Source organism: Cheilinus undulatus, linkage group 7 (assembly GCF_018320785.1).
Source record: "Cheilinus undulatus linkage group 7, ASM1832078v1, whole genome shotgun sequence".
Classification (NCBI taxonomy): domain Eukaryota; kingdom Metazoa; phylum Chordata; class Actinopteri; order Labriformes; family Labridae; genus Cheilinus; species Cheilinus undulatus.
Window position 1 is genome coordinate 16,016,785 of NC_054871.1, and position 144,179 is coordinate 16,160,963.

General features: G+C 38.9%; 4 protein-coding genes across 7 annotated transcripts in view; 1 reads left to right on the forward strand and 3 right to left on the reverse strand.

Annotated features, from left to right (window-relative positions):
• Positions 1 to 2,249: 2,249 nt before the first annotated feature.
• LOC121512714 lies at positions 2,250 to 13,551 on the reverse strand. 2 transcript variants are annotated; one of them, XM_041792120.1, is made up of 10 exons: positions 13,462 to 13,551; positions 9,289 to 11,048; positions 8,702 to 8,807; positions 7,292 to 7,439; positions 7,129 to 7,176; positions 6,897 to 6,974; positions 6,555 to 6,692; positions 5,964 to 6,047; positions 5,650 to 5,700; positions 2,250 to 4,712 (listed from the first exon to the last, which is right to left on the reverse strand). In XM_041792120.1, the coding sequence occupies exons 2-10, from the start codon at positions 10,787 to 10,789 to the stop codon at positions 4,602 to 4,604; spliced, it is 2,265 nt and encodes a 754-aa protein (XP_041648054.1). In that variant the 5' UTR covers positions 10,790 to 11,048; positions 13,462 to 13,551; the 3' UTR covers positions 2,250 to 4,601. The 2 variants fall into 2 exon arrangements, with proteins under 2 accessions (XP_041648054.1, XP_041648053.1); XM_041792119.1 differs by lacking the exon at positions 13,462 to 13,551 and adding an exon at positions 13,133 to 13,449.
• A 1,527-nt stretch (positions 13,552 to 15,078) lies between these two features.
• Positions 15,079 to 86,248, reverse strand: anos1b (anosmin 1b). The gene is made up of 15 exons (XM_041790542.1): positions 85,937 to 86,248; positions 68,740 to 68,787; positions 43,555 to 43,617; positions 42,737 to 42,944; positions 41,498 to 41,682; positions 38,409 to 38,538; positions 31,366 to 31,459; positions 30,582 to 30,825; positions 26,358 to 26,496; positions 23,479 to 23,712; positions 21,589 to 21,683; positions 19,333 to 19,501; positions 18,755 to 18,987; positions 16,317 to 16,460; positions 15,079 to 16,195 (listed from the first exon to the last, which is right to left on the reverse strand). The coding sequence occupies exons 1-14, from the start codon at positions 86,114 to 86,116 to the stop codon at positions 16,320 to 16,322; spliced, it is 2,163 nt and encodes a 720-aa protein (XP_041646476.1). The 5' UTR covers positions 86,117 to 86,248; the 3' UTR covers positions 15,079 to 16,195; positions 16,317 to 16,319.
• A 9,418-nt stretch (positions 86,249 to 95,666) lies between these two features.
• Positions 95,667 to 135,089, forward strand: swt1 (SWT1 RNA endoribonuclease homolog). Its single transcript, XM_041791040.1, has 17 exons — positions 95,667 to 95,860; positions 96,384 to 96,456; positions 98,102 to 98,175; positions 98,294 to 99,338; positions 99,467 to 99,590; positions 100,872 to 100,973; positions 101,287 to 101,478; positions 103,483 to 103,576; positions 104,048 to 104,286; positions 104,537 to 104,685; positions 104,847 to 104,985; positions 110,986 to 111,149; positions 111,428 to 111,555; positions 112,448 to 112,594; positions 119,225 to 119,291; positions 119,413 to 119,480; positions 130,949 to 135,089. The coding sequence occupies exons 2-17, from the start codon at positions 96,388 to 96,390 to the stop codon at positions 131,034 to 131,036; spliced, it is 2,889 nt and encodes a 962-aa protein (XP_041646974.1). The 5' UTR covers positions 95,667 to 95,860; positions 96,384 to 96,387; the 3' UTR covers positions 131,037 to 135,089.
• Positions 135,090 to 139,727: 4,638 nt separating this feature from the next.
• ivns1abpa (influenza virus NS1A binding protein a) overlaps positions 139,728 to 144,179 on the reverse strand; it is a 15,712-nt gene continuing 11,260 nt past the window's right edge. For all 3 annotated transcript variants that reach the window (XM_041790961.1, XM_041790963.1, XM_041790962.1), the window contains exons 10-15: positions 143,416 to 143,640; positions 143,048 to 143,169; positions 142,631 to 142,757; positions 142,060 to 142,191; positions 141,603 to 141,776; positions 139,728 to 140,124 (exon numbers count right to left, since the gene is read on the reverse strand). In XM_041790961.1, the coding sequence (XP_041646895.1) occupies positions 139,862 to 140,124; positions 141,603 to 141,776; positions 142,060 to 142,191; positions 142,631 to 142,757; positions 143,048 to 143,169; positions 143,416 to 143,640 (1,043 nt within the window). In that variant the 3' untranslated portion in view covers positions 139,728 to 139,861. The remainder of the gene's footprint in view (positions 140,125 to 141,602; positions 141,777 to 142,059; positions 142,192 to 142,630; positions 142,758 to 143,047; positions 143,170 to 143,415; positions 143,641 to 144,179) is intronic.

The following is a 144,179-nucleotide window of genomic DNA, read 5'->3' on the forward strand; positions in this document are numbered from 1 at the left end:
ATAGATAATGTAGTAACATAACTAATGTAGACAAAGCTTACAAAGCTATGCTAGATACATAAACAACATAAACTACTAAATGTAGCAACATAAGTGACGTAGCTAAAGCTATTTTAGCAATACAAACTACAAAGGTAATGTAGCAGAATAACTAATGTAGATGAAGCCAACAAAACTACATTAGCTACACTGACTACATAGATAATGCAGTAACATAACTGATGTAGCTCAATCTAAACAAAGCTACATTAGCTAAGGTGGATTATCTACATTGGGTAGCATCTTGCGTCTCACTACTAGTAACTTTTACTACATAGCTAGCAAAGATAGGCAAGTTTTAGCTAAAGCCAACCAACCGAGGTGAGCCAACATTTGTGTTACTTCTTCTAAAACTGGTCAATAATTGAATCAGTGATGGAAATCACTGATTCAATTATTGAATCAGTGATGGAAATCAGAGGTTTTTTTCTTTTTGATTAATGAAATGTTGCTAAGTCTGTAATGTTTGCAGTGTGATTATTTCATGAATGTAATTGGTACACTTTGGTTATGAATAAAGTTGAATTGAAAAAACTTCTAAAGCATGGTACCTGCAAAATATGACCTGTTCTGACTGATGAAGCGTGCCATAGTAGTGGTCTGAGAGAGTGGGGAGAAAGTGCACTGATCCGTGTTCTGTACGTGATGTAGGTAAGTAGAATTTTCATGTGAAAAAAGTCATTGTGCTTCCTTTGACAATCAAATGTTTTGTGAATATCTGCCATGGGAAATTTATCTAAAAGATCTATTTTTTTTAATCAGTGTACTTCATTTTCTTTGGAAGGGGCATCAATATTTATGTCACTGTTTCATAACTAGTTTGAAAAGTCATAACATGAGTTCTAGGCACCTTTATTTTGGCTCCGACCTGTTATATTTCTGCGTGATGGTCTGTATTCTCTGTCCTTCTAGGGATGGTTTTAGCATATTTTGTTTTATGGGATTTCAGGAGTATTTTTGGTCCGGACTAGAGACTGAATTTCCCCCAGGACAACAAAGCTGAAGATGAAGTCGGGGGCTGCAGACAGATAGGCAGCAGATACAGGAGAGAGATTGGAATGAAACAAAAGACAAAGAGAAGTCCAACTGGGAGATGAGATCAGACTTCCTCCCTGCCAACATTTAGCTGACTCTCTCTCACACACAAGGAGAGCAGCTCTGCTCTTATCAGCCTGTCCTGTTAGAGTTTCCCCGCATTAGTGAGATAAAGCAGCACTCAGCAGCACTTAACCTGTCGGTGTACGGCTGAATTAGATTTGATGGAGGAGGAAGACGGAGAAACCCTGCAGCAGATAGGGTCAGCTCTGTGTTCACTATGACTGTAAGAGAATGGCAAAGGCTATCTGAAGAGTTCTCGTCACAAAACAAGAGAACAACATTCATCTGTTGTTAAAAGAAGAGGGGATGCTACACAACTGTAGCCTGGCCCTGTCCCTACTTTTTTGAGATATGTTGCTGCAAATTAAAAATGAGCTTATATTTTTAATGAAATGACAAAATATCTTAGATTTTAACATCTGATATGTTGTCAATGTTCTATTGGGTTTATGAGATTTGACAATTATTGCATTGTTTTATTTACACCCTAAACACAGCAGCCCAGCTTTTTTGGAACTGCAATGTCAAACAGAACATCCATGAATAAAAGGAAAAAGGGAGCTTGATGTGGGGATTGTAGTTTGATGGATAAAAATATGTGTTCTTCATTTTAGCTTTGAGTTTCTGACAAAGTTCAAACATTAATCTCCACTAGAGTCTGCCTTTAAATAAAGCACATAATCAGCATAAAGCAGTTGCCCTCTTAAAGGTTAACCAATTTAAAGGCTTGTGTAATGCTAATCATGACATTAAAATCTGTAGCTTTATGGTAATGAGACTGGCATTATGATTACAAGAGCATCTCTCACCCAGCAGACTCGGGTCAAGCACCCCCGTCAGCAGGTGTCACTGGTTAGGCTCCCCTTTCAGCAACACACTGAACTTAATCCTTCTTCAGTGCCGCTGACATGTTTTTGACCCCCTGCTCTGGTAACTGCAGTAACAACAAAGAGGATAAGAAGCACTGAGAGATGATCATAGATGATAAAGAGCTCCATCTGCTGGTATTTAGAGAGTAATACAAGAGGTAACTGGGCCAAAACTCCACAATATCACTCCTTCACTTTTTTTATTCCAGTAGAATAAATTCTTAAAAGCAGGCCTGTTTGATTAAAAATCCCTTAAATGACCTTAATCATCAAGTAATCAATCATCAAGACTTTGAAATATAAGACTAATAAGAAAAATGTATAAAATAGGGTTTAAATCATATCTGCCACACAGTTTAAAAAACCAAACACCACAATCTTGATCTAATTTTTAAGCATATTGAATATCTGTAGAATATGTTTAGATAGGTCACTCTGAACAATCAGACTGTCAGTAAATGAACCTTATATCTAATAATCACCTTGCCCCTACTAAATGTTAAACATCCTGCAATGTCTTTTTACTGCTTTACTGAATCTCAAGAAAAGCTTATTGTGGTAAAATGGCTCACCTCATATGCACATTTGCACTAATTAATCTATTTAGTGTACAAATTACTAATTTAATCTATTTACGAAACTCATATGCTGTAAGTTATAAATATATTCACTGTAAACATTGTAAGAAGGCCCTCTGTGGTAAAATGCTTCACCACATATGCAAATTTACACTAACCAGCTATCTTTAATTATCTTATCACCCACATCACTGTATACTTCTGATAGTCATGTCTAGTCAGCATCCTTGCACCTTTTGCAAATCTTGCAAACATATTATCAATGCACAGACTTGTATTCTAGAAAAATACCTACAAGAGCTTGTACATATTTAAATCTTAATATCTTAGACTTTTGTTATATTTAATGTTTAATTCCTGTACACTGAAACTAAAGCAAATGAGTCAAATTCCTTGCTGTGATCATACTTGGCCGATAAAGCTGATTCTGAAAGGAGGACATATTTGTGGGCCACATTTGGGAATCTTCAAAATCAGCCTTCTACACGCTACTGCAATGTAACCAGTCTTCAAATACACCCTCCTAAGGATGCAGTTCCTGAATTGGGACACAGTTGTGTACACGGGTTATCATTCCAAGGGTATTGCCAGCATTTTTCTGATCGTGTTTGTCTCCATGGTGCATTCTCATTCAGTGGCCCTGAGGTGAAAAACAGTATCAGTATTTTCCAGCATTATTGGCCTTTAATAAGAACAATAAAAACAGTCCAGAAACCTCTGTGGTTTTCAGCCAAAGCAACTGTGTACAGTAGTAGGCCAGTAAAATTACAATACAGTCTGCAAATATATATATATATATATATATATATATATGTGTGTGTGTGATTCGTGAATAAAACAAGAAAATTCAGGTTGAACAGAGGAATTAATCGAAATAGCTGAGGTCCACTTGTTTCACTGTTAGAGGAGGTCACTCTGTAACAATGATTCTCTGCACCTGTGTGAATGCATCCATATGAAGAAGTAGGCCTGACAGCAGAAAGTTATTAAAACAAAAAAATGCTTGGCTATAATCAAGACAGTGGTCCTCACATCAGTAGCCAGTTAAAAGCTTTGCAACCAGCATGAGTCCCAGCTCAAACTGATGGATCCAAATGTGAACTTTTATCAAACGGCTGGAAAAACACTTGTGCAAAACCTGGGTGGGACACGGCAAAACCATAAAGAAAAATCAGGAAATAATGAGGTGACAAAAGTGGAATTAAAGTAAGAAATCATGAGTAAGGTGTCAAAAACCTCACGCTTTGAACAAAAAACTAACCTTTAAATAATATCCCTGTTTCAGGCCACAGTCAAAGTGTATAATTAGCCAGTATGGTGCTAAATGTCCAACTTTCTGATGCAGCCAGGAAGAATACGGGATCAGTACATTCAGTTGATATCTCTTCAATAGAACGGCCACTCACGGTGCAAGTATCTGTAGTCCAAGAGACTAAATGAAACCTTCAAGTTTTACGTGAACAGCTGGTCCGCTGATTTGAGCGTCCTACCTTTATTAACACGTTAGAAAAACAAGCAAATAACAGTTAGCATGACACCGCTGCAGAGCCCAGCATAAAACAAACATAAAAATGTCATCAAGGGGTAAAATGTCCGTCCACAAGGTAAGGCCACTCCAGTTGAGATGGAAGCTCTGTCCCAGTGGTCCAGGCAGATCAAGCCTTTGCCTTCAAAGTCTGAAATCACTTGAGTCCTTACAGGTGGCTGAAATACACCGCGGGTTTGCAAATGTAAAAACAACCTATAGCATACTGGGTCCAGCACTTTTGTAGGTCAGTAGGGGCCGACATCAGTAGTCCTTTGCAAGTTAGAATCTGCTTTGCTAAAGGCTGTTATTAACCTCCAAAAGTCACAAAAAATCGGAGTGACCTGCCCCTTAACACGTAGTCAGGGCTCCGTGGCTTTCAGATGGCCAGGGTGGGTTAGCTTATGTAAGAGGCTGACATTATAACAGGACTCCTGACAGACTTGAACGGACGTCTCAGTCAGTGAGAGAAGATGACCATCATTCAGTCCTTCAGTCATTGAGGTGACAGTTGCACAGCTCCTTGTAGATTCTCTTGCGTATTTGAGGCATGTCCTCCTGACTGAACTTCAGAGGCTGCTTCATGGAGAGACAGCGGCAGTACTGGCAGACAGAGAGAAAGACCAGTGAGGGGAAACTGTAACAACAGCTCTGTTGACATCTTTAACAGTCTTTGAGCCCTTTTAAGTGTGGATTTCATTTATGCAGGGCTAAAAAAATGACCATTTTTGTGAAAGTTTACTTGAAATTACTGAAAAACCCAAGGAAATTTTATGAAATTACTGGGAAAAGTCCCAAAATTTGAAAACACAATCCTGAAGATTTCTTTAAGAAGTTTCCAAAAAGTCCTAAGAGAAATTCAGAAATGCCCTGGAAAATCCTGAAAAGGTTTCTTAATATACCCCCAAAATTCCTGAAATATCCTGATAAGGATTCTCAAATCTCTAGGGTAAATTCCCTAAACATTCAGCTGATACTTTCTGAAAATTCAGTAGTCCAAAAATCCTTGGAAAATGCACACAAAAAGGGAAGAAACCAGACAACCAGGTATTTAGGATACGAAAATGAAGACTGAAGCACATGCATTTGTGTTGGTATCCATGATTGAAATATGATGGCTTTTTTATTCCATTACAATAAAGGCTATATTTTAGTATTTTCCCCCCAATTTTTACCTTCTTTTTTCAAGCTTAGAGTGCCTGGTTCCTTCCTTTTTGGTGTACCAAACTAAAATTTCTGAAGACTCCTGTGGAAAATCCTGAAGTGAAAATCCCCCTAAATTTTCAAGAAACTCAAGTATCATCAGCACAAAAATCTACTACAGTACCAGAAAAGTAATTGGAAAAAAAATTAGGCAAATTTGTGAAAAATCTCTTGAAACTTCCTGATATGCAAATGGAGATATTATTCTCCTTTGTGCCTTTTTGGGAGGAAAAATAAATGATGCAATCTGAGCAGACAAACTGGGTCTTGAGAGGAGGACAAGAATTAAAACTGAATAAAAAAGAGGAGGAAATCTGTGAGTTTGTCCTCAACTCACCTCAAGGACAAAAACGCCACAGTCACTGTCATTTTTCTGCTGAGGAATCCCCTGAGGAGTCAAAAAATCAAGAAGTTACACAGAGAAAAACAAAGGTCACAGTTCTAACTATCTCTACACGTAAAGCTGTGCACAAGGTAAATCCAACTGTTTTATACAATAATTATTTATTAAGAGCTTTCAATTATTAAATAATATTAATAAGGAAAACAAAACATGTGTTGTTTTCATTATTACTTAACACTGTTGAACAATAATACAGTGCACCAGTAAAAACTGTACTAATGATCCTTACAGTCTAAATTCAAGGTTACCTTGATGATGGTAATCTTCCAGCCCTTCTGGAAACCTGCTTGTTTCTTCTCTTTTGCTTCAGACAGAATATACTTCAAGATGTTCTGATAGAAAAACAAACAGAGAGAGAGAGAGCAAGAGAGAAAGAGGGGAGATCTGTGTCAAAATGTCAGCTTTGCAGTAGATTTAAAGAAGGAAAGGAAAATTCAGGTGAATTTGTGGTTTACTGTCAAACTCAGCCATATCATCAACCTTGATAGGAGAACTGAAACATAAACCCTGTGCTTTAAAAGAATAACAATAGAAATTAAAGCTGCTTTGTACAACTCAAGTTAATTTATTTGCAAATCTAGTGGGTGAAATGCAGGGATTGATGATTGGACGGTTTGAACTCGTTGTTACCAAACCTCCAAATATGTAACTTGCAACACTCTCTTCTTATTTAATAATAATTAATGGAAGCTTTGATCATTATAATGGTACTAAGATCAGAAGTTAAGACTTGGAACATTTGTGTTTAAACCTAATGTGGAGTAGTTTAAGCTTTTTCAATCCAAATTCCAAAACTTAATTTACAATCCAGAGTAATCAACGCGCTCAGAGGAACTCACATCTGTGGTGTGCCTGAAAACGATGCCTTGGCTGTCGTAGTAACTGATGGTTTTGGTTGCCATGGTTACTGTGACAAGGGACCAGTGGATTTCTAAATGGATGGGAATTAACAACAGCGTCTTGGAGAACAGGTCAACCTGGAATAATCCCATGACAGGAAACAAGTCAGATTATCAGGCAGAAATAAATATGAAAAAAGACAATCAGACTTTTAAGTATTTCAGCGTGCTGCTGGAAACTTTTTGATAGAAGTAAAATTGCACCATGGCTGTCTGAGGGTAAGTCTGCACCATGCTGTCACAAATACTATTAAACTTCAAGCTAATCATCTTCCTCCTTACTTTCTTAGTCCATCTCTTCACGCCATCATAACCCTTGGCAACGAGCTGCTTATGGAAAAAACTGTTGAAGAAATGAACCTGAGAGAAAAAGGAAACACACAAACACATTACACAACTAACAGCTGTATATTCAGGAAGTTAAAATCACTTTAAATAACATAAGTAAATTAAATTCTCCTTTGTAACGGCTTGAAATATTTACAACACAGTCCTCCTAACACACGTCTCATACCTTGTGTTGTGTGGCCTCCATGATGAGCTCTCCATACATGTTGATAATCTGAAGAGACAAAGACAGAAACTGAAGGCTGCTGAAACAAATACACTATTTCTTAGTGTATTCTGTTTCTTCAATGCCAGCCACATATGTTGGCGTTCTCTTCATCCTCTCTTACCTGGTCATTAAGCCAGTTCTGTTCCTCCAGCGTGCCGAGATCCTCCAGGCTCAACGTGTGTTTGTTATAGGTCACCATAAATCCAGCGACAGGAGCAGAGGCCAGCGCCGCCCTGTACCGACTCATCTGTGCTTTGACATCCACTCCCCTACAACAAACACATCAGAGGAGAAATGATGTGGAAATTCCATGACAACATCAGAAGTGTTTACCATGTCACCAAAGTTTAGGATAACTCCCCAAATTCCCAAAGATGTTTCTTAAGGTTAGAGTGAAAAGTTTTGAAAAAAATCCTGCATTATTCCCCTACTCTTTTGATCAAGTTTCTGCAAAAATTTCAAGGAAAATTTCTGAAATACCTGACAGTTCAGGGGAAAACTTTCAGGAAAAATTCAGAAATCCCCAAACTTCAGAAAAACATTGCTAGACTTTCCCTGAAAACTGTTATGAAATTTCCAAGGATGTTTCCCTAAATTCCAAGGAAATTCCAAAAAAAATTTCAGGAGAAAAATTCTCAAAATCTCTCCAATTGATAATTGGGAAAGTTAAAAGAAAAGTAACCTGGAACAGTTTGCTTATGTCTTCAGTAAAACTTCCAAAAGTCCTGGGAAAAATTCCTTAACCTTTTATAGAATTTCAAAGGTCCAGGGGGAAGTCCTGAAAATTCACTGGAGGGTTTCCAAAAATTCTCTGGAAAAATTCTGCAAACTGTATATGAAAATTCTTTTGAAATTCTTGGGAAAATCTTAGTCAAATACCAGAAATTCATTGAATGGGAATCCAAATATTTCTGATTAAAGTTTTAAAAGATTGCAAAGGAAATTTTATGGGCATTTTCAGGATTTTTTTCCAGTAATTTTTCATAAACTTTAGTAAAAATGCCCAAGAAATTTTCTGGATTTTCATATTAAAAAAAAGAAAATTCAGGTAAAAATGTAAACTTCCTGGTAAACTCTGGTTAATGTCCTTCTGATCTTGAAATGTTCCTGTTAAACTTTCTGAAAAATCCTTGGAAAAAATTACCCTGATTTTTTTCAATCAGTTTTTGGAAAATTTTATGTTTCCAAAAATTTTGCTTGACATATTCCCCAAAGTTTCTGGCATGTGTTTTTTGAAAATTCACGAGAAAAAATCCACAAAAACCCCTGGGAAAATTTCAAGGATTTGTGACAAAAACGTTTCAATAGTCCCACAGAAGAAAAAACATACAAATAATCCTAGCAAATTTCAAAATAATTTCTGTAAAATAAAAAATAAAAACAAAACAGAAAAAAAACCCTGGGACAGAAATTTCCTTGAATCCCCAGGAAAATTTCAGAAAATTTACCTGGAAAATTCCCAGTAATTCACGGGACCTGTAATTCAAGTGGGGGCTGAGGAAGAAAACATGGATTCTTTCTGTGTTTTTACCTGTCGCTGAGGTCAGAGTTTCCTTTCTCTTTCAGATATTCCAGCACATCCATCTCAGTGAGCGGGATGAATCCACCGTACTTAATGTAGAAGCTCTCAAGAAACTCTGAAAGACAAGAAAAATATGACAGATGTTTACAGCATGTTTTGGCTTCTAACAGAATAAAGCTTTTTGATTTGAAGTAAAGTATCTGTTGGTGTCGTGGATAACGTGGATTTAACAATGCCTAATGAAACTGATTGGACTATCTTTCATCATAACTTCACAAGGAGAGTTTCATTCAACATTTCATAACCATTAGGTTACAACAAAACACTTCCACTCATCTACAAAATTTCAAGATTTCTTTTTACCCAGGAATTTGTTTTTTATTTAGGAAAGAGTAAAATATCCCACAGAAATGAATCTCTGTAATGCAGAGACCAAAGATTATACCACTTAATGATGAAGGCACATGTTTTAAGAAAGCAGCATAACACAAAAAGGAAACTTTGATTGCGTTAAAGGTCAATTATTCACCATGCTTCATTTTAAAATACAATGATGGAAATTCAGTGAGACTGTCTCCATAAAGACTACATCTTACCATGGATAATATCAGTCAGTTTCTCCTGGTTTTCTTCATCCCTTATCTTCTCATCTGCTTCTGGTCCCAGTTCTTCCGCCAAGGCCTCTTTCTCCCAGGTTCCAGTCTGGCAGTACAGCCAGTGGTCTCTTAAAGCGCAGCAGTGCTGCTTGCTGGTTACTGTAATGGGGCCGAGGTAAACAGGAGCAACCTTCACTGGATGGGGAGAAGTCTCCACCTCCATTAGTGTGCAACCGTAGTCATCATTTGTCTGCATGAAGATGTCTCCATTGGAAAGTGTTACTGATTCAGATCCTGAGTTTGTTTTGTCAGGGGTCAGGTCCACCTGCATGTCAGAGTCCAGGTCCAGTGGTGGCTCTGGTTGCTGCGAGCCAGGCAGCAGTCCATTTCCCATCTCATTAACAGCAATGCTGCCCATCTTTGCCTCCTCTTCAGAGTCTGTGTCAGAGAGGTCCACTGTGTCTCCATTTCCAAACGGTGATTTAACTTTTATGGGGTCAAGATCTTTCTGTACATCTGTCAGCATCGCCTGCCTCTGTGTTAGCATTGATCGAGGTATGATAAATGATTTAAAACGGAAGTCAACCCCACCTAAAACTCCCCTTTTTATTCCTTCATCTACCTCCTTTTTAGATGCAGATGTAACCCCCACATATTTTCTTCCTCCTCTCCCTCTTCCTCTACTTCTACCTGCTAGTGCTCCCCTTGTTGAAATTTCCGTAAATCTCATCTCTACATCCTTACTATCGCCACTATCTTTCCCTCTAGCACCAGTAACCTGTGTCTCTTCTATTGAAAATTCCTCCTTTTCCTGCACATCCTCTTTTTCTGAAGAAGAAAAGTTCTTGATTGGTCCATCCTGCAGGGAGACCATGACAGGGAGGTCAACAGGCATCTGTGCCTGACTCTTAGACACTTGTGGAGTCGTCTGCACCTCCTCATCTTCATCCTCTGCTTCCACCACTTTCTCCTCAGACAAATCAAAACTGTTGATTTGCGTCAGCTGGCTGCCCAAGTCTCTTTTTGGGGTGTCAAAGCCATTACTACCAGCACCCCTTCCCCGTGCTCTCCCCCTCCCTCTTGCCCTCCCTCTTCCTGGTATTCTGACATTGTGTCCTGTACTGTTAGGGCCACAGCAGTCACACGCTTTAGGAGTTCTCTTCCTGCCTGATGTGCGGCCATTGACCGGGGCTTGAACAGGGGTTGGTGTCTGAGTAGAGGACCGAGCTGATGCTGGGCTGGAGTCAGGAGAGAGAGCTTTAGCTGGGGTTACAACAGCATCAGCAGAAGTCAGGGAAGAGGGCTGGGTCAAGTCTGAGTTAGAGGTAAGGTCTGTGGTGAGGAGTTTGGCTGGGGTTTGGGTGAGATCCTGGTCTGTAATGTCTCTGGGAGGGGGCGCTATGGGAGCCGCTTGCAGAGGAGGTGCTGTAGTAGGAATGGTTAGATGGGGTGATGCTGATGGCGTTGTTTTCATTGGGGATGCAGAGCCGCTGTGAACCATGACGTCCTCTTTTGGCTCTTCAACCCCATCCCCAACTCCTCCTCTCCTCACTCCTGCGCTCTCCTCACCTGTGGCCACCAAAAGTTTCGATGTTTCCTTTTCTTGTTATCCTAACACTTCCTTCCAGGTATTCTTCTGTAAAGCACTTTGCTGTGTGGAGAAGATGCTGCTCTCATGCTTTACCAACCACACAAATTATTTACATATCAGGAGACAAGAGCATGGCAGGGTTTGAGTGTTCCTCAGTGAAGGGTAGAACCTGTGTGGAATATAAAAAGAATTAGTTAGACATTGTTGTAGTAAAGGAGGCAAGAAGAGGGAGGAGGATACAGAGGGAGAACATGCAAACCATCCAATAAGGCTGCCACAATATAAGAATTTAAGCTTTGATAAAGGGATATACAATAATATCAGCATAACACCCTAAAAGATCTTAAAAAGCAACACATCATGCCACAATCTTAAGAAATTTTGAAAAAAGATAAGAGAAAGTCACTGACACCTATCAGTCTGAAGGGTTACAAGCCATTTCTAAGGTTTCGGGACTTTGGCAATCCACAGTGAGAGCCATAATCCACAAATGGAGAAAACTTGGAACAGTGTTGAACATTCACCTTCACATTAAGGTCAGAGTTCATGATTAAACAGTAAGAAAGACCGGGCATAAATGGCATCCATGGGAGAGTTCCAAGGCCAAAACCACTGCTGATAAAAAAACAAAAAACAAAAAGGCTTGTCTCCTATTTGCCAAAAAACATTTTGATGATTCCAAAGGAAACTTGGAAAATATTCTGTGGCTGATGAGAAAAATTTGGATTTTTTTTTACATCTAGCGTAAGACTAAAGCCAGGCATACACTGTGTGATTTCAAGCAGACTCTATGACAGTTGTGGCAGAATATCAGCTCATACTGTGCGGCTGAAACACTTACAGTGCATGACTATAGTGCACGATTTTTGTGCTCTCGCTGTCCCACTATGTTTCTCTGTATCCCACACACAGAAACAATATCACCATCTGTCTCAGCTGCAGGTCTGTGGTTAGGGATATTTCCTGCTCTTCAATTTCCTTTATTATAGCAGGAAGGGAGGGGGCATAGCCATTCCTTCTGTTGTCATGATGAATTAAGATGCTGTCTGACAGTATACAAAGAAAAAAATACCCTAAAGTTGAGGATTCTACTCGTACTGCTCTCACTGTGGGAGTTTTCTGAAGTCATACAACCAAAATATATAAAAAATGTCAGAAATCCATCAATCTGACCAATAGGGAGCGCTGATCAGGCCGTAGTTCGGTAATGGTTGACCATCATATCCCACTATACACAGCATGACAAACAATGCACGATCAGACTGAACGTCAGCATGACTTCCAAGTGAGTCATGTAACTCAAAATTTGTGGCAGAATTGGATGAAATTCATACAGTGTATGTCTGGCTAAACACAGCATCATACAAACATGGTGTAGCAGGACAATGAGCAAATCCATCTCTGAATGGCTTTAAAAAAACAAAAAACAAAGGTTTTGGAGTGGCTGGAATTATATCTAGATGTGAAGCCGAGGCATGTCTTTAAAAAGGCTGTTCATGCTTGAAACCCCTCCAATGTAGCAGAATTAAAACAATTCTGCAAAGAAGAGTGGGATAAAATTCCTCCACAGCAATGTGAAAGACTCACTGCCGGTTACTGCAAACACTTGCTTGTTGCTGTTGCCGCCAAGAGTGGCACAACAAGTTATAAGGTTTAGGGACAATTACTGTTTCACCTAGGGCCAGGGAGGATGGATGGCTTTTTTTCCCTCATTGAATAATATAATCTTTTCAAAACTTATTTTTGTATTTACTCAGGTTATCTTTGTCTAATATTAAAATCTGCTCATGATCTGAAACATTAAAGCGAGATAAATATGCAAAAAAGAGAAATCGGAAAGGTAGCAAATACTGTTTGACAGCACTGAATATTGATTATAATACAGCTCGTCTGACCACTCTCAGATGTTGCACACACTTGAAGTGTGACCCATTTGCTAATAATTAACCGGCTTGCTGCTAAACATAAATAGCCTGCATAAAAGGACAAAAATGTGTTTATCTCTCTTAGGTTACGTCAATGTTGCCTTCCTAAAGTGGCACAATAATGTCAGTCAGAAGTCACTTAACGGGGTTTAGCACCACAGCAGCGATATTTAGCTTCCACTGATCTGCAAATATTTATGCCCGATGAAAGACTGGTCTCTGGCAGCACTGCGAGTCGACAGCACCAATGCCAGTCTCCTCTCGAATCCAACCTTTCAATCAAATGAATTTAGTTTAACAAAAACTGAGTTAGCTTGGATAAACTTACGTTCGGCATCACGGGGATCGATGTTACCCACACAAAACGTAAGAAAATATAACACGATAGCACGCACCATAATGCAATGCTACAGAGTAAAATACAACATTTCACAAAGTTCTGCAGGAGTAATTCGACTGAAGCTAGCCGAGTTAGCTAGCTGCATCCAAACATAGGTGAAAACACAAAGCAACGGCTGCACACATTTCCTCCATTTTCTGTAGGAAGTTGGAGGCGTTTAAAGACGAGAAAGGAGCTGCGAGCCAGCATTTACAGCTACGTTGACTTCAAGCCAAAACTTATGATGAAAAGTGAAAGGAAACCTCTGTATACACTACCTTGCCAATGAAAAAAACAAACTCAGTTTCGTCTAACCACGATTTGAAGAATCAACAATCCAAGCTGTGGTCGCTCAATGATTACGTCACTGCGTCTGTCTCGGGTCATCTTCGGTTGCGTCCGGATTCTCCCCCGAAGTAACCTCCATTAAAAGAGTCATCTCTGATGATAAATACAGGAATTTACCTCTAAGTCACTGAAGGTACACGTGGGGACGTTACATTTAAGGTTTCCTACAACGTGGTAATAATTTCTGTAGGTGTAATTTTCTTGACATGCTGGGAGTTTGCTAAGAGGAATGTGGGGAATTCGCTAAGGAATCTTTAGGAATTTTTATGGAAATCTTAGGGGATATGTTTGGATATATTCAGAATTTTGTTTTGAATTATTTTCATGGAGGTCTTTGGGATTTATTTGTATATATTGGCAAGTTCCATTGGAAGTTGGGGGGGGGGGGGATTTTTTGCCATTTTGGGGAACTTGTTTGGAAATTTTATGTCATCTTTAAAGAAATTTGGGAAATGTATTAGTGCTGGTACAGCGTGGGGGTGTAAAAATTTAAAAATTTTAATTATTATTATTATCATTTGGGGGAATTCGGACATGTATTCATATTTTCTGGGAATTTAACAATACATTTTGTGAGGAAAATTGGCTCTGAAATTTTGGGGTGTTTTCATGGGAATTTGGAAAATCTACTTTTAAATATTAGGGAATTTGGGAATTTGGGAGGGAGGTGTCCTTTTTAGTTTGAAGAATTTTTGTGGAAATTAATTTACTTAGAAATTTTGGGTGTGTTATGGAAATTCTGGAATTTTTTTGTACATTTTTGGTTGTCTGATTGTGGGGGTGGGGGGGCTTTGAAAATGAAAATGAAATGGAAAGTTCAGGGACTAGTTTGAATGTACGGAACATTTTTCAGGGAGATTAAAGGAATGCATATGAAGCCAATTAGGAATTTGACAATAAATAATGGGGGAATTTGATTAAAAATCTTCTGAGATTTGCTCAAAAATTTTCAGGATTTCACATGGAATTTGGGGGGATTGTTTTACTGGAATGTTAAAGCTTTAGGATAATGTTTCTCCCAAAAATTTGGGGAATGTTTGAAGAAATGTTTGGGGTCCTTTCGATGGGATCCTTTAAAAATGTTTAAATTGTGGATAACTTCTTTGAAATCTTAAGAACTTTGTTCGGATTTTTAAAATTAATTTTCCTCAAAATTGAAACTTTTAGTGTAAATATCGTTGATACTTGGCCCCACCCTTCTCTCAATGAGTGACACCATATCTTACTGACTGAAGACCCCCCCAAAACTGACAGCCTAAAAATCTGCTGTAAATGTTTCCAGCACTGAAACGGGACCTTCAGGAGATTTGTGGACATCATTTCTCGCTTGGCATTTATTTGGAGTTTTCTGCAAACACTCCAAATACACTGTTTATAAATTCAAATAATATTTCACATATTTCACAATTTCAATCATGAAATATATTGATTAATATCCTATGACATAATTAGTGAGATAACTATTTGTAAATTACTGTGGTGTTGTATCATTACTGTGGATAATAATTAATAATTTTTACCACCAAATCACAGACATTACACACTGATATCTTGATGTTTTTTATTTATAAAAACAGAAACTAAGAAGTACAATAAATAACAGTATCATTCAAAAATGAAAGGAATTAAGTACAAAATTATCAACAGTACAAATGTCAAAAAGTTACATAATGAATATTACAATAATAATCTCTGGTTACTTCAGACCAGAGGTTTCCAACACGCCGATGTAAAGCCATGACTTCAGTAAAACATAGAAGTCTACCACAGCTATAGCTACTATTAACTGTGTAAAAATATCATACATAATTTTTAAGTGTAATCGGTGTACCTTTGTGTAAATGGATGCCACATACAACCAAAAATGTGAAAACTTGTTGAAAAAACAGCTTTTAAACACATATAAACAACATATGAAAATATATTTGAGTTTACTTTCAAACTTTAGCACACTGACTCACCCCAAGGATCACGCAACGCAGCTAGTGCACTGGAACAAAACTCGTTAGCATTTATTTCTAAATGTCAGTGCTGTATTATTCTGTACTTCATGATCAAAAACAGGTAGAATAACCTCTCTTTACAGGTGTCCTTTACCTCCAGTGATATGAGGTGATGAGAAACATCTTTATAACACCCATCATGTACTAATGCAGCAGTGCAAAAAGTGAAATTTAAGAGTTTTTGCAGTGCTCATCTGCTGTTGCACTTGTTTAAATTCCACAAAATCATATTTAACAAGTGGCAGTTTCACTTTAAAACTAGGGGAAATGGTTTATGGGTAGTCTTTTCCCTGCCAAAACAATTCAGATTTTTACTTCAAACTTACAGCTTGTATAGACCTTTTATATGTTTTCTTAATTCACACAGTATTAGCTAAAGCTATAAGCTTTGGATCAGATAACAGATTGATGGATTATAACATCAAACCACCTGCTCACAACCCATCTGATGTTTGGACAGTGAAAGCGTAGTGAATAACTTTCATTTGAGTTAGATATGGAGTTCACAGACAGGAATTATCTTTATTATGCAGCTTTTGTCACATTTTCTGTACTTGAATGTAAAATAGCGTCTCTGAGGATTGTGAACAGGTGGGTTTTATTGTTGGCCATGGTTCAGCAGACGGTGAAAACTGTGGGGTTCCACTCCTTGGAAAAGAGGCTGCACAGGAGAGGTAGAGAAAACATTCATCTTATTGTTTTACTTAAAACATATTTTAAAAACATGAAAGACAACATATGCCATCGTATCATGTAAAGGATAATTTAACAGGCGTTCATACCTGTTAGAGTGTGGTGTTGATGGATGGGGTATGTATGGTTTTTGAGACTGCAGCCCCCTTACTGCCCCCTGTAGTTAACACCTGGAGGTGCAGCTGGTAAACACTGTCAGGCCGAAGAGTAGGAACAGACACTGACCGCTGGTTCTGTGAAGAGTGAGGCACAATGAGACCATGAATGCATGACTTCCTCAAAGTAAATGCTGTTTAAGAATAGTGGTATAGTGAGGAAATAAATAGGGATAATGTTAGCCTTTCTCTGATTTTCTCTGCTTTCCATAGTAAATATACTAGTACTGTACATGGTTTCATAACTAGACAAAGTAGCTCCCAGCTGAGCTGAGTTATCCTGTGATAACACAAAAATTAAGCCATTATCACAAGAAAACCAGCGTTATCTCAAGATATTGACAACAATAAGTCGAGATCACAAGAAAACGGACAGAAATGATTTGTTACCATGGGAAAATAGAGTAAATAATATATGTGAATATATGGCCCTTTGGGGCTTCTGTACTCACCACTGAGAGAATGTCACCTACATCTGGACAGACTGTTTAAAGTTGAAATCCATACATTGATCTTTATTTATTCAGACGAAGACCCCCGCAGTGTTGAAATATCAGTGTGTTTGCTTCATGTTTAAGTTGTTAAAAATAGACTGTATTCTGGAGAATTTCCCTTCTTGTTATGGAGAAATACTTAATTTGATTGGAGACAAATGTTTGACTCTAATGTGGAACTACTTGTTTTGACTGTATTTTCAATAGTAAAGTCCTTGTGCTCTGCAAGACCACATATCTAAGGGGCTTTCTTATTTATTAATGCATCTTTTCCTGCCAGAGATGGCTGATTCTAACCTCCCAAGACCTAAGCTTTTCTTTGGAATGCATTTGAAAATTCTTAAACAAATTTTTTTTTTTAGGTATCCCATGAAAAGCCCCCCGACACTTCCTAAATATCCCCCAAATGTTGCAGGGAAACTATATCACAAAGCCTAAACATTCCAACAAACTTTTCCTCCCAAATTGTGAACATTTCAAAATATTTTCAAGCAAATTGCCCCTAAAATTACAATTACATTCAAAAAATCCATGAAAATCAAAATAAATTCCCTGAAATTTCCTTGAATATTTTTGAAAATTTAAATGCCCCCCCCCCCGCAAAAAAAATCAGAAAAATTTACAAATTTCCCAAATTTGTTCAAAAGTTCCAATTTTTAAGATTTGCATTAAAATGCCTGAAATTTTCAAATGAAATTCCCCTCAAAATCCAAACAAATGTTCCCAAATTCCCTTGAAGTTCAAGACAAATTTCTCCCAAAACTTCCAGTGAAATGCTCTAAAACACACAAACACATCCCCAAAATTTCCACAAGAGTACTTGAAATTCCAAAGCAAATTCCTCAAAATATCCAAATATCCATCCATCTATTTCCTCCAGCTTATCCTGTTTGGGGTCACATGAGGCTGAAGCCTATCCCAGCTGTCACTGGGCGAGAGACGGGGTACATGCCAATTTAGCATGATGAATCTAACAAGCATGTTTTTGGTGGTGGGAGGAATCCAGAGTACCCGGAGAACATGCAAACTCCGCACAGAAAGGCCCTGACCAGGAAAATCCAAATAAATCCCTTAAAATTTCCATGAAAACTCCAATGCAGATTCTTCCAATATTTCAAGCAAATAACTTCTAAGGACATTCAGAACAACAATGTTAAAAATTTTTAAAGCAGAAGTTAGTTCTGTGTTGTCAGAAAGTTTCAGTGTTCTGTCCTCATATGTACATGCAGGGTCTTAGGAGGCTGAATTATACAAATCAAACACTGATGCAAAGACACGATATGATGATATGATTATCTGATATGATTATTTTAGGCTAAAATCAGCAGCCCCTACAGTGTATGTAAAGTGCATCCCTTATAGACATTCCCTAAAACTGAACACAGTTTCCATCTTTTAAACTGTAAAATCACAGGCAGCACATATTGGTTTATTAGTTTGTTTCAATAGTTTTTAAAGAATAACACATGAACGGCTTTGGCTACTCTTGAGTAACTTATCAGGACTAACTATCATCGGTTTTGTTTACAAATGGATTTGGTGTCATCATCAAAAAAGTGTCAGATAAGACTAGACTAATGGTTTTCTGCACAGAGTGACTGCGTCATCTTGACCTTGCTTTTTAACTACATTTCCCAGCTTTTGATATTCAACCTTCATTATTTTTGAAATTTTTGGTGCTTTGATAGCTGACGTTTAATAATTAAAACTAAAAGGAACATGACAGAAACTTGTCCTTAAAAGACTTACTGACTCATCGACACCTCACACACACCCATATCCACACAACACGTAATTATCCTTCTCTTATTGTTAGGATTCACTCCCTGCTGCCAGCACAGTTCACTGCAGTAATTCCAACCCCCCCGCCCCCCTCACCGGTGCGATTGTCTGCGTCTGGGAGATAAGTGTATCTTCCTGTCCTCCTGTTGCTGTGGTAACCCCTGATTGCAGCGTCCAGGTGAACTGGAACCCCTCCACAGCTGCCTGGTCCAGTGGATTCTGGGACATCCTCCAACGAAGGGTCATGAGCAGAGAGCTGTTGACTTGATGGAAGTCTGCCGTCAGTCGCTCAGGGCGCAGTAACACCTTTCTACCTGTCAGGGGGCGCTCTGACACAAACAAAACAGAAACCTAGTTTTAAAGAGGAAATTTTCTTAAATAATTTCTCAGGAGTTTTTGAATGAAAACTTTTTATACTGAACCTAATTGTTACTGATTACAGAGGAAGGCATTTGGAGTATGATATTCTGGCAAGACTGGTGGATTTTTATGATAATAAACAGTATTTTCATGAACTTTGCAGTATTTGAACTATGGCTGTGGTCTTACGGTTTCCAAATGAAGACGAGAAAAAAGAGCCAGATAACTTTTTTTTCAGAACAGACATTTACAGGTCACATTATCAATAAAGACACAGCTAATGAGAATGAAGCTGTGTTTGTGTGTTTACTCACTCTTATTCTCAGTGCTGCATGGCAAAGCTTTGCCTCCTCGAACCCTTATGGAGGAGCAGGCTGGCGTCGTAACCCAGGCCACTGCTTCTGAGCCCAGGTCAGACTTGAGCGCTACACTGATCCGGTACTTACAGGAAAACAGCAGGCCTGTGATGGTGTGATGAGTGCCCTGCAGGGTGAGGGTTTTGAAAAAGGGGATGAAAACAGGCATATGAGTCTGTAAACATATCTTTTTGTTTGTTTGTTTGCTTAAGAATCATTTAGCACCTTGTTAGCTCTATGTTAAATGTTTTCAAAATTAGTTTTCCAATGTAAAAAAAATCTGGCTCATGGACCTTTCTGCAATAATGTATAAAGACTGAACAGTGGCAGGGTAAGTAATGGAGACTGGAACAAAAACAAGGCCTTCCTAATAACGGGCTGTTAACTCTGGAACACATTATCAACTGAAATCAAATTAATCCAGACTAATAAGACTGTACATAACAAAGGTCTAGACCTTACTAAAAGCAAACCAGAACTGTACTAATTTTGAGATTATTATTTCTATCCTGTATTCAGGGTATTTTTATATTGTGTTCTGATTATTGTTGTATCTTTTTATATCACAATAATGTATATTATTGAATTCTCACAACTTTTGTTTAGTGATACAAGATGTTTGATTTTTTTGTTGCTATCCTCTATGCCATCATTGATACTGATAACAGCATTTTGATTGATACAGATATGAATATAAATACTGATACTGACATTTATATACAGTAGTGTGCAAAAGTTTAAGTTATCCTTGGGACAAAAATTGTGGCTGCAGTACAGCATGCATTGGTGAGTAGGTGGGAAGGAGAGTTAAAACAACCCTGGTTGTGCTCTGGATGTCCTTGCATACAAAAGAAATGCCATTGAGCTTGATCCTGGCTGCCCTCCCCCCATCTCCAGCCCTGGGATGTGACACTTGGGGCCCTGTGATGAATCCTTAATGCCCTAAAACTTCTGCACATGACTGTTTGTAGTTCAGACCTAAAACTTAATTTCTTTTAACACTCTTTTAAGTTTAAGAAAGAACAAAGAAACAAACTTGATTCTTACAACACATATAAGTTTTAGGAATGGGATGAATAACAAAAGAGACTTCAGCTAATGTAGGTCTGTTGGTCCTGCATTAAACTCTACAAACTTTTTCTTATATATGACCAATATCTTCACATGATACACTGGTTGTAAATAATGATAGAAATCTTCATATCTGCCGATCCTGTTAATCAAGACACTGAGAGGAGACACAGTGATTGCACAGAAAAAGTGGCCATGTAAACCCACAACTAGGGCTGAACTATGACAAAAAATGTAAGATAATCGCTATCAAAGTATCTGTATAAGATGCAATCCAAGATTTAGTGAATGTTCTGCACCTGCTCTCTACCGTGCATGCACATGCTCTGTCTGAGTAGGTAGTATCCCTTGAATCTCTAACTAAATGCATGAAACATGGGGCAACAGAACATGAAGTGCAAGTTTCTTACATACAAAGGAATGGGTTGGACACATTGCTTTTATATGTAAGTGAAGACATCCTCGGTAGATTAACATTAGTCTCTTTAATTTGTATGTTGTACATAGAAACACACTGGATTTGGACATTTGGAGAAATAGATTTATGTGCAGGCGGCTATTGTTGTACAAAGCACTCTGAGTAAAGATGTCAAGCAGTTGCATTGTTCTGCATTGAAAAAGAGCATCATGCAGCTCTTTGAATTAGCAACCTGTGATTAATTTAAATGATCAGTAAGCACTGGGATAAAAAACAGGTAAGGGTTTAGTAATGATGAGTCAACTTTTTGCTATGCAAAGTGCTCTGTGAAGATCAAGGCTACAGGATACACTCAATGCTTGTTTATCTTTCCACTGTTTAATTCAGCCTATTTAAGTTGACATTTAAAGGCTTGCTGAGATGGTTCTGCAGCTGACTTTCCCATGTCAGTCAATCTATCTTGTATATCTTTACTTGTAAAAGACAGACAGGACCTGAATTTTAAAATTTCAGCCAAAAACTTGACAGAGTTATGGTTAAAGTGATGTTATGCAGAGACAGAAGCAGACGATGGCAGAGAGTCAGGCTTAAACACAGACAGAGGATGAAAGCAGCCCAGACAGATCTGACTTACTGTGTGGAAATCTTTTCTTTAATACACAAAAAGACCCATCTGTACATCATAAAAAAAGGACACATAAAACCCAGAGAGGGCAGTGCAATACCTGCACAGTTGTTGTTCTCTCTGTGCCTGTCGTGTTTGAGCTGCAGGTATGAGGATGCCACCGCAGAGTGTATGGACCCGGGTGTCTCTGTCTGCCTGTACAGCACAAAACAGCAGAATAAGACCCACAATCAACCACAGAAAATACTTAACTTGTCCTACATGTTCAAATTTTCTTTTTTCTTTTCTTCTATTTAAATTGTGTTGTGTTTGTAAGTATGACTGCTGGATGTTTGAACCTTTGCTAGCTGAGCTGCTGCTTGTCTTGGCCAGGATATTCTTCAAAGACATTTTTATTCTAGACAGGTTTCCCCTAGTCAAGTAAAGGTCAAATTAAAAAATAAATTAAAAACATGCATTCCACTTAAAATATGCCACTGGCTTTTTGGAAAAGGAACCAGAGTGATGCCAACTTACTGGTGCTGGAGCCCCTTGCATCACCATCTGCAGTCAAAAGCTGGATTTCTTAAGAGTGCTACTGGTGTATCCATCAAAAGTTGAACTCTCACAAAAACAGTCTCTATCAAAGGCCAATAATTATACATGTGCAAATTGAGCTTTGAAATTTACTCTTTCTGCAGTTATATTTTTGAAAAAAATTGTAATGTGAATATTAGTAAACATCTGACTCCATTTCATGCTGAGGCCTATGAAATCCATTGGTTCATCTGTATACCTCTGACTGTAGAAAATATCTGACAAAGCTGAAGTGATGTCAGCCACTTGGTGACGAAAGTCGCTTTAAAGTCATATTAACACCTACACTGCCTATCAAAAAAAGTGTCTCAGACTTACTTTAGATCAACCTTGTAGTAAGAAAAGAAGTAGAGCTGAGGCATTATGCTTCCGGAAAAATAGCTACATGTCCACATGCAGTCAAAACCCGTCTAAATCATAACGGATGAGTTATAAAATATTCACTTCAGTGTGTTGTGTCAGTATATTGAATCATACACTATATGAACAAAACTACTTGGACAGCTGACCATAACACCAAAAAAAGACTGTAGTGACACTGTTTTCAAATACTTGTACTTAAATATGGAGTTGGTCTGCCTTTTGCAGCTATAACAGCCTCCACTCTTCTTGGAAGGCTTTCCACAAGCTTTGGAGTGTTTCTGTGGGAATCTGTGCCCATTCATTCTGTAGAGCATTTATGAGGTCAGGCACGGACATTGGACGAGAAGGCCTGGCTTGCAATCTCTGTTCCAGTTTATTCCAAGGTTGCTTCATGGTTTGAGGTCAGGGCTCTGTGCGGACCAGTCAAGTTCTTCCACACCAAACTCATCAAACCATGTCCTTATAGTCCTTGCTTTTTGCACTGGGGCACAGTTATATTGAAGTACAAAAGGGCCTTACCCAAACTGTTCCTACAAAGTTGGAAGCATAGCATTGTCCAAAATGTCTTGATCTGCTGGAGCACTAAGATTGCCCCATACTGGAGATGAGGGGCCTAGCTCAAACCCTAAAAAACAGCCCCATGCCATCTTACTGCAAAGGTGGCATCCATCACAGTACACGCTTGATGCTACTGAGCTCTTCAGAACAACCCATTTTTTATCCCAAATGTTTGCAAATGGAGACTGCATGACTAGGTGCTAATTTTATACACCTGGGGCAGCAAGTCTGATTAAAACTCCTGAATTCAGTATTAACAGATGTGGCTGAATACTTCTATCCATAGTGTCCCTTAAACAATCTTTGATCCTTTCCTGAAAGCATCAACCTCCACCCGTGGAACAGCTGAAGCGCTAGAGACTCCTGTATTATAAAAACAGAGTCCTTAAAGTGTCTGTAGAGGACCTAAGAGGAACTGCAATCAAATTAGGTCAACATACAGTATGCCAATGCATATAAACACATATCAAGGTAGAGAAAAAAATCAATTTACCATTGAAAGGCCACTTCCAGAACACCTTGACCTGCAGCTGGTTGTCATGGTAGTGAGGGGCAGCAACCTCCAGGCGCAGATTTCCAGGGGTGACGGGGTTAAAGGGGGATTCAGGGTTAGGCAGAGAGGAGGTTTCGGGGAGGTCAGGGGTAGAAGAGGAGGAGAGAGAAGGAGAGGAGGGAAGAGATGATGAAGATGATGAGGAGGAGGGGAGCTCATTGGAGAAGTCTTCACCTTTGGATAAGAGGAGAGCTCGTAAATCTGGTGTTTAATTGCATATTTCCACAATATAGTTTGAAGGCTTTCGGAGAAAACGAGTCAGTTATTCATGGTCACCTCAGATTGATAGAAAAGTTCTGCAATACATCCATTTTAATGAGAAGGTTTTGCTAAAGCATTTATTTTAATGTGCAGTTATTTGGAGGCAGCAGTTATGGCACTTTTCTTTTCTACCTTTTTCTCCATCCAATTTGTGTCAAAGAGGATAGGCTAATTCACGGAAACACCTGTTAGCAAAATGTACCCCCTAATAAGATCATACAGTTTAATAAACGCCTCACTATTCTCTAAAACCTGGACATTATTATAATCCTGCAGTGAGGATTTACTGCAGGTTTGTTGTGCTAAAGCGCATTATTTCCGTTAGGTGTAACAATAAACCTGGCAGCTGAGAGAACATGTAAACATGACTGGATGTATGAAACTTGTTATACAGCACATGTCATTTATAATAAATTACATGGTGCCTGGAATATTACAAAGTGCTGACTAGGTTGCAGCCGTCAGCTAGCTTTACTGTAAATGTATTCACTCTGAAGGATTAATTGGTTTTATCTGGCCTTACTGACCCTCATTAGCTCTGAAAGAAACCAGGCCACAACACGGTCTGTGTCAAATATTAATACAGCTAAATTATAAATGACAATATGTTCCGTATAAAATTGTTGGTATGTGGTGTGATAATTGAGCTGCAGCTGGCTATAATCCTCGACTGGGCTGACCAACAGGTCGCCTATAAATACTTCTGTTGCCTGGACGACCACTAACATCGCCTCTTTCTTTTGTATGTGTGTGTGTGTGTGGGGGTGTGTGTGTGTGTGTGTGTGTGTGTGTGTTTTAACAGTGCAGCTGTCAGGAGACTAAAAATGCTGACAGTCACAAAACACAGCAGTTTGCAGTTTCTTTTAAATATCATTAACTCAGAAATATATGGTTGTGTTCATATTAGGGTCCTGTAGACTGCAGATTGAGAATTTAGAGTAAAAGTTTGTGAAATCTTTAGAAATGTGAGCGTGAGTGATTCTGTCTTTGGGATCAGCTACCAAATGAGTCTTTAGGAGACATTATGACCGAATCACAGCAACACAAACAGCACAGAAACCGTTTACCTCATTTCCTAAGGACTCTAGGTCCACTTTCTTTTAACCAGGTAAGTTCTCTCTGTCATACATTGTATGCATTGTGATGGTGTTGATCCTCTGTAGAATCTAAGCTCTGCCCAAAGCCATTTCTAATCTCCTTATTATGGCAGAGTTTTCCCAGGATGCCCTTGGGCAGAGTGTTTTATATGTTTTATAAGTGCTTAAATGTGTTTAGATGAGTTAAGATGTCGCCTGTTGTACAATGAGCTCTGCTGAGTTTCCCTTGCTAATGTTTCTGACGGATTGACATTGTTTTTGAAGTTAAAAACTTTTACACCAGTGATCATCAACTGGTGGCCCAAGGGCCACATCAGGCCCCCATATCTTTCCATCCGGCCCCCGGAACAGTATTAAATTCAGACATATGCAGAGGAAAAAAATAGGTTGATGCATATAAGGCATCTCTTTTAAATTCCCTACAGTTATTAAAACAAAACAAAGCAACTGAGATTAATAAAAATTGTCCAGATTGGGTTAATGTTTTATCCATTTTATAGAAGTCCACCCGTCACACATTGTTAGCAAAAAAAAAAAAAGATGCATGATAAATGCATGTTTTGAGTTCGTTCTTGATTAAAGCAATGCTTTCTTTTGACCTCCAGCATTTTCCTGCCTGAAAATCAAAACTGAAGGCCTTTTTCTTGCATAGATTTTTCTCTAATCAGGGCACACTATATTAGCACTGAACTCAGTAACAGAGGAGCAACACAGCTCTGGGAAATACAGGTAGAGAGTAGCACACAAAGTGACACAGAATGGGCTATTTTCTGATCATTTTACAGCAGTTATGCCCCCTTCAACATCCATATCAATATATTTTATTACTGTAGAAAGAGCGTGCTTACTTGCATGTTAATTAACATACTACAATTAGCCGTTAAAAGCTGTCCGAGGGCACAGATGGCTTAGTTGTTAGGTTGCGCCCCATGGAGGTGGACAGCCCAGGTTAAAGTCTGACTTGTGGGTATTTCCCTGCAAGTCATTCCCCACTCTCTTATTCCTGTATCCAGCTCTGTCCACAGTCCTATCTCTCCAATAAAGTAAAAAAAATCCACCAATAAATCTTTAAGAAAGACAAAAAAGAACTGTTCAAATGTTTTTAATGTTAAGGAGACATATCTTTGAAAGAATGCAATAGAAAATGAGAAAAGAAAAGGAAATTTAAAAACTCACTCTCAAAACACGCAAGCCAAGCCAAGCACTGATTAGGGGCAGCTGCACATAAAACAGATGCTCATCCTTTTTTAAATAAAATGAGCAGCTTAAGTTAAGCACATTAAATGAATAAAGTATTTCATGCCTTTCATTTGGAGTGGCACTGGAGTAAAGGGTAGCCACCCCAACTAACACTGGATGTCACTGAAAATGATGAAAAAATACTATGGTGTTCAATAGATTTTAAGCTAAACCACCAGGCCCTATTACAAAGACAGTTTTTTTTGTTTTGTTTTTTTTTACCTGTATGGCTTATTGTGGTGAAGGCAATTTGAACTCTGGGACTTTTCAGCCTCTTCTGACCCCAGTAGGCCACTGTCTGCACGGACAGGATGTAGGAAGTAGCAGGCGACAGACCCTGCAGCCACATCTCACCCTGAGCCTGTAATGCATGAAGAAATACGAACATGAGACACGTCTTCTTGGTCAGTTTTAATGCCTAGAGTTACCTAGAATTTAGCAAGTATCTGCTAGAAATGAAGTGAAAAATTAGGGCTAGAAATCTGTTGTCAGCATTCAGGAGGACTACCAGAGCCAGAACAGTCACTGCCACCATTTTAATGGTCCTCATTCATCCTTACTGTCATCAGAACCTCCATCATTAAAAGCCTGCTTGTTGAGTTTGTCCTGCTCTGTGACTGACAGGCCAGGCCTGTTCTGCATTAGTCTGCTGTTTGACTGACAGCTCATTAACATCCTCTTAGTCAATCAGCTCTGTCTGTCTGCATGGGTTTGCTCTAGTCACAACAAAGAGATGCATGGAGGATAACAAGTCTAATTGTATCTGTGAGTGTGCGTTTGGTTCTGTGTGTTCACTTAAGACAGAACTAGACAAACGCAGGTTAAAAGCAGTTTTTAGGGGACCTGCAGACAAAATGAGGCAAGAGTATTTCCATTACACTCAAGATAGAAAAAACATATGTCCTGTACAGCTGTACATGCTTGCACGTGTGTATTTGTGAAACAGAGACAGTTAGGGAAGCCTGGATTTCTATTTTGGAGCTTAATGTGAGTGGACATTATATAAAAGAGGCTGATGTATATTTAAAAGCACTGATTCAGCAGAAGTTTTTCCATGTTTGAATACTTCCTTCAATTTCCTCTTTGACTTCAGGTTTAAAGCTAAATCCCTCCAGGCTTCCATAGATTCCTAATAGACAGGATATAAGTTTAATACGTACCCAGGGAAAGTATTATCATGTGCTAATAAAGAGCAATAAAATATAAGTGCTTTACATGATATGAAAACTATTTTACAGAGCACAGACGTGCTAGTCTTGCCCCTGCCTACCTGTTGCGATGCTGCAGTGTCTGTGTGTGTCTAGATGCAGCTGCAAGTAGGTAACACTAGTTAGGGGGCCTCATTTAAATTCCAGGCCTCCCAACCGAGCAGAACAGAGGAGCAGACTGGAGATAAATGGCTCCACCAGGCTCAGACTGGGATCGCCATCATTACTTAGGATACCCAGGCCCATATGAGTGTGCCTTTAAACTCTTAATGTACTTGCTTTTAACTCTTGTGTCTCTTCTTTTGAAGTGAATGCCCAATTTAGAGATGAACATTTAAGTGGTTTAAAGGTAAAGGATCCCCTTCAAAGAACTCAGTGTGCTATTCTGAGGAGAGAAAAAATCACTGGCAATCATGGCTGATGCGTCTAAGCTGTAATATCTGTGTTGTTTTCAGTGATTATGGGGATTTTCATGCTGCTGACTGGACTTATTTTCATCATGAGAATATAACATCACCATCACACCTTCAATTAAATGAGAGAAATCAACTCTGTTGACTGTTTTTGCTGAATTAAATATAATTTAGCAGGTGCATTAAGAAACTTTTTGTGTTGCTTAACAGTGAATCATTTAAATTGAGAAACAAGGCCACAAATAACTTCCACCACTTTGGCCAGTTCCCTGGTGTCATGTTAACAAACCCAAATACAAAAAGTTAGGACCCTGAACAAAATGTATTAAAACCAGAAAAGATAATTTTTAAAACTGAAACCCAATGTTTATAAAATAGCACAAATGCAACATGGCAAATGTTAAAATGAGTTTGTTTTTGGACAACTGAGAAGATCAGTTACTGTCATTCTGAAAGTGGAATATTTAACAATGTTGCTAAATGCTGGATTTCAGCTGTTCATCATTTTGATCTTGCTTTTCGTTTTGTCTAATACTTCATTATGCACCGGGCATCTTAAATGGGTGACAAGTTGTGACTGTAATGAGGCCATTTGTCACCCAGACTCTTTGATTATGGATTCAGGCTGCTGTAATACCTGCAGAATGTAATTTGGCAGTGTCTTGATGAAAGAAACAAAGCCATCCCTGATGAAGTGCTGCATGGTGTGGAAGTGGGTAGTGCTTTTTCCTCATAGCAAGATGATTTCTGTTTTGAACCGTGGTTGGACAGGATCTTTCTTTGTGCATGTTCTCCCTGTGCATGTGGGGTTCTCTCTGGGTTCTCCAGCTTTGTCCCACATATCAACAACACACTTGTGAAGGTAATTCATGACTCTAAATCCATTGTTCTCAACTTGTGGGTCGGAACCAAAACGTAACTTGCAAAGCTGTCTTCTGTGGGTCTTGGATGTGTGGCTGTAAATAAAAAAGACCATGATAAATGTCTACAATGTGCTGGGCGCAGCTGTGGCTCAGTTGGAAGAGCAGGTGCCCATGTACAGAGGCTTCAGTCCTTGGCACACTGGCCGAGAGATCGATTCCCAGTCTCAGCACTGTTCGGTGAGTGTCTTACCTCCATTCCCTCTTCACATGTTTCCTGTCTCTTTTTGGCCATTCTATCTAAATTAAGGCAAGACAGCCCAAAAACAATCTTTAAAAAGTCTACAATAAGCTTTATTTTGAAGGATATGTCTCTATACGTTTGTCAGGTCACTTCTTTTGTTCCATGTTAGGTCCAAACCTTTTTCATTCAAAACAAAAAAAAACCCCATTTGAATGGCTCAGAGTCTGGGTCCTGATTTATCATTAAGAGTGACGCTGGGTCCTGAGGCTAGACCAGTTCACTGCTCTAAATTGCCCATAGCTGTGAGTGTGCCTGGTTATATGTCTATTTGTTAGCCCTGTAATTGACTGGTGACCCATCCATAGTGTACCCTGCCTCTTGCCAAACAACAGCTGAGATTGGCTTCAGCCCCCATGACCCAGAATGGAATCAGTGGTAGACGGGTCTCTGATAAAGTTATCAGCAATAAATTCAAATTAGGCATTTCATATTCAAAACACAATGACATTTCTCAGTGTCAACATTTGACTTACTGCCTATATGCTATTTTCAATCAATTATGGGGCAGAAATGTTTTAAAATTCATCATAATTAGTGTTTATTCCCATTTTATACAACATACTAATTTCTTGAGTTTGCAGCTGTTCATATAATGATTGTCACAATAAATGTGGCCATTTAATGTCTAATGTCAAAAAGAAAAACTGAGGGTCAAATGTGAGTTTTATCTGTTCCTTTGTGTATCTCTTCCTATTTTGGCCTCATCTTTGCATTGTGTTCTTTTTATTTCTTGATTTTGTTTAATTGTAAAGCACTTCTGTCAGCTTTAGTGGTTTTAAATGTGCTTTATAAATCATTATTAAAGGGAAATTTAATCAAACATTTCAGTTTGCACTTCAGTAGTTGTTTACAGAACTTTGAGCTCTGCTGTGGTCTGTGAAAGCAATGCAGTAATCCAAACCAGGACACCACAAAGACTGAATGAGCACATGTGTGGTGCAGGGTTTACATGTGTAGTAAAATGTCTCAGGTGCAGCTGATGATGTTGTGTATGTTGTGGGTATGTATAGTTTTACATCAGACTTTGCACTTCAACAGTAGACTGATGTTTATTTTATACTTTTTGTTCCGTTGCTACTGTACCAATAATGTATACTGACTTGTATATATACAGTACTTAACAAATTTATTAGACCACCTGTCATATTTGTCTCAAAGACCATCCAGCATCATGAAGTGCTTTAATGCAATCGTGAGCTCTCCACGATTTACCATTTTGAACAGGAATGAGGAATTTCAAACTGAATTCACCCAAATTTGAGCCGGTTCACTGGGCTTCTCTGAGAAGTCAGAAATGTCAGAATGCGAGAAAAAAAGCTATAACTAGGAATTGGCAGAAACATCACCCACCCACCACTGATGAATGGACAGATATTATATATGAAGTATATGTAATGGAGCATCTGTCTTTTCCCCTCAATGTCCAAAAGGAAAGACTTTAACAAATCGTCATACTATTTGCACAAATGCATATGATGCTGAGTTTGCAGTCTTGCAGTAATTCAATTTGAAATAGCTTTTCCTTGATAAAAGATAAACATTTCCATACATTTAATTTTGAGAAGAGCATTGGATTGATTACACAAACAAATATTGTAGTACAATTAAATCATTAAATTATTTCATTAAATGTAATGAAGTTTATAAAACTGTGCTCTTACCCCCTGGGTTACTCTGGTGTTGCTCTCTTTTTTATCCTGCTCTGCTGTGTGCGAGTGTGGAGGACGTGAGTGCATACTACTGTGTGTTGTATGTGTGTCTGAATTCAGTTTTTGTGTGTGTTTGTGTGTTGTCTGTGTGTGTCGAGGCATCCAGGTGACTCTGTAGTTGTGTACTGGCAGGTCTCCCTCTTTGGGGGGGTCCCAGCTTATTAAGACGGCCACCGTGACCCCGCTTCCCCTCGACCTGAGCGGAGAGAGCAACAAGTCAAACAACATCAAAACAAGGATGCAAACAAATTAAAGTAACAAGGTAAAAAGAAAAGCACTTCCTGGATAGTTAAGTTTAAAAGTAAATGTTTTCAAAGAGGCTGAGCTGAGTGGCAGTTAAATGGATGAAACACTTCCACTCTTATTTCCTATCCCTCATTTATTCCATGTATAGCCTCTACTATTTATCTTCATGCTGAACCAAAGCTACAATTTAAATCCTCATCTCTGTTATTAGGTGATTTATAGGAACACGGCAGTTGATCCAAGACATGTTCTGAACTTTATGTGCCCTTGTTAAGCATCAAAGTACACAAATAGAAAAGACACAGCAAGATATGATTGAATAAACATGAACTGTAATTTTCATCAGACAGGCGACGATGCTCCACATGACCACATTTCATGACTGATTGTGTGCAATGACATCCTGCTGGAGCTGAAGGAATGAAGGTAAGATACAGAGCAAAGGAAAAAGTAAAGAAATACACATATTTATTAAGTTTTTAGGCATTACCTTTCTGTGAACTGGGTCCCTGGATGTGAAACTATCCAGTCCAAAGTCTGATTGCTCACTCTGATATTCAAAGGAGATTCTGGAGGAGAGGGGTCTGCAGAGAGAAAGGGGCAAAAAGTTACTGTCATGAGAAAAGGTAGAAATGAGAAACAACAGGCACATTTTCATGGCCTGAGTATTTCTCTTAGCTTTAACCATGAATATATGAAAGAAAGAGGGCTGATTTTAACCCTTTTGGTGAAATGAGAGGAGTAATGATGGTGCTTCAAATGTTAATCAGAAACTTTTGGCGTTTTTGAATTTCAGAGAGCCATAGAAAAGACAAAAGTTAAGAGGCATCTCAGTCAGTTTGTTTTCACTCCTTCTAAAGACTAATATTACCACAGTTATTGGAAGGAAGTCTTTTTGGTGGTTTTACATTGGGGACCTGGGTAGGAGTCTGAGTACTTTTCCACCAAAGTCTGTTTCATTTGATTGGTGTGAACACAAGCATGCACAGGCATAGTGCGAAACAATCATCTCTGATGTGAAAATGCCAGTAAAATATGTTAAAATTTGCCAGATGTTTTTGTCCCAAGTGACATATACTATATGGATAAAATCATTTTACCACACTCATTGAATTATTGAATTTGTGTTTTTTAATCAGACCTCTTGCCACAGGTGTATAAAATCAAGCACGTAGCCATGCAGTCTCCATTTGTAAACATTTTGGTTAAAAAATGGGTCGTTCTGAAGAGCCAAATGACATCAAGCATGTTACTGTGATGGATGCCACCTTTGCAATAAGATGGTTCCCAAAATTTCATCAAAGTCATCTATAAGTGATACAGTTAGAAAGTGGAAGCATTTAGGAACAACAGCAACTCAGCAATGAAACAGAAGACCATGTGAAATCACAGAGCGGGGTCAAAGACTGCTAGGCTTATGGTACGTAAGAGTAAGCACACTGACACTAGACTGGACAGAATCTTGGTTTGACGGATGCTGAGAGGATGCTAACAAGAACGTTGCTGGGGATGATGGTATGGCGCTGTTTTTAGAGTTTGGGCTAGACCCCTCATCTCCAGTGAAGGCCAATCTTAATGATTCAGCATACCAAGGCATTTTGGGCAATGCTATACTTCCAACTTTGTGGCAACAGTTTGGGAAAGGCCCTTTTCTATTCCAACATGACTGTGCCCCAGTGCACAAAGCAAGGACTATAAAGACATGGTTTAAGGAGTCTGGTGTGGAAGCACTTGACTGGTACACACAGAGCCCTGACCTCAACCCCATCAAGCACCTTTAGGATGAACTGGAACAGACATTGCGAATGAATGGACACAAATTCCCACAGAAACACTCCAAAATCTTGTGTAAAGCCTTTTTAAGAAGAGTAAAAGCTGTTATAGCTGCAAAATGGGGGCCAACTTCATATTAAAGGACATGTATTTGAAAACAATATCATTACAGTCCCTGTTACACTTCCATTGCTAACTGAGATGCCCTGGTTTGTTCACGAATGAAGAGCTAAATGACAGCTATGCAGTGGAAGCAAAAGCTGTAATATTTAGGAGATCACCAGCAGACCAAACTGAACTCTGACAGCCAAACTGAGTGGTCTACACTTAACCCCCTTGGATGCTCACCAATGATGCTGAAGACTGGATTTAAATTATGGGATAGCTGCTGTGTGGCTTTTTCCTGCTCTGCTTCAAGGAACAATTGTACACTTTCTCCCTTTGGATAATCCAGCATAAAAATGCCTGAATCAAAGCCAAAGTTTACAGAAATTTAAGACTCCTTTTAGCTAAGGATTAAATGGTTTATCGCCGTGGTTGATCTGGCATCCTGCATACAGAGGCTGTTGCTACAGGTTCCACTCCAACCCTCAGAAATCTACCACACATCAACCTCCAATCTTTCCTCTCTGTTTCTGACTCAACTCCCTGTCCTGTCCTTACAATAAAATCATGCAAAGCCTAAAATTAATTTTAAAGAAAACCTTATTTCAACTTCTTGATAACAGAAAGCTAGTAAGATTTGGATATCAAGAAGCTTTCCAACAGAGCAGGGGCTGGTCGTCAGCTTGACTGAATTGTTAAATAACTCAGGACCAAAAGAAGCCACTCTAGAGGGTAAGCTTCCTTCCTCTTTGTCTTATGTAAGTTTACAAAACCAATTAGATTTAAAGCATTAAAGGTAAGCACTACAGGAGACGCTTTGAGCCTCCATTTTCAGTAGCTCCCACAATGCAGACCTAAAGCGACCACCACTGAGCCACTGTTTGCTTCTGAGATTAAATCTCCAGGTCGCAGCTCTTTCAACACGGAGTCTGTATCTCATTAGAACCTCAAACCCCAATCCTGTTTTCATTAAACTACAAAATGCATCTGATTAGAACTACATTCCCCATTGCAGCCCTCCCACCGGCCCAGGGCTGTGCTCGGCTGACCCTGATGCAGAGATCAAAGTGAGGGCAGCATATTAGGACTTCAGGACCTCGGCTGTTTGTCCATATGCATGAAGTTTTTTCCTCTTTAGAATAAGCAGGAGGTCGCTCTGTGCCAGCAGTCACTTTTAGATCAGAAGCATAACACATGTTTTTCTCTGAGGTGTTTTTTCGCTCTCCCTCCCTCAATCAGCTGACTTTAGCTCACTGCTGTACAAGATGAAGACATCAAGAGGAGTTTCTTGATTCCCTCATAATAACAGCTGGCAGGTTCTGTGAAAACACTGACATCTGAATGAACAGAAAGAGCAGTTTTTCAAATTCAGATTCTCTCTGGTTAGCAGCAGGTCACAGTGAAGGAACTTTAACCATCCTGACGTCTGCAGGCTTCCTGATTTGTGACCCCGACCTCCAGCCCCTAACTAATCAGGCTAATGAACTGGAAACACAAGCCTCTGACTCCCATCAGATGGTATTTATAATGTTAGAGTGTGTGTCTTTAACCTCTGACCCTGGGCCTTGAAATACATAAGCGTACACAAGGGTGCACATACAACCACAATAACAGAATAATTTAACCATTTTCAATTTTACCTCTTGCTCTCTTGCAGAAAGTTACATGCAGACATTGGTAACTCTTTTATTTTGTCTGTTTTAGACAAGTGTATATGATTATGCATTTGCCTTTTCTCTGACTTTGGGCTACTCATCAAGAGTCAAACATTTTCATTGAATTCCTCATTGATTTTATCTGACTGCAAAAGATCTGCAACAGGATCCCCTAAAGCCCAATTCTTAGCAGAGATTTTAGACTCTACAAACACAAGAAGATGTTACTTTTCTAAGCCTACTCAATTAAACTGACCTGGGAAAACTAGCTGTGATGTTTTCAGGGGCACGAGTTCAGGAATTATCAGCTTGCAGAAGAAAATGTTCTTTTTGAAGCATTTACTGATTTCTATGTTGGAGCAAGCATCTGCTTTAATTAACTTATCATAAAATCTATTAATGGAAAGATGCATTGCCTCATAAGTCTGTAATTGAACAATAAAAACAAACCCAAACGACAGAAAGCAGAACGGTACTGATTCCTGGAGGAAACGAGTAAAACTAAAGGAGCCACTTAAAGCACAACTTTAGCTTCTAATATTACTGTCAGTACATTAAAAATAAATAAATGACAGGCTTTGGGATTCATTAATCTTAATCATATCAGCAATGTGAAGATGCACTACATTGGTTATGTCCAGTTTTTACATTTTACTCCATTCATCACTGTATTAAGAGATCATTCCCAAACAACTCACTTACTAATCAATCCCAGATGGTGTTGATCTCTCAGGTGGAAAAAGGAATAAAGATCAATTGCACACAGAATTTCTGGCATGTGTTTTGTCAAGTTTTTGAGAAGCTGCAGTGGAAAGCTGTTGATCACTGATGTATGAAGTTGAAGGCGCCATTAATCTGCAATTACTTTTTAAACATTTTTAAATATCAAATCCAACACAAGCTACACAACAAAACGCATTTTTAAAATAGAAAGACACCTTTGTAAATCTGCAAAGGCTTATTAGTGCAAAAGATCCAAAAGTTTACCACAGAGCAAAGTGGATTTGTGCATCATATACGCAGATGATGGATTAAAATCCTGTTGGACTCCTTTTTCACATTGTACACATTAGCACAGTACAGTATTTACCACACATGATTGATCTTGGGGTGGGCCACCCAGGTACATTTGCAGTCACCCAGGAATATTGGCAGCCTCCAAAGTGTATTTGCAAACCATTTTTATACTTCTTCCTTTTTAAATCCACATACTGTATACATACAACATCAATGCACATGCAAATAAAAACACTAGGTGTAGGTTACTCAAATCTTTGTAAAGAGGGCAACTAGACTTGACTGAGGTTCTTACAAGACATTTAACCTCGCCAACAAATGGCTTCTTCAGTTCTAAATGACTGGGGCCGGATCTAGAATTTATAGTCTCTGTTGACCATCCACATGCTAATGATCTGGGTGGTCACCTGAGAGTTGTTAGCAGAGTTGCTGACCTAGTTTCACCTGAGGGAGTGTTCCCCCGGGCCTTTTCAGGTTTGCCAGGGATGCATGATGTTAGGTCATGTGATCCAGCTATAAGCGTACTGTGGAAAGCAATCCAAGGCTGCATCGTATGTAGGGGATAAGAGGTGTCTTAGCCCACCACCTCTGTACAAAGATGGTTTCTCCAGCTTGACATAAATGTCTTCCTTGACACCTCTCTCTTGCTGTTCTCAAAGGAATGTCCTGCATCCTTCAGATGTAAGGAAACAGCTGACTCCTGACCAGATGAGTTGTCTCTCCCGTGTTGGGCCATGGGTTTGTATAGGATATGTTTTGTTTCTCTAATAAGGAGTACTGTTCAATGTAAAAAATTCAGATTCTTACGCTGTCGTTTTAACATTTTTTTCTGTACCTGCTTGCCGCAGATATCATCCTGTACTCCTGCAATCTAGAACGATCTTCATACAAGTAGCTCACCTTTAAAGATTTCTAAATATCAAGTCAAACGGGGAGTTTTGATATTTGCTAGGAATGCACAATTAACAAGGTTTTGGCTGATATCCAACACGCAGATATTTTCAAAATGATTTACGCTGATACCAATATTGAGCCAGACATATTAATGTAGTTCGGACCTAAAAATTCAGTCTCTTAAACACACTTTTGAGGGGTTTAAGCATGAACAAAGAGACAAATTTCAGTGCTTAAAACACACTTTAAAAATTCAAGGAGAGTGAACAAACACTTCAGCTTAAGTAGGCAGGTTGGCCTTGCCTTAAACTTCAAAACATTTTTGTACATACAGCAAATATTTACAGTTTATATATTGGTATTAAATATAAAAAAATACTATCTGCTAATACTAATATTTTTTCAGCTTTTATCTGCAGATCATGATTTCATGTGGATTAAATCATGCATCCTTAATATTTGAGCGTCCTTATACGATGCATATATTTTCCTGCCGGATGCTGTCAAAAGAGTAGAAAAAAACAAAAATAAACCTACAAAATTTAGTAGATAGAACGATCCCCTCTGATACCCTAACCACTGAAGAAAAGTGTCATCCTATAGGGTACAGTGCAATATAAGTACTGCCAGGGACAATCTTCTAATTTGAGCAAAGAGGAGCAAACTCCTCTAAGATATGTATCCAAACAATGCAGGCTGATAAATCAATCATATCAGATGCAGAGATGTTGTGATTTAAGTTAACTGTCAATAATATCCTCATTTGCTCTCAGACACACCCAAAAACCTTTCCTCTTTGACCCAAAAATCAACAAAGACATTGGCAGACGTGTCTTTAAATTCCAAGCTCCTGCAGACTGGAACAACTTGCCAAGAATCTGTGAACAGTCAGCTCATAAGGTCTCTATAATTTCTTAAAGCATACTGCTTCTTATCATAAAGTATTCTTGTTCCTTTAATTGTCAGACTTCTGTTTGTTAACTTTGTAATTCCCATCAGTATTATCATTACTGTCAATACTATCAATGTCTGCACTTTCTATGTGAAACACGCTTCATGTTCTCTACTTCTTTTAACATTGTCTGGACTTATCAGGCTTATGAGAATAGTGTGTGGGTGGGATGGTTCATGGGAGCCTCTGTATGTACTCGTTTGGTGTTGGATCCTCTAAAACAAGATGAATCATCTCTAAGGGATATCCATTAATAAATTCCAACATCAAAGGGTTGAAACTGATCTGCTTCATGTGTCTTCATTTATTTTCTCATTGTGGTTTTACCAAATATAACTTATTCCAGTGGTTCATACACTTGCAGGTAAAAACTGTGTCATAAAACACCTGTCCGTCTCCCTCCATGCAGATTTTAAAGTGGTTTCCAGTCTCCTGTAACACAGGTTGAATATTTCCAACCACATTGGATTTTTGAGGAATTGCTAGACTTTGTGTTTAGTTAAAGGTGGTAGAAAATGATATCTCAGACACCTCCTCATAATCTCCAGTAAGTCCTCGATTGATAAAGAGCTTTTTTTTTCCAAAGCTCGATCCAACCTGAAGTCATTTCTCACATGCAAACACGCTTAAGCCAATCCCTGCAGGGGATTCATATCACCAGCCAATCCTGGAACAGCACCAACATGACCTCAGTCTGTGAAGCATTAGAGTTACGACCTCCTACTGTGTGCGTCTATGTGTGAGTGAGAGAGAGAGGGGCAGGTCTTTCTCCCCCTTTACCCTCTTTCACTGTCCTCCACCAGATTTCAGTCTGGCTTTCACCCAACTGAATCGTGTGCGTTGTGATTTAATGTGTGTTTCTGTGCTGCACTTGTGTGCATTTTCTGTTTCCTGTCTGTGTTTTATGGACTGTCTGATAGTTTCCCTGCTGCGTATACCTTATCCATCAACTCTGAGTGAGCAGAGAGAAAGAACAGGGAAGGACAGGAAACTAAATGTTACTCAGTTTCTTCGTTTTCCTCAGAGAAGTGTAATATCTCTCGTAAAATGGCACAAATGGGATGCAGGAATCCGTGTTTTGTTCAGTGCCTCACCACTCTCTACAGAAAATAACAGCGTGTGTTCAGACTGTGTTACCTTTACTGGAGATGTAGTGTCTGCTGGGTGTGGTGAAGCCTCTGCTGCCGTGGCTGTTGATGGCCGCTACTCTGAACTGGTACCAGCGCTGAGGCCTCAAATCTGACAGAACCACATTTTCAGAGAGGGTCTGAAAGGACAAACACACCACATTACATTTACACCATGCATGACATCAGATTAGTATCTAAGAGCCTTTTAATCTCACATTTTGCTGTATCTAACAAATAAACTGGTTGTGTTTCGTGACCACATACCCTTTGAAAATCTTGTTTTTGCTCAACTAAAGAGGTTTGACTTCTCTGATTCCAACACTGATGTACAGAAGAATTATGAACTTGCTCCAAAGTTTCCTATTGATCTAAATGTTTCAATCAGAGCTTCAAAACAGGCATTAAACCCATTTTATAGGGTTAAAAAATATATTCAAAGGATCTCTGCAAATTAAAACATGTTTACTTTATCAGATTAGTATTAGAATCTTTATGTGTACAAGGTCCAAAGACAAAGAGGGAATAAAATAACAAATTCACAAGTTAGCTGTCATTGTCATGCAGTGCATTATGGATAGGGATGTCACATGGTCAGATTGCTCTTCTTTGTATAAGTGATGTCTTTAAGCAGTTTTAATCTTACCCCAAGGGAAGTTTACGTAGAAATGAACAATAAGGGAAACGTTACTTTAATGTAGATCCACTTGAGTATAATCAGAAAGATGAAGGAAGAAGAGCGATGCAACCGACTGACATGACTACAACCAGACTGCATTGCACAACAGTTACAGCCTAGACATGAATCTGTGTTTGAATTTTTCTAAAATGTTGAAATCTAGTGCGTTTCTTTGTACAACATGCAAATAAAAGATACCAACATTAATCTAAAGAAGACAATGGCAAGACTAAACATGCAGGGTTCACTTTCATGAATCAAGCAATCTGTCCCACCAGCTCTCGTTCACGTTTGTGCCAACATAACTCCCTTTTAAAAATAAGCACTCCCATTCAGTAGTACCATGTTCAAATCATTCAACGAGACTTAAATCCAGGAGAAATTTAAAAATGTAGGAATTCATTGTGTTGTTTTGAACAACAGTGCTGTGAAAAAATATTTGTCCCCTTCCTTATTTATGGCTTGTTTTTGCATATTTGTCACACTTAAATAGTTCAGGTAATCAGACAAATTTTAAAATTAGACAAAGATAACTCGAATTTGTAAATGATGCTCACATTTATTAAGGGGAAAAAACTACAAAAACCAAGCAGGCCCTATGAGAAAAAGTATTTGCCCCCTAAATCCAATAACTGGATGTGCCGAGCTTGTTGGCAACAGTTGCAAGCAAGTGTTTGTGTTACCCGGCAATGCGTCTTTCACATCGCTGTAGAGGAATTTAAGCCCACTTTTCTTTACAAAATATTTTCAATTTAGCCACATTGGAGGGTTTTTGGTCACAAACAGCCTGTTTAAGGTCATGCCTCAGCATCTCAATCTGATTTAAGTCAAGACAATGAATAGGCCAATGTTAATTTTGGCAGATGTTTCTCAGATTTAGTCTTAGTTTTAGTCTTTAGACAAAAATAGTTGAAGTTTTAGTCACATTTTCGTCCTGTTCATCCATCATAGTTTTAGTCAATAAAAAGTCCAAATTGTAAAAAATTAATTCTGTTTTTATACAATCAATAGCCTCCATGTAGTAACCTGAAATAAACTGATGAAAATACTAACTTACGTTGGAAAACAGAATTTTGACATGAGGATTAATGATTTTTATTCATAATGGTTCTCTTATAAATGCCACTAAATTATCAAACTCTTCATATTTAGATATAAATATGATATATTTAGATGTTGGTCTGGGTTCTTTTTAGACCTGCTGGATGAGTCGCTGATACCATCTTTGAGTAATTTTGGTAGGCTGACCTCTTCTGGGATGGTTCAGCGCTGTTCCAAGTTTTCTCCATTTGTGGATAATGGCTCTCACTGTGGTTCTCTGGAGTCCCAAAGCCTTCGACATAGCTTTGTAACTCTTTTCAGACTGAAAAATGTCAATGACTGTTTCTGATCTGCATTTTGTATTCACTCAGGTCATTTTTGTCTAAATCAAAATTTGTTTGATGATCTGAAACATTAAAATGCAACAAATATGCAAAAAAAGAAAGAGATCAGGATGGAGGAAAATACTTTTTTGAGGTACTGTATTATCTTTCAAAACACAAAAGAGCACTGTTATTTCAGACCGATACATGACACAACGTAATGAGAATGAGAAAGTAAGATGTACAAAGCAGGATTGGAATTTCATCTGATAATAGTCAAATTAAATGATTTGCTAAAATTATAGTTCAAATTCCTGAGGATTCACATGTTTTGTCTCTCTGACAGTGTGAATGTAATCGCTGCTTAAAATCTACTCATCTACACAGAGCCACACACTGACAGACACAAGCTGCCATCTATTTAAGTCTATAATGAGCGTTCAGTCATTCAGACTCAGCCGGTGGAACGACTGTGGCTGCCTGTGGTTCCTTTTTAAGCTCTGCTTATTTACCTAACCTCACACAGGCTCACACACACAGACGTACAGTGCTCTCACACACACTCACAGACGGTTTACCCTGGCAGAATGGGAGACTTGCTGGGGTGGAGAGGTTTAGACAGCGAGGCAGCAGACGGATGAGGTGGAAACAGAGACTAACATCCATCTCCATAGCTGAGAAGTTTCATCATTTGAGGCAAATTGAGAGTTATGAGGTAAAGATATGTTGCAAACGTTGTGGCATTTTTCCACTTTTAAAGGCACGGGGAACCATTTTTAGAGCTTCAATCACAGAAAAATGCTAGCTAGACAGAAAAATCTATGTGCTATGTTGTAATACATTTTTCACCAACAATCAGCTTCACTACATCAACATCCACACAGCACTGCTGTAAGCAGACTGGCATGAACAAGATATTTTATCTCTTCATGTGTGAACAGAATACAGAAATATGTCAACATATCTATAAAAATGTTTTGTATCAATGGTTGTTTGACTCATATCAGCTCTCATACTGTAAACAGTCCAAGAAAGGCTGCAGGTTACTGTACTTACCATGGCAATGGTGGTCCAAGGAGAGGCGTGGTCTTCACTGGGATGAATGCCGATGTTCCAGCGGGACTGCAGCATGTAAACGACCGGCTCCACGCTGACGTTAAACTTTGACACCCAGACGACCTTCACGCGACCCTCAGAGTCCTCCACAAAGCTCATCTCTCGGCGAGGCTTCAGAGGAACACCTGGATGGACATTATTGACAGATTTTACGAGAAAGCATTTAATAAGTTGCATCAAACATGAAGTGAAATGGGTCATAAGTTTTAAAAAAGTAATTCATATGTATATGAAGTGAGAAAGTGTGTTCAGGTGATCCCTGAGATGTTGGGATATGTTACAATGTCATTTTGCAGAAGCTTTTATCCAAAGCGACGTAAATCGAAAGCAATATATATATAATTTATAAAGATATGATGGTGGTTAGTCCAGGTGTGAACAGCTGTCCTTAGAGCTATACAGGATGCACCGCTAACACCAGGTTGGCCCTCTCTCTCTCTCTCTCTCTCTCTCTCTCCCTTGGTCGGCACTAATGACCTATACACACACTTTAACTAGCTCTACTCTCTTCTCTTTTCCTTTGTGACTATACTCACTTTGGATTACTCTGAGAGTTACTTCATGATTGTTCTCTTCCCTAACAGTGCAATCAGAGTCATAACATTCAGACTTGATGGGCATAGAGAGAGTATGGGCTAGATGACGTCACATTAACCATAGGGAAGTGCAGAGTAGAAAACATGGCAGCCCACAGGTGAGTATATCATTTCACATTTTCTTAAAATGCAGATATGAAGTCTTTTTTTTGTTCAGTATACAAGAGATATAAACATCAATCCAATGAGGTGATTTTTTTCTTATCATGCAGGATTTCTTTTAACCTCTTCCTTGTTCATGAAGTTGTGATTCAGTGAGTCAAACTGTCAGGAAAATCAGTGTAGTGCTGTTTTGTTTTTTGGCACCAGTGATGTGAGAGCTATATCACATGAGTCAGGATGATGATATGATGTCATGCTGATATTTTGTCCCACGCCCAGTGTTCAGTGTAAAACGGCACTGTTTGCTTATGATAGAAAATCAGCAAACCTTTTTGGTCAAGCTTAATAAAGGCATTCTTAAGCATGCAAAAAATATAAGCTTTCAAAGTGAAATTCCTTTTTTGGTGAAGCACCGTCTTATACCGAAGCCCACAAGATGTTGCAAGCAGCCTCTAACGCGCTGCCAGGGACTTGCCTTTACCTTTATATAGATTGGCGGGGGCTTGGCATGTATGTCCACAGCCATTAGCGCAGCATTTCCTGGAGGAGGGACAGTGCTGGTCCGACGAGCAGCTCTCCACGCAGGCTGCAGCGAAGCCGGTGGCTCGCTGAGGCGGCGGGCAGTCACCCTGACGAGACAACCTCAGGGAGGACAGAAACTCCCTGCTCGTCACACACTCCGTCTGCTTCTGAGAGACAGAGCAGAGGGGGATTGTTGTTATTGCAGCTGACACATAACGGAAATAATATGTAATGTTTAAACACACATATGAGGGCAGAAAAGCACACAGGAGAGGGGAGAGGGTTTCCTTTGGTAAACTCCTGAGGACTCTTTGCAGAGATCTGGTCTCAAAGGGGGGCTGCATGTGTTTCTTTGCACACGGCTACAGAACAGCAGAATGTAAACACAAGCTTAGCTAATAGCTGTGAATTACCCCGTGTTCCTAACCAGCCAGCCAGTCAGCCATCCAGCCAGTAACATGCTTCAGCTATTGTGATGAAAAACTAATCTGTCTGAAAACCACAGCGACCAAACGGTTTTTACAAACAATCATTCAGGGCCACACAGACAAAATACACACATGCACTCCACACATGTATACATCCAAAGGCTCCATCATGTTATTCATAATACACACATAAGCTAGCATAAACACACACAGGAATGCTCATTCATGGTGTACACAGTCATAAAAAAAAAATGCACCTTGGTGCCAACAAAAGCGCCTCTATGGAGCCGGAGTGACAGCGCCACCATGGCTGTTGTGACATAAGCAAACACTCTGCACCCCGCCTTACCTCACAAGACTTTGGAGAAATCATCTTCCTGGTTTCCCACAGTTCTTTGCATGGCTGAAGGCACTAAAAGAGGAAATAAAAAAAAATTTAAAAAAAAATATATATAAGTCAGTGGCCACAAAATGGAACAAGTATTCACCTTTTTGATTACACACGAGAGATTCTGAACAGGAAAAGTAGATAAAACCTACATCAACTAAAACACACTATTATTTTATTTGTGGTTAAAAAATGAGAGGACTTAAACCAGTCTCATTTCTCTTAAAAATTAATGCAATCTTTAATAAATCTTGACAAATCACTCAAAACATGCTATCATTTTGAGTGACATTGGTCCTCTTTTATCAAATGTACTGTACGTAAGTCAGAAACTGGATGTAAGGTTATTTCCTCACACAAATTGACCTTTACTAGTCCGAACATATGCGAAGGATACACTCAAACCCATGCCAGGTCACAGCTTGTGCACACATTTTAGGTCAGTGTGGACAGCGTGGTAAATCTGACTGATCTACGGGAGAATTATAAACTCATATCAATCGAAAGGAATTTATAGTTAACTGGTTTGATTAAATATGGCATCTAAAATGTATTTTAAATTGAACTCCATCTCGACCAATCCACGTGGCTTTTAAGGAATGTAAGCTTTCAGCTGATTTCTTCATTGCCGGTTATATTTCATTGAACGATTAAATTAGTATTTTCTTTATCAATTTCAATTTGCCTGAAAGATTAGATAGGCTGTTGTCTTTTTTTAAAGGTCCCCGTTCTACACAGCGACATCACTACAGGAGATACTGTGGAACATTTATGCAGGAAAAACTACAAACTGTTGTCATTTTCAGCCGAACACAAATAACAACACCTGATCTTTTGTATGCTGAGGCCAGGTACGCAGGTGTGATTCATCACACTTGGACTTTGCTGTGAGATGATTTCTGCACCAAAATCTGAGTTGGTTTCTGCACCAGGCTGACAAATGAGGGCCACTGAATAGTAAAAAGACTTGGGCTTATATAGCACTTTTCAAGTCATTTGACTTCTCAAAGCACTGCAGGTCACAGAAACACATTCACACATCCATGGTGAAAGTTGCTATAGAGATTGGCCATCAGTATAAGCTAAGTGGTTCCCTACCTGGGGTACGTGCACCAAAGATCTCAGTAGGGGTGCGGGCCGCGTCTACACCAATGTTTTCAAAATTATATTTACATATAGTCTTTAAAATCATGAGTAGAAACATAACCACTAGAACAGGAGGCATCAGCACTCAATAAGGTCCTTTTAGGTAGTTTTATTTAGGCAAATAATAATTTTTTTATGCCTAAATAAAACTACCTAAAAGGACCTTATTGAGTGCTGACGCCTCCTTTTCTAGTAAGTCTCTGTCTCTGTCGTTGTGCCTCTCGAGGAGTTTATTGCTTGGAGGGTGCTCGTTTTTTCACTTTCTCTGGAAACATAACCACAACAACTCATTAGGGCCAGCTTAAAAGGTATAAATAAATAAATAAATAAAGAGGTCTGTTGATTAAAAAAAAAAAAAAAAAAGTTCAATTCGTTTGGGAAAAAAAAACAAAAATTTTGAGATGATAAAGTTTTATATTTACAAGAAACCAAGCTCAAAATTTCTGAATTAAAAAAGTTGTAAATTTGGGCATTATAAACTCAAAAATATCAAGTTGTTTTTAAATTACATCACTGTGAAGTCAAAAATTTATGAGAAACCAAACTGAAACAGTGGTTGGATAACCCCAGTTTCCAGAAATGTCTCTTCTAAGTCCAGGTGATTATCATAATCATTATTGGCTAAAAATCACAAGTTCTTCTTTGTAGATCAATCCCAGTAAGAAATGTTATTTGATAAGCTTCTCAACTGCAGAACGTGTGCAATAAAAGCCCAGCTTTTTCTGCTATTATTTCCCTCCAAGCAATAATCCATTTGGAAGTTTTTGTTCATGTAAATTTACAAATTTATAGTAAAAAATGATTTATTTCTCAGAAATTGGTGACTTTCTAAACTTGAGAATTTTATTTTTTTTCTCAAAAACTAACTGATCCTTTAGACTATTTCTATTTTTCAGAGAGGCCCTAATGCACTGTAGTAATAATGGATAGTTTTTATATCGATCTTTTGGCCAGAACAAGTTCATGCAGGCCTATTATGTTGGAATTTGTCAATGAAAACAATTATTGATGTTTGATTTTTTCCAAGTTGGTCCTGGAGGGCTTAGCTTTTCTTAGATATGAGTCACCACTGGCACAGCAGTCGGAGTAAATTGGGGTCATGTGTCCTGCCCAAGGACATATCAACATGTGACTGTTGCATGCTTGCTTTTTCCTGTTTCTTTGTTACCTCCACCAAGGAGGTTATGTGATCGGCAGGGTTTGTTAGTTGGTTTGTTAGTTAGTTTGTTTGTTAGCAAACAAACAAACTCAAAAAGTCATGGACGGATTTTGATGAAATTTACAGGAAATGTCAGAAATGGCATAAGGAAGAACTGATTAGATTTTGGGAGTGATCCAGATCACCGTCTGGATCCAGGAATTTTTTAAAGGATTCTGTTCTATTGGGAGATAGGGCTAATGGTGGAGGTCTGCGCTCTGCAAGTGCTTTTCTAGTTTTAATGTTTGCTCCATCTGAGGTCCAAACTGCCTAATTTTTCATAAAATAAATTTGAGTGGTTAAAGCCTTTTTTTTTAAATTTGGGTCGTGATTCTCTTTTAGCTGCTGGTGTTGGACAGAGTCAGAAATAAGGATGATAAGAGTGAGAATGACGAGGCAAAGTGCTGATGTATGGAGAGCAGGACGCCTGCTTCAAGGACTTCTGGCTTCTGTACATGGGGCACACAACAGCCGCTAGGCTCTCTAGTGGGCCTGATCAAGAAATAGTAGAGACCTCCTGCCTGCAAAGCCATGCTGGCAGAGTCTACATGATCCAGACTGCATTAAAACTACAACCACTGCTTTGATCTTCCACTGCCTGCTCTCTGAATAGAATAATAGCAGTCTACTATATGTCTCAATGGTTCAGAGTGGTATTAACTGAATCCTCTGCTGTACATTTTGCTGTTTGCTTGTTTTATTAGTAAACTTGCAGTCAAATTAAAGGTGGTGGCTACAGATCCTAGATGAAAAAGACAAGGACTCAGACCACCAACTATGCTGAAGAACAGAGCTGATGCCCGAGAGCAGCAGAGCTTGTTTTGCATCTGCACTCCAGAGACAACCAGAGCATCTGCAACAACTGAAGGCATTCGGTGCTCTTAATTACTCTGGTAGACCCACATACCTCTGAAATAAGGAAAAAGTTTCTTTAAATGAGGAGATTTTAATAATTGGTGTGTGTAAAGATTGAACAAACCTGATTTTTAAAGCTTAACTTGCATGCTAGCTCTTTATCCTTGAGTCCATACGTTTGCTTCACTGTCACTGACAGAGTCTTATTCTTAACACACTCTTAGGATAGAGCTGTACTGGTCTTTTAATTGTACTCTCCAACAATAGTGATAACAATGTTAAATGCATCTCCCAAAAATGTCATCGATAGCAGAGATTTAGAGAAAAAGAAGATCCTGAAAAGAAGGATAAATGTGAAACTGTCAGAGAGTTTTCACATTTGCAGAGACAGAGCTCTAAGTGTTTCAGCAGGTAGGAAACACAAAGAAACACACAACGCTAAAGCACACACTCATCTGGTTTGCCACCTCAGTGAACTGGTGAATGATGGCTCTTACAAAATTAAAACCAGACAACATATAAAAACTGTGGTTTCACCCCTCACCTCCCTCTCTCTCTCTCTCTCTCTCTGACTACCTCTGTCCGTCTGTCTCCCTCCCTCTCTGCTCCCATGTGTGCCTGGCTTCAATCAATGGTACAATTTATTCCATTTCAATGATTCCAAGAGAAAAAAATATATCAACAAAGAGCCATAAAAAACTTCATCTTTGCTGAAATAAATGACAACTGTTGGACGGAACAATCAGCACCAGAAGCTGTTTTAAACAGGCTCATTAGCAGGCTGATGAAATAAAGATTTGAAATGACAGCTGTGTGGGCTTTAAGGGTTATCAACACACTTGAGCTCTGCTTTAATGACAGTATTAGCTTTCTTTTCATGTAAACAATAGAAGCCAAACAATACTGAGCAACACAGGATTTCACACAGCATTAACAAACCAAAACCAGTGAAGCTGAGTCTCAGCATGAAGCATGATATGTGTTTTATATTGTGTATGATTCATTTCATTTAGAAGAAAATGTAATGTTACCATGGGAGAAATGTAATGTTAACATATAAATATTTTATGTCTGTTTTGATCATTGAACACTCTTGCTCTTGAAGCTTGAAATCTTTTTTTGCGTTCTATTTTGTGCTTTGTGTTCAGACCTAGGGGTTCACAGAGACCACGGTTCGGTACAGGTTAGGTTCATCGATTAAAAAAATTAAAAGTTCCAGATTTATAATACTAAATGTCCCTTTCCTATTATTATTATTATTTACCTTTTACAAACATTAGTGCAGCTAATGCCTTTGCTACATGTTTAAAAAATACATCTGAATCAATAAATCGTTTTCATCTAGTGTTATTTAGAACTATCAGTAATAGTTGGTACAGCCTGTGATCTATTAATCATGAGACAAAGAGTGAAAAAAAAAAAACATGCAAAATGTTGATGTAATGCTCATTAAGTATACTTTATAAAGTGCTGTTTTTAGTGAGCAGAGTCAATACAAAACTTGAAGTAAGCCACAGAGGTGGTTAGAGATGAGGAGGGGGACTGATCTCTACTGAACTGGAGCCTAGAGGGGCGGCAATGTCACAGGGGTTGGGGGTTGGAGATCTGTGTCTATCTGTGTCTATCACAAGTAAAACATTTTAATGGCAATGATATATACAAGTCATGTTGGTCATGGTTGCTCAATCAAGACATAACAAGACATATTCTTTAACAATAATAAAGGTTAGGAATTCATCTGGCTTTGAAAACTGTTGGTAATATCTGAGGTAATGAAACCTAAGACTCCAACTAAAAAAGAACACAGGAGTAGTCATTTTTAATAAAGATATTTCAATGCAAAAATCCACATATTGTAATTCTAAAACACCAGCAGAGAACAACAACAGGCAGTCATATGGTAGATCATCTGTTAGCCCTGTTTGCACTGGTTGTTGTGATTAAAATGGTGACTTAAGATATATAAGATATGCTCCTGTGAAGTTTTGTAAAAGGAAAAAGCTCAGGTGATTGTGAGTTGATGACATTTGTTGAGCTGAAGTAAAACTAGCTTCACGGTGAGTGTAAAAGAAGTGTGAGGAAAGAGCAAAATTTATTTGCGATGTGTTGAAAACGGGACTGTAGCTATGTTAAAAGAGGACATTTAGTTAATTATTAGGAGGAGTCTGAACTTCCAAGAACTCTATTTCATTTTCATAAGGTAAAGAGAGTACATGAATATCAAAATGAATGTAAAAGTCAAACCCTTGGATTCAGAAGATATGGACTCATAATCTGTCTATAATTTTTTCCTTTTATTTAACATCTTAAACATCAGTCACTTTACTGTACCTTCCTTTGTTTACAGTCTGATAATCACAAAACCAGACGAAAAAGTTTGATTGCTGTAGCATGGTCTACATCTACAAGAATGCATGACATATTCTTACTGGGTAACAGTGGGCAGTCTATTTCATGAATATGCAGTTTTAATGCTTATTTACTGCTGTAAGTATTAATTTCATAATGCAATATTTTTCCTGTTTGTGAGTCACTTTCAGTGAATTAACGATGGGGAGCATCAAAACTATAAATACATATTTAGGAGGTTGATCTACAGTTGAACACTAATTAGAGCTGCAACTATTGAGAGAAAACAGAAAATTCTTTTGCTGCTGATCAGACATATTCCTGTTTTGTGTCATATTTTTTCAGAAATACATGGAAAAAGGTGATCCGGTTCCAGCTTGTTGATGGTGACTACTTTCCAAATTCCTTAGTCTTTTTATGAAAACTTTGGCAGCTAGTAGGACATAACTTTTAAAGATGTTTCATTACTCGTTGGAAAATTGAAAACATTTGTTTATAGAAATAGTTAATGATTGATCAAGACAGTAACTGATAATGAAACGAGCTATCAGTTACAGCTCACACACGTTATTTGGCATGAGTGACTGATCATTTTACATAAACAGAGGAAGCAGCTGTGAATCTGTTGTGTGCCAAAACAGATTCACTGTAAACAGCCTGTCTGTCAGTACATCCCTGAGAAGAACGCAAGGTGTTGTAAAACTTCTGGTATGCATTTCAAAGTAAAAGCCCAATTCGATAAGACTACCCCATTTTCACATAATTCTCTAATTCTGAATTTGTTACTTACGTACTGAATTCACTAACTTTGTCTTTGTGTCCCTGCTAAACTTCACAAAACCAGTCATAAATCACAGGCATCTCTTCAATCTTTCCTGTATAGAATACAACTTTATGAAATTTATGAAAACCGATATATTTCAAAATTTATAACCAAAACTTGAGTCAAACTTGTGATAAGTGATGCAAGAAGATTCTCTTTTTAAATAGAGAAGCTCAATGGAAGAAAAAAGTTTAGTTCTGCCTGTGAATTGACTTCAAAAGTTAAAATTGTTAATTATTAATATCAAGTGACCCGGAACAATGCAAATACACTATTTAGACCAAACTATTTGGCAGCCTGACCATTGCATCAACAGGGACTGTAAACTCATTAAACCATGTCTTTTTAGTCCATGCTTTGTGCTCCAGGCACAGTCATATTGGAATAGAAAAGGGCCTTCCCCAAACTGTTGCCACAACGTTAGATGCTAAAGCATTAAGATTGGTCTCCACTGGAGATAAGAAGCCTAGCCCGAACCCTTAAAAAAACCCCATATAATTGTCCCTACTCCATCAAACTTTAGGGTTGGGTATCTCTTTGGGTTTTATTTCTGATACTGGTGCTAAATCAATACTTTTTATATGATGCCAGTGCCTAAATGGTGCCTGAGTCGATACCTTTGAGAAAAAAAAGTGTGTTGGAAAAATAAAAGCTGGTATAAGAAATTGAAACCAGTGTACCTCAACACATAAATCACAAAACAGGAAGGTTATGTTCTCCCAGCATACACCTAACTCAGACTTGTCTATGACTACCACACATAATGGGGTTCATCACTCAACTGAACATAATTCCACTGTTCCACAGTCCAGTGTCAGTGTGCTTTACACCACTCCAACACAACTTTGTATTTAATAATAAGAAAATTCATGCAGGTGTTTCATTATCATGATCTCAATATCAACTAAAAATAGTCATATCAAATAGTCATACTCTGTGGACTTTGGGGTTAAATGCACTAAGATCCAGGCCCAGGTCCCTAATGTGAAACCTGACGTAACGTCAGCCCCACCCATTAACCAAATGACTCACACTTTACCAAGCAGTTTCTACAGTCTATGAATGAGACATCCTTAAGAGAAGGAGTCCATCTTTTGAAGGAAATTATGCACAACTGTTAATAAAACCTGATGAAAATGGTAAACAGCCTCTTTGTACATGGAAGTCCGCCCATCTTCTGCTTATCACCTGGAATTAATTCCAATATCAGTGGACAGCAGTGATACAAATTGCATAACCATTACAGTCACACTGAAACTCTAATTAAGAAACACAACAATCCCTATAGTTAACTTTAAATAGACACATTCAGAGGAGTCTCCCTATAAGTGATTTTTTTCTTTTCCTCATGCATTCCTCCAGGAGTCTGGATATGAGGAGACATGGAGATAACACAGTACTGTAACCAGATCCTGAGGTGTGATGTGTTTCTTCAAGCAGCTCTCAAGGGTCTCTTCACTCAACCATGTACTGCTCAGGTTGTCAAAACTTCCCTGAAAACACCTCACACACCCTGAAACACACACGAACCACGCAGCACTCACACCACTTCATCTTCTGTCTAAACCAGCTCTCTCTGTACTCCCTCCTCTCCTCCTTTGATCACTCTCAGACATGTTTTATTTTTCATTCCTCTTCTTTAATTCTCCTCTATCCTCCATCATCCTCTGCTGTCCTCACATTATCACTTCTCTTCTCCTCCTTGACCTCTAATCTCTGTGTTTCCTTTCTTTACCTCCTTTTCTTCACTTCAGTCTCTCTTCAGTCCTTCTTCACATCATCTGCCATACTTGTTCTCCTCTCCTCAAAGGCTTTAACTTTCACATCCACTAAAGTTAACTGGAGCATGTGAACCCTCCCAGTCAAAGGCAATAAGAAAAATATTGCCAGCTTGTAAATTTAACATCCAGGTATGTCCATCTAATAAACATGAGCGCCTTTCAACTTCAGCGGTCAAAATATCTAGTCTAATTATCATTATATAGTGGCTCAGGCTGCTTCCTAAAGCAGCATTAATGTAACACAACATTTCCCCTACATCTAGCCAAACAGTGACAGTTTTACAAAGGTAACAGGTTGTTTATCAATGTCATCAAGATGACAAAGGTCACCTGCATAATGTCGCCATGGACAATACAAGGTCTAAATGTCATTTTGAGCTCCAGCTTTAAATGGCAAAGCCTAAAAGGCACACATGTGAGCCACTGAAAATGACCTTAAAAGCAGAGTGCCATTTATAAACTCCCTGGAGTTCATGTTATACAGAGGTTTAGGATGCAGACCATGTTATCTCAGCGTCACAGCTCGAAGTCCTTTTCCTGTCATTGTCTCTGGATGGTAAAAAACAGTAATGCACCCAAAACTAAGCAACAAACACATCAATATTTTACCTCAGTAAAGTTCACCCATAAAATTTGCATGTGCTTGAACTAAATACAAATTACAGGGAATAGAAAATCCAGAAAGTACTGGCCAAAACTACAATCACGTTTGTTTTGATCAATACTGAGATCATGATTATTAATTAATTTTCCATTTAAAGGATCTTTCATATTCCATTACTTTTACTCAGTTTTCAAACCCTTATATCCTACCACTAACCTCTTTCCAGGGCTACACAGAGACAAAAGTCTGCTCTAGCATTTTGGCCCCTAACATCTAGTCAAATCGGTTCTTTGCAGGTCCGTAACTCTGATCTCGCGCATCTGTAAGGGACAGGAAGAGGGGGACAGCCATAAGGAATGGATGGAAACAGAGGAAAGTTCTATATAAATTGAGCACGATCCCTACACTTAACAAAACAGTGACTGTAATACTCCTGGCATCTAGTATTGTCTATCCAAATGAAGGGAGATGAGCCAAGAGGAGTCTTGTGCTGAGCTAAGAGGCTAGCTGAGCCCTCGTCATATAAAAAAGGCCTCATTTTGTTACAAACATGCTTTAATTGAAACAGCTCTTTTATGTATCCTCTGTAGTTATTTAATCCACATTCAGAAAGCCAAACTATTACTAAACTAGAAAAGCACTCAGACAGCAGACCTCCACCATTAGCCCTATCTCCCAATAGTACAGAATCCTTTAAAAAATTCCTGGATCCAGACGGTGATCCGGATCACTCCCAAAATCTAATTAGTTCTTCCTTATGCCATTTCTGACATTTCCTGAAAATTTCATTACAATCCGTCCATAACTTTTTGAGTTATGTTGCTAACAAACTAACTAACAAACCCTGCCGATCACATAACCTCCTTGGCGGAGGTAGTCAGGAGCTGTTGGGAGCCAAACAACCAGCTCTACTGAGCTGAGCCAAATGATCTGGATCTCTTACAAGAGACGGATTTCCTGTCACAACAAGCAAGACTGGAAGGACATCAGCTGACGAAACAGATCAGGTCTTAATGTGCTAAACCAGGAAAAAATGGTACTGAACCAAAGGGCCATAAACAAGCATTGTGTGACAGACTGAGGCTGTTCACTGCTGTTTCACCGTGAGTTTTTAAAACTTCATTTTTGCCTGAATATTTCACCATATTTCAGATCTCTGCTGCAGCGTGACATCATCTGCAAAGAACCTATCTGAAACAGCAGCAGCTCCTAAATGCACCAACTGCTCCAGTGTTGGGCTAAAAAATGTTTGTAATCAAATAGATTAAGTATGTAGTTAACGTAACAGAATAAGACAGTATAAATCCTCATCCAAGTATTTTTTTTAAAAACATTACTTTATATTTAGCTTAATATGACTGCTTTTGGAAGTAATAAACATAATAATAAAGTTATTTGCTTTAATTTATCTCATACATAGTTTATGTCTTTTTTATATGGTCTTAAACCTTGTGTGCTTCACATCGGTTTGAAAGTGCTCTTATTTTGAAGACAAACAAACTTCCTGTATATCCTCAGTTACTTTACAACGAAAGAAAAAAGTGAAAAATTCAATATTTTTGGATTTTTCTACCACGTCTACATGGAGCTTGGAATACTTGGAGCTGACTTGATTCTGATTGTGATGAATGTATGTGAAGAACATGGAAATGTCAATTTAAATTTAAAAGAATGCAAAGGATATTAAAACCACCCTCTTAAAAGGAACTAATTTTTTATGCAAACCCTTACTCTTAAAATAATTTAAATATCCTGTTGTAAGTGTTTATTATTTCACACAGTAGGGAGAGGTATGTGAGAGGAAGGTAAAGGGGGGTTGAAGCAAATGGATTTAAGCTGAAACACTCATGGTATGTACATGGTATGCACCTTACACTCTCAAATATCACTTGGATGTTGTAAATCATTGAGAAGTACTGTATTTGTGTAAGAGGAGCTGAGAGACAGACAGACACTTTAGCCTTGAAGGTGACATGATGAGTTATGTTTGCAGGCAGAGAGAGCGTCAGACCCAGCAGAGGTCAGAGATGTTACTGTTTAACACACTGTAACAACAGAGCCCAGATTAATGACCAGGTATGGGCACCGCAGCTCCTCACATATCTGTATAATTATTAATCACACACACCTCTGGCCTCTCCTGCTGTTTTACGGCCTCACCTGCCACGACAGAGGGATGACAGCCACACTCAGCGAGACGGAGGAGAGGAAATGGGAGAGGGAGGGGAGGAGAGATGTGGTTTCAGAGAGGATGGAGGGGGGGATGGAGTGAGTGTCAGTTGAAAAGGAGAGAAGAGATGAAAGACGAATAGTGAAGCAGGTCCAGCGAAAAAGAGACAGTAGAAAGACCAGATGTGCTCACTCTCTTCATACATGTTCGGCAGTTCAGTGGGTACAATGGGAAAAACTACTTATGATAATTTACATTTTAGCTTGTCAGCAGCTCTTTTAAGTTTTTTCAAATATATTTTCAAACCCACAGTAAAATCAAACAGCATGTGTAGTGTTTTGGATAGGATATTTGGGGAAAAAACAACATCAGCCTCTGTGCAAACACCAGGAAACAAATCACTTTTGTCAATATAGCAACACCATGTTAATTCCTTAATAAAAATGAATCTCGGCTTTTTTGTGCTGGCAGTGCTCAGGACTTCAGTTTCAGAGTGTTTCTCAACAGCTGCTTGGCTATGATGTTGGTTCATGATACACTAGCTGCCTAGGTAGGACATTGAAGACTGTTTTAAAGTGTTTCATGTGGAAAATGCTTGAAATAGTTGACAACTGGTCGAAGACGCCTAAGCACCACCAGCAAAGTACAACCAACAGGATCAATGCTTGTTGCACAGGGATTTCCTCCTCATCTGGCAGCGAGGGCCCCAAGGACTTTGCCAGTGCCAGGAGTACTACCCCTGCACAGATCTTTCATTCGTAGGTGTTTATGTGCGATGTAGTTTAAGGATGTAGGGTGCAAACTAGGCACTGAGGCGCCAGGGATGCCAACTCCCATTCAGCGGTTAGTAACTGCCATAACCTGAAACCCAGGCATGTGGCAATGGGTTACCACCCGTTATCTGAACATGCATCTGGGCAGGATTGATGGCCTAAGGCATCTACTGGACTCCTTTGTGACGACTTCTCTCCAGAACATTTTTGGGTATCATTGGCAAGACCGTGCGTCTAGTGCTGACGTGCTCAGGAGAGCAGGGATCGGAGGGTCAGCTGCTTGATACAGGAACGGAAGTTGCGCTTTTACAGGCACCTGGCACGCTTCCCTGGGCCTGATGCAGCTCACGGTATATTGGGTGCCAACGACCAGGTAGGCTCGTCTGCAGGGGGAGACCTCATGCATTGTGGAGGGGGCAGCAGGGAAGATTCCTGGAAAGATGGGGCGTGGTCTTTTAAATAAACACTTTCAGTGAGCATTTTCATTCATGAAAAGACATTTTCACCAACTAGAATGCTTTCCTACCTTATTGAAAATGATTTTTACGATACCAATGGCAGCTGAGTGAAGTTGCAGGGCTCTGGCCTGTTCAAACAGGTGTCTTCTGCTCAGGACATTTTGAAATCTGGACAGGAGGACAATTTAGCCCACAACCCCTAGTTGGCAAGTATTTGAACCACTATTTTGAGCTATTTTAACCTAACATGAGCAGGTTAAAAGGGATGAATAAGGAAAGGAGGATGACAAGAGGAAAAGCAACAGTAGAAAAACAATAAGTCTTCTTTGTTCTGCATCCAACCTGTTTGTTGGTGGACGTCCTGCTGCTTCTCGCACACCTGGGACACATTACTACGTCTACTCTGCATGTGTGAGAGAGAGACGGAAAGAGATAAAAGAAGGCAGAGATCAACAGATGTAGGAATTGAGTGAGGGCTGTAGTTCAGTTTTAGTGAACTCACATGTGTGTTTTTCCATGAGAGAAAGAGTCCACTGATGATGTGACACAAACCATATGTGTCAAGGCAACATCTGCTTGAGCCTGTGTGTTTTTGTGTGTTTTTGTGTTTGTGTTGTCTTTAGTAGAGACCTGGAGCCCTTATGTAACAAAAGAGGAGATAAGGAACTGCTTCCAAAAGGACAAAGTGTTCCTTTCTTTGTCTTTTGTCTTATTTTTTCAGTCTTTTTTACTCTAAGACTACCTTCATTAACTTTTGACTGACATATTTTTAGTCTCCCAATTTTTGTTCCATGTCATGATGAAAAAATAGGTTTTGCAGGCTGATTTGTATCTGAACAACCAATCTTTGCAAACTTTCAGCCTCTGACGTTAAATAGATAACTTTAAGATTGTGTGAAAGACAACCTGACAATGTGTTACACATATTAAAAGCTCAGTGAGAACAACCTGGTCCTGTACAGCTCAGAGTCTTGGTAGGGAACCAGAGAGGAGCTTTGGAGAGCAGGGGAAAGTAACAACAGTCCTTGAATACACCTCTTAAAATCTCTGTCAAAAGTTATGGAGTACGTTCCACTGCCAAAGGGCTTTATGAGATCCTGCAGCTGAGTGTAGGTTGAGAATTACTCATATTTTGTTAGATTTGTCTTACTAAAAGCCCCAACATTGAGTTTATAAATAATATAAAAATGTAGCTCCCAAGTGAAAATGTCTGAAAATGAAACCGAGCAGAGGAGTGTTTATATCTTTATAAATCCAGAGCCAAGAAACACTGCCTTCTGACCTTCTTTTCTCGCTGCTGTCCAAACAAGGTCTTTCTAATGCACCATGATAACCCACTAATTGATTCTGAGACTGTATTCCATGCAGACAAGTATGTTTTCTGTTTTTACGGAGCTCAGTGAAAGTTCAAGCAGGAAGACAGTCTCTACTCATTCATTAGCCACCACTCGCTCATATCTCTCCCCTTTTCCTCTCTTTCTCTCCTCCTGCTCTGGTGATCAGCTGAACATGCATTCCCCTCTCTTCACTACTCAGCTAATCAGATTCTGCTACAATGTCGTTTGACCAATCATCATGCACCTGTCGTATTTTAAGTTTGTCATGGACGCTGCAGCTCCACCCCAGCCACCTCCATTGAATTAATCAGCATCTAGCCCAGATCCTCATAGGTCTCCTGCTCATCTCATACTGCATACCTCGGTCTCCTCTAAGCCACCTCATTGATGTCCCAGTCCAGTTTCTAAGTAGTCTACTCCTCATCTGATCCTGCATCCCTCATCAACACCACCACCACCATTGTCTAGACTCCAGCGGGGGGTTCTTATTCCTGCCATTTGCCTCTCTAACCCTTCAAGTATGTGAAGTCATCATGATGGAGTCTAACTGAAAAAGACTTTGCACATTTATTTTTTAAATTAAAATTTACAGCACTGTGTAAAATGCACAAGAGACTAATTTTCCTTCAGAATAATTCAGTGAAGCAGGTAACATCAACACTGCATCCATCACTTCACTTAAGTGCAGCGAGCTCACATTTGCAGCAGTGACACAAAAAAAAGTTGGTCCTGATGTAAGTAGGCCTTTGCCCCATGTACAGCATTCCTGAAATTGCTCTTTTCTGGATTGATGGACAGTGGACAGTAACATTCAAATGCAGAAGAGTTCATAGTTTTAAACTGGCCAATAGGAACACATGTTTGCAGCTTTAAGTGTTCACTGTGAATCCAGGAGAGAAGCTATGAGCAGCGGGAGTGTTTTATGTAACTTCAAGCATTAGCCAGTTACTAGATCAAGTTGAGTATGGATTATGAGACTGGTTTAACAAAGATGTTATAAATAATGGCATTTTGCCAATTAAGGCTTTACAAACTAGAAAAGCACTCAGAGAGCGCAGACCTCTGCCATCAGCCCTATCTCCAAATAGTGAAGAATCCTTTAAAAACACTCCTGGATCCAGACGGTGATCCAGATGACTCCCAAAATCTAATTCAGCGATTACTCCCTCCCCAGTGGGGTGGAGACACAGTGAGGCAAAGCCTTGGCTTCGCTATGTGTGGACTGTCATGGCGGCAGCACCCATGGTCTCACCGGACGACTGGAAGTCATGGCAGAGGGTGAATATTCCTCTATTCCTCCCAGCATTGTGAGTATTCTCACTACAATTCGCTGTCTTTCTGTCTGTTACAGTCCGACTCGTCTCCTCGACTGGGCGTGTGTCCTTCAAAGTCTGTAAAGTCCAAAACTTTGAATAAGTTACTCCGGTCTGCCATCTTCTGGTGTAATGTGGTAACAGTGCAGACCTCTGCCATTAGCCCTATCTCCCAACAGTACAAAATCCTTAAAAAAATTCCTGGATCCAGACGGTGATCAGGATCACTCCCAAAATCTAATTTGTTCTTCCTTATGCCATTTCTGACATTTCCTGAAAATTTCATGAAAATCCATCCATGACTTTTTGAGTAATGTTGCTAACAAACAAACAAAACAAACAAACAAACAAACAAACCCACCTGATCACATAACCTCCTTGGCGGAGGTAATTAATAAAAAACAATGCCTAGCACATCTTACAGTTAGAGGTGGCCAGCCCACTTCTTCATATAAAATACAATGATGAGTGGAGTAACCGTCACCAGTAATGAATCTAAGGGCTGAGAGGTAGATGGAATCCAGGAGTTTAAGAGTGGAGGCAGATTAAAAGATGGCCTCAGTGGTACTTTTCCTCCTGAGCTATCAGGCAACTGACCCTCCTCATCCTCACTCTCCCAAGCACGTCAGCACACAGTCTTCTCAATGAGCACTAAAGAAAAACAGTTTTAATCCGCTCATCTTATTTCCCTTCTGTTACCTTCATTCTCTTATCAACACAGTGTTGGACCTGAAAACAACAAATTAAAACAGTGAACGGAAAAGTGCAATTTTCAACCAATTACAGAGAGCATAAGAGTAGCTGATCTGGAGACACAGGACACAGAAAGTCATCTGAGAGTCACCGGGCACTGTGTGTGTAAGTCGGATTAATGGCACCCTGCATGGCTACATATTTAGAGTACAAGTCTGACATGTGAAGTACAGCAACACAACACTGAAAGCCCAATCCTTTTTTCTATGGTGAGACTACAGAGTGCTTTTTTTCTGACAGTGTTTCCAGTGCAGTGATTTAGTTGTTGAAGTCACTTGCAAAGTTGCGTTCCCTTGACATCCCTGGTAAACTTTCTTTAAAAACCATACATCATATCATGTCGGCTGTTTTTATGCAGGTTATTAATTCAAAAACACTAGGTTACAATTGATATAATATTCTTGTCCAACCCCCCTCTTGTTGTTTCTTTAACACCTGTTTCAATCGTTTTCTCAATTTTCATCAGGGACATTAAAGATGCTTAAGTAGTATTACCTGCATTTGGAAAATTTCTCTTAAAAATGTCATTGCATGCATCACAATGATAATCCTAAAGTAAGACTGCAGGAGGGCATCAGCAACAAGCAGCTGGAGAAAATATTTAAAGGTACAGAACGCTTCATTTTTAACATGAGACATTGCATCTAAATCAGTGCATTAATTAGAGGGAAGTACCAGCAGACCTCTCTTTTCTCCCTCTATTTCTTGCATGGGGCTCACATGATGGCAAATATGTGCAGATCAAAGAAACGTAGGTAACTAGGGTGTAAAGGTACGTGTATTTGTACCGTATCCATTCCGGACGGTACAGATGTGTACCGAGCAGATACATGTGGAACAAAGCTCATACACAGAAGGAAAACCAGAGAACAACTCAATGTCACACTGTCCTGGCAACCACACAACCACAGCAAACAACAGCAACAGCCTGAATATTCCCAGATAAAAGTGTCCTGTTTAGGAACACTTTGTTTCCCAGTAAAAAAACAACAGTGGACAAAGACAACAGCAGTAGCACTGACATTATTCAGCAGCTGCGTCGCTCCAGTGGATCAAACAAAGCATTTGAAAAGGCTCCACTCAAACAAGAACGTCCCTGTAATAAGGAGGAACAACAAAAAGTGTCACCAGCCGCTTATGAATTTCCCATGATATAGATCTTTTTATCATAACAATGGTGCTCTGGTTTTGTGAATCAAATTAATTCTAAACGTGTACCTTCAACTGTCTGCCTCAGAGGAGGAGAGGTGACCCCATCATGTCTGCGACTGCATCATAGGTAAAGTTATCCTCAGATTTCATACCGCTCTAACCGCTTTATCTGCCAAGAGGGGCTGTAAAAAGTTCTCCAGAACTTTGTAGTACACTAATTAGCATACTTAACAAGCTAAGTTACGGTTGTACAATAATGTGTTCAAGTTGGCTGGGAAATTTTAGTTTTTAAAGAATGGGTATAAATATGTCAATATATCAATTAAAATGACCTATAATTCAAATCTGTATTCATTCATTAATATTTTTATTAACTGAAATACTTTTTAAATGAGGTTGCAGCATTGTTAATAATTTAAATGTAATTTATTCAGCCTATTTATTTTAAGATAATACGATTTTTTTTTTAAAATCTGTTATTTATTCACTTTAATTTCCGTACTGAAAACGTACCAAACTGTAACTACAACACCGAGGTACCTACCAAATCGAAATTTCTACTGTTACACCCCTAGTAATTACACTTTATCTGCCCTGAATATACCAGGGCAGCTTATGGATGGTAGTTATTTGTGGTAAACAGTGAAGTGAAGCAGGTAATAGTTCAGCACATTCAACATGAGCAAGCAGGTGATATTCCATACTACAACCCCAATTTCAAAAAAGTTGGGGCACTGTAATGAAATGTCAATAAAAACAGAACAAATTGAATTTCAAATTTCACAAAACCATTATTCTATTCATAATAGAACTTAAAAACCATATCAGATATTAAAACTGAGACATTTTAACATTTAATGACAAATAACAGCGCACTTTGAATTTGATGGCAGCAACACATCTTAAAAAACAGGGACAGGGCCATTTTCACCATTATGTAGCATCCTCTCTTCCTTTAACAACACTCTGTAAACATCTCCTCATCGGTCAGTGTTCCTGGTTTCCAAAAGAGTTTCAAATTTTGATTAATCTGACTACAGAAGACTTCAATTTTTTTGAGACAAAAACTGTGTTTTCTGAACCCTAAATAGTGGATGGATAGCTCACTGGTTTACATTGCTGGCTTTGGTACAGGAGATTGGGGGTTCAAATCCTGGCCTGAGGATGTCCATATCAAGTGTGGTCCCTTGGACAAGACCCATAACATTATGAAGACCCCTCTGTGTCTCAGATGTGCGTAGCTTTGGACAAAAGTGTCTGCTAATTGACATTGTAACATTGGATCCTGTTCACATCTGGCTTCATCTTTGTATGATACAGCTTTAAACTTGCATTTGTGGATGGTACAGTGAACTGTGTTGACAAAGATTTCTGGCAGTGCTCTTGAGCCCATGTGGTGATTACAGTACAGAATCATGCCTGTTTTTATTGCAGCGCTGCCTCAGGCCCAGAAGATTACAAGCACCCAGTATTGACCAGTATTGACATCAACATTTCAACATATTCAACATTTTTTCTGAAAATTTTCCACAATTTTAGATGCAGATTGGTGAGCCCATCTTTACTTCTGAGAGACTCTGCCTCTCTAAAATGTTCCTTTTATACCCAGTCATGTTACTGACCTAACAAGTAGCAAAATGCTCTTCAAGCTGTTTTTCATTAGTATCATTTACTTACCTGTCCCTGCTTTCTTGAGATGTGTTGCTGCCATCAGATTCAACATGAGCTAGTAATTTTAATGAAATGGTAAATTTTCCATATCTGGTATGTTAAGAGATTTTGAAAATCATTGCACTCTGTTCTTATTTACATTTTACACAGCGTCCCAACCTTTTTGGATTTGGGGTTGTATTTGCCTTAGTTATCCATATTATTTTTTTCATCTGTGGAAATGTACATGTTGAGGTCGTCTTCCTCTCCTACTCCTGCTCCAACAAGAAGCCACCTCCTTCAGCTCTACCAGTCACAGTCTTATGCTCTCCTGCTGTGAGGTCTTCATGTGAAATACAATTCTGAAAAATGTCAAATCCTAAATGTTCTTAACTTATCTACAAAAAATGTCAGGAGTCCATGTGTGAAAAAGGGTCTTGTGATTACTTCTGCAGCTATTTTCCCATAACCCAGAGAATCATAAAAATTAATATTTAGCCCTGATGATGACGCTTGATGAGAATTCAGTGAGCAGCGAAAGTTATTGCAATCCGATTGTGAGGGAAACACGAACGTGTGTGCAAAATCTCTCGTCAATCCATCCAACAGGTGTTGAGTTTTTAAAACAAAACCACAGATGTTGACTTAATGGTTTTGTTACAAGGATTATTGAATACTAAAAGTCATTTTAGATGCATCATTGAGAAACCAGACTGTCAATCAGATGTTTTAAGTCCGGGCCCAAAGAGCCGACATCACCGTCACCCTACTAATGTTCAAAAAATTAACACAATATCCCATTATACCACTCTGTATTCCCTTATAACCTGCAGGATTCTGGTTTACCTCTTCATATCAAATGAAGAAATGCATAAGAGACTTGAGAATGGGATGTTAGCCTGATGAAAGAATGACAAAGTGTACCTGAGCGCTTTGTTTTATGCTCCTGAGTTAAGTAATCAATAAAAAAGGAACCAGCACTAAACATCTCCCTTATTCACTGTTAACAAAATATTCATACCTTGGGAGCATTAAACAGCACAGAGCTTTCTCTGCAGTATAATTCATTATTTTGATTAATTTTGGCAATTATGGCTCAGGACTGGGATACGTACTTTTCTGTACTAATTTATTTTTGTTGGCCTGCTGCGGTGACTTTTACAAATTGGGCTGTGGCCACTTTCAACAGACTGTAAAATAGTAAAATTAATAACAACACAGAAGAGACCGAGCATGTCTGTGCAGCATCAGGCTGTCTGAGAGGGGAAAGTTGCGGTTTGCACAACGTCGGCTCCTTTTGGCAGGTTTCAGAGAGTGCTGTTGGAGGTCGCAGCGCTATTATAGCATTCACACATGCACGTCAGCGAGGCACAAGGCCAGGGTGCTGAAGTTTAGACGTGGTTTTAAGGTAAACATCAGGAATAGAAACAAAGGAAGCGAGAGGAAGGAAAAAAGGATGCAGATAAGTCTGGAGGTCAGAAGCTGTGCACGTTTGTGTTTTTGTGAGGCGATGTTGGGTTAATTTGAGAGCTGACGTCTGATATTTTGGAGTTTTTTGAGCAGGATGGGGGTCGACGCTAACCCCAGATGACCTCAACATACAGGCACTACACATCTACGCCCCATGTAAAGAAAAGGCTCGCACTCTCACGCCTGTTTTTGCTTTCCTCTTTACATGACTGCCGTGTCAATTCTCAGCAAAAGCTTGGAGATGTTGCAAGAAGTAAAATACGACTCAGGTGTGCTTTCAGCTGAAACGAGGCTTTTAAAGGAGGTCTGAACCTGAACGAGAGTTCAGGAAACACATCAATAAGGAAGCAGACAGAATCTTTCAAGAAGTCATTAATACAGAGTGAGTTAAGGTCAGTGAGAGAGAGGTAATGGCAGACACATATTCTAGTTCTACAAGGCATCATTATAAGCTCGTAAATAATTTCTGATTATCCAAATATCAGAGTTTACCTTACCTCCACTCTATTCCACCATTTTAAAATAATGGCCAGCTGACAAGTACCCCTGACTGAGGATTTACAGAGTCACATTTGATTAATCAGAATTTGCAGACTAATCCGCAACAACAGGCAAAAATCACTGCAAAATTAACACAAAACTTCATATGTTCTTTGGATTCTCGTCGAGTTATTACGAATCCTTGAGTGTTATAAATGAAATGAAGTGTGGAATAAACACTGAGTTATGGGAGTCCTACATAAATGTGAAACAAACCTTTTTTGCTGTCAAGTGCAGAGCAACAGCAACACACAAAGGATAAAATGCACAGCAAAATTTGGATTATATAAATACACCAAACCAGTAATCATAACAAAATAACTGCAGAGAGATATAATGATTGTGTGGTATGAAATCTAGGGGTGCATAATATTATCAACATGGTATTAGTACTAACAGATATTAGCTCACCAAGTTAGTTATTGGTATCGGCTGATATGGACATTTCTCCCAATATTTACAGACTGCCTAATATCAGCTGCAGAGTTTCCCTCACAAGGTTATACTTTAGTGGGCTGCCCAGGTAAACTAACCCTCTCCCAGGTAAACTGACAACATTTTTAGATTTCAGTGCTCTTGAGCACACTGTTTTCTGCTATATATACACCAGCATTTGAGCCAACTTCACTCTGACCAATTTACAAAAATAATCTAACTGCAATTTAATATGCGATTATAACTAGGTTCCTCCTCAACGTATGCATTTTTTTTTTCAACAAATTCAAGCAATAAATCATTCTATATCATAACCTACACATTCAGTCAGGAACACTCATCATACATTTAACTATTTTTTGCAAAAAGGGTATGCAGTGTAACTTGGTGGAGAAGGAGCTGCTCTCTCTGGATTAGTCAAGCAGCTGGCTTTGACTTTCCAGGGAGCATTTGAAACCCCCCTAAGGATGGATGCATAAATGACAAGGTGTACTGAAAATTATGAAATTATTTCAGAAGCAATTAATCCATAGAAGCATGAATCTGAATATAGTATGATATAATATATATAAGCTATAAAGGAGGCAGCTGGGGTGGTAGGGTAAAGTATTGCGTAGGGGTGTTCCAATACCATATTTTTCCTTCCCAATATGACACCGATACCTAGGTGTTGGGTATCGGCCGATACCAAGTACTGATCCGATACCAGCACGAACTTTCTGGACTGACTGTGCAGACTGGCAAATTATTTTAGACCTATATGTGACTCAGAACATAGCTCAATAGAATCATAACATACAGCATCTCTGTGAGCCTAAAGTTGTTTTTCTGCTGATTATTGAGTTTTACTCCTAAATGTTAAAATAATAATACAGGAGGCTGCTTCACAGGCTCTCTCTCTCTCTTATGCTCTACTCAGGCAGCATGGCGTGATTATGAAATAGTGTGCAACTGGCTGACAGACCCAAACAAATATGGCGGTTAGCAATCGAGTTAGCATTCGGGCTAGCGGTAATAAATGATTGTAATTCGATTAAAGTGGATAAAAGACAGTTCAATATCGGGTTTACTGGTGTGGATTTAATCATTAAATTCCCTAAAAGTCACACAAGTTTCAGGCTCACTGAAAATGCTGCCGCAAGGGATTCAAAGGCATCAATAGCGTCAATGGGACGACACAACGGACAGCTTCAGAAGGAAAAACAAGCAAGAGGCAGCGATGTATGGTTCAAAAGAGACAGCACCAGTCTGGAAGGCGTTTAAACGATCACATTCAGATAAAAACTGTCACACAGCCACTAATCTTTTCTGCTGCAGTGTGTCCTCTGGTTCTTCCATGCTGCTCTGAAAATGGTAGCCCGTGCATGACGTGCTTTCCGGCAGCGAAGAAGAATTGACTTCCGGTCTATAGCACTAACATTTAGCATGGCTAAATGAAGCAAAATACAAAGCTAAACCAAATGGTATCGGATCGGTGCATAAACTTGTGTACTCACCAATACCAATACCTTTAAACAGTATCGGACGTGTTTCTGATACTGGTATCGGAGCAACCCTAGTATCACAGCCATCCACTTTTCAGGACACTGGCAGCAGGAAGCTTCAGAAAAATGTTTCAACAATGGTATATGAAGCTTAATTTTTAACACGAGGCGTCACGCCTAAATCTGTGCACTTACAGGAGCTATGCACTAGTGAATGTCTCCATCACACATGCAGATAATTGTATGCATATTTTTGTAGTCAGCAAACATACTTGGGTGGCCCACCCAAGTACTGTCAATGTGTGGAAACACTGCAGCAGGTTGTTACGGTGCTGTTTGTAGCTTGTCAAAAGGTAGATAAAGCTTGGTTTAACTGTCACTGTTAAAGACACACTTTGGACATCATGCACATGTAATTTCAAGGTACTTTTCATTTTAATTTGTAAATGTCTTTATTGTGAAAATAAAAACATCTATGATTTATTTAATTTTTAATGTCATTCTTGGCCAGGTCCCCCTTGAAAAAGAGATCTTTGATCTCAATGGGGCTAGCCTGGTAAAATAAAGGTTAAATAAAAAAAAATAATAATAATGTCGGTATCAATATCGGTATTGGATCTAATGAGTTTGGAAATATTGGCACATCTGCAAGAATCCACTATCATCAATCCGGAGGGAAAGTTATGATTTATTTGGATAAAACAGGCAAATCTGTGTAAAATAAGATATGTAACAATCATGTATAGCTGGAATCTAATGACCCTTGTTTCATTAGACACCTTGTGAGATAGTCGAAAAAGGCTCATTCATCCCTGCTGACATTTTACTGAAATAGGTTTTAATTCTTCAGCTTTTCTGATGAGATATGATAACCTTCACTCTAACCTTCTCACCAGCCTTCTATGTGTCTGACATGAAACCAGCTTTCTAAAAGAAAAGAAATAATACCCAGAAACTGTAACAAGCTGCTTGAGAGTGGACAGACTGGCAGCTAAAAATACACACAGCATGGAAACTGCTCTTAAATCAAACAATGAATTAACACACACACGCACACACAGTAAAGCCTCCTGGCAGCCAGTGCTAAGTGAATAAACAGGGCATAATTTTTTGCTCCGATGTGGAGGGATAATGGGGATATAGTGGAGGAGGTTATTTTAACTGAAAACACAACCTTTGCTATTACAGGAGCTGTGTGGTGTGTGTGAGGATTTGGTAGACAAGAAAAAGCAAGAGAGGAACTTTCTCTCCTTTTACATTGCCAGTCCAAGACGGGACTTTTACTGCAGAGTTTATTACACTTCAGAATCAGAGGTAGTAACTGGCAAAACATTGTCATTGCAAAAAGTAAGGCAATGTAAAATCACAATCAAAAACCCCAAAATGCACTGTAGCACTGTAGGTGAAGTGACAGCAGGGCTTCATTTCAGTGCTGCTGTAGAATATCAGAGTAGAACAGCCGTCTGCCTATTCCCATTCCCCATAGTTTAAAACGATCTATACCAGTGGTCTTTAATTACTCAAGCCTCAGGACCCACTGTCAACCCCTCAATTAGAAATAGAGACATAAATGTCTGATATATTAAATGAAAAATAGCAGAGTTTGGACTTAAGACAGTATAAAACATGACAAAACAAAGAAACTAGCATGTTGCAAGCCATTTCACTAGTTGATCTATACTAGGTCCTAGGGATGTAAAAACTGGATTTTTCACTGATGTCCAATTTGCTCAGATTTCTAAACTAGTTTTTGCAGACTGGGGTTGCACGGCTGCACAGGTGTTAGCATTGTTGCCTCGCAGCAAGAAGGTTCCTGGGTCGCTTCCCAGTCAGTTTGCATGTTCCCCCTGTGCCAACATGCGTGGGTTCTCTCCTGGTACTTCGGTTTCCAAAGACATACTGAACTTTTAGTAGAACTTTTAGGCATATTACAGTCAAATATTGAGGTTGAAGTAAAGCATAAAGCCACCTGAGGGCCCCATGGGTCAGGAAGGAGGATTTACACAACCTTGGTCATGCTCTGGATAACCTTGCATATTCCCAGGGGCATGAGAAAATAATCTGCTGAAAATACACCAAATCTACACCTTATAAGCAGAGAAAGGGGTGGCTGTGGCAAGTAAGCACCGCCTAAGGTACCTTCTGGGCAGGTAAAAGTGCTGCTATGTGCCCTTAGTCCTGCTTTGGATGTCCCAAAGGCCTGAAAAACTCCCAGCAGTCTTTGGGTGTATCATCTGGGGTAAAGATCCAAACAAAAGAGATGCCATTGAGCTTGACCTTGGCTGTCAAGCGACACTCATGTGGCGACATATGTCAAACCCCATCCCTCTCTCCAGCCCCGGGTTGTGTCACACTGGGCCCCATGATTGACGAATCCTTAGCACCCTACATGCCTTAAACTTATGCACAGTCCTGTAAAAGGTTCTGCCTCAAACTCTTAATGTGGTCATCACAATGTCTTCCAAACCGGCGCTGTCATACACAACTAAAAGGGACTCAGTTTATCAAAAGTTTAATAACTTTTGAACCATTAAAGACTGCTTCTAAGGTTAAATCACTGCAGCTAACAAGGCTAAATCTGAAAGATCACATCCATGTTCTGATGTACAGCAAGTCTCTGCACCCTCTCCATTTTCAAAGCAAAAAAGGACATTAACTTTCACATGCTTACCACCCACAGACAGCAAGTTACTGTTACCAGAAGTTTAACCCCTGCTCTTCACCGCGCCCAAGACTTGGTTTTGGGGTTTATGTTAAGAGTACCTTAAGGATGTGGTCAGTTTTGGGTTAATCACACTGATTCATGGCTGACTAAGCTGTCAGGAAACTGTACGATGCAGAACAAGCTTGTTTACCTGTGAGCAGCGTCTGTGGTTCTCACACCAAACCAGAACTTGGTCACTCTAGAAGAGAAAGAGAGGATGAGGATTAAAGCAAGCACATGATTAAACTAAAGTTTCATAGACTTATCCCATGTTTGACGTGTTGTCTGTTTTTGAGCCACTGATGTGGGAGTACTGTGGAAAGCAAAATATTGTTAATAAAAGGTCACCTAAAAAAGTGCACAACCAGAGCAAACACAAGTACAGACAACTTAACCTTTGTCTTATTTATTTAATTATCCTCAAAGTGCAAAATGACAAAAAAACCTGTGTTTGTGGCCGCTGAACCAGACACAGACCACGTCACCTGGTGGGATTTATGTTGAAGAGTGGGTTTTTGTGTGAGCAGTAACTGCAGTAAGTGAGTCATGACCCCCACTCCATAACCACAGGGACTGAAATGCAGATTAACCAAACCAACTGAACTAAAGCTTATGTAAGTCTGAAGGTGATTTTAACATAAAATCCATAAAAAACAAAGTTTTACCAAATGTTTTTGTCTCATCGCACGTTTTTGTGCTGTTTTGACATAATTACTAAAAACAAGTAAACCTATTATAATTAAGATAGCTGGTGCCAAGAGGGCTGCATTGGAAGCAGAATCTCTTCAGAGCAGGCACTTTACCAAGGCTTTCCAAAGACAGCGTAGTCAGCGGGGAACGACGTCACAACAACAAGCTTATAAGAGTGACAGAGCCAGAAAACAACTGGACTTTATTGAATGCCTACAAGGAAACCTATTTGGATGAGATGATACACTTGCTCCACAATCCCTGTTTAAAGTAGCTCCCTTTAGAGGACTTGTCAGTGCTCATATTAAACAAGATAATACAGGAGATGTATCACACATTGTTAAAATCATTCACTGAAAAATCATGGCTTAATTGCCGATTTGTCAGCTGTAGTCACCGGTGCAGCAAACATGTTTGAAAATGGGTCCATCTCTGTGTAGCCAGCATCACACGGCGATGCTTTGTTAAAGCTCCACAAAAAAAAGTGTGTGCATTAAAGCTTTGTAAATAAGTCAAAAGGCACAGCTGTAACGTTGCCCTCATTGCTGACTATCACCTCACATACAGTCAAGGACGAAAGTATTGGCACCCCTGGAATTTTTCCAGAAAATACACTATTTCTCCCAGAAATTGTTACAGTTACCAATGTTTTTGGTATACACATGTTTATTTCTTTTATGTGCACTGGAACAACGCAAAAAAACCAGGAGAAAAAATCCAAAATTGACATAATTTTGGCTTAACTAAGCAATAACCAGGACTAAAGTCAGCCTGAGACTCCAAGCTGCTTTTATCCATATGTCGCACCATTACGCATGAAAACTTGATCAGGGTGTTGCTTAAGTGATCATATCAATATTGCCTTTACATAAATGCACTGTTATTCTGAATATTTAACATGGATTATCAGTTGTGTGGGTGCAGGCGGGAGTGGACGGCACATGCTGCAGGAGCAAGTGGTAATGGTCAGAAATAAAGAGGGAACACGATTAAGAAAAGAGTTTCATGCAAGGCTCAAGTTGGTTCAGTGCTTATGTTCAAAGATACATCTTAAATCCACAATTACTTTATGTAAATATGATACATTGTTAAAATGTATCTATGTATCTAAAATGCAAAGGAAAATGAGTTGCAACTTGCTAGCAAAAATATTTTATTAAGTCAACAATAGGAAAAAATGCTGTAGGAGAGAAGCTGTAATTAAGTGACTAGGAGGATGTTTGGCTGATGACTGGCACTTGTGAAAAAACTCTACTCTTGGTTGCAGATCAAAAAACTTGCTTTGGATCTTGGATGGTCCCATAACTAAGATGAAATCAACTAACAAGACAAATCAAAGAAAGTCTGGCATTTTGACAAATTTCTGACGACTGGCCTTTTTTAAAAAACATGAAAGTTCTGATCAACGGCACAACAGAAACATATCTAGCACATCTGGGTGAGACGATACACCTGCTCAATTCTCCCTGACCAAAGTAAACTCTCCCTCAGTAAGAGCATTTCGCTCAAAATGACAAAAAAATTCTCTAAATAAAAGCATTTCTCCCTGCACATAAACAAATACAGGGCAAATGTGTCCCATTTTGCTTTCAGTCAGCTGATACAGGAACTACTGCTCTTTCTTTGCATGCTTTATCATCATCTGCCATCATGATGCCATCATCCAACATCAAAACAGCCATTATAAAAGTGCAGGGTGTGCATTTGTGTATCTGTCTGCAGTCAGGTGGAGCCTCTAGTGTGAGAGTGTGTGGGATAAGCCCTCTTAACGACTCCTAAGCCCTTTCCTGACTGTGCTGTATTTAGCCTGAACCAAGCTCACCTTTCTCTGCACATTCACACACTCTCACACACTCTTCAGGGCTTTAAGTAGCCTTTGTGCTGCCGGTGTGATGAGGGTTAAAGGGTTAGAGCTGGGGTAACAGTGCAGAAGTTAAAGGTTAGAGATTAGGGGTTAAGGGCTTTCACGGTACAGACGATGCTGAATTGACTCATTCACTCTTCACATTTAAAACAGATGCATACTGACTACTTGGGAGAAAAAGCAGCAAAAGCAGCTAAATTAGACTTTGATGAATTAAGATGAGGATTTATTCTCCTTTAAAGATGCTGAATGTAGCAGCTAGAGCAGCCAAGGATTAAGACTATGAGACTAAGATTGAGGCTGTGACACATCCTTAAAATAGAGCAGGATAGTAGCGTTAAGAGCTTCTTTTAGACTTAAAGACGGTGACACTTGCCACTTCTAACTTTTGGAGATTTCTAAAACTAGCAACCTTTAGTCACGGCTGTTTCCCACAGGGACAAGCCATTGAAAATATGTGTGAAAATGGTTGGAGCTCCAAGTTCTTCACAAAATGTGTTCTCCTCATTCCTCTCATACTCTCCCCCTGCATGTCCTCTGCTGCAGCTGCTGACTCTGCCCCAGTTGTCCAGCTGCTTTTTAAAGTGGGGACATGAAGAGCATGAAGTTGAAACAAGATGAAATTTATAAATAAAAGCTACAACTAAAGCTTTAACAGAAATGTTATCTATTCAGTTACTATGTATTATAGCATGTCGGATATAGGATCCGTGCTGGTTAGCACTCATCTCTTAAAAGGCCCCCTCAAGAGATAAATGAGAGAGGAAAGCAGAAGAAGTCAGCCGAGCATTAAAGTAATGGTTGGATCCCTGATGAATATGTTCATAAGTCTGTGGGGAAGTATGGATGGAAAACAAAAGGAAGAGACAGAGAAACAGGTGCCATGGCATCACTGCAGAGACCCAAACACCTTCCTATTCACATTAGCTCTTTCTCTTCTTGTCTTCAAGCATGTACCACATTTACAATAGCTTACATCCTCTACAAAACAGATGAAAGAGCTGCTACAAATACAGGTCTTGGACCAGAAAGAAAGCTGAAGTCCACTCTACTTCCACTATTATGGCTTCAATGATACGTTAACAATCCATTTAATACCTAAACCTCTATGGCAGCAGCTGAAACATTACCAAACTTTATCATGGTTGCAATAATAAGCAAGAGGAGAACAAGGGGAACCAGTTATGGTTTGGTTATTGACTATTTACAGACACATGACCACCATGACAACCCTCACAGAGACTGACTGAGGTGCAGGTGTTGGCATTAGGCTACTGAGCATTTTAGTCAATTATTTTGATTGAGGTGTATTTTAAAGCCATATAAGTACGAGACTGTAGTAACATAATAAAATCAGCCTACTTAACACTAATCTCTGTCAAATGAGGAGAGTGACCTAAAGAGCGCTTATCAACTGAGAAACTGAGTAAACTGAGACAATATGGTTGACCTTGCAAAGCAGATGGACTGGCCAGATTCCAAGTCTGTCTGCAGGCAAATCCATCTTGCAAAGCTCCAATCTGAAAGATTGAGCCAGGTCTGAGAACTGACCTAACTAACCGGTGTCATTTGAGGAGAACAAGGCAGTAGCTATGGACGGACTTTAGTTGTACTGGAAGCTGCTGCCGGTGCAGCCATAGCGACAGTTTTGAACCACATTTCTATATTGAAACAAGAGCAAAGAGCCACATTGAAAGCTTCTCGCATTGTGGGGCATTGACGTCAGATGCTGCTTGGTTAGTTTAAGAAAAAGTGTATGGTTTCTATTCATATAAGCTAATATGAACTACAAAAGGAGGACATGAACTTTTGCAGACTTTAAAAAAAACATAAAATATGTATCTGGTGATGATGGGTTTCTTGTCAGGGCCACAATTTGATTTTCAAGGAAAGAAAACACTAAAAAAAAATAAAAAACTACAACTGTATGATTGTTGAAGCCTACTTGTGAACAAACTACTGTGCATGTATAATCAATATTATTCACAGAGTCACTCTGTGTGCATCTTTACGGCCTTTCTGCAGCAGTTAATGCATCCCAACCCTCTTGAAATGTGCAAATCTGATGATTTTTAATATGTTTATCACAACAATGATCATTGCTAGGATTTTTCTTTACTCAGTCTTGGTGTTTTTGCTTTTTTGGCTTCATTACTGTCACCTGATCGACAAGGCTGTGAAAAACAATGAGAAATGCATGTGGGTGGGATCCGCTCATAAATCATAGGAGACAACACTACAGCATATGTTTTAGTCGCCATCCAGAGGTGCCTGGACTCCTGCAGATCCATTATAAAAATGATCTTTAAGGGTAAGGTATATTCATACAATAGTCTCATAATGGGCTGCAGTCTTGTCAGTCTTTGTTGCTAACAATTACAGCAGGTTACATGAAGATACTTCCCTAAAATAGCTGAAAAGCAGAAAGGGAAAATACTAAAAACTTTTAAAGGAGAAGTTTTAAATGTATTTACTGATGAGGGAATAAAGATTAGATATTAATAAAAAAAAAAGGGTTCAGTAAGATGACCAGAAATTCAACATGACGTTAAGTTTGCTTAACACAACTATGATTATTTAAATAATCAAATATAGCTTGACCTATTACAGTAAATGAGGTCATTTCCCAAACTCCTTACTCCACTGCAGCTGACAAATATGACACAAAATGGTTTTGAATGCTAATCATATCCAAATTAATCCTAATCAAATCTACAACGAAGCCCTAATGTTTTCTCAAACTCCACAAACTTATCACAAATCCCCAGACTCCAAGATATCCAGTAAAACATATTTCTTATTTTGGCAATATTGTTCCTTTTGGTCAGTCTCATCAATATTTCCTTAAGGTTTCTCAATTACCACTCTTCTTTTATAGACATTTACATTTAGGGCAGTAGCAGTTAAATCTTCAGTGAGGAGTTTTTGGCAGGTGAAGTGGGCTTAAAATTCAAAAGGCAAATGCGATCATTGGGATTTAGAATTTTTTCTTATACTAGGGATGAACGATATTTAAGTATGCATGATATTGGTATCTGCAGATATTAGCTCTGAAAGTTAAAGACACATTTTCTTTCAGCTGTACACTGAGGTATCTGGCTGAATTAAGATAAAACACATCAATGCTGGTGTTATTTCTGACATTCACACCAAACTGATAAAAATCTGCATTTTATGACTTTTAATCAGCTCAAATGGACATCTGCTTTGAAAAATCTTTTCTGAGTAGGCGGTGCTTATGTGACATAGAATCCTACCATCGGTAGGTTTCTACGTAGAAAACCCCATCCTTTAAAAAAAAAAAAAAAAAAAAAAAGAAATAAAAAAGTCATTTTCCCCCTCCCTCCTCTCGGTATCAAACTTCTCACTTTCTGTGCATTTTTTGAAATCCTGAAGTGGGCGGAGTCAGCTCTGAGCTGAGCTATCATTACCAATAGATGCCAATATTTACAGCCGATATATCAGCCGGCATATACTGAAGCTACAGTCCTCAATGCACTGGTCACACGATCAAGGTCTCTGTGCGTGTTTGGTGCTTGTCTTAACCTGCTCTCTTTCCCCATATTTCCCATCTTTATTCAGCTGTCCTACAGGGAAAAAGCCAATAAAAGGCCCACAAAATAATCTATGAAACTAAGTACAAATGAACCATCAAGTTTAGAAGGTTGCCTAGGGTGCTGATCACTCAAGGAGGCCCCACTGTGAGACCTGAACATTTTGAATGCAGTCTAAAATGTAAAACTAAAAAAGGTGATTGCATGAATATTCATCCCCTTTAAGTCAGTATTTAGTAAGTGCACCTTTGGCTGCAATCACAGCACCGAGTCTGTGTGGAAAGGTCTCGATCAGGCTTGCACATCTGGAAACTGAAATTTTACTCTATTCTTCTTTACAAAACTGCTCAAGCTCTGTCAGGTTGCATCGGGATTGGGTGTGAACAGCCCTTTTCAAGTCCAGCCACAAATTCTCAACTGGATTGAGGCCTGGGCTTTGACCTGGCTACTCAAGAATTCACCTTGTTATCTTTAAACCGTTTCTATGTAGCTTTTGCTGAATGCTTCGGGTCATTGTCTTGCTGGAAAAGAAATCTTTCCCCAAGCCTTAGTTCTCTTGCAGATTGAATAAGAACATTTACCAGGATTTTTATATATTTTGCCCCATTCATTTTACTCTCTACTTTTACAAGCCTTCCAGAGCTGGCTGCTGAGAAGCATCCCCACAGCATGATGCTGCCACCACCGTGCTTCACAGTGGGGATGGTGTGTTAGTGGTGATGTGCAGTGTTTGGTGTCCGTCTTGTCTGATGGCCAAAAGGCCCCATTTCAGTCTCATCAGACCAAAGAAGTTTCCTCCACTTGACCATGGAATCTCCCACGTGCCTTTTGGAAAACTCTAGTTGAGATTTAATCCAAGTTTTCTTCAACAGTGGCTTTCTCTTTGCCACTCTCCCCTAAAGCTTTGACTGGTGAAGAACCCAGGCAACAGCTGCCATATGCAGAGTCTCTCCCATCCCTGATCTATGCAACTTTATACATGCGCCATATGCCCTCTATTTCTTGGTGATGGATTTAACTGAACTTGGGATGTTCAGAGCCTTGGAATGTTTTTTGTCTCCATCTCCTGACTTATATTTTCAATAACTTTTTCTCTGAGTTGCTTGGAGTGTTTTTTTGTCTGCATGATGAAATGGTAGCCAGGAATACTGATGACAGTGACTGGACCTTCCAGACACAGGTGTCTTGTACTACAATCACTTGAAACACATTCACTGCTCTCAGGTGAGACTAGTACCAATTGGCTGGACCTCTGCTGAATAAGGTCAGACTCTTTAAGAGGGTTTATATTTTTACAATTAATTATTTTGCATTAGTTATTTTTATTTTAATTGACATTACTTTGTAGAAATATGTTTCTACTTTGATGTTAGAGAGTTTTTTTTTTTTGTAATTTTTTGGGTCAAAAAGCCAAATGATACTGAGCATGGTTGATGTATAAAATCAATAAAAGTGTCCAAGTGGGTGTAACTTTTTATAGGCGCTGTATCTGTTCTGGTGTCTGCAGAGTAAAAAAGTGCAGTTCTAAGTATGTGCATACCTGGCCAATAAACCTGATTCTGATTTTGTCTGTCTTCTGAGGAGAAGTATTTTCACAGAAAAAAGCCGAAAAACTTAACTTTCCTTCTTCCTCAACCTGCTGCTTTTAATTGACTAAAGCCCTTTAGTCCTTCTGTCATTCTGTCTTCTGAAAAAGAGCTAAGAAAGACTTAAAAACCACAGTGATAATAAACTGAAGAGCTGAAGACAGTGTAAAGGCCTGTTAAGCATCTCCAGATTTTCTTTGAGGAGATACAAAGCTGCTCCCCCCTGCTGGCCTCACATCTTCGCCTCCTCTCTTAATCTTTTTCACACTTTCTTTTGTTCTGTCCTCCTCACCAAAACTGTTCTCGGTCACTCTTCTTTGGCTCCCTCTTCAACATGCACATCCATGAATTCATTCAGTGTGTGAACACAATCAGGCTTGTCAACATTTTTGCTGTCAGGGACGATCAAGGCAGTGTAGACAGGCCTGTGTGTCATGTGGCTATCAAATGGTGGTCAAAGTGGGGTTCTGAAGGATTTCGATGTGTCCATCTGCAGCAAAAACAGCTGTATGCTGAAAAGGACAGGAGGATTGGAAGAAGGAGGAAAGAAGTTGGATGAGGGTGACTGAGAGGAAATGGGAGTGAAGGAGGAAGTTGAAAAGAGCACAGGGAGGCGGACAAAAGGAGGTGAAAGATGGAAATAAATATCGGTTAATAGGAGCAGGGAGGACACTGGCAGGGAGAAGTGGATACTAGTAATGAAACAGGACGCAATAAATTTTTGTGACTGCTGTTCATCTGGCCAGAGGGTTATTTTAATAATAGGAAGCCAACTTTTAATAGTGTGTTTTCATACTTAGTGGAGAAACATTACTAATGTAAAAACCTTTTATTGTTGCACTTAACTTCTGGAAATGGATGAAGCTGTATGTTAGGTTTATGTATTCAAAAAAAGATATAAAATTAGAACAAAACTCTTTGGTCTTTTGAGCATTTTATGATTCATGGATGAATAAAATCCTCATGCAATTACTCACAAGGTACCTTGCATGACAGCTATCCAGAGGATTTCACTTCAACCGTGCTTATGAAATATGACTTAGAGCATAAAAGTGCAAAGAATTCATTTTGATGATGGATTTCCATATGGCAGGATTACATAGCAACACTAAAAGCACATGGTATTAAATTTTTTTCAACCCCGGGATCGAAAGGTGAAATTTCTCTAAGACTGAGGCACAAGAGACACGTCAGGAGCAGGGCTGACCCTCGCTGTGAGAGAAACACTTGCACTAAAGGACTTCCACATGGTGAAAGCTCGGTCTGTAGTCATCATTGTTAAAGAGAAAGAATTTGATATTACTTTATGCAACAACAGAAGAGGCAGGAAACAAACACATACAGGAGCGTGCATGATAAACACACACGCGCACAGCTGCAGACACCCTTCAGTGTTTGAGAGAGATATAAATCACACTTTGGCCAGATGCAGCGATAAAAACTGAGAGAGAGAGCATGTGTACATATCATGTGTGTTGTGGTCAGTGTTTGCGGTGAGTTGCAGTATAAAGTCTATTTAACACGATGCATTAACTCTGCTAATCACACCCAGATGACCAGAAGCAAACACAGCATCAGTGTGCAGTGAGTGTATCATGACTAACATCCACTCAACGGTATATAAAGTTCTTCCCAAAAAGCCCGTGGTGAGGTCTGAAGTTTCCAGACAGAAGCCCTTAATTAGTTTATGTGTGCAGGATTTTGTGCATGTGGGTCAACATCCGTGTTTTTGGTCCGAGCGTCGCGTAAACAAGCATCACAGCAGAGGTCGTCACCCAGTTGAACCGTGCCTCATCCGATTGTGATGCTGGCACTGGACTGTGGTTTCAGTTCACTTTCGAAACAACATGGCTGAGAGCCAACTGGTGCAGAAAAGATACTAAATGAACAACAAATATTTACTAAAAGTACATTTTGGTGGATAAGTTGATTCTAAGGGCTAAATTTATAGCAGCCTGAAATGGGACCCTCAAGATGTCATTTTTATCTTCATGTTTTTAGTGGCAATCAATCACATGAGGTTAAGCACGTTCATTTGTAATCTTAAGGTGTGTTCAGACAAAAATTCACACCTCAGGATCATCTTCTGCATTAGTTTTATTAACCTCGTCTGAATGTGAAGCTGAAACAAAATCAGTGTCTTACAACTTTCCTTGGAACGCAAACAGCTCAGTTAATTCCACAGCCTTCTGACTGTGTCTGGATTAACTTCACTGTAGCTTCCTGCTACCTCAGGTTGACCTGTGCCTGGTATGATGAGCTGTTAAGCTAAAACATTGGAAGGTTATGGTACCTTAACAGAAAATCAATACAGAGGAGGTTATCAACAATTAATGTCAGATCTCTTACATCCATATCTGCCCAGAGAATGGGCAATATTAAATTTTTTTTTTTTGCTAATTTAAGACTTATTTTCCCAATTTTCCACCCTTGTTGCAATTTTGTAACTCATTTCTGCCATTTTAACCCATTTGCTACTTTATCTGAATATTTCTGCAACTTTTTCCACTTTTAACCTTTTTTTGCCAGTTTTTGCCTGTTCTACTCATTTTTGCCACTTTTAAACATTTTTTTCCCCACTTTTTAACATTATAACTAGTGTTTGCAAGTATGATTTTCTCTCAAAGTTTTCTCAGTTTCTTCACTCTATTTTCTGGCATACTGACATTTGTGCACATCATAGCTTAGCTATGAAGTCTGAACTTACAGTCCTAATGGTTAAGTTCAGTATTCCTATCCATCTTGATAACATTACTAATAAAAGGTAAGACAAGGAGTTTACATTTTGAAAAAGGCTATACAGCAGAAAATTCATTGTTTGTTGCTGTGGTGAGTGGCTTTTATTCAGGTTGAATATAAAATATGGTTATCCCAGCTTAACTTTACTATGGCTGACCTCCAAGGTCCTTCATTTGGCTGGGCCATAGAAAGCTCTGCCCTTTGTCCCGCCGAACAGCCGAACAGAAACATACAGACAAGGCAAAAATCTGCAGCTTTATCAGACAGTAACTGTCTGTTTTTCTTTTCAGCTTCTTTTTTGTTGTTATTTAACTGTAAAAAAAAAAACAGGTTAGAAGTATGCCAAAAACCTTAAAACAACAGAGGTTGAATCGGCCATGTGTGATGCAACCTAAGGACATCAGGTATATCTAAATCAGTGGTTCTTAACTGGTAGGCCAGGACCTAAAGATGGGTCATGATGCTCTAACCAGTGGGTGATGAATGTGTGCCAAGAGAAAAAACCGTCAAAACACCTAAGAACAGAAGCTTAAAGTTCATATAGAGTAACTTCATACATCTCATTTTAGTTTTTCCTCTAATGATGAGTCAATTTCAGTATTTTTCTCAAGATTTCTGCTTATGTAGCTCCTTTTCCTCAAAAACAAAGTTGGTTTTCCAAAGATAAGAGGGAATACCTCAAGAATTTACAAATTTCAACCCAGTGTCTCAGGAAAATGGAGTAATATGATGTTTGTGCATGCATGCCATTTAGTAATAATGTGCTTTTTTAACATGTGTTGTCTTTTTGTTCAATTTTTTTGTTACATTTGGGGTCCAATCTAGATTGTTTTTCATTTAAATACATTTGAGTAGTTGGAAAATTTAAAAATTTGGATTGTGATTTCTCTTAAGGAGGTGGTGGTGGTTCATGATGCCAGACCAGCTGAGAACCACTGATCTATGATGATGAGATATGATGGCACTTTATCACCCAAATTTGTGGCTTTCAAATCGTCTTATAGATACTCTTGTCACACGATTTTGGTCTGAACACACCTTCAGATGTGCCAGCAGGTTAGTTTTATTACCTTTGTTAGAGGCAGGCTTTCTGTACTCCATTGTTTCCCATGTTTTTCTAGCATTAAATACCTGGCTGATGGCGATAGCTTCATCTTTAGTTAGAAGTTAGATGCTGAATGGATTCAGCTGCTACAGTATCAGATGTAAAATGTCCTCTTGGTCCTGAAGTGTTAAGATTCTCTCTTTATCCATCTCTCCTGTAGCTGAAAGAACAAAGCCTAGCCGCTCAATGCTTGTACCATCCAGCTGTGATTTACTGTCTTGGAATTTCTCGTCCTGGTTTCAGGTGAGAGTCACTCCTTCACTGCTGCAGTTTTATCACCATTTTTCCCTGGTTCTGCCGATCAAATGACAGCACAGCCACAAAGCCACAGAGAGAGGGAGAAGCTTTATCTCTGAGGAGAATCAAAAAGCCTTTGTCTCCTGTGGTACCCACCCCTCTGCCTGTCTCTCTGCTAACCTGTCTTCCCTCACTCTGAGCGGTTTGTAACACCTGTCTGTTTGTGTTTCAACCTGTCTCTCCATCTTCCCCTCTTGTCTATCAGGCTGATCATGTCCGTCTACCTGTCTTTATCTTGCCGTCTATCTCTGCGCAACCCGACCAGGCCGTTGTCTCTGGTCTTTTTCAGAGCGTGACTGGTTGGCTGACCGACCTCTGCGCTGATTAGAGTTACCTACCGCAGAGCAGCTGGGACACCCATAAACATGAATGCACAGGCAGCTCATTCAGCCTCGCTCTGGCTCTAAGACCCGGCTCGAGCCATCCACTCATCATCACCACAGACCTGTGAGTGTTCAAGACGCGCAGTCTAATCTGATTAACTACGTATGTGCAGACGGATCCAGCTTTGCAGGCGAGGAGGACGTCTTTTCCTTATTTTAGGAGTTTACATCAAGATGGAATTTGGGAATATGACAACATGCCAGTATATATATGCTCATGTGCACACAAACAAGCACACAAAGGGCTATAATTACACTATTACTCCATACAAGGGAAAGTAGTGGAAAACCCAGAGAGGCTGCAGAAAGAGAGGTGTAAATAGAAAACTGGTGACTCACATTCTAGTGGCTTCACACTAACCACACACACACACTGAGACAGAAAGATCCAAAAAACACAGCGCTCACCCGCATGAAGTCAGAGGAAGCTGTGTGAGTGTTTGTGTCTGAGTGTGGTGACGGAGCAGGATGAGTAAAAACCGATTTGCCGTCACTGATGATATAGTTACAGGAGCTGTTATCAGAAGGGTTTTTCTGTTTTTAAATGAATGAATGAATTCTTGGACTCTGTGCCTCCTGATAATCTTAGCTGTGATTTAAGTTCTATATTAGGGACTGATGCTGTTCTCCAGGACGCGGCTGTTCAAAGTTTAGAGGCACTGTGAGTTTGGTATAATGAAGTTTCAATTTCATGTAATGTCCTAAAATGGTTTTCTGCATCACATATAAACACTGTCCTTTCCCTTTTTCCCCTTCCTGTAAATAAACTATGATATCACTGTTATTTTTACACTCAATTAAGACCGCAGTAATAGAATTAAACGCAGGATTCCACTTCCTAAACACCCTTTAAATCTAATTTGAGGCTTTTTAAGACCTTTTTAGGACCTGAACTGAGAAAATATTATAGGCTAATTTTTGACAATTAAAAAGAAACGCATATAAGATTTTTCGATACACCAGACCAGGGCAAGTTTAATACACTGTTAGTGAAACGTCTAATGGTACAGGACAATCACTTTTCTTGGTCATAAATACTCAAATGTGATTTTTGTGTTTGATTTAATATCTCAATTCAGTTGGATTGCTAAGCTGATCTAAAACAATAAAAAAAGTAATGATTAAATCAAATAAATTTAGCCAGGAAATTAAGATTAGGTAAAGACGTGTTATTCAAAGTGCTCCCTAAAATGATAAACCTCTCACTGGTAAAAATTAGATTTTTTAAGGCCTTACATTTCAAAAGTCCAAATTTAGACTTTTAAAGTCTTTTCAAGGATCTGCAGAAACCCTGCATATGAAAATCAGCTAAATCAGATTTGTCTATGAAATGCTGGATAATGGAAAAATTTGTCAGAGTTTTTGACAACACAAAGACTTGTGAAGTCTTGTGTCATAGGTACATCGATATATTCACAATTATGAGGCCTGGCGTGAACCTTTCATAGATTTATCAGTATCACTGTATTTGATTTGAAACAGTAATGCAGAAAGATGCTTGAGCTGTTTTTTAAATGATGTTAACGTTTCGAAGTTTACAAAACTCTCGACAATGTCAGCACTTCTCAGAATATCTGATGAGCAGCTGGTGATGCCCGTAGTGCAGCACGGTATGGTAATAACATGAGATTGTGATTATACTGGACAAAACTGCAATTTGCAATTGGGATTGCAATACAATACATAAATGGTATCATGAGTCTACTTGCTTGGTTATAAAATAAAAAATGCAGAAAACGCCAGTTTAAAGTATGTATTTCTCAACTCAAAACATTAAAATATTGGCATAAAAATACAAAACCAGAAGTTTTTACAGTACTGCTTTCAAAATAACTTAGTTTTTATCAAAATTTAAAGCTTTTTCGTGGTACTACTGTAAATTTAAAGGCCTTTCTGTGCCTTTTTAAAACTTTCAAGTAATATTGAATCTAAAAATAGTTGCAGCCTTCGCAGCCTGTACACTGCAAAAACAATACAAAAATGCAAAATAGTCAGGTATCAGGTGTCACAGAATTTTGTACTGAGTGACCAAACTTAATACTTAATGATGCCATTTACTTGACATAACATGCGCATAGCTAAAAGTGTTAAGTTGGCAGAAAATGTCGGATTTTTTTACAGTGCAATTGTGCAGCCTGACAGTGTGCTTGTGCATGACTGTGATGAGATTGTGCAGCATTAGACACACACTGAAGTTGGTTTGCATTTTATTATTATTATTATGCATACTATGATATACTTCAGTATAACTGAGAAAGCAGCCTTCTGTGAACATTTGCAGGACTTTATTGGTTTGCAATCTAAATTTAAAAGAACTTTATTTATTTATACTTAAAAAAAAATAGACAAAATCCTGTTTGGATACATACCTGCTTTTATTTTGAAAGAAAATAAGGGACTTCAGGTAGATCAAAGACTATTAAAAACTATGGAAATGGAGCATGTTATGGATTGAAAGGAAATATGGGAATAATAAAAAGATGACTTTTGATTTATCCACTGATCTGTCCGGGAGAGTTTTGAGGAGCAGTGGTGGACTTATTTTTCATCACTGCAGCTTAACCAAAGTGTACTAGTGTGCAATAAAGCATTTGATTAATTGCAAATTTAAAAACTGAATTCAATAATTGTGGACCTTAAGCACATTAATGTATTAATGCTGACATCCCTGTTTATCAGTACACAACACTCATGGAAGCAGCCAAGTGGCACTTAGAATCCAATACCTATTTCCCTTGGGGGAAATAAGGTGTCATATTGCTTTGCTTCTTATTAGGCTGCTTATTATGCTCAGCTGAGACTTTTCAGTTGCATCAATTTAAAAGATCTTTCATTTTTGGCTGTAATTACATACAAATTAAGTCTTAACCTAGAAGTTTCACAAGTCCACTTCTGTCTCCCTTACTCTGCTTTACAGACAGCATTATTAATCTTATCAAAAGTCTACTGCAGCACAAGTAAGGATGTGTATAAATTCTTTGTCTTCTTCTCAACAGGCAAATTAGTACCATCATTTCAGGTACTTTTAAGGTGTGTTTAACAACTAACTAGACAATAAAAAGTTAAACTGCATAGAAATACAACAATTTGTTCACTTCTGATGATTTGCCCCATGAAGAAAAATAACCTCTGACCCCTTTTACTACCTCTCAGTCAGTAAGTTTTGTTTCCTTCACTGCTGTTTGATGCTCTACATCTGACTACTGCCCTCCACTTCATAAAAGTTTAAACCAAATGTTCCCTTTCTCACACCTCTATCCCAGAAACCCCGACACAGAAACACACAGCGATGCAGAGAGTCATCCAGAGGCCACCCTCATTACCCAAAGCACAGGTGGCGGAGGTCTTTTCTAGATGGACGAGGACCAGACCAAACTCTCACTTTTATACGTGACCGTACACAAACATCCACGCTCTCACACAAACACACATGCAGATACACACGCTCTGTCTTCTACACACTTCAGAGCCACTGGGGCTAAACTCTGCGGTTAATGACTTTCCCACCCACTACACAGCATGCACATGTTGAAGCCGTTAACGATAAGTGGCTTTTCGAACTTGGTAACGTCCTAATGTCCCCGTTAATCTCACATTCCTCACTACAAAGGCCACAGAGCACGGGCCAGCGCTTTCACAGAGATGAGTCAACTAGAAACAATGTTTTTAAGGTACCTTTGGCCCTCTGCTTTTAGAGAAAGACACATCAGAAGATTATAAAACATTTGATTTATCCCAAACTTTCTAATAAATGGGTTTATTAGAGATATTTCTGTTTGATTTATCAATTCATGAGCCAGTAAGTGGTCAGCTGAAGATGATACTTCAGGTCTAGGATTGCTGTTTAACATTGCATTGTTTCTTAAAATAGCCTCCAGATCAAACTATAACTTAAGTAATGGACGCGTTTGTGAATGGTGGTTAGAGGTGTCTAGGTTCATGGTGAGGCTTTCTCACTAGAAATCAGCCAGAAAACAATACTTTAGTCATTTCAGTGACTGAATAAAATTCAATTATGCACTTTAAGTTAAATGTGTAATCAACTTGTAAATCATGTCAGTGTAGCAATTACAATTTCTGCTCTTAGGCAAGATACATGTGTCCTGGGAATTTGTGCAGTCATGCATGAATACAACAACTATACAACAACTAAGGATACTTTCTACATGTGTTTGCTCTGGCAGTGCTTGATACCATCGTTGATCAAGAACAGTGATGAGCAGATTATTTTGAAACCTGCAATATCATAAAGTACCAAAATGTACACCTTTTGGAAAACAATATTTCCTCTGTATTTATGGTATTTTCCTACAGTTCCTTTGTTTCATATGTACAGATTTGCAATCCTTTGGTGGAAAAATGACAAATAGGTACCAAAAGTTTTGGATTTGCTTCTGCAGATTGCTTCAATAATTGATTCAACAACTGTGAATCAGGCTGATATGGCTGAAAAGTATGCTACAAAAATGTAAATTTTACCATGTATTTGTGTAATTCATTTGTTCCCAGATGGTGATTATTACTACAAGTAGACTTGAACTAAAGATACAGTAAGTATGGTTGAGATTTGGCCTTTTTCAAAAATACTGGTCTCACTTATAATGCCATTCTCAATTCAATTACTGTAAAACATTATGGAGGATATAAAATTATTAACCTAAAGCAAGCTACATAATAAATATCTTTTAAGCTAAGTGATGCTGATGAAGACAAACTGTCTATTTGGTGCCACAGACCAAATTTCCAGCCATTTATCTCACTGAACGACAATGGGTCAAAACTCAGTGGGGAGTTAGTAAAGAGCAAACAACAAACACAGTGTTTATAACCCCTCTGGGCTGCACCTTTACATGATTTCTCAAAGCTAAAGAGGGCTTTGAATTCCCCTTTAATTGTAAAGTAGCCATATTACCAATAAGGGTCACGTGGGTCATAAAATATCGGTCAAATTTTAGGGCTAAAACGACGCACCTAGCATAAACACACTCTCTCGTGGCATCCAGCCTTCTTATTTTATGACTTAAAAATAATTTGTGCACACTGCTTGTCACGTCTACCGCTAACTGTGGTTGATAATTTAGCTTAGTGACAGTATACAGTCCTACTAAGTGGCAGAGAGGCTGTAGGTACCTGTAGGTGTCTGAAGGCGGCGGTTAGCTGGGTCATGTGAAGAGTCAGGCACCTGGACGTGCATCTCGCGCTGTTCATTTTCTCCTGGACATCCTCCTGCTCCGGTGAACTCCTGCGGGCGCGAGCGGCCGCAAAAATCACCACAAACAGGAGCAACAAGCCGGTCCGACACACTGACATCACACCGGGGAGAAATAACGAAATTAGTATTCAAGAAAATGAAAGGTTGTTCCTCCTCGTGTTCGCCTCGCGGACGTCCTGCTCTCGCGACCCTTTAAGTTCAGAATGAAAACATTCAAGCGGCGCTCCTGTCTGCGCGCGCACGGAGTGAGGCAGCTCTACGCTTCACGCGGACACTCCCACCACCGGTGCAAGTGCTGCCACGAGGAGTTCATGAGGTCTTCATCAATATTATCCCTAACCACTGTCATCGCCTCTTTTCTCCACTTTGTATTCAAGAAAAGTCCACTATTATCAGCTTCCTTTACTTTTAATACAAGCGCCCTTGCATGTGCAGGTTTGGCTACGATGAAAAACATAATCTAGGGTTATTTTACTCAGATGAACCACTTTGGTCCAAAATTGAATAAATATATATTCTACAGATCATCATTCCCATTTTTACAGTTTATCTAGCCTTAAAAGTCATCATCATATAAATGTTACCAACTCCAATAATTTTCCTCTACATCCACTACTTAGGCTCTCACCCACTCAAACCATTACTTGCACTAACTTTGCACTTAATCATTATGCTGCATGCCAAAATCATCTTCTCAACATAACAATAACCACCAAAGTTATCCTTATTATAATGGCAGGTAGTTAAGTAAAAGGCTATTTTCACTGAAATCTGTGATGTAGTGGTTCTAATTATATGACTAGAGTCCCTTAAATTAAGGAGGGCAAATTATACCCCCTTTTTATCTGTGGTGTAACATCTGTGCCAAGCTTTGGCCAAAATATAATGAGGAGAAAGAAGCAGTGGAGGTTTCTGACCCTGTACAAACTTGCTCTATACTGCAGCCTTCCTCACAATACTCCCTGATAGTGTGCGTCTCTTTAAATGCATACGAGCTGCTTTTTATCTCGTCTCTTTCTTCAGGTGTAGCTGTGAGAGTCCATGGCGTTGTGTGAAGACACCAGATCAGGTGCAGCTATGATAATGAGTCACTGTGATGTTAACAGACCGTACCACCCATCTCAGACTGGCTAGTGGCCATGTAATGGCTGCGCCACCGCTGGATTTTCATTTCGGTGGGCATGTTTACAACACAGGGCTTTCAGATAGTCCTGTGAATGCTGTAAATACAGTTGTATTGATCTTGTTTTAGCATATTCAGTACAGGGTAGAACTTTTAGGCATGTTTTGGCCAAAACTTGAAGCTGAAGTAAAATGTAGATGTGGCGAGTAAGCCACCTGAGAGTACCATTGGGTGGGAAGGAGGACTGGATATCCTTGCATATTACCAGAGGAATGGGAAAATAATCTTTTGAAAAAAATAACTGAGTCCACACCTTTAAGGGGGGAGTTATAGGGCAGTGGTTCTCAACTGGTCCAGCCACAGGACCAACCACCACTTCCCTGAATGGAATTTATCACAAAGAGAAAAGCAAAACTTAAGGAGGGTGTGCATGCAAGCATTTAATTTCAAGTCTGATTTGCTTTTATCATGTAAATTTTGGCGTGTTTTTCTTTTAAGTCTCAAAAAATTAATACATTATCATAGGAAAACATATTTTTTGGAAGATATTTCCATCCAAGATAACAGGATACCACGTTGAGATCTCAAGAAAATAACCTGATTTAACTATAAAATAAAGTATAGGGACACATCAGCCTGAGACTTCCGGATATTTTGCCAGTTTTTTCCCGCAGGGATCAGTTCACAACCCACTGAAACTGCCCCTGTTGCCTGCTTTTGGGTTCCGACCCACCAGTTAAAAACAAATGGCCAAGGGTACTGTCTGGGAAAGCAGGAGGGTTGCTAAGAGCTCCTGTCTTGGGGCTGTTATCAGGGGGTAAAAGGCCAGGACAAAAGAGATGCTAAGTGACACACATCTATGTTGACAGTCCTGGGTTGTAGCACTTTGGGCCCCTTGATGAATCCTTGGTGCCCTAAATGCCCAGAATATATGCCCTGTATGTCTGTGTTGGTTGAATATGTCACAGGTAAGATGAACAGTTACACCTCTGATTTTCAAAGTAAAATTGCATTTCTGTCGAGAAACTTACATTTTCAGATTTTTTCCTGACTCAGTTTGGCTTTGCTATTAATCATTCAATGGTAGGGATTAATTGAGCTAAAATTTACGATGAAAGACTGGGCTGTGACAACAGGGAGAGGCAACCAACATGCAGAACACATGCAAGCACATGCCAAGGCTGTCACACAGAAAACATGCACCCAGTCTGAAACATACATCAAGTTTCATGTTTTCTGACAAAAAAAGACTGGGTTCCCTTGATTCACATTTAATAGATCTGCAGATACGATTTCCAGATACCCAAATATAAGCGCAAAAATACTGAAAACATGGTGTTATTCAAAACATTTCTAAACCAACTAAAGAAATGATTAGTCATTTTGTTGCTTTGCTGAAAAACAGACTGGATTTCAAAGACATTCTTATCATAAAAGAATAAAAAAAGTTGAAAATGTCATCTGTGTATTAAGTTTTATTCATATCATCATCATTTTCAGCATTGTCATTTTGCAAACCAGCATAATAATAATTACATCACTACACTAGAAGAAAATCACCCTTTTCATAAGCAGCAATATGGTCGTTATTATCACCACAGCTATTAAACTCTAACTTCCAATCAAATTATTTCTAAAATCATCATACGGTTATTTTTTACATATAGTGCAATAAAGCATTATAGTCCTCATACTGCATATATCATGCCTAGGCTCCTCTTTTTCACCTGCTTTACATTGTTAAGCATCATCACAACTTCTAAAATCTTTTTGCAGACCTTGTTTGCACTTTTATCTCATAGATACTTTATTCAATGATCTATATCAATCACCTTTAACGTCTTGTTTTTCAGCATCATCCATGTGGCTATTACAATGACCATCTTCACTTATGTCCTTCCCATCACTGACACAAACAAACTGATAAAAATATTAACTTTGCATTTAAAACAATGAACCTATTGTTGAAAATCAAGCTGCTGCTATAAATAGATAAGCCATCAGGATAAACAGGGCAGTGAAGAAAGAAAAGGCATTTATAGCCTTACAATTTGCATGGCAGGCAATTGTTTTTGGCCTATTAACACTTACCTATAACCATTTTATAAAACAACCATCTTCTATAATCCGGGAATACTCTCCGAGGGTATTTATTAAAGCAGACCAATAAAAGAGCACTTATTAATGGGAAAAGAGACCTGAAGAATGCGTTGAGGTAGATGTCTGTCACAGAGCCAGTCAGAGCGTTAGTCACCACTTTTCTACTCAAACTGCAGAGCTGAGTGGGGCTTATTAGATCCAGAGCCAGAGCAAGATGTTCAGGACACATGGCTGAGAGCTCAATCTGTTTATATGAAACTGTATCACAGCAGAGGAGTCATCTCTGCTGGCAGGAAGAATCACCTAAGTTTTGATTTAGGGGAAATGGAGACGTATAAATATTTAGTGAGAGCTGGAAGGGATGTAGAGGAAACAAAATTTTTAATCTGTCTTCATATAGGAAGGATTGTGTAAAGTCTGTGGGACTATATATGGGAACAGTTGTTAACCCTCAAAATGAAGGTATCTAGGGTCACAAACTTAAACGCAGCATTTTCTTTAGTTGTGCCCATAAAATGTAGACAAACATTGATAAGGATACATAAGCCAGAGGCGCATTCTGACAAAAAACCCAACAGGTGTCTAGTTTACCATCACCCAAGACTTGATTTTTTTGGAGGGATTTTTTTTTAGCTTTTTAGCTTAAACAGTGTCTACATAAAATAATTAAATATCCAAAATATTTTCTAAAACAGACCTATTGACATTTGACTTATTAAGTATTTAAAGCTCTGATTATCATTTGTCATGGCCCCTGCACGAACAGTTTTCAGCAATGCAGTAAAAGAATGATATTTTAACTCAAACTGACTTTTGAAGACCTTTAATCCAAGATATATATCCCAGAAAGAAAGCTTCTAAGTATATTTTCTTTGCCATAATGATGCTGAAACATTGACAAATGCTCAAAGAAATGGTCCGGTTTACCTCCAGTAAAAAAATGTACTGCCCCATCCACAGACATAGCGGGGTCTGGTTACAGACTGTAGGTAGCACTGACAGCCACTGCTAAAGCTATTAGCCCAGAAGCGGCCTTAGCAATAGTTTTATTCATATCTGGAGCAAAAACCACACTGAAAGCTTTTCTTGGTGGAGACGATGTTTTTGCACTTCTCCACATCGGCCTCAGCATGAGATTTATCCACCAACAAGCTACACTGTTCACAAACTACAGCAGCACCATACTGATGAGCTCAGGTTACTACCTGAGCTGCTCATGTCTACCTGGTTTTGTCTTGTCGCTGTGATTGGCTGGATTAACAGATTTTAAGTTTTTGTGTGATGAAATGACAATGAACACCTCTTTTTTTCCATTCAACAACATGATCTGCAAATATACTTACCTAAATTTAGAGACTAAATATGAACAAGTGATGTACTGTGAAGCCAATCTGCAGTATCAGTCGTTGTGTTCAAAGATGTACACACCTGACCCAAAAGGAGGTGTGGCAGTGCTTAGATCAGAGAGCATAAAATCAGCTCTTCACTCACACATCTGCTCTCCCTCTCTCCGTCATGCACACACAGTAGTATCTGAATGCCTGAAAGAATATTTTCATATGTTCATAAAACACCTGCTCCAGTTTCTGAACAAACTATTAGTGAAGACTCTTTGCTAAACATTCCTCAACATCACACAGTTTTATGGGCACATGCACACACATCTGCAACAGAAGCATTTACCGTCTGTCCAAATGTGCTCGATGATTAAAGCCAAATGTCTCTGCGCGGCATGAAAGGAGAAAAGAAGAAGAAGAATAGGGGGTAAGGACACAGAAAAGAAAGAAAGAAAGAAAGAAAGAAAGAAAGAAAGAAAGAAAGAAAAAAGAAAGAAAGAAAAGAAAAAAGAAAGAAAAAAGAAAGAAAGAAAGAAAGAAAGAAAAAAGAAAGAAAAAAGAAAGAAAGAAAGAAAGAAAGAAAGAAAGAGGATGACAATTTTTTATTGCAATATCCACCAGGATGTTGATTAAACAAACATTTAAAAAAGCTGTCCTTATTCTCTGAGAAGTGTTGCAAGTGCTAAGACATGATAATTTACACTTTTCACTGATTAATCAATGGCTTTCATATCAGCTGATGGACTATCTGCTCCAAAACCTGAAGATAACACTGAGAAATGTGGATGACAGAGTCTGTTGTCCTGCGTTTGAGCATATCAGGACACACCACCACCTCCTTAAAGAGCAATCATGACCCAAATTTAGAATTTTAATTTTTTCAATCACATTCATTTAAATCAAACATAGTGCTGTCTGGACCTCAGAAAATATCCCAGAGTTCCAGGAAAAGTCTCACAGAAGATTCCTTAAAGTTTCTGGGAATCATTCCAGATGCATTTCCAAGATGTTGTCAGTAGGATTCCCAAAGATTCCTTAATGTTTCCGGTGAAAATTCCAGAAAAGTCCTACTATTGAGAAATTGAAAAAAGTTTCTAGATCCTTGTTAAATGGACTTGAGCTTGTAAAGTGCTTTTCTTATCTGACTACTCAAAGCGCTTTTACATTGCAGGTCCCACCTACCCCTTTTACTCCATTCACTCCACATTCACACACTGATGGCTAAGGTTGCTATAGAGAATTGACCATCAATATTCATAGTATTGGCACATATTAGCTAATCCCATTCAAACTCATCCATACCAGTTCACACACGACCGACGCAGCAGTGGGAGCAAATTGGGGTTATGTGTCTTGCCCAAGGACACATCGAACATGTGATTGCAGGAGCTGGGGATCGAACCCACAACCTTCAGGAAAACTGACTCTTCCTGCTGACCCACAGATCCTTATGAAATCTCTTTAGATTTACAGGAAAAGTCCCAAAGAATATTAACATAGATTTCTGCTAAAAATACCCCATGAAAATTCCAAAAAAATGTTTAACCGTTTAGGGGAAATAATTTCAAGTTTCCTGAAAAATGTACAGGGAAATTCCTTAAAGATTTCAGGTTAATTTACAATAAATTAGAAAATAATCTGATAAGCACTTTTTTGGCTTCCTCTCTGCTGTCATATGTTTTTACGGCACATGTTACCGACCCACTGGAAACAGTTCTGTGACCCCCTTTTTGGTGTCAACCCACCAGTTGAGAACCACAATTGACAACCCTAAAATCATTACACCTGCTGTCAACCCTAACCCTGAAATCTAATTGCTTAACGATTACAGCAGCACTACTTTTTGCTGAAAAGTTCAGCCTTAAAAGCTGCAGCACCAAGTTTTAGTGCCTTCTTTGTTAGTCCTTCTTGTTTATGACATTTACTTCAGGGCCTTGTTCTAAGTTTTCCCTTAAACCTGCTTGTTTTGTCTGTTTTGTGAATCCGATTTATTCTGGAGTGATAGTGTTATAACTAAGAATGACATTAGAACAGATTTCCATCTGCGTACAGGATTTGTTTTCATTCATGCTCAAAGAGATTTAGTGCTTTGATTCATGCTAGTAGTAAAGGGCAGACATAAGGCCCCTCTGATGAACAGACCTTCATCACAACATACCACATAATTATATTTTGTTACAACTTCACAAGGCACAAAATAAAAACCAATCTGAGCTCTAAATTAGACACGCTGCTTCCATTTCACTGATAATCTCTGAGAGTTTAACATGTCACAGATCTGTTTCATTCACTGAATCCTGTTTCTGTCACCGTTGGTATGTGTTGTTATTGTTCCTCTATGAGATCACTGATGTGGTCAGAGATTATTCCCAGCAGCTGCTACTACTCACAGCTCATCTGTCAGTTGTCTGATTTCTTTCACTTTCAATATTTCAACAGACTTGTTTCTCAAAGGGAGGATGGGGGATCCCTGAAAGGAGCTACAGTGTCACTGTGTGGCACGGAGCTGCAGTTGCAGATTTAATATTGGTTGTGTAGAAGGCAGTATTTACATCAGGATGCACCGGTCTCAAACTTTCAGTCCAGATACCAATGCTTGGGCTTTTCGTATCAGCCTAATGCTTTCATATTAAGCAGTAGCTGCATTCTTCACTGTGTTACACAAGTGTAATTTTACTTTCACTTCAGTCTGTTTGGAGGAAGCATTATACTTGTGCACTACATTTAAAATCTAAAACTGAAAGAAAAAACTAGGAGGTCCAAACCTTCTGTTAATAAAACAGGCCAGTAGCATGGTTTTGATTTCACATAGGGAACATTAAAAAAGATTAGAAAGAGTCACATTGTACACAGTCACACCTTAGAATAAACAGCCTGGATGGAGAATCATATTCTTATGTTCTTACTGCACGTTAAGGACAGCTCATATTTCCCTGTATAAGCTCCTTGAGTAGCCAGAAGTAGCTACTCTGAACTCAGTACTTTGAATTATCTACTTTCTTGGTTTTACTTGAGTAGATTTACTGAGCACTTCAACAAAAGTAAACCTTAACCAAAGCAACTGTGGTTTTACCTGAGTACAACAGGTGTGTACCTCCAACCCATGCCAATGAGTTCACATCAACCATGTTTCTATAAAACCAGGATAAATGTGTAATATTTTTCTGTGCTCTAATGTGACTTAATGCATACTTAACCATCATGTTTTAATACTTCAAGGAAGAACCGTTATTTATTTAGTCAACTAAAACCTGTCTCAGTACCAATTCCTATCAGGTCACTTAATGTTATAGAGAAATGTATGGTGGCCCCCGTGTTGATCAGGTAGTACTACTCCTCATCTCCTCCAGACAGTCTGGCTGCAGGCTGCATATCTCTGACAGCCGCTCTCACAGACCGTTTTTTCTGAGACACCAAACAGAAGTGCCATAATTTGCCGGTATGTGTTTTTTCAACTAAACTTTATTCATAGGAAGGTCTTGTAGTTAGGTTCAGAGAAAGAAAGTACACCACTATTGTAGTCAAGTAAGAGTACAATAACTCTGGTTAGAATTTACACAAGTAAAAGTAGAAGTACTGGTCAATAAATCTGAAAAAAGTATCAAATTTAAAGTTCACTTCAAATACTGAATAGCTACTAAGTAAAGTCACACCTCTCAAATAAAGTAAAATATGCAGCAAAATTGACAGTGTTAATTAAATGCATATAGAGCCAATTTAACACAGATGGAAACTCTAACTCAGTGGAATACTTCAGTCATGGTGCAAATGTGTCTCACATCAGAAACAGCAGCAATTCACCAGAAACATGACCCCAACAGTTAAAATCAACCCAGAAATGTTTGACCCTGAAAATCAATGCTCCAGTTTTCGCTGTGTGCAACCGCTGTTTTGGTGTGTGCTATGTGCTACTGTGTAGTAATCAGAGGTGTAAAATGTGCAGGAATATTGTACTCGAGTTAACTCAGGTTAAAACGTAGTAGAGCAGAAGAAGTAAATTTCAAAATGTACTAAAAAAAAGGTAAAAGTAGGCTACCCAAAAACCCACTCAATTACAGTAATTTGAGTAAATGCAATCAATTCTGTACAAAAACAGTGAAAAAGATCAGAGGTCTAATCTGGGGGTTAATTATGTACAGACCCATTTTAGAAGTAGTTGTTCACCCTAGCTTCGTTAGCGTTGTTTTAAGCTAACATTAGTTAGGCCACATAATAAACATTGGGCCTGCTACATAAGCCAATGCAGCTGAGTTAGCCTCAGCGACGAGAGCTTTAGCAAACGTAGTAAAAGCTAGCATTGCTACATAGAGAATGTAGCTGCTTTGTGAGCTGAACTTTAGCTACGTCACTACATTAGGTGAATAGCTACATTATCTTCATAGCACATGTAGCTAACAGAGCTACATAGGCTGCGCTTGCCGCCTTAGAATGTTTTTTATGGAAGCTTTTATAATGTAAGCAGATTGTTTACCCAGCTTTAATAAATGTTTTACCAGGTTTTTGACTTTTAACTTTTGGTATCCTAACCGCTGCCTCAACCCTCACCCTATCTTTAAACAAAAGTGTAATTCAATTTTATTTCAGAATTTTTAGTGTGTATTTCCATTCTGACAGAGATGGAATCTCAGATGAACGGCCTGTAGCCTGACCCCCTCTCCATCTCTTTGACTGGAGACAGCAAGATGGAAAAAAAAGGCTTGATATTCCAGTTTGAAGTTTCCAGTACAATGCTGAGTGAACATCATGTTCTGTGAGTGGAAAGTTACTGAACTAACTTTTGTACTTCTTTCAAATGTAACCTTGACGATAAGAGTGCATTCCTTTGGAAAATGAGCAGATCTGGGAAAAGAAGACAGCTCTTTGAGTTTTTTTGTCTGTGTGTAGGAGGTCAGCAAAACCCTCACATACTGATACTACTCACTGACCTTGAGCTGTCTCCTCCTCCACAGGGACAGACTCTACTTTGCTCCTCTCTCTAGGGGGCTCATATTTAGATGCCAGGTGTTTCTTCTTTGGGACAACAGCAGCACTCGTCACTGGGATATAGGCTCATAAACATAATATACGTATATTATGTCTATGTTTAGGCTACCTACAAGTGCGCATTTCTCTGCTCCAGAAGGTGGCGGTAATGTGGCAAATTGACGGTGTAGTGGTTGTATTAGAAGAAGAAAACACGGAAGACAAGCGGATGTTTTGAAAGTAATCGGCGTTAGAATAAGCTGCTGGGTTGGAGTTAAGTCATTTATTCCAGCTGGACGTCCTTTTTTGAAAACACTGAGGTCAGTAAATGTCTTATACGGCCTATGAAGCAGTAATCTTGAACCCTGCAGTCATATTTCTGTTGGTCATTGGCCAATTTTAGCTTCAAAAGCAAACGCTAACTTCAGCTGAAGTTATGTTGTCTGCTCTTCAGCTTCACTGCTTTCGTTTAGCCTCTGAAAAGGTCTCATTAAGATCCTGAGAGCACCAGAATGCTGTTGCGTTTCTGTAATTACATCCTGGCGTTTTCATTGTTTTGGCTCAAATTTGTTGGCGTTACCAACCTATTTATGACACCAGCTAACTCTTGACCATTTAAGGTCTGCCTCTGTGTTTTTCTTGGGCTTTATTTAGACAACAGGGCTAGCATACTGTCCTGTTATACAATAGCCAGACATATTAATTTTATGTCAACCATTGTATTTGAATTTTTTGGGAAATATGCCAGATTAAGGTATTTTATTTGGAAAATTGTTGTTTTTGTTAGGTGGTTTTCTTGCTGAGGATGCTAATTGTTTGCTGCTCTGCTAAATATGTTTATAGGAAGATGTCTAGAAAGTCAAAGAAGAAGAAACGCAGACGGTTGTCTTCAACCTCAAGTGAAGAAGAAGAGAAGGTAAGAGGCAGTGAGCAGCTTTTAATGGTATTCAGTATGAAAGCAGCTGTGGGATATTTTTTTTTTTTCCAATTTGCATTTGTCTAATAAATGAAGAAAAAACTAAGTTTTACAATATAATTTAGCACACGCTTTTTTGCTCCATCCTTTTTACTGATAAAACACTGAAGAGTTTATCATGGCAATATTGTCTTTCTTAACATTCTGTTATGTTTTATATAAAAAATGATTATTTTGGTCTAAAAAGAGGTGACAACAAATAGTCAATATTGTAGCAAGTTGCAGGCATATTTACAACATTATTAACCCAGAACTTGCTATAGCGCTGTTTACTAGAGGTGAGGGAAAAAATCGACACAGCATAGTATCGCAATATTTTGCGTGGCAATATATTGTATCGCATCTTCCGCCAAGTATCTTTTTCTTTTTTTTTTTTTTTTTCAAATTAATTGCTTATATGAACTGAAGTCTGTGATACTGGATAAATAGCATCAGTTGCTTTTCTGTCCACTTGATGCTGTTACGTCCTTTGTCCAGTGAGGTTGGCAGAGGTGACGGTCATACTCAACCAATATGGCAGCACATGAGAAAGGACATTAGGAATGCAAGCAGGGCATGAGCAACATGGACATGACACATGGGGTTTAGCAGGAATGTCACATGAAAATAAAATACTGCAGTAATACAATAAAAATGAAGGAAAGGCTAATGCTAAATCAGCTAAACAGTTGAAAAGATAGTAAAGATAGCAATATTTCGCAATGTGTGGTATTGCAATACTCTGTGTATTTCAAAATGTTTAAAATCGTGATAATATTGTATTGTGGGGCCATTAGCGATTCCCATCCTGACTATTTACCTTGTTATATGTTTGTATTTTACCAAGTCATATTTAGGTAACATTAAGGAAGTATATATCCGTGCAAACAGATATCAGTTGTCTCCAATCATTTTATTGATGACATCTAGTTTATCCAACTGTTGAATCAAAAGAGGATGTTTTTCCAGGCAGAAGTCACCTATTGGACAACCTGATCTGTTTTCATGGTCAAACTTGAGAAAAAATGTTTGTATTTTTTTATTTTAGCATATGGCATTTATTTATTAATTTGTGCACTACTTTGGCAATGAAATCAGATTTTTTTCCATGCCAGTAAAGCTTATTGAATTGAATTGCATTAAACTGAAATGAAATGTTGGCACAGTCTTATTTATATATCCACCTCTTTTGTGACAATAAGTAACAGGTGCTCTCACTAAGTTTATTGATCAGATCTTGGTAAAGATTAAACATGGGTAATTTGACAAACTGGGCAGGTGGAACTAAGAGACAGTTTTCAAGAAACTTCCACATTAGCTAACTATATATGGAAAAACACTGAATGAAGAACAACAGCAAATTAGCGGTTTACACTATTTTAACTTCAGCTTTTATTTAACCAAACCTACCATATTTTTTGCTGTATTTTTTATTTATTCACTTTTGTTTGACCCTTTATTTCAAAAGTTTTCGGGCCAAGATAGTGGGCTTGTAAAAGGAACATTGAACGACATTACAGTTTGTCACTCTCTGTAATCACTGTTTTTACCATGTGCAAAAAAGAAAATGTTCAACGAAGTGATTGAGTGTTTTTTGTGTTTTTAGAAATCCAAGAAACAAGGCGATGACAAAGATTGCACGGGTGAAAAGAAGAAGCAACATGTAAAGACCCCAGAGAGGTTCGATACTGTTTACTTGTTTTTGATAACACATACATTGTTAATTTGAGCAACACTAGTGTAATTGTTTCTGACTGTTATTTTTTCTGTCATTCAACATGTAACTCTAATGAAAAAGGGACAAATCTGCCTCCTCTGCCATTAAAGATGTCTCCCAAAGCACTCGCCTGATCAAAAAGCCTGTCTACAGGCTGAGAGAAACACATGCAACCGACCAGAAACCTGTTAACAAGGAAGAGGAGCGCGGAAAAACAAAAAGTGTCACTGTGCCGTCTCATAGGGAGCATTGCTCCAGTAAAGCAAAACATGATACTTCAGGGAAAGACAACTCTGCCGGGGGGAATAAGCCTGTGGATAAGGGAACCTCAAAACCTACGAACACCAACAAGGCAGTCAACGCTCCTCAGAGAACACAGAAGACATCTGAAGGCAGCCCAGATGAGAAGTCTTCCCAGAGGAGCCCATCCAGATTAAGAAAGCCACTAACAAGTCCCAGTTTGGTTTCTGATCAGCACAAAAAACAAGTCAAAGATGCACTGAAGAGGAAGCACACAGCTGTAGAACCACCAAGGACGAAAGATAACAGAGACAGTAACAAAGCCAAGGAGCTGAGGAGGTCCTTCGAGGCCCCCAAAGATTGTGTAAATGAGAAAAGAATAAATCTGTGTGAAGAGAAGTGTCAGAAGTATAATGAAAAGAAGTTAAAGGCCAAAACGGAAGTGAAACATCCCTCTGCCTCTACCAAAGAATCTTCTTCCACCTCAGCCAATCACACTACCTCAGCTAGTAGCAAGGTGGCAAAAAATGCCAAATTCACTCCAGTGTCTTTTAAGACAGTGGAGTCATCATCAGCTCAGCAACAAAAACCTTCTCCTGCATCACTTCTTAAGTTTAAGATTCCAAAACTTACAAAGGCAAGGCCGTTACGCAGCACTGTTGATAAGGATAACACCACTTCTGCTAACACAAGTGTTAATAATGTGACTGAGCCTCTAAAATCTAACATCTCAGAGAGCAAATCAAAGCAGAAAACAGTGCAAAACACTCCCTGCTCTGTGGCCGTTAAACCAACTGTTCAATCTGAAGGACAAGATAAGAGGCCGTCTTTCTCTGGCCAACCTCCAGCGACGTCTGATTCCCCCTCTGAGCCGTGTTATAACCAGGTAATCACAAGCATCATTCATTCGTTTTCTCATGCAGAGACATTTGAAAAATGTTTATATGCTGGGTTTACAGTAGTATGTCGTTGATGCCGTAGCTCTTGCCTTTTTATTTGTTTTCCATCTCAAAGAAAGTGGTAGAAGAGCTTCATCTGGCTCGCTCTGAGAAGAGATTGGAGTTGAATGTAATGCAGAGCTATGGTGAACTCACCTGTATGGACATAGACCCTCCAGAGGAAGTCACAGAATCACACAGTAAGTTTCCAGCAATGGTTACTCAGAGGCGCTTGCAAAATTCTGTATACTTTTTAAAATAATAAAAAAAATACACAGTGCATTCAGAAAGTATTCAGAGCCCCTTTGTTTTTTTCTTTTTCAGTTTTATGTTGCAGTTTAATGCTACAATAGTTTAACCCCTTCAACCCTAAGTCTTTTTTCCTCTATTTCTTTTTTAGGTTTCTGCTTGAAAAATTGCGTACCCATAATAAAATTGGTGTATCTCTGCAACCACAAGGTCTATTTGAATAATTCTGGTGTCTCATCGTAAAGGGAACACTTGTGAGATTTGTTGAGATGTGTTAATATGAGTATATGTAATACTGATGTAATACTGGGAGTAAATGAAGATGGCACACAGCAAAAATTTAAAAGAAATTTAATTTAAAGGTGAGATCGTGTGTTCTGCATGAATTGTCACCGCTGTCCAGCCAAAAATATGGCGGGTAGTTAACACAGCCGAGCTGTACGGAGTTTGATATGTCCTAATTCATTTAGCTGTTATTTGAGTTGTGTTTGGGGCATGTAAAAATGGTTATATAGTCGTGTAGCCCAGGTTCTGCTGTTTAATTTAATGTGAAACATCACTATATTCTTTCATGATTAGTGCATTATTTCACACTGTGTTTGCACAATGTCTAGGTCCTTGGGGGACCTTAGGGCTGAGGGGGTTAAATTCATTTTATTCTGATGGATCTATACTCTGTATCTCATATCAGTACTTAAATTTGAATCAGTACTTAAATTAAAAACAAACTTTAAAAAGATGTAATGCACTGTTCTTAAAATCGGGTCTCCTAATAAGGATGATGAGTCTCTCTTGTCCCAGAAAATGTTAACTAAATTCTGACCATGAAGTTTAGGATTCATAATCAAAATTAAGTTTTATTTCCAAGTAGATTTACACACACGAAAACATAAAGCATATAATAGCAATGGCAATAATTGAAGAGCTTTACAGATGAGCAGGTGTGTTAGTGATACAGTTAAACTGCAGTTTGCTCAAAGAAGTACGATACACAAGGTGCAGTTGTAATCACATCAGCTCAAATCCAGTGTACGTGAATGTAGTGCGTAAAGTCCGATTGGCTGTCAAGTACTGTAATGTGTGCTGTCACATGGGGGGCGGTGACGCTTGAGCGTTCTTTATGAGGCTGACAGCAGAGGGAAAGAAACATGTTGAGCAGTGTTTTAATTTTTTCATATTCAGTCTGTAATTTTGAACAACATCAGGTTATTCAATAACTTGTCTCCTTTTAGGTGGACAACCCCTGCAGCAGGACCTAATCCTTGTTCTGGACACCAACATTCTCATCAGTCACCTGAGTTATGTGAAAAAGATCAGAGCTAACGGCCTGGAAGGTGTTTAAAATGATTTACAGCATTTCCATGTGTCATTTAATGAAGGTTTTTGTCATTTTTAGAGGTTCCATGTTTGTTGGATCTCATTTTTAATTCTGTTTTTGCTCTTACTCCTCCCCTTACATTTTCTTAACATTTAACATATAATATTAATATTATTATAATATTTTACAGTTTCAAAGAAAACAGCAGGGGAAATGAACCCTATGATTTTAAGAATGTGTAAAATACTGATATAATTTACTGTGGCACAGTGAATGGCATTTCTGTTAGGAAATAAGCTTTTATCTTATTCTTCTTTTTGTTCTTCTAGCCTTGGGATTCCCTGTAATCGTAATCCCCTGGGTGGTGCTTCAGGAGCTGGATTCCCTAAAAAGAGGGGGTAGTATGTCGAGTTCCGTGGCCCACCAGGCCACCCCCGCCATCTCGTACATTTGCAACACTTTAAAGAACCGGGAACCTCGACTGTGGGGGCAGTCGATGCAGCAGGCCGCTCGGAGTAGCAGTGAGTGTTGATTAAAGAAAAATATGTGAATGTTTCCCAGTTCAGATATATTGAATTTAACCACATAAAAAAGCCCGCTAAGTTTAGGATGTATATGTTTACCTGTTCCTGAGCCCACATCAAATTTGAAAAGAAGACCATTGTATAAAATTTTAGACGCTTGGTTACCAAAAAGCAGCAAAAACAGCACAGAAATTAATAAAATAAGCACTTACAAGCAGTTTTTTTAAACCGTTTTCACTTGTTGTAGAATCATCATCATCACCACCATAGTCAAACTACACTTTTGAAAGTGTTAAAAATATGTAAGTTTAGTTTTTGTAAAGATGTCAAAACTAGACTAAAATGTAATTAAGTTTTTGTCGGACATTAAAAATCCATAATATTTCTGCAATGTTGGTAAATCTGTCAAAAAACAATGCATCTGTTTCTCTTTTGCCTCTCAGCAGTAGAAAGCAGGGATCCCAGGTTTGGCAGGGTGCATAGAACACACTACCACGACTTTACCATGACTTGGTACCAGATTAAGAAAGGAGGATAAATGCATGGACTAAAAGTAAAGACTATAATAGAAGGGTTCTTTACGGACTAGAACTAGACTAAAATTTTTTTGAGTTTTCGTCGACTAAAACTGGTCTGAAATTAAAAAGGGTAGAAATGACTAAAATGTGATTAAAACTGAAAGACATGTAAGCAAAAGACTAAGATAAAAATTTAAAGTAGCTGTTAAAATTAACACTGTTTCCAGCTCCATATACTCTTATATCTCTCAAATAAAGGCTAAAAAGCACACAGGTAAATCTTTTAAAAACAACAAAAATAAACCATAAACATAACCCAAAAACCCAGCAGTCATCAGCTGCTTCAGGTTATTTGTTGAATCATTCTCTCACTATGTGCTACTGTGTAGCCAACAGGGGTGGACAAAGTACAAGAATATTTTACTTAAGTAAAAGTACAGTTACTCTGGTTAGAACTTCTTCAGTAAAAGTAAAAACAAGTATCCCTGAGAAGTACTCAATTAGAGTAATCTCAGAAAATGTAATTAGTGACTTTCCACCCTTGCTTATAAGTCACATCTTAAAATATTGAACATTGAACTTGTGATTTTAAAAAATGAATCCATGTTTGCTCATTTGAGTGTGAACTCCTTTGAAAACAACCACTGTTTGTGGTTAGAATCTTGGGGTCAGAGAGAGAAATTTATTTTTCCTACTTCTGCTGTGAAACTAAAAGTTCCACCCACCATCACATCTACAGTAGTGCCCCCTGGAATAATATGGCTAGTATTTTGTAGTCATAGTGAACATGAGATTTCTTTTTATGAACGCTACAGTGCGTATAGTGTGGGAGGTAAAAAAATGCAGGTCCATTCATTGTGTAAATATCTTCACATAAATAAAGTGTGTTTATCACCTTTTGAATCCAAACATTCACACTAGTGCTAATAGGGCATAGCAGTGCTAACAGAGCACAGCAGTGCTTCAGGGTTGCCCAAGGACACTCACGTGTGTGGGCAGTGTCAGATATGGCCATAAACACTAGATGGCAGTGACACAAAGCTGGACCTTCAAATTTTATCACCATGTCATGCTATGTTTACATTTCAAGGGCAGGACTTACCTCTGTGTGCGGTCACCTTTTCTAGAGCTGTTTACAATTCTGATCACACATAAACTTTATAACCAGCGGTGTTTTCATCTTTGAAGGAGAGGTGATAAAGGAGATCAACACAGTTTTAGCCCATTTCTGAGCAGTCAGGGGCAAACTCACATTCTGTGTATTCACTGCACAGAGACTTGAAGTATATTTTCATCCTGTATTTTTTAATCTTTAATTTTGCCCTCTGTGTTTAAAAGCACAATGAAAGATCATCTAACTTGGGAATTTGCTTACTATGAGCTAACAGTGCCAAGAACCTAACATGTCTCCTCATCCATATGTTTCTTGTTTTGTCTCCTTCTTCCTCTCCTGCCCTCCTCTTCTTCAAACCTTTATCCCCAGATGATCTGAAAGCTGAAAACAACGATGACAGAGTGCTGCAGTGCTGCCTGCAGTACCAGGCTCTGTACCCAGAGTGTGCTCTCATCTTATGCACGTGAGTCCCCCCCTCCTCCATCCCTCCCTCCCCTCCCTCCCTGCCTGCCTGCCTCCTTTGCTCTACCCTGCTGCTGCTGCTGCTGCAGAGTGTGTGTCCTCTAAAAAAGCACATGCATGTGACTGGGAGTGGGTCCAGCTAGATAGTTCCAGTCGGGATGAGAGAAAGAGAAGGCCAGACAGAGTAATTGGACAAGAATAGATGTGCTGAGCAGGAAATTTTCAGTTTGGTCCAGTGATTCAGTTTCAAGCTTATATTGTGGAGTTACTATTTTATTATATCACCTTATTTTTCCCTTCTGACCTATTTCTTCCAGAATTATTCCCAAATCTTGTTATTGATCAGTTGTTATATACTAAAATAGTTCATTATCACTGAGTCAATGTTGCACAAAGTGTGGTTAAATAATTCTGGTCTTAATTAACCCCCAAGCTGCAAATGGATGTTAAATTTCTCCTTTTTCCTCTTTAGTAATGATAAAAACCTGTGCAGTAAAGCCCTCCTGAGTGGCGTCAATGCTCTCAACAAGGACGATTTGGAGGCAGAGGTTGTGAAATCCAGACACGGCTCTAATCTTCTGCAAAATATCAAGACCTCCACTCAGCCTCAGTTCAACCCTCCAGTCTCATCAAGCATTCCGGATAGGAGCTTTACATTCCAGCCTCCTAGCCAGGAGAGAGCAGAACCGTCTGTACAGCTCACACAGAAAGGTGAACCGAGGATACTTGAGGTCTCCGTGCAAAACAGGAAATTTCTTGGCATAGTCCATGATGGTATAATAATTAACAGCACATACCGTCCATGCATCCTTTCCAGTTTTCCTGTTTCCTTTCTCTTACGTCACCTCCAGCTGTAGTGTTAAAAGTTTCAGCTCATAATACACATGCATTTCCTTCTAGAGGAATAGAATATGGTTATTTTGTTATAACCTTATAATATTTATGTTTATAACTGCCACAGATCAAAAGCAGCAGAGTCAAGAAGAGGATAAAGAGCAGACAGAATGGGACCTTGGCTGTGTCTCTGCATTAGAGAAGTGCCTGTGTGAGGTGCTGTCTGACATCTTAGAGGTGGAGATGAAGTCTGCTTTTGAAGAACTCTGGCTAGAGGTGAAACTGTGCTCTGGAAATTCACTTTATCATGCAGTATTTATTTTACTCAATATTACTTAATGATTTAAAACTTCGGTATAGGGTTTTGCCCCTATACAGATTGAAAAGAGTTCCCTTTATTTATGAAACTTGTCCTGTTTTTTTCTTTTTTTTTCCAGATAGTTTATCTAAAACCACCGTGGACTCTTGACGATATTCTGCAGTGTTTGAAGAAACACTGGATTGCTGTCTTTGGACATGTTGTCCCGAGGAGGTTGCAGCATAATGTTAACTATCTCATCAACTTCTTTAACTCAGGTATGCAGAAAGGTGAAAAAGAGGCAGTGCTCAAACATTTCACTAGCTTTGAAAGGTCTTTTTGAACCAACTAACTTTGAACTTTATAATGAAGAACATCCTTTATGACTTTGTCAGGGATCATTGGATCAATGAGCAACCCTTAAGGTTAATTGAGTTCGAGCATAACCCTTATGTCTAAATGTTTAAAAATACAGGCATGACACTCATAACAGAGCAATATCTCTAAATTTATGCTGATATAAACTGTCTTGTCTGCCTAAAGCAACAACATCCGGTGTTGAGTAATGAAGCCAACACAGAAGTGCAAAAAACTGCCCTCAAGTGTTCACTTGAGACTGGCTCCAGAAGTCCTATTCACATCACGCAGTACCTCCAGGGCTAAGAGATGAAGCCAGTTCAGGAGTGTAAAACAACTGCAGTTCCTCAAGTGTCTGCTTAAGGCTGGCTGCAGAGGCACTGGAAGTCACTTACCATGTGCAGGGATAGCATGAATGGTATACCTGCAAGCTAGCATGTTATAGCTGCATGTCAGGAGATGAAGGATCTTCCTCAGCTCCAACTCTTTCCCTGTTTTCTATGTTGATCTAAATTTAGTTTGAGGCAGTGTTTTTAATATGGATTAGATCCAAATGAGTGCTCCAGTAACCAAAAACCTGACATCACTCTAGCTTCTTCCAAAAAATTTTACAGTCTGTAATTAACACTTGAAACTTGGTAAGCATTGGACAAAGTCTGAGTGACATCAGCTGTTTGAAGGGGGCTTTTGAGTCCAATCTATATTAAAACACTCTCAAACTAACTTAAGATCAGCCTAGTAACAACAAAAATTGGTGGAAAACAAAAAAACTGGGCCAGCCTGCAGTTATATCAGCCATGCTTCTACATGCATAAATCAATATCCTTACTTTAAACAAAAATGGAGGAGTTAAAAAAAACAGTTCAGCCCCCGTTAGTGTCAACCAATGAAGGCATTAACTATTCAGGGAAAACTGTTTTTAACAACACTGTGGATATATTTATGTCTGATGGAAGAATTGACTTTAAAGGGAATTTTCTTAGCTTGGTTGGTAGAGCGGGGGTCCATTAACAAAGACCATAGCCCTCAACGCCATGCAGGTTGCAGGTTCAAATCCAGATTCTGGCACATGTTAGATGTGTTTATTCCTCCTCTCTCCCCCCATGTTTCCTGTATCTTTTCAGGTGTCCTATGTTTTTGAAGCAAACACAAGATACTTGTGCTTTACAGAAAGGATCAACTCTCAGAAAAGAAGTCCGTAAACCTAGTTCAATCCTTACTATTTGCCTCCACATTCAACTGTGCTGACAGGGCAGCAGGGAGCAAACATGTCGCCGAGGTTGCCAGTATTTTGTTCAGTTAGTCCCGTGACACCTCCAGAGGGCTGAACAGTGATCTCCAGCATCCCAGAGCCACCCCTCCCCACCCCTTCTAGCACTAGCTGCCCACTATGCCAACACAGAGACATTATCGCTCTACCTTACCATGTGGACATCACAGCCAAAACAGCAATGCCACCTTCAACAGACCCAGGCTGAGCAAAAGGGTTGGGTGCCCAAACTGTGGCTCACACTCATCCTAGCTCAAGCATATCTCATAATTGCAACTACCACAAGACTGCTATTTCTATCACCAACATGACACATGAAATTGCACAAGGTACACAAGAGGAAAGGATGAGAGATAGGCTTAGCAAGAGGGTGGGGGAGGCAGAGCTAAGATGAGGGTGGCTGTCAGAAATGTGTGGTCTGCAGCCAGACCGCTCTCAAAAATTCTAAAAATTACTGCCCAGAAGAAAAGAAGATTTGAAAAGAGATCTCAAAAATGTTTTATTTACTTGGCTTAGACAACTATGAGATCTGTGTGACACCAAACTGAGACTAGGTATATTTCTCCTGTCTCTCCTTTTTTTTCTCCTGAGCAATAAGATGTACTAAATCTCAGTTTAGTCTCCTTTGACATCTAGAAGAGATCTCATCAAACTCCTATTTAATTCTCAGAGTTTCTCAGCTTTTGTGTCTCTTTGTGATCTCAGGCAGAGAAATCAGAGAGCTCTCCTTATGAACTCAATCTGCTCTCATCCCAGCTTCAGTTCATGCATCTCATACTATGCTCACACAGAGCAAATGAAGAGCTCCCCACAAGCACTCATTGAATTCTCAGACTTGGATAAATGTTTTGGTGGTTTATAGTCATCTGCTGTCTTGTTGACTTTATTGCAATCCACACAATATTTTTTGAATTATATATTACGTACACATAATGGATTGGTTGAAAATACATGATTGGCTATCTGCCCTGTAAGGCATTAACAATTCATTTCAACAGATCCAGTCACTTGACATGTCTTAACCTACATTAGTTTGATTTTACCAGCTTCAGTTGCCTCAAGGTGAGAGACGTTAAAATGAAAAAAGTTTGAACACCCCCTGGTTTATAGCAAAAATATAATTTGTAACAAATGCCCAGAGATGTTAACAGCTTCAGTCGTTTATTTTGCATTTTCTTAAGAAATAAAAACTTTAGATGCCAGTTTCCTTTTAAATAATTTTAATCTTCTCATAACTTTTCCATTCATCCATATACAAGATATGCAGCTGAATGAAACACCTTTAACAGAGAACAGATGTCAAGACTAGAGGTGTACATATAAAACAACCAGTTAACAGACAGGCAGCATACCTGGCAAACAAGACTGCCAGATCTGTGTAGAGCATATGTCTGTGCTGTATACGGTGCTGCAAGCAAACCAAAATAAACATAAAAAGTAAATGGAGCAAAGAAATGTAACATAGTAATGACAGCATGATTACAGATACTGGAATCAAATACAACAGTATGTGTATGAATCTGAAATTATTGATGGATAAATGCTGTATACAGCACCACATTTTTGCACAAAGAGAGAGATAAACTTGAGATACTTCATGAGATAAAAGCGCGTAACGTTTCATATCTGTGGAGACAACACAGTTGAGACCTCAGTCTGCCTAAATGCGTTGATATTCTGTTCCTTACTGTCACAGATTTGAGTCTCTAAGCATTTCTCCTCTTCCTCTTCAGTGGACGGGGCTGTAAAGGTACTGAGTCATCTCTGAGTCTCACTCCTCTGGGGTATGACGCTGCCTGCCCTGCACTGCGCTAGAACCCCACAGAACTAGATACAGAATCAGGTCATCTGCTCTCAAAGTGTGTCAGAAAGATGCTGAGTCGCTCCGCTGCAGCACTGCTGCCTTTGGATCCCAGGCTGGATTTGATTACACTATGCTAACAGCGCTGAATGTGTAAATGTGTCTGCACCCACCTGTACTGTGTGTTGAAATGATACAGCATTGTCACAAGGCTGGAGTTACCCCCTCAAGAATGTTAATAGTGGAAATATTTGCCCATGCTCCCTGTATCCTTGAGACACTGGCAGGTTTCTGGATTTATTGGTACCACGCAGCCTGGCTCTGTGCCAAAACTGTGTGAGTAGGGCGAGAAGGAGGAGGTGGGAGAGGAGGAGGAGGAGGAGGAGGAGAGGGAGGAGGAGGAGAGGAAGGAGGGATAAAGGCAGAGAACAAATCTAGGAGTGGAAAAGTACTGCATGTGATTTCTGCTCTCACTTGGGCAGGCTGTGGGTGTGAGAAGCTAGCTATACTTGTGAGGACAAATAAGACCATGCAGTGTCGTTTTGAATTATTTAGAATAGCAGCTGCCTGTTATCATGCCACATGTAGAAGGTCTGGACACCTGCAGACCTGCTTACATGTAGTTTTCAGTACTATAGTTGCTTTTGTGCTGATTTTTAAGTCTCAAAACAAAGCTGGACACTCACAAGCTGACCGTGAGCTGGCTTGTTTTTTTTGCCTCAGGTTCTCACTGCCCAGCTTTGTTGTTTTCCATCTCTGTGTTCATAACAATCCTTTTCACAAGGTTACACACAAAACATCCTCTCTGGAAAAGGGGGCTGGCTTTTTCAGAAGCACGTTTCACATGCTTTCAAAGGTTTACCAAACAAGCTAAAAGTGTCAGAGTCAGGAATCAGAAATACTTCACTGAATCTCAGAGGACATTTGGCCTTCCAGTTCATCTTGTACAAAAATACATGTGAATTATATAAACAAACAAAGATGCATTATTATATGAATTTAAAAAAGTAGGAATAATTAAGGGTATTGATTGTAAATACTGATTTGTATTTAGTTTATACAGTTGTTTTTACACAGTACAGAGGATTTTTAAATTAATTCAAGGCAAATAGTTGTTGAGCTGGTTCTGTTCACTTTCTTTATGGCACGGTTGTATTATAGCACTGATGCATGCCAGTTTACACTAGAAGAACAAGACTTTTCTTAGAGAAATAGGACCAGGAATAGTTTGTTTTTTTCCAATATGGTGTGCTAAATCAATCCTTTTTATACACTTCTGGTTCCTAAACTATGTCTGAATCAGTACTTTTGGGGGTGAAACAAGTGTTGAAACTATAAATGATTTGCAGAAGTGTCCTTATAGTTCGCCTGCCAAACTTGGGATGTAAAGAAAACCAGTGTAACTGAAAGCAATGATCACACAATTTTCATAACCTATTTCTTGGCTTTCACTGGGGTGGCAGTGCATCGAGATGAAGTATTGATATCTGTGTTGTAACTCGGTCTGGTAGGTATCAGATGTGTTGGTGGCGGTACCATGTCAAAACTGGTTTTTCATACTCTTTCCTAGCTAGAAAGGCTGCAGTTTGACTGCCAGACTACAAACTAGGGGTGGACTGATATTGGCTTTACAGGGCTGATATAGATACCAATTATTGTTAGTTCATGAGACTGATAACTGATGGTTGTAACCGATATGTATTTATTATCCCATACAAAATGTACTTAATGAGGCAAAAGTAAAATTGTATGATCAAAAAGTTAAGAAATTAGGCATTAATAAGCTAGTACTCAAGTGACATCTAGCCAAGGCACACTCTGCAGTGGAACCAAAGTTGCACATTTTCTGGTTAATTGATTTAATTCATTATCTGTAAAATGAAATGCAGATTCTGGTAATTGGCCAATGCCAAATATCTGCATTAATCAGTCTGCCCCTACTAAAAACCCTGATATCTCCAATGATACACACCAAATCAAACAGAAATGCATTTAATGGTAGGACAAAGATTTTTTTTAAAGAAATAACACTAAAAGTTTATCTTTGTAAGTTTATTTTGACATTTTTTAGCACTTTTTGTTACCACACACAGCAAGCCGTAATTATTTCATGTAATAAAACTAATATCTTTCATTAGAAATGTCTTTTGACATAACTCAGAACAAGAAAATAGCAACTGGTAGTATCTGCTTTGACAATGAAACATTTACAGATGCTGTGTCCTGTGGCAACATCTATTTTAGTGATGGCCTTGCATATTTCAATAAGACAATGCTAAACAACATACTGCATCCATCACAACAGCATGGCTTCACAATAGAGGAGTCCAGGTGCTGAAATTGCCTGCCTGCAGTCCAGACCTTTCAGCAGTAGAAAACATTTGGTGTGTCACTGCATGAAAAATCTGGAAAAAAGACAGATGAATTCCCACATCAGACTAGAATGGGACAATATTCTTCTCTGAAAACTCTGGCAACTGTGCTCCAGACGTTAACATACTGTTGTTAAAAGAAGCTGAATTCTATACAAAGATTAACATGGCCCTGTCCCTACTTTTTTGAGACGTGTTGCCATCAAATTCAAAATTATGTATTATTTTGCCATTAAATGTAAAAAATAGCTCAGTTTTAACATCTGATGTTTTGTTTATGTTCTGCTGTAAATATATTGGTTTATGAGAATTTTATTCTGTTTTTATTTACATTTCACACAGCTCCCCAACCTTTTTGGAATTAGGGTTGCACTAGTCTTTCAAACTTACAAAGCAAAATGCATAGTTGAAATAACTACTAGCTATGTATGTTATCCAAGTATCCATGCTCATATGTATGCCTTATTTTTTTACCCAGGTAAAAAAAAGGACAGTAGTGCCGGGGAAGTTGCAGTCCTACAAGCTCAGGAGCTTCTGAAAGCCTTTGGAAAAAGATCAAAATGTATTCCTGGTGCCATCTCTGTCCTGGACAAACTATTAAGGAAGCTTCACTCGCAGGCCATTGATGAGCAGAATAATAATGTAAGAGTACTTAATAAACTCACAGAAAAGTTAAAGTTAATTTCGTTCTTATATTAACAGCATACAGAGGATTGCAGTGTCTGGGATTTTTCATATATTGTGCTGGCTGACTGGAAAGACAAAGATTTTTACCCCTTGTGTCTGTTCTTGTAAAGACATCTGTCTTTAAAAGACGGGAGAATATATTCCTTTAGATTTTTTGAAAGGTGATAATCAGTATCAAAACACAATATACATTTCCATACTTATATAATGGCTCTATCTGTGCATATGTGTAGGAGGAATCCCCTACCACTGATGTTGTCATGAATGATGACGATGAAGAAGAACCCACGTCTGCTCAGGTCTCTCACCAGGAAGTGTGGGCCCTGTTTGAGAACATCTGGGACACAGTGTTTAATACGAGGTGGGTGTAAAGGGATTACATTCTTGCAGTGCTGCAGAGAGGAGCTGAAGATGATGTGCTTTTACATTTCTCCATGAAGGGAGAGACTGATTTAGAAACACATGTGTTCGTGTGTGGTACTTCTTTGTAAAGGCTCTGCTGTAATTAATAGAGGTTTACTTTCACTAAAGGCTTAAGTCGTTCCACTAACACAATTCATTCCAGTCTAATCTGCGTTAACTCTATCCAGGCTATGGTTAGCTATCACTATGCATACATGGAGTACAGAGGCAACCCTGAAGGATCAGTCAACAAAAAGACTATATCAACTACCAAGCTAAAGAAATACTCTCTATTAAACATACATTGGTGTCATCAAGACCAGGGGCAAAATGGCAGCAACAAAAGCAGGAGAGATGAGAAGGCAAATATATTTTGGAGAATGTTTAAGACAAAGACGAGGCTGAATGATGAACTGTGACTACAGTGCATTCCCTGTTAATTACACTAATGTAAGTCTTCTTCTTTGTGAAGCACCTCTGACCAAATGAATTAAATGGTTATTGCTCTCAGTTACATCTTCTCAGTAACCACAAACCAACATTACAACTAATGAAAGTAAAATCAAACAAAGAAACAGCAACTATTGAGTGGTAGCAATGAAATTATCTTTTTTATTTTGACTTTAGATAGTACTTTTTGTGTAGTTGCATTAAAAAATATGGTTTGTTAAAATATCTTTCTATTAGGATGACTCTTAGAATTCCTCACTGTGATGGAAAGAGAAGAAGAAAATGGTGATAAGATCTGCAGAAACAAAAGCAGCACCTCAGAGGTTGTTTATTTTGGTAACATTTTAGTCTTTTTTCCATTAAACTGACCCCTGAGGTCGTTATTTTCTGTCATGTTTCAGCTTGGAAGTGTTCAAAGCTCTGGGCTTTGACCCTCACACTATGCAGCGAGCTCAGCCGGCGGGAGGTCCTCCGCCACCGCAGGACGCCCTGGTCTGTTTGCAAAAATTGTCCTCCGTGGTCACACAGCTGCTCCAAGGCTTCAGCAGGTATCCCCGCCCACTCACATCACAGCTGTCACTCTAAGCATCCCACCAGACACTCTGCTTCTCTACCTCTTATTTCTTTCCTCTGTGACAGTTTTACATTCAGTCTTCTTAACAGTTTATGCTAATGTGGATTTCACTTGGTCTGGTCATTTCTCAGCTACAATAAGAAACTGTTGTAGAAAGGTGTAAGAACTAACTTTACCATGTTTCCTTATTAATTAAATTACAGCCACTACATTTGACCCAGATCAATAATAAGATGAGTTTTGAAGTCATTAGAAGGTCAGAGTGACTAAAATAGGAATGATTTTGATCTACACATGCATGGCGGTATTGGACTAACAAAGGAAGAAAAGTAAAACTTAATAACTCATTAGATAGGTACTGTTTTAACCATGTGTTTTGATAATGACTGTTAACTGAATAAGCTAGGCATTTTTTTTTTTTTTGTGGTTGTTTAACGCTTTTATGTGTTGTTGGATATAGAATATTTTATCTCACTGTAGTTTTTCTTTAAATGGACCCTAGGAGAAATAGTTGTTACCGTGGTAACAACGAATGGGCATCCATGTAAAAATCATCTAATGTCTGGCCAGCTTTAGTGAACAGTAGATTAAGAAACAGATTACCTGAGAAACTGATGGGGACAGAGCAAAAAGTATTTTATACAGTATATGGACAAAAGTATTTGGCCACCTGCCCATGTCACCAACAGGGATTGTAATGACATATTCAAATGCATGTAATTTAATATAGAGGTTGTCCGCCTTTTGCAGCTGCAACAGCCTCCGCTCTTCTTGGAAGGCTTTCCACAAGGTTTTGGAGCATCTGTGTGGGAATTTGTGCCCATTCATTCTGTGGAGCATTTTTGAGGTCAGCCTGGCTCGCAATCTCTGTTCCAGTTCATCCCAAAGGTGCTCAGTGAGGTTGAGGTCAGGGCTCTTGCGCTGGCCAGTCAAGTTCTTCTACATTGAACTCATCAAAGCAAATCTATAAAGTTCTTACTTTGTGCACTGGGGCACAGTCATGTTGGAATAGAGAAGGGCTGTCCCCAAACTGTTGCCACAATGTTAAAAGCATAGCATTCCCCAAAATGTTTTGGTTTGCTGAAGCATTAAGATTGGCCTTCACTGGAGATAAGGGTCCTAGCCCAAACCCTGAATGCAGCCCCCTACCATTATGCCTCCTCTACCTAACTTCACAGTTGGCACAATGCAGTCAGGCAGGTAACATTCTCCCAGAATCCACCAAACCCAGACTCTCCCAGAGAAGCCTAACTTGCCATTCCACTTACTCCATCCAACACTTGGCATTGGACTTGGTGATGTGAGGCTGCATGCAGCTGTTCAGCCATGGAAACCCATTTCATGAAGCTCCCGCTGCTGCACAGTTTTTGTGCTTACATAAATGTCAGTGGAAGTTCTAAACTCTTCAGCTACTGAATCAGCAGAGTGTTGGTGACTTTAATACAGCGTAGGCCCTAGCAGTCGGTGACCCTACCCTGCTCTTTCTGTGATTTTCATGGTCTTCTGCTTGGTGGCTGAGTTGCTGTTGTTCCTAAATGCTTCCATTTTCGAAAAATATCACTCACAGTTGGCTGTGGAATATCCAGCAGGATTAAATTTCATATCACAGTACCACGCTTAAAGTCACTGAGCTCTTCAGAATGACTCATTTTGTGTCACAAATGTTTGCAGTGGAGACTGCATGACTAGGTGTTTGATTTTATACACCTGTGGCTACAGGTCTTATTCAAACATATGAATTCAAAAACTAACAGGTGTGGCCAAATACTTTTGTCCATATAGTGTATGTCTGAATTTGCCAAGGAAGACCTCAAACCTGACTGGTAGAGTCCATGTCCTTTTCATAAGCAGCCTGCTTCCTGGGTCATGTGTGTGATCATGTGTATGTGAGCTCTTTTAGCTCCCTGGACCTACTTGGCATGCAATATTGGTCAGGCTGTAATCTGCTTGACCTTTAAGCTTTGTCTTATCACCTTTCCCATGACGTAGCACACATCTCCACACGGGTGCACCATTTTAGTTTGTCATCGTTATTCTTGGGATGGTCAGTGTATCTTTAGACCCGCTGTGGCACTCAAAGAGCTGAGTTTATTTTTGCTTTGAGGGTAGATTTATTTTGGGTCTTTTATGCCTTTATTGAAGTAGGACAGCTGAAAGAGTGAGAACAGGCTGGTCAATGAGTGTGGAATAAGATGTTGGAAAGTAGTCACAGGTGGGATTTAGACTCGGGGCACCCGCCTCAAAATGGGGTGAGCCGACATAACCACTAGGCTTCTTGCACCCTGCTTGATGAATAATTTATCCTGCAGATGACAGATTCTGCAACAGTGATTATTTGTTATGACAATGAGTGATGATTTTAGACTCTTATCAATAAATGATGTGGCTTAATGGTGAAAGGCTAGGTTTTGTTGCAAACATATTGATAATTTTTCTCATTAGGGGACAACAGGATGCTGACGTAAGTTCTTTTTTGCATCTACAGCAGCAACTTTCTCGAAATTTCCCTCTATTGCCCCCTGCAATATTGCCTTTCAGATACTGTAAATCCTTAGGAATAAATATTATTTATGGCATCTTTTTATCAAGTGTTCAGGTATTTTCTGCTTGATTATTTTTCCTCCTTTGCTTTCTTTCTTTCTTTTATATAGAGTAAATAATCCATCCCACATCACACAAACTTAAGGTCACGTCAGAGTCAGTCCATTATTGATTCACCAGATTGCATTCTCTGTGACATTTGTGTCCCTTTGAGGGCAGGAAACAATAAACCGGCATCTAAAGGGCAGAAATTTACCCAGGAGTCACTCTGAACTCTTAACTTTCATGATCTACAAAACCAGCACAGAGGACTTCTTTGATTGTGATACGCTCCTGGAAATAACTCTCAAGTAGTCTATTATTCAGTCAAAAGTCAGATTTCAGTGAAATTTCTTTCTGTCCTGACAAGACCAGCACTTAAATGGTTAATCTTCTAACTTCTCTTGATGGTATGATTTTAAATTAATAGTTATACACGTGAGTCTGTGCTGTCTTCTGAATTGTAATGTCTTGCTTGACACAGGAACATCTTTTCAATAATCATTTTAACCACAAGTCAGGGTTGCTTTTAGACACTCATCTCCATAATGATGAGGGAAAAACATGAACATAACTTCACCTCACTTGCTCTGAGACAGACAAACAAATGTCTCTGATGCTAAATCACTAAACTCTTTAGTGCCTCCCAAGTGTTTTATGGCCACTTTAAAGCTGCTTCTTTACAGCTCCCCGGTTTATTGTTTAACTACATAAAATATGACTTACATCTTTTTACTATCAGATGTTATGTCATATCTGGAGGGTTTATGCTTTGACTTTTAAATTCTGTGATTTTTAGGTATGTAAAGGTGACAAAATTATTATATTCTGTTATTTATGGTTCACTTTGGGGCCTATATTTCCCCCACATATGATACATATTGTGAAACATGTTTATAATAGACATTTCCTAAAAAGACTTCTTGACTGTTAGCTGTTCTTTATTGTTGAGCATTGCTTCCCAAAGTGGACTATAGGTGGGCTGTAAGTGGTCATTTACAATAACTGGAAGTCATAGAAATTAAAAACTACACTGAATCAATTTTAAATGAAAACTGATTATTATTATTATTATTATTATTATTATTATTATTATACTCAGAAGTAACAAAATGCAGCCAGAGGTTTTAACGCAGTTCACTTTTTTATGATTTATTTGTCTGATGTTCACAATCTGTGTCAAGGTTTAGCTGGTGTTGGATTAACTGGTGACACTCTGTTAAACATTCACACATGTTACTTGCTTCTGATTTTAGGGCAGAACAATTTAGGAAAATACTCTAACAGAGACACCACCACCCCAGTATTGTGATTGGAGTTTAACTTGCAGTTATTTTTTAAGTTTGTCATCGTAGGTATTTAAAAAAGCAAAGACAAGAAATAAATTGTTCCATATTAAAGCCAACACAATATTAGATAGATTAAACATAAACTATTCTTTCCTGTATTCCAAGTTTATTTGTTAGCATGAAATGAGAAGATGCATGCCTCAATATAAATTACATTTTTTTTTGTTTTCCAGTAATGAAATAAAGTGTTTGTTTAACTTCCAGTGATCATCATAACAGCTAGGGCTGAGTGATTTAAAAAAAAAACATTTGATTGCAATTTTTTTGTCTCACCTTGCAAATGGGATGTGAATTGATGTATTTCTAATAAGACAAATGTATACAAAAAAATAATGAAAGCAGGACTTTTTGCAAACTATTCTTGACAAAAATTGGCTGTTTGATGTTTACATGATGCATAAAGCCTATCATCTTTGCTGCTGCTGCAAAAGTAAACCATGAATTAAACTGATATTTTGACATATTTCAGGTTAAAGAAATATTGCACCCTCTGTGATTTGAAAATTACAGTTGTCAATATAGCAATTTAATCTAAACTTCAATAAAGTACCTAGCCTTAGTCTTCAGAGACATTAATGCTACTCGGGAAGATTTTGCAGGGCCACAGAGTATATTTATAGAGATAAATATTATAAAATACATTTAAAGGGACTTTGCAGATGCCTGATTAAAACAAAATAAACCACAGTTGCTCATTAGTTGGACTTTGTGACCCTACCAACACTTTCCAAGTGTTGTAAATGTGTCTGAAAGCAAAGCATCAGCGCTGAAATTCCCTTTATGAAACAAATATGATAAATAAAGGTAAATATCTGACTGTCAGGGGCTTTGGTGGGCCCCAAAAGATTGTCAGGTCTAAAATTGGGCCATGGTATACTGAAATAAAAAAGCAAGACATAGTTTCAAGGACCATACGTTGTAAAAGACCTACATTTAGTTCCTTAGAGATCCAAGAAATTAAAATGTTATGCTTTAATAGCTTGAATTGCCCTAACCTTTTGTCTCTGTTGTTGTTGTTTTTCATTTAACTATTTTTGTTTCACTTTATTACAAGTCCATTTGTATTTGCAAAATATCTTTTTGTGTTAACTGTGTAAAATGTTAACATTGCAGTTTCTGCAATTAACAGATGAGTGAAGATTGCTATTGCGTGACTCACATTCCTTCAGTAGCTGCCTGAAGCCTTCGTTATCAGACATGCTGTACGGCTTAAGTCCTTACAAATGAAGCAGAGAAGTGTTGCTTGTGATCTTCTGATCCCTTTTAGAAGTTTAGAGAAATTTTGACCTTAGAGCATCATTTAGGGCTGGATGTGACGGCACACAAACTGGCTAGATGACTAGATGAAGACTGGTGTTGCTGCAGTATTTTACCTTACTTTTGTGCAGCTATAAATATACAGACAGACACTTTATCAGTCCCAAGGGAAATTCAAGATTGCATATCCCATGTCCAACTCTTGACTTTTTGGAATCTAAAGAAACTCAAAATAATCTGCGTTCTTTGCTTTCAGTCTTAATGGTGGCAGATAAACTTTATCATCCATATTGCTTGTAGTTTATTTAGACTTGCACTCTATCATGCAGATTAACATCTGTTGCCACCTACTCGCACTTTTTTTAACTCTACCACAGATGATCTGAATTTAAAAGCTGGTAGAGGAGTGCTGACCACTAACAGTTGTTTTTGACAGTCATACTGTTTCGTCATGCATACAGGGCTTCAATTGCACACTCCATTGTTCATACATGGATATTAGAAACACAAACACGACCTAAATCAGGCAAATATGTGCATATTTAATTTCATTAAGCCATTGACAGGACTTCAAAAAATGGCATCTTTTTTCAAAAGCAGCTACAGCTCGATTCACTTTCTACGTAAATTTGTAGAATGACTCCGGCTGAATCTATGTGTCTGTTTGGGCTTTTTTGGAGTCAAATTTTGTCTGTAAAATATCTGAAAGTTTCACATGTACATGTGAATGGATTTCTCTTTTGGTTTGTGGCACTAATTTATTAAAATCTAACTGTAATATTTGCTTGAAAAATTAAAATTCTAAGCAGCAAAATACTGAAATGTTTAGTTAGAGGCATGTAAACATCAAATAGGTACTGTTTCAATGCTCTAACATATAAACAATAGACATAATTATGAAGCTAACACTAGCACTAAGCATAACATGTCAGTTTAGTTGTCATGCTTTTTTCCATACCTTATTGTTAAGGACAACAATGCTATATTGGTCTCTCTGCATGGATTTTTGATCATTGTGTGTATTCATCATGTATGAAGGTATGTGCAACTACACACATGCATGTGTGTATTTGGCTGCTTGAGCATGGTTGCCTAGGAGACAGCCAGACTCATTTTCACGTGTTTGAGCTGAACTATGACTCATTCTACACACGCATGCCTCTCCCTCCCCCTCCGCCTCATTTTTCTCCCACTAAAGACGCTGAGTATGGATCATTTTGGCTTTTCCTCAAATTAGAGATTATATCTGTCATGCACTTTAACTCCTTGCTCCCTATTTGTCTGTTGAATATTCTAATGTTCATACAACAAGGGAAATAAAAGATTAAAATTCTAAAATGAAGATTTAAATGTCACAGCTATGAAAGCATCACCTGATTTCACATTTTTATTAAAGTTATGTTTTTTGTGAATCTCAGCGTCTTGTACTCGGCACCCGGTTCAGAGGAAGCCTTCTCTCTGTTCAGCATCATTCACTCCATCAAGGTTGGTGGCATTCATTAAATTCATCTGACCTTTTTTTCTCAGCAGTGCTCTTGTTCATGTCATGTGGAGCCTGTCTTTCCCCGTTCATGTATTGCTCAGCTCTTGTGTACTCTTGTTTCAGATTGTCGAGGTGGACTCCAGACTGGCAGCCCAACACCTTCAAGACTGTTTCTCACAGCAAGAGTACAGGTGAAGCAAACTTACTAACATAACTATAAGTTCTCAAATATGAATGGGGTCCATGTTTTGGGTCATTTTTTAGAATCAAACTGCACAGAAATTCTCACTTTCCTTTATAAATACTTCATTTTCATCCTCAAAGTCAGGTATTGAACAGACTTTATTACTTTCCTCTGAAGGTCAGGCACTTCAGAGGTGCAGAAATAGTCCCAGCTCCTCCTCGGTGTGTCATACCAGTTTGACGTTAGCATGGAGCACTTACCCTCTCCTGGCCAGATAACTTTCACAATCAAACTTTCTTTATCTCTGAATTCTTGTCCTTTGTCTCAGCATGCCTGGGCATGTATGAGTATCTTTAAACGGTGTCATGGCAGTTATTCTATCCTGAAAGCCTCTTCAAAGATGTCCCCAGCAGAGCCCTCACAATAACCACAGCCATGGCAACTATTTCAGACATGTGTCACGCTCAACATTCAGATAATTATACAGAGGAATAATTAAAAGATCAAATTCTCATTTGTTTTAACAGACAGACTGGAATAAAGTAGGGCTGTCATAATAGCTGATTATTAAACTTGGATATGATGCCAGAAAAATCAAATTATGTGAGCAGTTTTGGTACAAAAAATAGAAGTCCCTGGCAACAAAATTGGATAATTTCTTCTTTATAATTAAAAAAAAAAAACATTGCAAGCAAACTCTTGAGCACTGTCTAAACTGTATAAATACATGTCAACTTCTGAGTGCTGAAACTAGCCAGTATATATTTGAACAGTTTAGACTGTGTGCAGGAGTTTTCTCACAATTTTAATGGATTTATATTCTCTACTATAGGCACATGTCATATGACATGCAGTGCATTCAGAAAGTATTCAGACCCCATTCACTTTTTCAGTTTTGTTATGTTGCAGTCTGACACATACAATCGTTTAAATTCATTTTTTCTCTCATAAATCTACACTCAGTACCCCATAATGACAAAGTGAAAACAGAACTTTAGAGGTTTTTACAAATGAATTACAAAGAAAAAACTGAAATATCACATTGACATGAGTATTCAGACCCTTTACTCATAACTTAATCAGCATCTTTGGCAGCAATTGCACTTATGAGTCTTTTTGAATATGGCACAACAAGCTTTGTTCACCTGGATTTGGGGATTTTCTGCCATTCTTCTTTGCAAATCCTTTCAAGCTAAGTCCGGTTGGATGGGGACCGTCAGTGGACCACCATTTTCAGGTCTCTCTAGAGGTGTTCGATAGGCTGGGCCACTTTCGGACACTCACAGAGCTGTCCTTAAGCCACTGCTGTGCTGTCTCGGCTGTGTGCTTAGGGCCATTGTCATGTTGGGAGGTGAACCCTCACCCCAGTCTGAGGTCCTGAGCTTTGTGGGACAGGTTTTTGTTGAGGATATCTTTGTACTTTGCTCCATTTAGCTTTGCCTCAACGTCTGCCAATCTCCCAGTCCCGGCTTCTGAAAAACACCCCCACAGCATGATGCTGCCACCACCATGCTTCACTGTTAGGAAGGTATTTGGCAGGTGATCAGGGGTGTCTGGTTTCCTCATGACATAACATGCTAGAATCAAGGCCAACAGTTCAGTCTTGATTTCATCAGATCAGAGAATCTTGTTTCTCACAGACCAAGAGTCTTTCAGGGGTTTTTCTGTAAACCCCAAGACAGCTTTCATCTGTTTTACATTGAGGCTTCTTTCTAGCCACTTGGCCATGAAGCTCAGATCATTGGAAGGCTGCCGCTTCTAGAACTTTCTCCCATCTCCACACAAGATCTCTGGAGCTCAGGCAGTGACCATCAAGTTCTTGGTCACCTCTCTTACTAAGGTCCTTCTCCCCTGATTGCTCAGTTTGACCAGGCGACCCGCTCTTAGAAGAGTCCTGGTTGTGTCAAACTTCTGCCCTTTGAGAATTATGGAGGCCACTGTGCTTTGTTTTTGTCGGGGCCTTGCCACAATCCTGTTTCTAAACGCTGCAGGATCTCAGGAGAAGAATAAAGGGTCTATATACTTATGTAAATGTGATTTTTCAGGTTTTTATTTTTTATAGATTTGCCAAATATATATATATATATATATATTCACTTTGTCATAATAGGATGTATAAGTAAAGTGTAATGAGGGAAAAATGAATTTAAATGACTTTAGAATCCGGCTGCAACATAACAAAATTGAAGAGAGGTCTGAATACTTCCTGATTGCACTGCTAATGCAGTTTTTTGCATTATAAATCATCTGTTTTGTCTGAAGTTGAACCATAATCTTAACTCATTGTCTTGAAGATTGCCAGACTATGTTAAATGCTGGTTCTGGCTCTTTTAAGTGACTATGTAATTTAAGGATACATGTTTAATATCAGGATGTCTTTATTTGAAAAAACAAATTTAAAACACTGACTCTCAAGCTCAGCTGGGGTCACAGCTGAAGCTAGTGTGTGTCACTTTGCTTGGCTATAATTGCTATAACCTATCCATGACAGCTTATGTGACCCATATCTCATTATTTTTGTTTCTTTTGAGAGGAGCTGGGATTTATTCAGAGCTTAGAAAAAACAACTAAACCTGCTTGAAGGGTTGAATTTAGGACTACAGAGTTACCGCTAACCTTTGGCTCACTGGTTCATGTAACAGTCTGCAGGATTATCATGCACACTTATCCTTCTTATTCTCAGCTTCTTTCTTCTGCTTGTCACTCAGAATATGACACGGTTTAATATAAGCCGTAGACTACTTTGGTTTCAGCGACTGTACTCCATGCTTCCTCTAGCTTTGTTTTTTTTTAGCAACGTTTTAATGACCAAACCTCTTTATTACTTACTCACTTTATTGAAACATAATCAGAATATGCAGGACACACAAAACTTTTTAAATATTGGGAAAAAGTGGCTTTCACAGGACAAGGTCAGTATTTAGTGTGACCTTCTTTTGTACATCTTAAACTCTTAACAGAGACTGTCTTACAGTTTTCTTAAGTAATCCTCTGGTATACTTAACCAGGCTTCCTTTAGCCTGTCCCAGAGTTCTCCTTTAGGTGTAGGCTGCCTTTTATTTATTTTTCTGTCCAGGTGAGCCCATACTGCTTCTATAACTGGAATTGCATAATGATTAATTATACCACAATCCTTATGGTGGCCTGAGACTTTTGCACAGCACTCTATGTATGTATCAGAGGTCATGTAATTGAAATGCCCTGAAAGTCTGCTGCTAATAAGTAGCACTGTAAAGATGAGTTAATGCATTTGTCTTTTCACTGATCAATACTAACCTTTAGACAGCTGGATATGTGGGGCAATAAAAATAAAGAGAAAAACTCGCAGAGCTAATGAAAGCAAATCATGAAGTAATTTTGTTCATAAAGCTAATCACCTATCAGTGTCAAAGTCAAAAACAAACTCTGGTTTCAGCTTCATAGGCTATAGGATTTGTTGTTTTTCACTGTTTTATGTCTTTATAATTGACACAAAAATAATAATCATTAGGTTTAGACTCTTGGTTGATGTTAGTCTGATATTTAAAAAATATATCTTGCAGTATCACCTACCCTGCCACACCAGATCGATCATTTTGTTTTTAAACTAAATTGCTGCTGTATTCAAGACTTTAGGTTGTTAATGACCACAGATGCCATAAGAAACAAGAAACCGTTTAATTGTAGGTGTGGGTAAAGCAGAGTAACTCATGATATGACATATAATGTGTGGGACAGAATGGAAAAATAGCGGCGCATGGCACTGTCAGTTTATAGTTAAATTTTTCTCTACAACTATGCAAAGTCCATCAAATCAGACTGAGGATGAGATCAAGGAGGGCTCAAAATGCTGTTTCATCAGCTCTAAACACGCCCTCAAACAGGTAGCTCGGTTGTGGTGGAAAAGCAAATCCCCTGCCGCACTGGGCTGCCGTGCCAAGTCAAACCAAGTAGAGCCGAGCTGTGCCATGCAATGGAAAAGCAAGCAGCACTGAATGGGCCCTCGCACCTTTGCGCATGTCGGGGCTTGGTGCATTTCGTGTTTTATCATGGTGGAAGGGGCCTGCTGCTCTGATTTTTTTTCAAACAGCCATTATCTCATGTCTTTAAGAGAAAGCATGAAGCCAGAACACAGAGAAAATGTGATGTCGAGTGACAGGCAAATCATGCATAGAGTACTGCGTATTACCAGTGGGTGGGATCATAACAAATATGTGTTGTTGGTATAGAAACGTGGTCAAAGAGGGACTCTGATTTAATTTGCATGAATAGTTAATGGTACCTAGCAGCCAATGCCTCTGACACAACTGTACAAGTTTGGATGTGTGTTTCCCATGTTTTGCAGCAATGTTTTAGCCATTAAAATATTTAACCAGTTTTTGGGGTGGCTGACTCAGCAGCAGTTTTTTTCCCTTAAACCCTTAATGAAGGGGATGAAGTGCCATACATCATTTTAATCAGTAAGACTTTGAAATTTAAGCCTAACTAATTTAAAGCTCCAGTTTTACATGGTATTGGGCTCAGAATGGATACATTTCTAAGAATAAAAAAAATACTAGTAGATATTTTTAAACACAAAAAGTCAAATTGGCATTAAAGTCTGAATTGTTGAATTTTTATTTTAAAAAAATAAAATAAAACTTCAGAATCAGTTATTAGATGGTGGTATCAAAAGTCAGGGTAACCATAGATTGTTATGTTGATACTTTGTGTGTTTAATTATGATCATCAAATAAACAAACATGCTTTCTGATTGCAGTAATTTTATTGCATTCAGTGATGATTTACCATTAAAGATGACATCTGCTGTTTCGCTCTGCTGAAGAGCTTTCCGGGCACTTAGCACTGACATCACTCCGGCTTTTGTTACATCAGGTCACCACTGAGAGATAGAGTTAATCTGGCTGTGTTGTGATTGTAAATGTTTTATTTGCTACATTCACCGTGGAGTCATGTAGGCCTTTACTTAGCGAGAGCATTATCCGAGCTGTTAAATATTTGATTCCTGTGTTGAGTGTGTTGGTATGATGTCATAAGTTATATAAAGCCTTGGAGAGGCCTGTTCCAGGAGTCTGCGTGCCTATTGACAAGCTCTTGATACAAGCAGCCTCAACAGAAGTTTAGCAAAGTTTAAAAAAGTCAATCCAGTTCCATTAAAGTATGTTGTTTGTTTGTTTATCATTAAAAAAAACAAAACCTGTTAGTTTAAAGTTCTATAGAATCAGTCTTGAGATTCCTTTCTTGTCTCTAAGCTCTTGTCTATGGGTTTTTTGGCTGATCTATGCATACACATGAAAAGCTATAATGTGTTTATTATAACACATGGTTAACGCTGATAAATACACTCTACAGTTTCTTTTTCTCTACAGTCTTGTGCCCACTTGAATGTTTGCTTAAGCTCATGTCTGAGTACTGCCATGATTCATTCATTTTTCCAAGGAGAAGGAAGTGACACCGAAACAAAATACAAGCCTCCTTTAAAAAAGTATTGAGAATCTCTTAAGCAGGCTGGATGTTCAAAATGAAAGTGTGAATTGTTTCAGAATTCTTTAGAATATCTCAAGTCAATTGGGTTTTTAAAATAAACCCTTATTTCTTTTTTAAATTTTATTACTTTTAGTTTCTTCAGTATGCTAATTTCAGAATAAATGCCTCAATTTTTCAAAGTGGTGCCCTTTGAAGCTTTAAGTATATTTTCAAAATTAAAGCCCCGAAACCTTCCCAATCATAAGTAGACGGGGCTTTCAAAATAATCTCTTAGGTAGACCAGACTTACTGAAAAAATGGCTCCTTCATTTCAAATTACATTTCTTATAGATTCTTTAAAGTAGAGCGGATTTTCAAAATAAAATATATTTTTTAGAATTTCTGTTGTTGACAGTACTTTATATATACATGGTTTAATAAATTCAAATTAAGTTCCATACAGTCTCTTGAAAGTGGGCCGGATTTTCAAAATAAAAGTCGCAAATTTATTATCATTTTTAGGGTCTCTTAAGTAGATGGTGCTTTCTAAATTAAAGGCTTAATCATTTCAAAGTAAGTTTCCTACAGTATCTTTCAAGTGGACTGGATTTTCAAAATAAAGGTCTCAAATTTATAAGCACTTTTGTAGAATATCTTAAGTAGACAGGACTTTCTAAATAAAAGGCAAAATCATTTTAAACCAGATTCCTTACAGTCTCTTAAAAGCGGAGTGGATTTTCAAAATAAAAGTCTCAAATTAATTTTAAGTCACTGAAATATCTTTAGCAGACAGGACTCTTTAGATAAAGGGCAACATTAGTTTGAACTGAATTTTTTAGAAAATCTCTTTGAAGTAGACTGGATTTCCAAAATAAAAATCTCAAATTATTAGCATCTTTTAGAATATCATAAGTAGTCAGGACTTTCTAAATAAAAGGCAAAATCATTTTAAACCCATTTTTTTACAGTCACTTTAAAATGGACTGGATTTTCCAAATAAAAGTTTCAAATTAATTTGGAATTTTTGGAATCTCTTTAGCAGACTGGACTCTCCAAACCTGGGTATACACTGTGCGATTTCAAGCTGGCCATACGACAGTTGTGGCAGAATGTCATCTCATACTGTAGGACTGAATTTTTTACGAAGTACAACCATCACGCTTGAGTTGTGTGCTCACACTGTACGATCCTACGGTCGTGCATGACCTGAGTGCTCACACTATGCAACTGAAGTCTGGACAGATTGTGACAGAAAACCTCGGAGTTTCCCTTTTAAAAAGTCTCAGGGTCTGAGGGTGAAGTGTTTCCAGTCATATCCTCTATCTCTCCCGCTTTTTCTCTCTCCCGCTATCTCTTCCTGTCTCACACACACAGCACCACCTCTGTGTCAGCTGCAGGTCCGCGGGTAGGTATATTTCCTGCTCGTGTATTTCCTTTATAACACATAACGGGGGTGCATCAGAAAGTGATTTCAGCTGTTGTCATGGTAATTTAGGACATTGACTGACCATTTACGAAGGAAAACAAACTCCCAGTGTTGTTTATTCTGCTTATGTTTCTGCTCTCACTGTGAAGTGTCTGGAGTTGTACGACCAAAATACCAAACATGGCAGAAATCCTCCCGACTAGTCGGGAGCAGGTCATAAGGTCGGGGTCGGCCGTTGTAGCCCCCTGTACACAGCACGACAAACGACGCCCAATCCGACTGAAAGTCGGCCCAACTTCAGAGTGAGTCGTGCGACTCAAAATTCATGGCTGAAACGTAGGAAAATCGCACAGTGTACACCCAGCTAAAATAAAAGGTAAATCATTTAAAACTAAGTTACTTACAATCTCTTTAAAGTTGACTGGATTTTCAAAATAAAAGTTCATTTTAACAAAGTTCCTTACAGTCTCTTTAAAGTGGACTGGAGTTTTAAAATTAAAGTCTCAAATTTCTCAGTAATTTTTGGAACCTCTTTTGTAGACTAGACCGTCTTAAAAAGTCTCAATCAAGTCAGATAATTTCCTTACAGTCTATGTAATGCTGGATGGATTTCTCAAATTAAAAGCCTCGACACCGACTGCTCAAGGCAGAATCGTGAAACACAGGACAGGATGTTAAACTGTCCGTTGTGCCAATAGGTGGTATGCACTTACCTGTGGGTTTCCTTGATGTTAAGAGTGATTGGGAGTCCTCCTTAAATCTGTTTCATATGATTTGTACTTTTTTAATCAGAATCTGCCTTCCTGCAGTGTTATGACCCAGCAACAGGCAAGCACCTGTCAAATCATTCTAACTTCTGAATGCTCAACTTTACTGGGTTTTTATAGAGTGGGAATGAGTGAAGCCAAAACAAATGCCACATTCTGTGTTTCTCTGCTCAGTTCAGGTTCAAAACACATGCAGACGTGTCTCTTATGGCCTGTATGTGATTGATGTGTTCTGCTGTGCTTCAAGTGTCTGTGGTTTTCATAGTGTAGATAATAATGTATAGGTGGTTATTTACAACAGTAATAATCAATGCATGCATGTGACTCCTATACCACTGCACTGATTTTAGGCATTAAGAATTACTGTATGACATGTTCTGTCTAGATTTTGATGGTTTGTTTATCTTTTGTAGCTCATATGGAGGCATTAACTTCAGCTTCTTTCACCACTTGCTTAAAGCTTTGATCCACCTTCTTTTTTTTTAACTTTAGTGCCAATTGTAATCTTTTATCTTGGCCTTATTCTGCCATAATATTTGTAAAAAATTGCTGAGGAATGTTTGAGATTCAAACAAAAAGAAAGAAAAGTCTTTGCAGACACCCAGATAGTGATATTTTAACAAACACATCAATCCAGTACATTTTGGCATACAACTGTGTTTCATATCTCTCTGATTTTGAACAGCGGATTGCAGAAACCCAGAGCCTGTCCCACTAGAGTTGATCCATGAGTCCACGGCAGCATCCTTGTTGGATAGAAGAGTAAATCCAATTTTAGCATAGATTGTGATCATGCGATGAAAGACATCCTGATTGGCTTGTGGAGAGCAGTGATCAGTTATGTCATCCCAGTGCATCATGTGGTTCCCCATTCGATTTAGTACCACAGTTGTTTGTCTCCTAGGGGCATGCATTAATTACCTGTCATCAGTCACATGTAGGCTGTTATGTAACGCTCAGCTCTGTCTCTGTGTCTATACATTGTGGATGTGGGTCAGTGATTGTGCGTCACTAACTTTGTGTGAATGCTTTCAGAGATTCTTCCTGATGCATTTCAGCGTGACCGGTGTCACACTAATGGCTCCATAGTAGTCGATGTAAACACATGCCACACAGTCTCATTGTGCAGAGAACATGCTGGAATGTAAAGCAGATCATATGTGTCAGAGCGGCACATTCTGGAGCAAGAAGAGCCACCAGACGAAACACAACCCTCCATTTCCACAGGTTATAAAAACACAGCTGTGTTATTTGATGGATGTGGGGAGGTGGACTGATGGGTGGATGTAGGGTGAAAAGAAAAAAAGAGGGCGTCAACATCCTGCACATTCTGCTCTCTCTTTGCTCCGTCTTTCAGCCGGAGGTTATGTAACACACAAATGGAAACAAAGCAGAGGAGGAAAAAACAAGGAACAGGCCCACTCCGTGTCTCCGCTGCTAAGCAGCTGAGTCTGCAGCTGCCAACAGTGCATGTGTTTGTGCTCACTGTAAAGACCTGTTGCATGCTTAGTTGGCACACATGTAGCTGTGTGAATGTATGTGGCGTTGTTAGCAGAAAAATGTGATTCAAAGGGAGAAAAGCGAGCGTAAATAGCTGCCATTGAGAGTCAGAGCTTCTGGAAGCAGCAGGGTACACAGAGGCTCTTTGTCTGCCATGGACACTCTGTACTGAACATGGTCAGCACAGATAGAGTGATGAGCTGTTTGATTTTTCGCCTCTACACTGAATTTTGATGGGGTTTGAAACAATTAGCTGCATATATGAACAGATTTCTCAGGTATGAAAACACAGAGGTAAAAACAGAAAATGCATATTAACAAACAGGCATTGACTTTTAGTCAAATACCAAAGAGGCTGTGATAAAATCACAGTTACTAAACAAAAAGATCACATGGATCCTCTAAATTCAGTAATATCATCATACAGCAAGGAAAATGCAGGTTTTTACACAACTTAATCATAAATCAGCTCCATTAATGCAAGACAAAATGTTAAGTTAGGATTCAGAGTTATACAAAATGGTATTTTTAGGACCAAATGCATAAAACACAGGGATGTTTAAGTCCCCTAGCTGATACTAAATTTAGAACACAGGGTTCATTAAAAATTCAGGTGTTCCTGAAGGAAGAACAAAATGCTAAAGGAACATATTTGTACCTGCAGCTATAGCACATCTTAACGAAACAAGCACAACATGATGTACTTTAGCTTTGACAGGACCGTATTATACACTGGGTGTCTTTGAAAGCACTTTATCTTGATGTAATTTAATCAGGGATGTCTGTATTAACATTTTAATGTTCCTTTTTAATGTATTTTTCAGGATGTGTCTTGAATTGTGAATTGGCATTGCTGTTATTTGTTGTTTTATTTTTCAAACGCCAAATCTCCTGTCTGCAAAACAAATGTACCTTATAAGGTACCAATAAAGACACCCAACAAGTCTTCAGTTAAGAGGACTTGTTGGGTTGTCACATGTGCATAAAACTCATGAAAGTTCCCCCAAACTTGCTGGGACAGCTGAATGAATCCCCCCCCCCCAGCTTTACATGCGTTTTCTCATGCCAGCCCCCTGTAGAAGGCATCCTAATCAGATGCCCGAACCCCCTCAGCTGGCTCTGGGCTCAGAGCGGCTAGATGGGAGACTCTCCTCAGTGCAAAATGTGTGAAGGACATTTGGCTTTTTGCAGACTACAAGTGGGATTTCATAAGGCCATATTGGTGGAGGGCAGCAGTGATGGTTGTCCTTCTGGAACTTTGTCCCATCTCCACGCAGGATCTCTGGAGCTAAATCAGAGTGGCCATCAGGTTCTTGGTCACCTCTCTTACTAAGGCCCTTCTCCCTTGATCGCTCAGTTTGGCTGGGTGACCAGCTCTTGGAAGAGTCCTGGTTGTGCCAAACTTCTTCCATTTAAGAATTATGGAGGCCGCTGTGTTTTTGGGAACCTTCAGTGCAGCAGACATTTTTGTAGCCTTCCCCAGATCTGTGTCTTGCAACCATCCTATCTCAAAGCTCTGCAGGCAGTTCTCATGGCTGGCTTTTGCCCCGATATGCATTGTCAGCTGTGAGGCCTTCTATAGAGGTGTTTGCCTTTCCAAAGTATGTCCAGTCGACTTGATTTACCACAGGTGGATTACAACCAAAGCATAGAAAAATCCCAGCAAAAATCGAGAGAAATTGGAAGAGCCTGGGCTACATTTCCAGTGGTTTTGTAAAATGTCTGAATACTTTTGTAAATGTGATGTTTTAGCTGTTTTCACTTTTCCATGATGGGGTACTGGGTGTAGGTGAATGAGAATATTTTTTATTTCAACTGTAGCATCAGGCCGCAAAATAACAAAATTGAAAAAGGTGAAAGGGGTCTGAATACTTTCTGAATGCACTGTACATGGCTGCTAAAGCAAGAAAAATACAGCTCTCTGTAATTTTTCTATTTTGGCCAAGAGACATATGCGGCTCACTATAAAATAAGGCGAGCCCTCTTTTCTCTAGATTCTTAGGGCATGAGCCGCTGAGCTCACACAGGCAGTCTGAAAGCCCTGGCTTCTCAACAGGCGCGATGAAATGAAAATCCAGCCTTGACACAGCCGACATGCACCCAGTCTGAAACAGTGGTCCTCGTTTTGAACCAGAGCCTGACTCTTTTTACAAAATAGCAAAATTAACCCCAGTAGAAGACACATAAAGAATTTTTGCATAGAATCACAGAAAAAGTTCAAATTTTGGCAGGACTTTTTGTGTTTAGTCAGATGATCCCTTTCAGAAACACAATGATTGAAAGAAAAAGATTTTGCATGTTCTTGTATGTAACAAATCTTTTCCCTTATGATCTCAGGGAGAAACTGCAAGTTGGAGGGATCCAATTAACGGAGCTTAAAGGGGCGATAGATCATTGTGGTTGGACCTTTACCACTCAGTCCTGAATGGAGCAGACTCAGGGAGTCTGTATGAACTACACAGGTGCCTTTGATAGACTGATATTCTTTACTTGAAGTGAAGCTGAAAATTCAAGAGACATCAGTAAATGCTGTTTCACCTGGTGCCAAGACGTGTTTCCTTTTTATTTATTAATTTAAAAAGTTGTTTTCAGTAACTGACATGTTGTTAACCTGTTATCCTGACTCAGTGGATCTTTATGGATGTTCTCAGGCCATGTTTACAGGAGGATTATTCCACCTGGAAACGGTAACCTTTTGGCTGTTGTGTCACCCAGTAACAGCATGTTAGGTCCCTTAAAAAGGGAATGATTTAAAAACGATTCAAGCAAACAGCAAACTTTTGATAAAGATTCTGTTTTTGTTGTCTGGCAATATAGAGTTTACCATTAAAAATTAGACTGCATATATGCATTACAGTCTAAGACAACAGCCATGCAAGAGCAGGTGGACCACAACTACAAAGGTCTCCTGAGTCCTGCTTCTTCTTTTCACTCCAAATCTGCATTTTCTTGCATTCGCTTGGTAGTTTAAGATCACATGGAGTGGCAGCCCCAGTCAGATGTCAGTGTGTTAGCTGTTTTTGGATGTTCACACCTCACGACTCTGTGGAGGGAAGCTCACATTCAGTTGTTTTGTTACAACGCTGTGCTGCTAACCAATGGTCGGGCATGTTTACTACAGTGATGACAGGGGCATGTCCGTGATTTCGTGTGCATGGTGGTTGACTTTTTGAAACTCAAAACAAAAAAAGGTTCCATTTTCAGTGGTTTGTTTCCTTGTAAACATGGCTTCAATCATTGTTGAGCGTCACATTTGCTGATGTAGCTTCTATATTTTCTATGTAGCTGTAGTTTACAGCTGTATCTCGTTCTATGCTCCTTTACAAACTACACAGGGCTGTTTTCTATTCATCAGTTTATAGTCTATCAACATATCTGCACTAAAATACTATTGTTATTGTTATGTTAGCAGTATTTATGACTTTTTTTGTAATTTAAATTTCTTTTTTATTTGTTTATGAAACAGTATGTTTACACTGTGCAAAGCTCTGATCTGGGATATAAATTATTATCTTTTATTTGGACCTTATGAATGTATAACCATGTCTGAAGTGCTAACCCCAGCCACAAACTGTAATGACTGTCACTCAGCTTTTTAAAGATTATAGTTTTCTATATCTAAAAGTTTACCATTTCTCAACCCACACTCTGTTAAAGGTGCAGTGTGTAAAACTGGAAAATTATCAGCATCAAACAGTCAGATTGTAGATCACGCTGATCACTTTGATGGAAACCGTTAAAACCAGTGGAATTTTTAGAAATGGGTTTCTGTTATTTGACCCATTCATCAATACTGTAAAAACATGCAAGATGCAAAATTCAAGATGGCTGCATCAGTGGATGGGGACCCTCCCTTTGTATGAATAAAAAGCTTATTCTGAGTTAAAATTTAAAAAAAGTGTTATATATATTCAAGTGATTAAACACTTATAAATACTGTTTCATTTTTGCCGTGTTTGTTCTGCTGAATGATACTAGGTAAAATATTACACACTGCACTTTTAAAATGTTGCTTCCCTTTATTCAAGATGTTTCAACTTCACCAGAATATAAGCCATTAATTATCATTTCCACTTTATGATGAATATGAGCTTAATGTTGGTATTTTTTTTGTTGTTTTGTTTTTTGAGAGAGAAGGTTAGAAGAAAAATCTCTATTTCATATCAGTCTGTTAATTAATATAGTGGGAGACAAGGGATGATCAGCTTAGCTTAGCATAAACTCTGGAAGCAGGGGAACCCACTTGTGGCTTACTACAACGGTGGTCAATAAAGACCATCTACTACCTTGCCACTAAAGGTGAGCTCAGACTACACCATTTTTCTGGTCCTTCACGCCTGCACCATGTCAGACTATGCAACCTACAAGTGTGATACTGACCGTTGATCATATGCTGACACCACCTCTGTCTCCACGATTGTGTGCGAGTTCACAGGTTGTTTGGGGAGGCGGTCAAAGACAGTGAATCACAGCTGCAACAGAAGTGTGATTCTAGTGTTTTTTCACTCTGAAAAGAAGAAAAAAAAATCAGAAATGATTATGAGCTTGTTCCAGTGCATTAAGAGGACAACAACATGGACCAGCTCTTCTTTAAATAGAATTTGAAGTATGAATGTGTTAACATATCAAGAAAATGTGCCCAGTTGATGATACAAGGATAATGCTCTCCTATTGGTTGGGTTCAAGACTCACGTAGCTGACATCAGGTCAGGGTGAAGGGGTCAAGAAAAATTATGATTCGCTACTCTTGTCGAAATTTTGGTCGTGGACGCATCGTTGATTTTGTCACACTAAGAGACCATTTGTCATTCCAACACACATAACCAAGCCCGATGTATGCAATTAGCTGCGACATTGCAGTTACGCATACATCTGGCTGAATCTGTGTAGTCTGAGCCAGCTTTTAGTGGCGTGAACTGCTGTCAAAATTGTCTTGCTTTGGCCTCTAAGGTAAAATGTCAAGGCTGTCTCCTGGCTGTGACTTAATAGTTTTGCCATCATTGTGAGCTGAAATTCCTGAATGTAACCTCAGGTTAGAACTGGGTGATATTTCGGAGATATTTCAGTTAGTGTTGATGGCGCCCGCAGTAGACAAATCTGTACCTCCTATCTCTTGCTGTTTTTGTCCTGTAGGTCAATACAAAGGGTTTGAGACCAGCATTATCACTCTGATTATTTCTATAGCCCAGTTCAGACCAAAGATTCCCAACACATCAAGACTGTTTTAGAATGTTATGGGACAGTTGCAGCTGTGTGGACTGAGCCGTCGCAGCTCACATAAGGCTGTCTGATGATACTGCCTACAATTCAGCTCATCACACCGCCAACAGATGTTTTTTGGATGTTGTAGATGGAAATCTAGTTTCAAAAAGCTGTTAAACTTTAACAAATGTTAGGTTATCGTAGAATAATTTGTTAGATAAAATCATGCTGTGAATTTGGAAATAACATCTATTTTTTTCTTTAATTAAACATTTGAATGGAAACTTCCGCCACACAAACACTCCTCTCCCCTCCATCAGCTGTGCAGGTAAGCAGGATGTGTAGCACTATGCTCCCTAATACATGAGAAATTCAAGACTGTAGTGGCTAAATTTGACTCTGGAAAAAATATGATTCTCAGCAGATAGCAGAAAATGTTTGTGTTAATATGTGCTCTGATATTTCAGCACCATACTATGATGGTGACGATGAGAGATCAGGATCTGTACATCCTGATGCAACGCATTAAAAAGATGACAAAGATATGGAAAAAAACTAAATGTGCATTACTATCTTTCTTGTAAAGAAAGATTTATTGCACAGAAACTTCGGAAATGAACCACCTAAAATCAAGTGACTGAGAGTCTTTCTATGCATCTTCTCTTCCAGCTGCAGTGGTGTGAACTCACAGGCTTTTATAAAGCTGCAGAGCTTTAACTCTTTATGAATGTTTGGTCTAAACTGGACTTATCAGTCAAATGTATCTCACAGAGAAGTTTGAATTATCAATGCCATTGTCACCTCATCAACCCCGTGGTGGCAGTTTCAGACATAAAAAAAACACTTTATAGAATTCAACAAAATTTATACTGCTGGTTTCTTTTGGTTTTGTAGCTTATAAATAGACATAAACATGAATTTCAGTCCATTTTATAAGTCTTGAATTACAACATGTAGCCACATAGTCTGTTGAGCATCTTGTTTCCAGCAATTTTCTATTTTGTTAGTTTGTTTTTTTTCCCCATTGCTAGTATTATAATAAATGCTGAATGCCTGTTATTTGTTTCGATAAAGCTATGAGTGAGGTTGAATCACATATTAAAGGAACAACATTTTTGGGGTCAGTATTGAAAATAAGTGGTCTGTCGTCTTAAAACATTTTCCAGAAGTTTTGTTTGACTTTTTTATGTGAAATGTAAATAATTTGAGAGCTAAATCTATTTTACTTTAAGTTAAATGTTTGTAACAAAAATAAATGTTTGAAGCATCGTCTTGAGCTCTGTCTCTGGAAATATTTCAACCATGAGTGAAACTGCTCTATCTTTTTAGAAGCTCTGCCGTGTTGTACAGTAAGTGTGTGTGACTGATTGCCTGAGTGTGAGCAACGTGTGTGAGTGTGTGGTAACTAACTGGATTAGAGCTCAGGTGACGCCAGCAGACAGGCAGAGATTACACCTGCTGCTTCTGTGACACATAGAGAAGCTAAAGCATCAGACGTCACGCAGGGAGGAGGAAAAACGAGGGTCATCGGAAATCACTCGACTTCCTGTTTCATTAAATCAATGCAGAGTTGGACGCTACACATGCAGCTCTTATTTAACATTTTATTAATTGTTCAGCTGTGGTAGTGACTTTGTGCTCCTGATTTGTTTTCTGCCTCATATAGTATTAGCTGTCATAGAAATCTAAACAACCGGAGCATTAGTAAAGGTAAAAAAAGAGAATTTTTATCGGGTTTTCATGCAAAAACAGTCTGTGCCAGCAGGTAAAAACATTTTCATTTTGTTTTTCTCAAACACTTAAACACATTTCACAGAACTGGGGTTTGATTTCTCAAAACATGAGGCTGAAACTAGATATCAACTTTGTCAAAACTCTACAAATGTTTTCAAAGTGAAACACAGCACTCAAAACCATGCTCTCTCTTCCTAAAAGTTATTGTTTTTAATAAAGGGTAGGCTTTTTGTCCATAGACTTTATAGTACTACAGTACTGAATACAGTATATTCAACTCAAATGTCACAAGTTTTATGTCATTTCACCTCTGTGAGTACAATGAGAAACACTACAGAGAAAAATCAGTGTAGAGATAGAGATAGAAATATTCATTCAGTGATGCAAAAACAGGAAGTGGCTAAAGAAAAAGACTAACTTTACATCCCTTCACATATTACATTATACATCACATCCTAACCTAAACTTTAAGGTGTTCTGTCAGGTTGAGGTCAGGACTCTGCGTAGGCCAGTCAAGTTCATCCACATCAAACTCTCTCATCCATGTCTTTATGGACCTTGCTTTGTGCACTGGTGCACAGTCATGTTGGAACAGGAAGGGGCCATCCACAAACTGTTCCCACAAAGGTGGGAGCATGGAATTGTCCAAAATCTCTTGGTATGCTGAAGCATTCAGAGTTCCTTTCACTGGAACTAAGGGACCAAGCCCAGCTCCCGAAAAACAAGCCCACACCATAATCCCCCCTCCACCAAACTTTACACTTGGCACAATGCAGTCAGACAAGTACCGTTCTCCTGGCAACTGCCAAACCCAGACTCGTCCATCAGATTGCCAGATGGTGAAGCGCAATTTGTCACTCCAGAGAACGTGTCTCCACTGCTCTAGGAGTCTGCTCTCGCCAAAAATTTCAGGGAGGGTGAAGAACCCTGTCTGTTCTGACATCAAAATTAGATGGACATATATATTTTTCTAAAAACCATGATTTGAAATGTAATGTATTAGGGCCAACCTAAAAGAAGAAAAAAATCAATCAATCAAAGTGCAGGTTGTTATAGCTGCAAAAAAAGAGGGCCAACTCCATATTTAAGTACATGTATTAGAATATAATGTCATTAAAGTTCCCGTTGGTGTAATGGTCAGGCAGCTGAATTTTGGAACTCAAAAATTGCCAGCCAGTTTTGAATGGTATACCATGTGCTTGGGTTTGCCAGCTCTGTTTTTTAAAATCAAGAAATAACCTAATTTTTGTTGCCCTGGTATTGAAATGGGTATAAATATTGTCTTATTTTTACTGGAATCATACAGAAGTTTAAAAAGCTGGTATTGCAGCAACCCCCTCGTATTGTACTTTCTAATGCAAAAAGAGGAAACAGACAAAATATGCTTCCTGTTGTTTACAGATCTATGAATAAGTACTTTCCCTCTTCCTGATATCTTATTTATGCATGTGTCCCTCTTACATGTTTTCTGATAATCACCCATGTTTTAATATGAGCCAATGATAACCAGAGTAAATACAAAACACAGTTTTAAATGATAATTTCATTTATTAGTGGAAAAAAGCCATCTAAACCTGCCTGGTCCTATTTGAAAAAAATAATTGCACCCCCCTTGTTGCATTGCAACCACAACTGGCACAACCAGTCATTAGTTTTAGGTGGTAATTACTTTTTCACATAGGGCAACGTGACAAATATGCAAAAAAAAGAAATCAGGAAGGAAGCAAATACTTATTCTGGATATTTGCATTTACAAACTGCAAGAATAAAAGCTAAGCAGACTCGTTGGTGTCTAATCACTAAGTCCCTGCTTCCTGTGGCACGTGGCCCATATGCCGCCTTATTTTTAGCTGTGACAGTCAGGTGTGTCAGCAGATTATCAGAGGCTAACTTGTGAATGAGAGCAGGTAGGGGATTTGAGAAAAAAAAAAAATCCTGACTGGCGCTCTGTCTGATGTCTGAGGTGATGCAGATGCAGCCCGCCCAGCTGGTCCTATTTTTAAACACTCCCAGAGAGACACTGTCGCCGTCTCTTCCTGCTGAGGTCTGTGAGGCAGTTTAGTATAATCTCTCCTAAAAGACACTTAGAGAAGCAGAAAAAAAGACTGGCTTAGTGTGGTAGTCCCCGGGGAAGAGGGTGGAAATGAAAGCTTTGACAGCAGCAGCCAGGATGCAGTATTTTCACAATGACGAGAGCAGAATGAGGTGGCAGTGAAGCTGTAATTTAGGGTCAGGATCAGCTTTTAAGAATTTTAATGAAGCCTCACAACTCCTGAATTTAGCTTCTGATCTGACTTTTAAATGCTTGGGCCTAAAACACCATTGACCATGACTGGGAGGCACCCAGTCATTTTTTTCAAGTGTGTTGGCGATGATTCTGTTCCAGACACATTTGTTAAAACTGTCCAAGAGTTTACCTGCAGTTCTCTTGATGTATTCATAACCCTCCAAACCCCCAGTGTTACAAAATAAACAGTTCTCTAAACCTTGTAATAACCTTATATTATTAATATAACACCTACCCTCAAGTTATCAGCAAAAGAACCCCAGGGATCAATTCAGGGTAGACTATCATATTTCTCAGCTCTCTTTCACTCATAGTGTGATTTTAATGCATTCCAAAAGGAAAAAGCTGTAGTTTATCTAAAACTCAGCCACAAAGTGGAAAACCATGTAAAATCACAGATCAGAAAGAGTTCTGAACTTCCGATGGCACTGATGTAAGCACCAAAACTGTGCAGCAGGAGCTTCATGGAATAAGTTTCCATGTCGGAGGAGCTGCATGCAAGCCTTACATAACCAATGCCAGGCATTGGATGGAGTGGTGTAAAGCACACTGACGCTGGACTGTGGAAACATGTCCTGTGGAGTGATGAATAACGCTTGTCTATTTAGCAGTCAGATGGGGAAGTCTGGGTTTGGTGGATGCTGGGAGAATGTTACCTGGGAATTTCACCAGATTCAAATTGTGACTCGTTATCCAAGGAAAACGTTTAAGTGTCTTTCAGAATTTATGCTTTAACCTGTTATACTGCATGTTTTTCTCATTTAATTTTTTATTGTATTACTGCAGGAAGAGGTTTAGAGACCTCAGCCTTAGTGGGGTCGACCTGCTAATCTAAAAGATAAATATAATTAACATGTAGTATTGTTCTGAAATGTGGTGCTGAGAAGTATTCCCATAACACTCTTAGAAACAACCAGTCAACTTATTCATTATATTCAATTAACCCATTTATTAATTCTCTGCCCTGAAAAGGAGGAACCCTTACCCTTAAGTGTTAAACAATATTGGCAAGTTATCCCCAACGGTGCTTAAAGGCATCCAGGAAAGAGACCATAGACAGGAAGTAGATTTAAATGATTTATTAATTAAGAAATGTTACAAATGTGATCATTTTCTCGCTCTAACATTCCTTCCAGAAGAATCTGCCAATGCCTGACACTTTAAAACACTAAAGAAAAAAGGATCTTCAGTAAACTGCAGCTCTACATACATCAATTAGTTAAATCACAGTAACAAAAAGTTTGGTTAGCAGAAGCATCATGGTTTGTGCGTGTGTGGTGTGTGCACAAAAAAGGTAACTAAAACTGGCACTGGTTAGATTCATTGACTGAAGCTGTTCTGCTACTACTTTTATTTTATTTCAGTAAATCAGCGTGTATAAAAAATATAAAAAAGGCCATTGTTTAAGATTCAAAAAGCAATTCCAGCTTGTTTAAAATGACACAAAAAGCCATGACAGGTGTTTATCAACTCGCACTCTGAATAAGGCTTCACTCCACTGACCTTTAAATATGTGAGCAAAAATACATTTCCACAACAGAAATACTCAGAAATAAAACTTTGAACTTTCTAAAGTTAACAGTCACCACTCCATACTGCCACCTTCAAGTGACCACTGAAAGCTAGCTCATCTGAAAACCTTCAAAGTGACAAACCTTCAACTCGAAGAGAAAAAGAAAAGCACTAAGTGTGTAGTAAATGTTGGCATATGACAAAAAATGAGGAAGAAACAAAATATATACAGCACGAAAAAACATTGTATGCAATATGCAAAGGCGTCATGTTGCTTTGGGCAACCCAATTCATCCCCACACGCCAAATATAAGCCAGTCTTCACTGAAGACCCCTCATCCTGACATCTCCCACCCCAACCCACCCACCCACCCACCCCCATACATATCCGCTCATACACACGAACATCACGAAACACGATTACGTCACTAAGCCTGTTAGTTTGGAAAAAAGTGAAGCACTGTGAAACTCCTCAAACCCCCCGCCCCCCGCTCTCATCCCTGCCTTCCCCCTCCTCAGTCAGAGAGGGGAGTCAGGGTCTGGGTGCAGTTGTTCCACTCGTCCGTCTCGGGGTTGTACACCTCCACCGTGCTGAGGAACTCGTTGCCGTCGAAGCCGCCCACAGCGAAGATGGTATCCCCCAGCATGGCTACGCCGGCGTTGCTGCGTGATGTTGTCATGCTACCCAGCATCCTCCACTCGTTACGGGCGGGGTCGTACACCTCCACGCAGCGGAGCGCATGGGAGCCGTCAAAACCGCCAACGACAAACATTTTGCCTAAGGAGGGAGGTTGGAGTTAGCAAAATGTGACACCAAAGGTGATAATACCAACACTTTGTATCTTGTCAAAATTTGAATCTTAAATTTTTCAATGCCTTAAAATGATACATTTGCCATTATTTTAATGTTCTAATTAATTATAAAGTAGCAAAGCATCAACTTAACATGGAGGCTGTATTGAAGATGATTGAGACATTTAAAAACAAGTAATAATCCAATTCTGGATCCTGGGAATCCTTTTTGTTGCCATTATATCAAAACTGTAAACAGTATTTTTATTTCACTAATATGTCAAAGTTTAAAATTTTAGTACCATGATGTTCTTGTAACAAACAACCACTTAGGGCCTGTGTCCACAGCTGCCATTTTTTCCACTGGCCGTGCCCACAACCCTCTGGTTCGGAGCACCTGCCCCTATTGTTTCTAGTTCTGGAAAGCTGACTTCTACTTCTCTTGGTAGGTCTGTTTAAAATAGCTCACTGGACTTGACAAAGCTGATATCAGAAGTCTCACCCCTTCTTGTGACAGAGGTGGCATTGATTATAACGGCACTGCTCCAAAACTTTTAACTGTTTTCAACTGCATTGAAAATGAGCAAACTCGCATATAAGGGGGAATGCAGGGGAGAGCTTGACAATCATGGTCCATTAAATTAATGTGTGATAACTGTATTTTATACCTAACCTGAATAATAACTGCTCTCATCAAAGACACACACATTTTTTTCTATTTATATTGTGGTACAATATAGGCTTTTCTAAATCTAAACCCCTTTCTGATAGCAGAATTACATTTATTTTTTGCCAATGTTACAATTGTGGATGGGCACATTGACTAAACCATTTGGAAGGTAATGTCAGACTTCATAGCTAAGCCATGCCAAATGTCAGGGTGCCAAGAGAATAAAGTAGAGGGAACTAAAAAAGCCTTTAAGGGTAAATTAATGAAATAAAAGAAAAAAGGGGATAATTTGGCAAAATGAGTTAGAAGTGGCAAATATTGGATGAAAGTTGCAAAAAGGGTTAAAAATGGTAAAAATTGGCAGAAAATGGAGAAAAGTGGTTAAAAAGTGGCAAAAACTAGATTAAAACACAACTATTGGTTATAAGTGGAAAAAAAAGAAAAATGTGGGGAAAAAAGGGCAGAAACAGTAATGACAAAGGGGTTGAAAAATGGCACAAATTAGTAATTTGAACATCAGAACCCAATCATAGCTAGACACTTTTGGCCCAAAATGATGTAACTGTTAGCCAGGAACCTAGCACCAATGCTATGGATCCAACACATGGCTGATATCATCAATAAATCACAGCTGGGGGAGGCCCATTCACTGGGTTTTTCAGGGGCCCAGCCTCCCCTGTAGGCAGTCCTAAAAGTGAGTACTGCCAGCGTGAAAAACAGCAGCTTTGGACACCTGCCCTTACAAAGCTCCCATAGAACTGCAACCACCTGAGCAATATCTCCCACTATCTCACCTTCATGGACAGCAACGGCAGCTCCTCTGCGAGCCACGTTCATGGGGGCGATCAGCGTCCAGGTGTTGTTCTCCGGGTTGTAGCGTTCCACAGTGTTCAGGCAGTTCCACGACTCTGCTCCTCCGATAGCGTACATGAAGCCATCCAACTCACATACCGCAGCCTGGTGCCTCCCTGAAATCAAATTTTCAATTAAACAACTTTCCACCTTCCCTTCAGGCTGCAAATATCACAACACAAGAGAGAATCTCTGAAAAATTGTTAGCCTGCTTTTAGTCTAATTATTTTACTTGAGATCTTCTCTGTTTCAACAATCCAGAGTCCCAGAGGGATTAATTAAAGCTTCAATAAAAAGACAGATATTGGCTTGTGCTGAACATCTTATCCATTTAATGTTTTTATCTTAAATCATTTTAATAAGGTTCTTTAATCTTCATATGATTGTGTGGACACTTACTGATGTTGAGGGAGGCACAGTTGGACCAGGTCTTGGTCACTGGGTCAAAAGCATCACAGTTCTTCAGGCCCTTCTGCCCACAGGGGTCCGACCCTCCCACAACATACAGCTTGTTGTTTAATGAGCAGACTCCTACGAACAGAGACGACAGAAATGAGCTAAAAAGGTCAACTAGCTCGAGTCAGTAATGAGGAGGTTAGCTGGGTATCAGTGATAAGGTCGTACAAGTTTCCTACTTCAAAACTTTTTGACATCGCAAGTTTGAAAAGATCATTCTGTTATTCTGATGATAGGTTGTATCAGAGAGTACCAGAGATTCATAAACACCTATTTCATAAAAAAGAGCACAGGAAGGAAGGAATCCTTCAGTTCCAAAATTCTGTATAAACAAAAACCCAACACTGAGTGCCTAGTACTTATATTCTTTAGCTGATTTGGCATCAAAACAGATACTGACATTGTTTGACTTTTACTGGGATCATACTGCAGTTCAATAATCTAAAATCATGACATCCCCAATGAGAAGCCATTAAATTCCACATTCAGTTGAATTTTTGAACTAGGTACTGACCTGCGTTGCAGCGATTGGTCCTCAGCTCTGGCACTTGAGCCCATTCATCAGCCTGTGGATCGTACCTTTCCCCACCACTCAGCTCGTCAGAATGTCCATTTGAGCCTCCAATCACATACAGTTGACCCTGATTGGCATGGAAACAAACAAGGATTACATAATGATGTGTCAACCTTTCACTTCAATACACCTTTAAATATCTGTTTCCTAATCTACTTCAACTACATCCATTTTCTGATAATGAATCAATAAAAATAAAACTCCAACATTTGGACAGGGTGGTTCAGCGTAACGCATAAGTGTGTGACTGTTTGCACAAGACAGTTGTTTAAACATGAGACTGGCGCACAGGCAGGGAAAGTGTCAGTTTATTGTTGAGTCAATAAATAGAAGATAAATATGGAGCGTCAAGCGTACCATGAGCACCGCCATCTGGAATCGAGCCCTTGGAGTCCGCATGGGAGCAATGAAGGTCCAACGGTCCTCTTTGGGGTCATAACACTCCACAGTCCTCAAACACTCCTCTCTGTTGTAGCCTCCTGCAGGAACATCAAGTTACAAGTAAGGTTACAGAAGAGTCCTGCTGTAAAGCTTTCACCCAACATTTCAAACACTGAACCTCAGATTTAAATTTCACAAACATGAGCTTCAGCAGAAGGACTGATGGCAAGTAAATTTGCCAACTTTGAGCAGTATATAGCTTTAGTGACATCCCAGTCTAGGTTTAATACATATTACACAAATCGTTGTATAATTTTGGGAACTCTAATCGCCATGGTGCTCACCTGCTGCGATGAGTCTTCCGTTGAGAGCTGCAGTGCCCAGGCCAGAGCGAGCATAATGCATGGGTGACAGAGGTTGCTCCTCCAGCTCCTCCGGCTGCGCCTCAAAGCTAAGACTCTTCATCAGGGAGGGGGTGGCAGAGGGGGAGGTCTGAGGGCTGCTGCGACCATGCAGGAAGATCACACACAACACGCCGTCCAGCACAGCTAGACACAAGTAGTTGTTGTCTAGAGGTAAGTACGAAATTGTTAGAGTCACTTCAGGGGAAAAGGATTGAGATAGTGCTCTGAATTTTGGAAAAAAATAAAAAAATGAAAAAAAATCAAGGCTATCAGCATTGATCACAGTTGGTTCACTTTAGTATTGCTTCAAAATTTCTCACAAGCTAAGGGCTAATAGAGACTGCACAATTTGTGGTGCAACATTGACATATCCCTAGAGGCTCAAACTCGGGCTGTCAAATGTTACGACACTTGGATATTTTTGGATATCACCACTTTTAAAAAGAATCTGTTTATTTAATGATAAACAGTTAAATAAAACTACAAATGTTTCTCAAGACAGCTGCTAAGTAATGCACCTGATAACATATCATGTCGGTTTGACATCAGGACTCTTAAGGATTTACTACAAACAGCTTTCTTTGCTTTTTGGCCAATCGATGCAGTTGATTGATGGGTGAGTAGGACTTGGTGCATTTCATTTTATGCATTCATGTATATATTTGTGTTGGGATGATCAATAGCAGAGAGACAATCCAATCCTG

Excerpts from the sequence above, each read along its gene's own strand:
- swt1 (XM_041791040.1), top strand. The coding sequence starts at position 96,388 with ATGTCTAGAAAGTCAAAGAAGAAGAAACGCAGACGGTTGTCTTCAACC. Across the intron at positions 101,479-103,482 it reads GCAGGCCGCTCGGAGTAGCA|ATGATCTGAAAGCTGAAAAC; the intron begins GTGAGTGTTGAT and ends CTTTATCCCCAG. Across the intron at positions 112,595-119,224 it reads CTGCTCCAAGGCTTCAGCAG|CGTCTTGTACTCGGCACCCG; the intron begins GTATCCCCGCCC and ends TGTGAATCTCAG.
- anos1b (XM_041790542.1), bottom strand. The coding sequence starts at position 86,116 with ATGTCAGTGTGTCGGACCGGCTTGTTGCTCCTGTTTGTGGTGATTTTT. Across the intron at positions 43,618-68,739 it reads ACCACAGACGCTGCTCACAG|TGCCTTCAGCCATGCAAAGA; the intron begins GTAAACAAGCTT and ends TTCCTCTTTTAG. Across the intron at positions 19,502-21,588 it reads AGAGAACAACAACTGTGCAG|GGCACTCATCACACCATCAC; the intron begins GTATTGCACTGC and ends CTCACCCTGCAG.
- LOC121512714 (XM_041792120.1), bottom strand. The coding sequence starts at position 10,789 with ATGGTTCACAGCGGCTCTGCATCCCCAATGAAAACAACGCCATCAGCA. Across the intron at positions 8,808-9,288 it reads ACTGACTGATATTATCCATG|AGTTTCTTGAGAGCTTCTAC; the intron begins GTAAGATGTAGT and ends CTTGTCTTTCAG. Across the intron at positions 7,177-7,291 it reads AGAACTGGCTTAATGACCAG|ATTATCAACATGTATGGAGA; the intron begins GTAAGAGAGGAT and ends TTGTCTCTTCAG.